Source organism: Lactuca sativa, chromosome 9 (genome assembly GCF_002870075.4).
Source record: "Lactuca sativa cultivar Salinas chromosome 9, Lsat_Salinas_v11, whole genome shotgun sequence".
In the NCBI taxonomy this organism is placed as follows: Eukaryota; Viridiplantae; Streptophyta; class Magnoliopsida; order Asterales; family Asteraceae; genus Lactuca; species Lactuca sativa.
In genome coordinates this window covers 14,159,843-14,304,021 of record NC_056631.2, presented here as the reverse complement: position 1 = coordinate 14,304,021, position 144,179 = coordinate 14,159,843, and the positions used below count along the sequence as shown (strand labels likewise).

Below are 144,179 nucleotides of genomic sequence, written 5' to 3'. Positions count from 1 at the left end.
CTGGGATGCCGAGGATCACAAAGCGGGTGTGAATAACCATGCAAACTTACATGGTGCCCTCACATGTTACAGTCACCTATTCGATGTGCCGGTAAACCACACACGCTCCACCGAACTATGACAAACATTGAGTCACCCTTTGCTACCTTTGCTTAGACCCATTTAGTGTGCCGGTTAACCACACACGCTCCACTAACGTCTTCGCAAGGGCACAAAGTGTAATTTCATGGAATTGCATCAATTCACTTTTGCCTAAGTAACTAAGATTGGGAATTTTATGAAAACGTTTAGTTGCTTTAGTAATTCATTATACTTATAATGGAAGGTTTCGTCCTATCCTACCCGTTCGGCTAACGACCCTCCACTAGTCAAGAGTGCGGTGGGTAAGAGTGGATACCCATTCAATGGCCATTTTATAGGCAATTTCCTTAAACACCCCTTATAGACCAGCTTCGTGAATGAGGCCTACTAACGGTAAGACTGACTTTTAGTTATACATATATATAATGTTAGACTTTTAATGTTATATATAGTATAGGGTGTATTTTACACTTTTAAAATATTAGGTGGTTCAAATTAACAATTATACTTTTAATTCACTTTAAATTGTAAACCTAAACTTTTATGGATTTATTAAACCTCTTTAATTAAACACCTTAATTAGTCAATAAAACCATAAGGGTGTGATTTGAACTTTATCAAAACTATACTAGAGTTTTAGAATTTAACATTCCTAATTAAACTTTTAATCAACTTTTAAATTCCAAAACTTGAGGGCAAGTTTTGAAACATTTCAACACATTAGGGTTTAAAATTTAAATATGCATCAAAATTAAACTATTTAATCAAAATTTAAATTCCAAAACATTAGGGTTTCAACTATTTAAATTTCAAAACAACAAAACTTTTGGGGTTCAAATTTAAACTATAAAACCTAAAGGGCCAAATATGAAACTTTTCACAACAACAAGGATCAAATAACAAATAATTTAAATTAACATTTAATCACATAATTATCCATATTTGATGATTTCTTGCAAAATAATTTATCAATTTATTTAAAATAATTAATCAATTATCTTATAAGGAAACAATTATCCTATTAATTGATAAATATCTTCAATTAGATTAAAATTATAGTCAAATATATCATATAATCGGATTAATATTAATCTAACATGATAAGGTAATTATCCCAATGCAAAAACAGCAAGAAATCCCGAGATAAGCACTGTCTGACGCACCGACTCGCCGAGTCACCCTCTGGAACTCGCCGAGTAGGGCTGACTCGCCGAGTCAGGTCGAACAGTGAGGCCAAAACACGATTTTCAGTTACATCAAGCATCAATACAATAGAAACCAATCATGGCTCTGATACCACTGATGGGTTTTGGGCATAAGACATCCTATGTGCTCATACAAACCCTAAAGCTTGGATCTAGGTTTCTCTATTGTACATACTTTGAATCCAAGACTTTGAACCCTAATTCTAGCATATGGAAATCAGAGTTCACATGCAAATAGGTTTAAGAACATACCTTGATTGTTATGTAGCAATAACAATCCAATTCCTCCTTGAATTGACCTTGGAAAGCTGAGAGTCACAAGTGTCACTCCTCTAATGGCTTACAAACACCATAAGCAAGTGGAGAATGTATAAAGAAAGAGGAGAGAGGTTAGAATTCGTATTTGGGACTTCTTGGGAAGGGATACACGAATTCATGACCTTGGGGTTGTTTATATAGGTGTAGAGATAGGGTTTCAGTCATTATCCTTATCTAGTTGATTATCCAATAAGCAACCAATAAGATAATCTTTGAATCCTTATCATACTCGAATTCTAAGGCTTTCCAACCTTAAATTCGTTCACCATACTCATAAGATAATCCTTACCTTATTTTGTAACTATCACATAATTACAAATCAGCCCCTCTAGTTTAATTAATTGCATTTGATCACAAAACTAATTCTTAATTTATCGACCAATATTAATTAAACAAATATGATTTCTCCTTTAATATATTATTCTTACAACATATTAATAAATCATATTATCCTCTCTCTCTATATTCATTTCTCCAATCAAGTTGCTTTGGTGAAGGCAAGGACCATGCACCATCGGGTCAAGTACATACCAAAATAGTTATGGACTTAGACACTAATCCAACAACTACGAGTCCAATCATCATCAGGATGGAATACTCACGGCCTACAACCATCGGGTTGGAATGCCCCGGTCTATTGGCTCTCGCACAAAGCAGATAAGCCTCAACCACCAATAAAACATGTGCACATATATATCAAATAATCACATAACAATCTACAGACAAAAAAATCGATCTAACAGATCATAACAGCATAATAACATCCTATCTACCAGGATACCGTTCTAACAGATCATAACAACATCTTATTTACCAGGATACTGATCTAACATATCATAACAGCATAATAACATGATATCTACCAGGATACTGATCTAATAGATCATACAATACTCGATCATATAACATATCAGGATAACAATCCAAAAGGGCCGGCCTTGGTGCCTTAGACCCTTGAGTATAGTGAGGAAAACTCACCTCACAAGTAGCTCGAGATGATAATGTCAAACTCCCCAAATACTGCTCCAAACTCAAACACTTACATCTACCAATAATCCACTTCAATAAATTTCCAAATTACTAAAATACCCTCAGAAGTCAAACGGGCCAACCCTTGGTCAAAGTCAAAGTCAACGGCCATGGTCAACAGTCAATGTTGACCCAATTCAGTTCACTAACTCGTCGAGTCTTTCTAGAACTCGGGAAATTTTGAAAACACTAGTTGACTCGCTGAGTTTCTAGACAAGTCGTCGAGTACATGCATATCCAAAAGTCGGGAAAACCCTAACTAACTCGTCGAGTCATCTCACTGACTCGCCAAGTTCATGCAGAAACCAACAACGGTCAATCTTCATCGGACTCATCGAGTTGACCATGCAACTCGTCGAGTCCCTTCAATCTATTTCTCATTCAGACGTTTTTAAGCTACCCCAAAGCTCCAAATTGTAGATCTAGCTTCCTAAGGCACAGATTCCATGTAAAGTTGCAAACTTTACGTGCATGCAAGGTCTTAAAGGCTTAGAATCACCAAAACCAAGTCTATAATGAGGTTTAGGGCATGATGAGAGGTCAATATGAGTTAAAGTTGATAGCTTTATGAATTTGGGACCTAGAGGAGTCCATGTCTGAAACTATGCCCTTGTGACAAGCTCAAATCCGAAAGTAACTCCATTTTTGCACCAAAATGCCCATATTCTCACTTAAGAAAAGATCTAACAAATGGAAGACCAAGGTAAAGGCTTTTTGCCTTAAAATGCCATCCAAGAAAATGTAGATACTAGATCTACACTCTTCTTCTCATTCCAAGCTTCTAAAACTCCAAGCTTCTTCAATCAAAAGCACCAAAAACACACTTTAGCCTCTCAAACACTCAAGAACAAGGTTTAGACTGATTAGGATTTCTTCTGGCTATCGAAAGGTGGTAGGGGGCTAGAGGAAAGGACTTAAGGCCCTTTAAATAGGGTGAAAAGCCTAAAAATTAGAGTTTCCATGCATAACCTCTACTCGTCGATTCGGGGTCCTCCGACTCGTCGATTAGGAGTCAAAAACCGCGCGGGATGACTAGGTTCGACACGAAGAGTTGGGGCCTCCAACTCGTCGAGTTCCCTCAATAAAATGAATATAAACGTTCGAAAATTATATCTGCAAGTCGGGATGTTACAACTATGATCCTCTGAACCACAAGAATTATTCACTTTACTTAATTATGTAACGCCCCGATTCTCAGGTATTGTTCAAATAAGATTTAAAGGAATTGAAGCTAGGAAGGTGTGGGAAGCAAAATTTACCTCAGCTAGCATCCCTTGGAGGTATCAAGTTGCCATCCTTACTTCCCTGTTTCCTTTTGTTGAGTTTTGGGGGTTTTTATGGATTTTGAGGTTGATAAGGTGGGCAATGGGTTAGATCTGAAGTTGTAACTTCAGATCTGGACTCTCTTTAAGTTTTAGAATCATAATGTTATTATATTGGTCAGGAATGAGGCCCTCCTTGGGCATGAGACCCCATTGAGAGCTTAGATTTGGCATTTAGAACCTTTGTAGCTATGCATGCACGTAAAGTTTGCAACTTTACGTGAAAAGCATGCCCTAGAAGCTTGGATCTGTGATTTGGAGCCGCTGCATGGCTCAAAATAGGTCTGTATGAAAAAAGGACTGAATGAACTCGGCGAGTCACATGAAGATGGTCGTTAACTCGACGAATTGGAGGAACATCACGGTGAGTCAGATGATGATTGCCATAGACTCGACGAGTTGAAGAACAACTCGACGAGTCGGATGAGTTTTCTCCAGGACATGTATGTGTGTGTATTCGTCGAGTTGCAAGGAGGAAACTCGACGGGTGGCCTTAAAGTTTGATCGAGAATTGAGGGAACTCGGCGAGTTGGAATGTGCTTCAAGGAACTCGACGAGTAGCCGAGGGTACTCAGCAAGTCGAGGTCAACATGGACTGTTGACCTTGACTGAGAACTTTGACTTTGATTAGGGGTTGACTAGTGGGTTATGGAGTACCTTATAAGGTTAAGGACTTATGAGTATATTGTACCATGATAATAGGTGGTGGAGCCTGTGTCAAGTGATCCGAGATTTGGAGTTTAGCTTTCGAGTCAACATCTGCGAGGTGAGTTATCCTCGCTATATCGATAGGGTCTACGAAACCAAAGTCGACCCTTTAGTTGTTATTGTTATGGTATGCTACATGTGGTTATGATCTGTTAGATTGGAATCTGGGTAGACAGTATGTTATGCTCTTATGATCCGTAGGGATTTGTATGTTAGTGACCTGCTAGTTGGTGCTCTAGTTACTTGATAACTCTATGGCTGATGATCAGTGAGATAGACATGTTTGGTGTTTGTATATGCAAGTATATGATAGTTATGTGCACATGGTTATTGCTTGATTGGTTGGGTTGAGGCGGTCCTACTTTGTGCTGAAGGCCAACATACCCTATGAGCGGTCTGGGGAGACTGTAGGCCCACGTGGCGGACCAGTCATGCCGAAGGCTCAGAATAGATCCATATAGACTGTAGGCCCTATAGGGCGGTCCAGTCAGGCCGATGGCCCAGTATGCATGTTGATTGATTGGTTATTACTGATATGGTATTGTTAGTGTGGAGTTGGTATTTTGGGTGTAGCTCACTAAGCCCCTGGGCTTACAATTTTCAGTTTATTGTTTCAGGTACCTCAGGAGATCATGGCAAGGTGAAGGCGTGACCGTACCGCTCCTCATCCTTATGATATGATTTTGGGACACTCTGGTGGATAATGATTTGAAAACATTTTTGTAAACAATGCTATTTGATTTTTATTTATGGTTGAAAAAGTTTAAATGTGGCGTAAAATTTATGGATGTTACAAGTTGGTATCAGAGCCTTGGTTTGAGTGAATTAGAGGAACACTCGTGTGAATCCAATCTCAAATCAAGGAGATTTTTGGAAAGTAAGTTTTAAAATGGTTTTCAAAATAAAGGAGGGAGGATGCAGAGGGTACGATCAGCCGGATCCTGTAAGTAAACCCCAAAATACCATACAATTATTTGATATGCTGATATGTTAGAACAGCATGCTAGTGCTAGGCTAGGAATCTTCAGGAATCGCACGATAGATTTGCCTGATTATATGATGCCTATTAGCCTAGGGTTTCTTGTATATGGAATTGACATCATAACTGTAGATGCTTAGTGTATGCATCACGGTTGTGCATAATAAGACCTTATAGCCTGAGAATGTTGATTCGGCCTTCGGATATGATTGGATATTCGAAGGTCTATTGGGTCCAACGGTATGTGCAGCTAGCATGCATTAGCGCTGCAGGGGATGATGGAAGTTTCATGGATGTGTGATTCATGAGAAGTGGTGAGACTAGATGCGAGAGAGTTGGTATTCCTCTAGAAGTGAGGGTTGAGCGCATTTCTATGTTGATGATATTTTTAGGGCGTTGTGGTCAGTGGCGGGGCCAGGATCAAAGTAAACGGGTAACTCAATTTTTTTCCTGGGGTGCTTGGGTTTCCCCGGTTCAGTTTCGGTTTTAAACCCAAATCTTAATCGAATCCTTAGCTAACCTCAAGTCTTGTTATATAAACATGAAGTTGAAGTATATTTTGATACTTGAATTGATGTGAGACTCAAAGTAGATATCAAATAAAGCATGAGGATAACAAGTTTATATAATAGAAAAAATGGCTGAGTTTACATGCGTTTTGCGATGTGGGATAGAATAGCTGGGAAAATAAAACAAAAGTAAACAAAGAATATGTAAGAAGCGAGAATTGATCTTAAGACCTTTACTTCAATAAACCAACGCCTTAACCAGCAGACCAACTATTTTTTGTGTTTATAAGTGGAGGGATGCGTATATATACACTATACCGATTTTTTTTAGGGATACGTAAACAAAAATTACACTACCAAAAAAAATTTGAGGGGTATCCCGGGCTACCCCAGGATCCCCTTGGATCCACCCCTGGTTGTGGTGATACTTGAGACAAATATGGGTAGGTGTGGAAGGTAGTATGGGCCCGTACTACTGAATGCACAAGACCCATACGCGTAGCAAGGAAATCACAACCCCTAGGGTTTATGGATTTTGGTCTCCTGACATTATGTCATTTATCTAATGACTTATATATATTTTAGTATGGTGGTGACGAGACGTGTTGCTTCTGGATCTGGATCAGGATCAGGATCAGGATCGGGGTCGAGAGACGGAGGTTTGGAGGTTCCGGTAGCACCTGAGCCCGTGGTATAGATAGGGACCGAGGAGTTGGATGCCAAGATCCGGGAGGGGTTGGAGGGGGAGCCGACAGGGCTTTCCAGTACCGGGACTTTGATAACACGAAGCCTCCGACATTTGATGGTACACCGGATGCGATTAGGGCTATGAGGTGGTTATCTAACGTGGAGGGTTGTTTCTTCACGTGCCCATGTCCTGCTGACCAGAAGGTCATGTGTGCCCTGAACCTGCTAAGGCTTGGGGCAAAGGACAGGTGGAGGTTGATGACTGGGTCGTATACGGATGATCAGCGGGTTGCTGTTATTTGGGAGCAGTTCTGGGATATGTTTCGCACCCGCTACGTTTCGCGTGTGGAACGGGGGCTTGCTCAGGAGTTTTTGACATTGAGGCAAGATGGGGATTCTGTGATGGAGATTACCCGTATGTTTACAGAGAGGGTTATATTTTGCCCGAAGTTTGCTTCAGAGCAGTCTCAGATGACTCGTTATCTGAGTATGCTCAAGACTGATATTCGACAGTTTGTGTCTACACATAGATGTGATACCCTCCTGGACCTTCAGGAAGCCGCGAGGCGGCATGATTTGGAGATAGAGCTGCAGCTGAAGGAGCAGCGTCAGGCACCGACACAGTCTCAGCCGGCGCCTAAGCGGTCTAAGACCGCTGATACACGATCTGGGGGTCATCAGAGCCGCACTTGTGGAAAGTGTGGCAGGGCTCATTTGGGGGTTTGACGAGTAGGAAGTGGGTGCCACAAATATGGCAAGGAGGGGCACTATGCCAGGGACTGCCGTCAGTCCGCTCCTCCAGTAGATATGAGGATTTGTTACCATTGTCATCAGGTTGGTCATGTGAAGACCAATTGCCCGCAGCTCGCCACCAAGCCAACGCAGGGTTCCGCGCCAGCTACTGTAAGGATTGGAGATGGGAGGCCGGTCAAGGTGGAGCCTCCGAAGGCTCAGGGTCGCGCCTTCCAGCTCACGGCCGAGGCGGCCAAGGCAGCACCGGATGTGGTTGCTGGTACGTTTCTATTCTCTGTCTCAGTTATTATAGTTGTGTTATGCTTATTGATTGTACCTATGATTAGGTACGTTTTTAGTGAATTCTTTGCCCGCTTGGGTATTATTTGACTCGAGGGCGAGTTGGTCGTCTGTATCTCAGACCTTCGCTAGAGGGTTCAATGTGCCGATAGATAATCTTGAGTGTCCGTTGCGTGTTTCGATTGCCAACGAGCACGCGGTTTCTGCTTCTTCAGTCTACCGGGGATGCAAGTTGGAGATTTTCGGGGTGTCCTTCCCGATATATTTGATTCCTATCCCCATGGGGGGAAGTGTGCGTGATTGTAGGGATGGATTGGGTTAGCTGGTTTGGCGCCATGATCGACCGTGAGGGACAACGGGTGGTGGTTCGAACCCCAAGTGGGGGAGAACTTATAGTATATGGTGAGGGTACCAAGTTGGGATCAGGGTTTTGTTCAGCAGCCAGGGCTTGGCAGTATATTCCGCACGGGTGTGTCGGTTATTTAGTGTATGTGGTAGATACGTGGGTTAGGGAGCAGCCCTCAGTTTCAGAGGTTCCCGTGGTCAGGGAGTTTGCTGATGTGTTTCCGGAGGAGTTACCCAGAGTGCCTCCGGAGAGGCAGGTTGAGTTCAGGATTGATCTAGTGTTGGGTGCGGCCCCTATCGCCAAGGCATCGTACCGTCTGGCACTGCCTGAGATGCAGAAGCTATCATCTCAGTTACATGAGCTGTTGGGTAAGCAGTTTATTCGTCCGAGTAGTTCACCCTAGGGAGCACTGATCCTTTTCGTCAGGAAGAAGGACGGTTTGCACAGGATGTGCATTGACTATAGGGAGCTGAACAAATTAACAGTGAAGAACCGTTATCCACTCCCGAGGATAGATGATCTTTTCGATTAGCTGCAGGGTGCATCTTGGTTTTCCAAGATTGATTTGAGATCAGGATATCACCAGGTCAGGGTGAGGGATGAGGACGTGGAGAAGACCGCATTTCGGACTCGTTATGGTCATGACGAGTTCGTGGTGATTCCGTTTGGGCTCACCAACGCGTCAGCGGTGTTCATGGATCTGATGAACCGAGTCTACAGACTGATGCTCGATCGCTTGGTCATTGTGTTCATAGATGATATCTTGGTGTATTCCAAGACCCGAGAGCAGCATGAGGAGCATCTCAGGGAGCTGCTAGAGGTTCTGAGGCGAGAACAGCTATATGCCAAGTTCTTGAAATGCAAGTTTTGGTTACGAGAGGTCCAGTTCCTCGGACATCTCGTTAACCAGGAGGGGATTTTGGTCGATCCGGCCAATGTGGAGGTGGTTATGCAGTGGAAGATTCTGAAATCTCCCTCATACATCAGGAGTTTCTTGGGTTTAGCAGGGTATTATCATATATTCATTCGTGATTTCTCCAAGATTTTCATACTCCTCACTCGTCTAACGAGGAAGGGGGTGGATTTCCGGTGGGACCCTAAGCAGCAGAGGGCATTTGAGACCCTTCGGCGATGTTTATGCGAGGTGCCGGTGTTGACACTCCCCGAGGGAGTTGATAATTTTGTGGTATTTTGTGATGCGTCCATCACAGGCTTGGGGGCAGTCCTCATGCAGAGGGGACGAGTGATAGCCTATGCGTCGAGGCAGTTGAAGTCGCATGAAACGAGATACCCCACGCACGATCTTGAGTTGGGAGCGGTGGTCTTCGCTCTCAAGATTTGGAGGCACTATCTGTACGGGGTCCGTTGCACTATATACACAGATCAAAAGAGTTTGAGACACATCATGGATCAGCCGAACCTGAACATGAGGCAGCGCAGGTGGCTGGATGTGGTCAAGGACTATGATTATGAGATCCTTTACCATCCTGGTAAATCAAATGTGGTTGCGGATGCTCTGAGCCGCAAGTCAGTTGGGTCCTCTACCCCAGCCAGGTGTATGAGGATAGCAGTAGATTTCCTGCTGGTGGGTTTGGTCAGGGATGCTCAGATTAAGGGAATGAGACCAGAGAACTGGAAATTGGAAAGAATTAAGGGCGAAAGCGCCCGGTTTGTTCAGGATAGTCACGTATTGTTGACCCGTTACGGTCGGGTTTGGATTCCGATTTCCGGAGGGGTCCGGCAGACAGTGATGGAGGAGGCTCATAAGTCTCGTTTTTCTATTCACCCGGGAGCCACCAAGATGTACTGTGATTTGAGTTCGAGTTATTGGTGGCCTGGTATGAAGCGGGTTATCTCTTGGGTTGTTGAGAGGTGCTTGACCTGTAGGATGGTCAACGCCGAGCATCAGGGGCCGCATGGTAAGCTACAGCCTCTGGAGATTCCCATGTGGAAATGGGAATGGATCGCAATGGATTTCATCACGAAGTTGCCAAAGACGGCGAAGGGGTTCGATTCTATATGGATCATCGTGGATCGATTGACCAAGAGTGCCCATTTCCTAGCCATACGGGAGAGTTCCTAGGCAGAGAAGTTGGCCGACCTGTACGTCCGCGAGATTGTCTCTCGCCATGGGGTCCCAGTTTCCATTGTTTCCAATCGGGATGTCAGGTTTACTTCCCATTTTTGGCAGAAGTTCCATGAAGAATTGGGTACGAGACTGCATTTTAGTACGGCGTTCCATCCGCAGATTGATGGGCAGAGTGAGCGGACCATTCAGACCCTCGAGGATATGTTGAGGGCATGCGTCATTGATTTTGGTGGGATTTGGGATTCCCACCTACCGCTTGCAGAGTTTGCCTATAACAACCGCCTTTCGAGCTGTTGTATGGGCGGAAGTGTAGGACCCCGTTCTGCTGGGGCGAGGTTGGGCACAGGGTGATGGGTCGGACATAGGTAGTTCTGCAAACTACCTAGATGTTATAGCAGATTAGACAGCGACTGCAGACCGCTCAGAGTCGGCAGAAAAGTTATGCCGAACGACGCCGATCTGAGTGGGAAATTTCAGGTGGGCGACATGGTTCTCCTGAAGGTCTCACCTTGGAAGGGTGTGATCCGCTTCAGGAAGAGGGGAAAATCGGGTCCCCGTTATATTGGGCCGTTCAGGATTGTTGCCAGGGTTGGCAGCGTGGCTTATAGGCTAGAGCTTCCGGAGGAGCTCCGTCGGATCCACAACACATTTCATGTTTCGCAATTACAAAAATGCATTACGGACCAAGAGGCAGTGGTATCATTGGATGATATTCAGGTCGATGAGCACCTGAACTATGTGGAGAAGCCTATGGCTATTTTGGAAAGGAAAAAGAAGATTCTGTGGAACAAGGAAATACCTTTAGTAAAGGTACATTGGGAGCATCGTAGGGGATCCGAGTGGACATGGGAGCCGGAGGCGGAGATGCACGAGCATTACCCGACATTGTTTATTCCAGCGGACTTCGAGGGCGAAGTCTAGTTCAAGTGGGGGAGAGTTGTAACGCCCCGATTCTCGGGTATTGTTTAAATAAGATTTATTGGGTTAAGCTCTACTCGACGAGTTGGTTGCCCTACTCGTCGAGTAGCAAGGGGTAGGATCGCGTGTTAAGTAACCTACTCGACGGGTCCATATTGGGACTCGACGAGTAGGAGCTGGTAGATGAAACCCTAAATCTCGAGGTTTGCACCCCTATTTAAAGGAGCCTCAGCCTCCTTTGGCCTCTTTGTAGTCTTTGAGAGCTCCTTAAAACCCTAATTCATGTGGTATTCCATTTTAATGTGTCTTAAGCTTGGAAAGAAGGTTGGCTAGAAGAGAAAAGCTAGAAGTGCAAAGGAATTGAAGCTAGGAAGGTGTGGGAAGCAGAATTTACCTCAGCTAGCATCCCTTAGAGGCATCAAGTTGCCATCCTTACTTCCCTTTTTTCCTTTTGTTGAGTTTTGTGGGTTTTTATGGATTTTAAGGTTGATAAGGTGGGCTATGGGCTAGATCTAAAGTTGTAACTTCAGATCTGGACCCTCTTTAAGTTTAAGAATCATAAAGTTGTTGTATTGGTCGTGAATGAGGCCCTCCTTGGGCATGAGACCCCATTGAGAGCTTAGATTTGGCATTTAGAACCTTTGTAGCTATGCATGCACGTAAATTTTGCAACTTTACATGAAAAGCATGCCCTAGAAGCTTGGATCTGTGATTTGGAGCCACTGTATGGCTCAAAATAGGTCTGTATGGAAAAAGGACTGAATGGACTCGGCGAGTCGCAAGGTTGACTCGGCGAGTCACATGAAGATGGCCGTGAACTCGACGAATTGGAGGAACAACTCGGCGAGTCCGATGATGATTGTCATAGACTCGACGAGTTGAAGAACAACTCGGCGAGTCGGATGAGTTTTCTCCAGGACATGTATGCGTGTGTATCTGTCGAGTTGCAAGGAGGAAACCCAACGGGTGGCCTTAAAGTTTGATCGAGAATCGAAGGAACTCGACGAGTCACCCGATGACTCGGCGAGTTGGAATGCACTTCAAGGAACTTGGCGAGTTGCCGAGGGTACTCGGCGAGTCGAGGTCAACATGGACTGTTGACCTTGACTGAGGACTTTGACTTTGATCAGGGGTTGACTAGTGGGTTATGGAGTACCTTATAAGGTTAAGGACTTACGAGTATATTGTACCATGATAATAGGTGGTGGAGCATGTGTCAGGTGATCTGAGAGTTGGAGTTTACCTTTCGAGTTGACATCTACGAGGTGAGTTATCCTCACTATATCGATAGGGTTTATGGCACCAAGGCTGATCCTTTAGTTGTTATTGTTATGGTATCCTACATATGGTTATGATCTGTTAGATCGGAATCAAGGTAGACAATATGTTATGCTCTTATGATTCGTAGGGATTTGTATGTTAGTGACCTGCTAGTTGGTGCTCTAGTTACTAGATAATTCTATGGCTGATGATCAGTGAGATAGACATGTTTGGTGTTTGTATATGCAAGTATATGATAGTTATGCGCACATGGTTATTGCTTGATTGGTTGGGTTGAGGCGGTCCTGCTTTGTGTTGAAGGCCAACATACCCTATGAGCGATCCGGGGAGACTGTAGGCCCACATGGCGGACCAGTCATGTCGAAGGCTCGGGATTGATCCAGATAGACTGTAGGCCCTGTACTGCGGTCCAGTCAGGCCGATGGCCCAGTATGCATGTTGATTGATTGATTATTACTGATATGGTATTGTCAGTGTGGTGTTGGTATTTTGGGGGTAGCTCACTAAGCCCTCGGGCTTACAGTTTTCAGTTTATTGTTTCAGGTACCTTAGGAGATCATGGCAAGGCGAAGGCGTGACCGTACCGCTCCCCATTCTTATGATATGATTTTTGGGACACTCTGATGGATAATGATTTAAAAACATTTTTGTAAACAATGCTATTTGATTTTTATTTATGGTTGAAAAAGTTTAAATTTAGCGTAATATTTATGGATGATACAAATTATTTTTGTATTCTCAAAGAATATGGAAATTCAATGTGGTATACTTTCAACTGCTTTTGTCAAGAACCAATAGCATATTGAAACATTTGTTTTTTTGGTGGTAGTCAGTTCTTAGAAAAACATTCTAAGAAAATATTAGATGTTATTCTATTTCATTTTAGTAATCTGACTTTTATATGTATTTTAGTGTATTATTCTATTGAATATGATCAAATTCATATTGCAACAAGGTTGCTTGAAGCATTTCTTGGGAAACAAGAATGTATGTAGTGTTGGTTGTTTGAAGATGATTAAAAATGATGAAAACTGACAAGCAATGGAGAAGAATGTAGGGTTGTATATTTCAATTTGCCCTTATGACAAACAGATTCTTAAAGAATACAATATAAAATATAATATAATTTATTTTTCTTCAAGAATGTTGTATATTATGCAAAACATATAACATATGTTACAAACAGATTCTTAAAGAATGTAGTATATAAGGTTGTGTGTATTCTTCAAAATATTGTATACATTATTGATTTATGTTGTGAAAATTCTTGTTTTATGTTATAAGAATGTTTTTTATTGTTTTAGTATATATTCATGATTACATTAGCAATACATATTTCTCAGAGAACAAAATTTCATTTTATAATATATATACATGGGTATTCTTTAAGAATATCTAATTTTTTGTGCAAATTATTATTATCGATGTAGCCATATTATTTGATAATGTTTAATTTCAAAAGAATCTCTTAAAAAAACTTGTATTCTTTAAGAATGATCTTATATTCTTTAAGAATGAACTTATGTTTCTCTTTTCTATTTATTGGGAGAATTCTTTAATTTTTTAGTATGATGCTCACACTATCATTTCTTAGATATATATGAATTAGAGATGATTTGGATAACTATATATATATATATATATATATATATATATATATATATATATATATATATATATATATATATATATATATATATATATATATATATATATATATATATATAAATTTAAATAATTGCTCTCTTTTTAATTCTCTTGACTTCCTTAGTTGGAGTTAATCAAAATGTCACTTATGCCATTTTAATTATAATTTTTAATTATTTTTTATTAAAAGGAAATATATATATATATATATATATATATATATATATATATATATATATATATATATATATATATATATATATAGTTTTCCATTATAACTATTATGCATCTTACGATCTTAGTCATATACAAGTCTAATTTAATGGTTCAAAACTACTCATACACTCATACAATATATACAATTCACATTTTATTATATATATATATATATATATATATATATATATATATATATATATATATATATATATATATATATATATATATATATATATATATATATATATATATATATATATATATATAGTGATAACAAAGTTTAAAAAAATAAAAATAAATTAATAGCAACAACTCTTTCACTCTAACGTTCTTGAATTTTTGTCATCAGTGAAACCATACCAACAACATTATATCGCTGGTAAAACCAACAGTGCGGGGCGGTGTTTACCGTCGGTAAAAGCTGTCAAATCAACGTAGTGTCATTAAAAACTTTATGACGTCTTTTAACCTAAGATAAAAGTCTTATGCCGAATCTATAAAATATATTTATCACTAAAAAATTTTAACAACAAAAATTCTTAGTTCAAATACACGTTAAATAGTTGTTTGTATCCGATAGAAGATATAATAGTAAAATAAAATGCTAGCTATATTTAGTTTAACTTTTAAAGTCAGTTTAAACATTATTTAGCATTTAAACAATAAGACAATTTTTAATAAATCTTTCTAACATTGTACTGAAAAACTCAAAAAATTAAATCTTAAAATATAATTTGAATAACCCGTTAGTTAATTAAACAATGAAAAACACGTTTAATCACAAAAAGTATACACATATATATAAGGATAAAAGATTACATCATGGGAAAATAACTAATGGTGTGGTTTTTTTGTAATTACCAATAAGAAGAAAAGGAGGTCAATAAATTGGGGCTGGTTTTGGGCTTGGAGCTGGAAGGGTAAATAAACATGCCACGTGAGCAACAAGGGCACGTTACACGTGAGAGAGATACCCCTGGCCCTCTCACTCTCTCAGGCCCAACACATGAAGTAGGGTCCGTTAGTTTGGTATGACGTTAAAGTGGTTAGTTACTTAGTTAAGTCAAGTACTTTCGGGTACGCTTTTTCTCCTTAATTTCATTTTTTCACTAAATAAATATCCAATGCGTAAAGTCCTTTTCAATTAGTGTTTACAACTTTTTTTTTTTTTTTTCAAATAAGTTTTTGAATGCATGTAAGCTTTACTTAATTAATAAGAAATTTAGTTGCGGGATCCGGTTATTAACAAATTAAATAATAAATTAGAGCATTGAACCGTGTATATATATATATATATATATATATATATATATATATATATATATATATATATATATATATATATATATATATATATATATATATATATATATATATTAAGATATTTATTTCGTATATACACATTTCTTATTATATAATCTGATTAATGTAATTTTCGCGCTGTTTGTGTATAACTTAATAATATTTCGTATTTATACATTTCTTTTATTAACTTTAAATAAAACATGACAAACAATCTAAAAAACGGGGTTAGAATTATCTCTATATTAAATTATTTCGGAAATGGGTTTTAGAGAAAAAAAAATTATTAAAATTTTCGAATTACTTATATCACATGTTGGGAACGTGGGTCTACATGCGACTTAATGTGGCAAGTGTGTTAAAACATAAAGATAATTACCATAAAAAACATAGGTGAAGCAATAACATCCTTTAAACTAGGTTTGTCAAACTTGTTCAAATCAAATAGATGAACCCAATATCTATCCAATCCAATAAACGTGTTAAATTTGATTTAATACCATGGTTTCAAAATATTGGAAACCAAAAAATAGCTAGCCAACAATATTGATTTTAGGTTGATAGAATTTGAGAGTTTTTGTTTTTATTTTTTATTTTTTATTCTGCTATATTTTTAACAAAACCGACAAACAAAAGGTAAAATATTTAAATATATTAATTTATTAATAAGTCATTTAGCCATACTATCAGACCATAAGGAGTGGTACGGTTTTGGTCGTATCCCTTATCATGGTGGCAGGGGAATACCATCCCCCTATGAGGTCTCCAATGCGATTTAGCTGCAGTGCAAACGTTTTTAGCTGCGGGTTGCCTCTTCCCTTGATTGTTTGAACGGTCAAAATGTTTTCAAATTTAATTATATATTTTTTTTTATTTTACCTATATATAAAACCTATCATCACTTAATTTACCAAACTTCAATCAAATTTATTTATCTTTCAAAATCTCTATTTCAAACACTCTCAACATGTCTCCATCGAACAACTCAAACAATCAAAAAACACTCACTAGAAACACCCCAATACCTTCTTACGATCAATTGATTTATTCGTTCTTATTTATCATTATAGTGGTATGCTACTGTATTATCCACAACAATTATTACAACCACAGCGACCAACACAAACACAACCACATCATGTAACCGACTCGTATTTTAATCTGTTTGAATTTTTGTCTCAACCTGAATTTGTTCAACAAATACAATCACAACCACAAACACCCATTTCTGATTCTAAACCCGAGTTCTTTCAAAAACTCAACCCACTTGAGCACCAAATAAAAGAAAAAAGAAAGTAGTGACTAAAGGATGAGATTTGAATAAGTGTTCATATTGTCACAATTATGTATCAATATTTCAAAAGACGAGACGATAGGAAAAGACAAAAAAATATGACCATTTTTGGATGTGGGTTACAGAAAGGTTCCACAAAGGAATGAAGCTTCATGTGTATCGTTCAAAATGCCAAATTTTCTCAAAATGAAGGTAAACAAGCAAGGAAGTCATGTTGTTTAATGATTTGTATAACAACATGAAACATCAGTGAAAATAAGTGATTTTAAAGAAAACTCTAAAAGTGTACCAAAAAAAACAAGAAGGCTTTCAAGTTTATTAACTTTTGGATTCTCGTGAAAGATAACAAAAAATGGCAAGTGAGCAAAACATCCGAAGAGCATATCAATGGTGGTTCAAAACGGTCAAGAACATCCGAATCTGACCACCCTACATATGATGCTCGTGTTGGTTTCGACCTCAACAATGATGTATCTGTACAAGTTTCACCACCTTCCCGACCAATGGGAAGGGACAAAGCAAAAAAGCAAAAGCAAAGGCAAAGACAAAACTCTAGATTCAGATGAGTTGAAAGAAGTCAAGGACAATATGAATGCTATAAAAGAAAGAAGGGACATAATTTTGCAAATTGCTTCCGAAAGAGAGTTTCGGAAACAAAAGGATAATGATATGAGGATAGTCGGATATCGAAAACAAAGTAACTTTTTTTTTAAATTATAATTTAAAAAAATCATGAAGTTTGAAGTGTATATATGCATTTTTTTTCGGTGTATATATGCATTTTTTTCATGGTGTATATGTATGTACAATCGCAACTGCATATATTCATATTTCTTATTCTATAATATTTTTAAGTAATCATAAAATAAATACGTTTTTATTTAATAATCTATAAACACAATAATATACTTGTTTTAGTCGATACAAGATACAATATAAAAAGAATGAAAAAATGCTACAAAATTTCAAAGGGTCTTCATTTCTTCGTGGCTAAATTGCCATATATATATATATATATATATATATATATATATATATATATATATATATATATATATATATATATTCAATTTACAATTTTTTTCACCTCTTCAATAGTCTCAACAAATTATTCCAAAATTACATGAACATTAAAAAAATAATCAACGAATAACACTCACACAAAATACATATGTACATATCGACATATACACAAGTGGACATACATTTATACATATGTGCATATCGACATATGTATATATAATGTAAGATTCACATATGATTATATCATGTAATTTTCAAATGTGATTATATCATTTGATATTCACATGTGATTTTATCATAAAATATTCGAATGTGAAATTCAAATGTGATTATATCGTTTAAGATTCACTTATGAGATTCATATTCGAAAATAGCATGTTGTTCTACTGAAACTGATAAACATAGCATAACATTGTATGGGTACTTTGGGGAATACTTACTTGAGCTCGGCCGGTCGTGCACATCACACACTTGTTCCTTTTCCAAACCCTTTTATCTTATCTTTTAGAAAGTCATTTTCTTTGTCAAAAATCTTTTTAATCCCTCGATTTGAGTTCAGACTCTCCTGAAGGTGTGTCCGAATCCCTCAAACCAGGGCTCTGATACCAACTTGTAACAACCCATTTTCACGTCCAAAAATTTCATTTTTGGTTAAGTGATTTGCAAAATGTTTGTAACAAAATATCATGCGATCACATCATTTAATAAAAACATGTCTCATATCTGAAAACCGAATCTTAAAACATAATAATGTCAGAGTACAAATCCCAGAATATATCTCATAGTGCGGAACACAAAGAGCGTGTGTGTGTTGCGCCGCTACCGCGCCAGCTCCTTCCCCTTTGCTGAAGAGGTACCTGAAACCAACACTGAAAACTGTAAGCACGAAGCTTAGTGAGTTCCCCCACTGTACCACGTACCACCAACACATAACGAACAAATGTTGTCAGGAATATCTGGGTGCCCGACCTACCCCTTCAGTCCTCTCGACTGGATAATGGCTAGCATATCTGGGTGCTGGCCTCCCCTTCGGTCCTCTCGACCGGACACTGGCTAGCATTTCTGGGTGCTGGCCACTCCTTCAGTTCTCTCGACCAGATACTGGAGACTATTTCACCCCCTACTACTACCACATAACACGTATCACATAATCTATCTGTTGGAATAGTGTCTAAGGCTGCAACTATATTAGGCAAGTATTTGACCCGGTTGTGCATGGTCCTTTTGGGTTGCCTTCACCATAGCAACTTGATAGGATGATTTATTAAGAGAGAATAAATATTATTAATATATTATGAGAATAATATAAAGAAGAATAATATTGTTATTTGATTAATATAAGTCATAGAATTAATTGGAATTAATTTGGTGACTTAAAGAGATTAATTAAATAAGAGGGTATAAACTGTCAATTGTTTGATAGTTAAACTTTAGACTGTAAATCCATATTGATAGGGATTGGAAGGATTCTAGAAGCTAGGGATAGCTTCAAATCGTCCAAGGTTATCTAAGGAATGGATTTGGATTTCTTTAAGAGAAGATTATCCAACTAGGGTTTAGGTTCTAACCCTTAAGGAGTCTACAAGTATAAATAGACCCCATGACATAGGGAAATCGGCACTTGATCTAAAGTAGAGAAGCCCTGGCCGATTTCCTCCCCTCTCCTCTCTCCCAAATCATCCTCCTTGCTATTTGGTGTTTGTAATCCATTAGAGGAGTGACAATTGTGACTCTAGAAGCTCCAAGACAACAAGATCAAACAAGAGATTCAAAGGTATGATTCTAGATCTGTTTTAACATTGTTCTTATTCCTAAATAGTCATTAGAAGTCTTGGATTCAAAGCATGTTTAATTAGAAAGCCTAGATCCAAGCATTAGGGTTTTGCATGCGCACATAGGAAAGTTCTTATGGCTAAAACCCATCAGTGGTATCAGAGCCTAGCTTGGTTTTCATTAAATTGTTGCTTATTTGTTTGAAACTTAACTGCAAAATTCGATTTTTGTGTTTCTGAGTCATGGACTCGGCGAGTCCCATAGTGGACTTGGCGAGTTGGCCTGACTCGGCGAGTCCCTTGGTGCACTCGGCGAGTCCAAGCGTCAGGAATGGCCAGATTCAGGTTTTCTTCATGATTATCTTATGGAAACTTACCTTAATCATATTAGATCAACCCTAATCCGATTTTTTGATATATATGACTATTATCTTGATCTAATTAAAGATATTTATCAACTAATAAAATATTTAATTTCCTTATATGATAATTAATTAATTATTTTGATTATTTTGGTAATTATCTTGAAAGAAATCTTGAATAAATCAAATATAGATAATTAGGAAATTAATTGTTAATTGAAATTATTTGTTATTTGATCCTCCATGTTTTAAATGTTTAAAACTTGTCCTCAAGTTTTGAAATTTATATTTTGTGATTAAAAGTTTTAATTTAGACAATTTAAATTTCAAACCCTAGATTTTAAAAGGTTTAAAATACAATCCTATACTAATATAATATTACAAGAATAATATATATATATATATATATATATATATATATATATATATATATATATATATATATATATATGTATAACTAAAATGCTAGTCTTACCGTTAGTAGGCCTCATTCACGAAGCCGATCAATAAGGTGGGTATAAGGTTGCGGCCTATAAAATGGCGCATAATGGGTGTACACTCACACCCACCGCTTGCTTGATTGGTGGAAGGTCGTTAGCCGAACGGGTAGGATATGGCAACCTCATCCTCTCATTAAAAGTATAATAAGTAATACAAAGTAACTACACATTTTTTAAAAATTTCCCAATCTTAGTTACTTTAGGAAAAGTGAATTGATGCAATCCCATGAAATTACACTTTGCACCCTTGCTAAGAAGTTAGTGGAGTGTGTGTGGTTTACCGGCACACTAATTGGTTCTAAGCAAAGGTGGCAAAGGGTGATTCATTGTTTATCATAGTTCGTTGGAGCATGTGTGGTTTACCGGCACATCGAATAGGTGATCGTTACAATGAAGGCACCATGTGAATTTGCATGGTAATTCGCACCCGCTTTGTGATCCTCGGTATCCCAGTCACAAACAAGAGGGGCATATCGAGATTTAAACATGTCATTGAATAGTTTCAATGAATCTCATCCGAACCTAGGAATTCTCAATACATTTAGGACTAATAGTTAGGTGGAGAATTAGTGAATCGTCATTCACTTACCTTCAATTTATTTGCATGTTAGATTACGACACCCCTTTTCTAATATGTAAATGTTGTTGTTGGATCCTAGCCCTAATTTTTCTTATTGGGTGATAATTAGGGATTCATATTCTAATCTATCTTTGTCCTTTCTATTTGTAGATGTCGAACGCAAACAACGCTGCTGCTAGTTCTTTCACGTTGATGAGCCTTTGCCAAAAGGTCACCTTCGATGGAACGAACTTTAGCGAATGGATAAGATACATTCACACCATTGCTCGCTATGAGGATAAGGAGTATGTCCTCGATGAGAAGCTTGAGAAAATCAACCCTGAAATCGCTACTCCGGCTGAAATTACCGTTTTTGAAACTCATGAGCGAGATGAAACGAAGGTACATTGCATCATGATAGCCACCATGAACTCCGAATTCCAAAAGTCCTACAAGGACATGTACCCGTACGAGATGCATCAAGACTTATTGGAGAGATACCACCAGAACGCGAGACAAGAGCGTTATGAGATTTTCACTAACATGATTTCCGCTAAGATGGGTCATGGAGAATCTCTTACCATGCACCTGCAAAAGATGCAAAGGTATGTCGACCGCCTTCGCAAGTTAAATGTTGACTTTGGGGAAGACTTGGCGATCGACATGGTGCTTCACTCTTTGCCTCCGATGTACAATCAATTTAGGATGACCTACCACATGAACAAAGAGGAGGTCACCCTAAGCAAACTCCAAGGTCTCTTGAGGGTCGCTGAGAGCAACTTCAAAGACAAGTCTGTTGCACCAACTCCCAATCCACCTGCTGCTCCTGTCTTGGCTATTGGTCAAGGAAAGGGAAAGAAGAGGAAGGCTTTGTCTAAGAACTATCGCAAGGTTAAAGCCCGAGATGGTGCCTCTTCTAGTGGGACCAAAGTTGATCCCGCTAAGCCCTGCCCTAACCCTAAAGAGGCAGAGTGCCACCACTGCCACAAGATAGGACATTGGAAGAGAAGCTGCCCAGAGTACCTGCAAGCTATCAAGGAAGGAAAGATCAAGCCATCTTTCGCAGGTATATACACAATTAAATCTAACGATTCTAATCATGCTATTTCTTGGGTTGTTGATACCGGTTGTGGTTACCACATTTGTTCTAATGTGAAGGGACTAAGAAGAACTAGGGATGTGGAGCAAGGAAGGATCAATCTAATCATGGGGAATAGAAGATCGTCGCCTGTGACCAAGATTGGAGTGTATTCTTTAGTGCTTAAGAATAATTTATGTTTAGATTTGAACAATTTTTGCTATTCGCCAGAAATGGCTAGAAACATCATTTCATTTCATGGTTTATATAGACAAGGTTTTAGATTTTCTTTTAATAATGAGAATGGTTCTATTTTGGCTTATCTAAATGGTGTCTTTTACTTTGAAGCTATACCATGTAATGGAATTTATGAAACTGTTATGATTTTTGATAACTTAGGAAATGATGTTTTGAACATAGATTCTTCCACTAGTATGGATAAAGCATCCTTGTGGCATTGTCGTCTTGGACATGTCAACAAGAAACGCATAGCCCAACTCCAAAAGGATGGGGTGTTGGAGTCATTCGACCTTAGGGAAGATGACACATGCGAATCTTGTTTGCTTGGAAAGATGACTAAGTCACCCTTCACGAGTATGTGTGAAAGAGGTGAGGATCTATTGGACCTAATACATACCGTTTATGTGGACCGTTTAGATCAACCACGAAGGATGGGAACCGCTTCTACGTGACTTTTACTGATGATTATAGTAGATATGGGTATATCTATTTAATCAAGCAAAAGTCAGAAACCTTTGAAAAGTTCAAAGAATTCAAGAATGAAGTGGAGAATCAATTAGGCAGGAAAATCAAGATGCTTCGATCCGATCGAGGAGGAGAGTACCTAAGTCTTGAATTCCACGATTATCTCAAGGAGTGTGGAATAGTTTCACAATTGACGCCACCTAGGACACCACAATTGAATGGTGTGGCAGAAAGGCGTAATCGAACCTTATTGGATATGGTTCGCTCTATGATGAGTCGTGCTTCACTACCTATATCTTTTTTGGGGTATTCCTTAGATACTGCCGCCAATATCCTTAACCGAGTCCCTACTAAGAAGGTTGCCAAAACACCTCACGAGATGTAGACAGGGAAAGCTCCCTCGTTGGCACATATCAAGGTTTGGGGTTGCGAGGCTTTCGTAAGACGAGATACTCACGACAAGCTCAAACCTCAAAGTGAGCGATGTATTTTCATCTGCTACCCGCAGAAATGCTTTGGATATCTCTTCTATAGACCGAAGGACAATGTTGTATTTGTTGCGGGGAGAGGAGTTTTCCGAGAGCGAGAACTCATAAGCCATGGAGACAGTGGGAGGCAAATCGAGCTTGAAGAAATTCAAGAGTCGATAGATGAAGGAACCTCTACCGCTGGCACTCAACCCGAGGAGGAAACTCCGGTTGAACCGATTGACGAGTCCTTACCTCTTAGACGTTCCGATAGAGTTAGATTTCATCCCCAGTTTTATGGTTTTCATATTACTACCGAAGGGGACACGTATATTAGTGATGGTACACTAATAAACCTTGATGAACCTAATAGCTATAAGGAAGCCATGGCAGGCCTGGAGTCTGCGAAATGGAAAGAGGCGATGGATAGCGAGATCCAATCCATGTATGATAACCAAGTTTGGAATTTGGTTGATAATGTGCCCGGACGTAAGACCGTTGGGTGCAAATGGATCTTCAAGAAGAAGACTGACGTGGATGGAAACGTACACACCTATAAAGCGTGATTGGTTGCGAAGGGCTTTACTCAAACTCCCGGAGTTGACAATGATGAGACCTTCTCACCAGTTGCGAAGATAAAATCTATTAGAGTGATGCTAGCTATTGCCGCATTTCATGATTATGAGATTTGGCAAATGGATGTCAAGACCGCTTTCCTTAACGGAAAGTTGGCTGAGGATGTTTACATGGCTCAGCCAGAGGGGTTTGTGGATCCGAAGCATCTGAATAGAGTGTGTAAGCTTGAGAAGTCCATTTATGGACTTAAGCAAGCGTCTCGCAGATGGAATCTTTGCTTTGATGAGAAAGTCAAAGAGTTTGGATTTGTACGAAGCGAAGATGAATCATGTGTATATGTCAAAGCCAGTGGGAGTATAGTAAGCTTCTTCGTTCTATATGTCGATGACATATTACTCATAGGAAACAACATCCCGACTCTGCAGAAGGTTAAGTCCTGGCTCGGGAAGTGCTTTACTATGAAGGACCTCGGAGAGGCTTGTTACATTTTGGGAATAAGGATAGTAAGAGAAAGAAGTAAGAGACTAATTGGACTTAGTCAGAACACTTACTTAGAGAAGGTACTAAAATGCTTTAGTATGGAAAACTCGAAGAAGGGAGAATTACCGATACAAAGTAATGCCAAGTTGAGTAAGACTCAAAGTCCGAGTACCGAAGCTGAGATAGCAGAAATGGGCCGAGTACCATACGCTTCCGCAGTTGGCTCAATCATGTACGCTATGACTTGTACTCGCCCTGATGTAGCCTTCGCTTTGAGCATGGTTAGCAGATATCAAGGGAATCCTGGCAGAGCACATTGGATTGCGGTGAAGAATATCCTTAAGTACCTTCGGAGGACGAAGGAATGGTTCTTAGTCCTCGGAGGGAGTGATGACTTGAAGGTGCGAGGGTATAGTGACGCCAGTTTTCAGACCGACAGGGACAACTACCGTTCGCAGTCGGGCTGGGTCTTTACCCTAAATGGAGGAGCAGTGACATGGAAGAGTTCCAAGCAGGAAACCGTAGTTGATTCAACGTGTGAATCAGAGTACATTGCAGCGAGCGAAGCGTCGAAGGAGGCAATATGGCTGAAGAACTTCATCGGTGATCTTGGAGTTGTACCTGCCATAAAGGAGCCCATGGATATTTTCTGTCATAACGAAGGAGCGGTTGCCTTGACCAAGGAACCAATGGATCATGGTAGATCACGACATATCGACAGAAAAATATCACTTTATTAGACATCGTGTAGAAGAAGGACAACTCATAGTGAAGAGGATATCATCAGAAGATAACCCAACAGATCCGCTTACGAAGGGACTGAGTAGGGTTAAGCACTTGCAGCATGCTAGGAGTATTGGGCTGAAGGATGATATTAGCATAGATTAGATAGTATTAGAAACGTGTAATAGATAAATGTAATTAACATTTGGTGATTAAATAAAGGAGTTTTATTTATGAGTAATGTTATTGTCTTATGTTAATTGTTTAACTATTGTTTCACTTTGCATGTTTTGACTTCCAGAATAATTGAGTTTATTAGGAATAATCGAATTATTCAAATTGTCCACAATCGTTCATATGTTGGAAGTAGATATGAATGAAGATTGTCATGAATTGGTATGTAGATTGTCTAAATGGTGTTAGACATAGCAAAGGGTTGCTGCAACGTTCATGAGTGCTTATGAACTAGTTTTGAGCATTGGAACAAACCCGCGCTTGCTGGAATCACCTTATGGAATGCAATATAAAAGGGTGATCGCAAGAAGATAATATCATATAGTCTTAAAACCTAGATATATGGTTTGTTATTTGTTAATTGATTGTACATTGATAATGCGAAAACGCATCAGTAACTCGGTGTTATAAAACGCATTGTTGTGTATAGTTGGTTAATGAATAAGTAAATGCATATAAGTCGATGTTTATCTGTAACTTTTATCTAAGAAGGTAAAAGCAATATCTCGGCCGCTCGATGATTTGATTTGAATTATGTGCCGGGCCCGGTCAGAACTAAATTGATATGTTCGATTAAGTTCTATGTCAAATAAATTATAGATCGAGAAACCTAAATGCTTGACTAACCATTCCATAGGATTGTCAGCATGATATCTAACAGAGGACTGTACGATCCCTTATCTAAAGGACAAGATTGATTAGATCAGAGTTTCACAGCGTCTTTGAGAGCTACGATTGCAAACCGAATTGTATTTGTGCATATAGTTACTAGACTTATCCAAGTGGGAGACTGTTGGAATAGTGTCTAAGGCTGCAACTATATTAGGCAAGTATTTGACCCGTTTGTGCATGGTCCTTTTGGGTTGCCTTCACCATTGCAACTTGATAGGATGATTTATTAAGAGAGAATAAATATTATTAATATATTATGAGAATAATATAAAGAATAATAATATTGTTATTTGATTAACATAATTCATAGAATTAATTGGAATTAATTTGGTGACTTAAAGAGATTAATTAAATAAGAGGGTATAAACTGTCAATTGTTTGATAGTTAACCTTTAGACTGTAAATCCATATTGATAGGGATTGGACAGATTCTAGAAGCTAGGGATAGCTTCAAATCATCCAAGGTTATCTAAGGAATGGATTTGAATTGCTTTAGGAGAAGATTATCCAACTAGGGTTTAGGTTCTAACCCTTAAGGAGTCTACAAGTATAAATAGACCCCATGGCATAGGGAAATCGGCACTTGATCTAAAGTAGAGAAGCCCTGGCCGATTTCCTCCCCTCTCCTCTCTCCCAAATCATCCTCCTTGCTATTTGGTGTTTGTAAGCCATTAGAGGAGTGACAATTGTGACTCTAGAAGCTCCAAGACAACAAGATCAAACAAGAGATTCAAAGGTATGATTCTAGATCTGTTTTAACATTGTTCTTATTCCTAAATAGTCATTAGAAGTCTTGGATTCAAAGCATGTTTAATTAGAAAGCCTAGATCCAAGCATTAGGGTTTTGCATGCGCACATAGGAAAGTTCTTATGGCTAAAACCCATCACTATCTAGCATGGCTGGGCCTGACTGCCCCTTCTGCCCTATCGACCGGTAATCTGTGGACTATCTCCCATACTGTCACTAGCACATAGCATCATATTATACTAGCACATAACATATCAGGTACTAGCAAACCTAGATGAATATCACAAAGACAATCATCTAACATACAAATCCTACTGATAGGTCAGCATTGTGGCCGTAGACCCACCGCTACTGGAAGGTAACTCACCTCGAAAAATAGTTGTTGAAAGTCTGCTTGCTAGATGTCTGACTGCTGAACCGGTAATCCTCCAACTATAAATCCATAAACATAGATTAGTCACTCATAAATACCCTTAGGTCAAATGACTGACCTACCCCTGGTCCAAGGTCAACTCCTTGGTCAAAGTCAACTTCCAGTTGACTGGACTCGCCGAGTCATGGCACAGACTCGCCGAGTCCCTCCCTACTATCCCAGTACTAACTCATCAAGTCCCTCTTCCCACTCACCGAGTTACCCTTAACTCACTACTTGGGACAACTAGATCGACTCGCTAAGTCCGAGAACAACTCGTTGAGTCCCACGAGCAGATCTCCTACTCGCTTCCAAATCCTCACCAGAGCATCCTTCTTGGGGATTTGGGTTTCAGGGACTGTTGCTACACGTTAAATTGCTAATTCTGCATGCAACTATGAAGGGTTAGACCTTATACACTTAAACCCTCCCTTAACTCAGTAACAACTCATGTGACTCGCCGAGTTTGAAGAACAACTCATCGAGTTCCAGGCAATCCTGATAGGACTCGCCGAGTTGTTCATCCAACTCGTCGAGTTTAAGACCATCTTCATAGAACTCGCCGAGTACACTTTGGAACTCGTCGAGTCCCTTCAGCCCTCCTCCCATACATACCAAATCTGAGACATGCAACGGTTCCAAACCATAGATCTAGGCTCCTAGGGCATGCTTATCACGTAAAGTTGCAAAATTTACGTGCATGCATGGCCCTATGAGCTCCAAAAGGCAATTCCAAGCTCTTTATGAAGTTATACACTCAATAGGGACCTTAATCACTTCAACCACAGAGACTTTATACTTCTAAGACATCCATAAGGTCCATATTTGAAGTCCTTTCAGAACATAGAGCATAAACACATGGAGTTTGAGGTTTTAGGGCTTGAAAACCACCAATTAGGGACAAAAAGGGGATCTAATGAACTAGAGATCAAGGTAGGGACTTTTCTACCTGAATGGAAGCTTCTCACAGTGTAGAATTCGGATCTACCTCCCCTCCTTGCACTCTTCAACATCCTCCTTTTTCTTCTAAGCTCCAACCTCCTTTACAAAGCCAAGATCACTCACAAGAACAATATGGGGGGATAGGGTTTCGCTCTACAGCTCTCTGGAAGTGTTAGGGACAAGGGAGGCCGAGTTAGAGCGTTTAAATAGGGTGAAAACACCCGGGTTAGGGTTTTTGCCCAAACAGGGTCTACTCGCCGAGTCCACAACTTAGACCCCGCGTCTTATCCCGCTTCTACTCGGCGAGTTGGTCCTTCAACTCGCCGAGTCCAAGGCCAAAAATGCAATATTTAAAGAGTTAATTACAAAGAATACGTACCAAGAACCAGGTGCTACATACGTTGTGTACACTAGGCATACTAGGGTGCGTACACCTTGAACATGGGGCGTACGTGGAGAAAGTGTAAACCCTAAGTCTTAGGGTTTGGTCCATATATAAACATTATTATATCTTATTTCTCATTCCCTCACTAGCCTCCCTTTGTGAAAATCGACCCCAAGCAAACCCTAAGTGAGAAGAGTGCATTTTGAGCCCATTGGTGTACTTTGGTAGTGTTCTTGAAAAAGAACAAGGTGGTTAGAAGAGCTTGGAGCTTGGAAGCATCTTGGATATGAGATTATCTTCTTGTTATAAATCTCCAAGAGGTATAAAGTTAACAACTTGATCACTCCATATTGTAGATCTAGCCATGTCTTCATTTAGGGCACTTTTGGTCCCAAATATAGCGATTCTTGAGTATGGCATTCTCTTGACCCAATAAGTCATCCTTTCAGACCTTATGAGGGGTCTTGAGTCATAAAAATGTGGTCTTGATGCTTAGTTTTACTCCATGCATGATATATAAGGTCTTAAAGCATTATAATGTTGAGATTTTGTGTATTAAGCACTTAATGGGCATGCAAAGTCATAAAGTTGGAAACTTTATGACTCTTCGGGGTATTTTAGCTTTGGATCTTACTTTAGACGTTAAAATTTGGAGTATTAATCTCTTAATGAGGAAAGGACCGAACAAGCGCGTACGCTGGGCGTACCAAGTAGTACAATGCGCATACGCGGTCAGCATCCTGTAATCTAGTCAACCATCAAATACGCACCGCGTAAAGAAGAGTACGCCCAACGTACTCGGCTAGGTCGACTCGGTCGGGTTGGATTGGCTAGGTTGACTCGGCTTGGTGTTGACTTGACTTCTGATAGTTGACCAAGTTTGACCAAGGGTATTTTGGGGAAAATATTATTAATGGATAATGTTTTGACATTTTGGATTTGGGTTGAGCCGGTATTTGGGATTAGAGTATTGATCAACTTTTTGTTGATCTATGAGGTGAGTTTCCTCATTTTATACGGGTCGAAGAAACCAAGGTCGGCCCATTGGATTGATATTCTGGTCTTACTGTATGCTATTATGCTATAGTGATATGTTAGATCTATATCCTAATATATAGGATTTTGCTATGCTGTAGTGATCTGTTAGATCTGTATGACCATTTGTATATGCTAGTTATTGATTGTTATGGTCTATGTTGATATGTGATGGTGTATCGGTTTAAGGCGGTCCTACTTCGTGCTGAAGGCCAAGGTACTCGGGGCAGTCTGGATAGGTTGTAGGCCCTGTGAGGATGTCCAGTCAAACCAAAGGCTCGAAGAGCAGTCTGGATAGGTTATAGTCCCTACGAGTCGATCCAATCATGTTGTAACATCCGGATTTGCATGCATATTGTTGTGAGGGTAGTTTTGAGATTTATAGAGCGGATCGACGAGTTGTGAGTCTAACTCGTCAAGAAGAGTCGAGTATCTGCGTGAGTTTAATGCATGGACTCAACGAGTCAGAGAGCCGACTCGCCGAGTAGGTGCTGGGCAGAAAACCCCTAGATTCTCGGGGTTGGGTCCTATTTAAAGGACCTTAAGCCGCCTCACCAGCCTCCTTACTTCCATAGAAAAACCCTAATCGCTTAGAAGGAGCTAAAAGAGAGAAGAGTCATGATTTTGGGCATTTTGTGACCTTTTAGAGGAAGAAGTGGAGAGCATCAAAGCTTGGATCAGAAGGGGGCTTTTGGATCCATAGATTCTTCAGAGTTTTGCTTCAGTTGGAGGTAAAAAGATGCTAACTTGACCATTTACTTATGAGATCTTGTTTTAGGGAGTTTTGAGGGTTTTCTCCCATCTATCTTGTGTCATGGAGTCAATTGGGTATGGCTTGAGGTTGGAACCTCAGATCTGGACTATGGGTGACCTTGTAAGTCCAAAGACCCGAGCTTTATTGAGCTGGAGGCAAGCTTTTGTGCATCTAGCCCTTGTTGGAGCATGTTTTGGCATTATGAGCCTTATATGCCGTGCATGAATGTAAAGCTTGCAGCTTTACGTGCTATTTGATCCTTAGGAGGATAGATCTGGGGTGTGGGGATGTAGATCTGCTTAGAATCGTCTGAATGAGGATTGAGTTTGCATGGACTCGCTGAGTCGATGAGCTAACTCGACGAGTCGGTTAGGGTTTGTCCCGATGAGCTTGGTCAAGTGTGACATCCCCAATTTCACGGCCAGAAAAGACCAATTTGTTTATGCTTTGTTTTATAAATTAGAGTGATCGTTTAAAGAAAACGGTTGCGGAATTTGTTCCCAAAATAAAATATGATAACCATTTATCAAAACATTTCTCAAAGAGAATGTATTTTCATTAAATAATAAAACCTCGGGATGTCATGTTCCGATACAGACCAAAAGCATAAACAATATAAAATAGACCTTACAACAGTTATTTATAACTATTGATCTATAATCCAAAATCTCTCGTCAAGTCCACCATTTTATACTCTTGTGTCATTACCTGTAATGCAAAGAAAACTGAGTAGGTCAGGCTTGGGAGCCTGGTGAGCATATAGGGTTTTCAACCCACAATAATACATTTATTATATTCAATTATCAAATAATCAACCCAAATACTCATTCCCATTATCTCCTTTATTTCTTAAGGATTTACCCTAAGAATCAACTATCCTTTATCCATTTATTCCTAAGGATTGACCTAAGGAATTGACACAAAGTCCACCACTGCCAAGGTCCATAAATTACGATTGGTAAACACTTAGTTCAACATACTTAACAAACACCCAGTTCTAACACTCCTAGTGAACAATTAATTCAAAACATCTGGTGAATACTTAGTTCTAAAACACTTAGTGAACACACTCAATTCAATAACACCAAGTGAACACATCTAATTCAAAAATACTTAATGAACACATTGAGTCCAAAAATACCAAGTGAACACATAGAGTTTGGAAATACCTAATGAACACATTGAGTTCAAACACCAAGTGAACACATAGAGTTCAAAAATACCTAATGAACACATTAAGTTCAAACACCAAGTGAACACATAGAGTTCAAAAATACCTAATGAAAACATTGAGTTCAAACACCAAGTGAACACATAGAGTTCGAAAATACCTATTGAACACATTGAGTTCAAAAATACTTATTATTTCGTCACACATCAACTATTTCATCTACCCATGTTCTACCCAACATATTTGTAGATGCAAACACATATACAATTTAAATCTTTTAAAACATGTATAAAACATTATTTCAACATCTATCTCAAGTAAATAAACATTGTATAAACACCTAGCACGTACTTCATAGCAAATACTTCATATCTATGCGGTAGAAGAAAGTGAATATACATTCACACATATAACAACAAAATATACACATAACACGTATTTCGTATAAAATACTTCGTATTTATGCGTTAGAAGAAAGTAATTTTACACTCACACATATAAACAACAATATACTTAATACACTCAAACCATACTTGTATTATTATCGTGTTTATGAAAGGTAGTATACACTCACTTGATCAGAAGATGATCGGACAGCACTACGACTTGCAGAAGTAGTAATCCTCAGCAGATCTGGAAGATCTCTACAAAAATCGAGCTTCTCGCGGGCAGAGCTTCGGCTCGGGAATCGCACTTCTCGGGATCTTCGGGATCTCGGGACTTGCTTCGGGGCTCGAGGATATTACCGGGGGTTCGGCGTACTTCTGGCACGAAAAATGATGCAAAACGGGAGAGACAAGAGAGAAAAAGAGCAATTGAGTCGGCTGCCCTTGCATTCTATTTATAGGAGGCAGGAGCCTCGGAGTACGCGGGGCGTACTGGTCCGAAATCGTCATTGCGTTCGTCATCCGAAGAGCTCGAGTGCTAAGGTCGTCATGCTTCGCTGTACGTGGGGCGTACAACAGTACGTTGTGCGTACTTCGGATATGCCCGGTGACTCCCCCTTCGGATAATACCGGGTTTTATAATTAAATTTAAATATTAATTATTTAATAAACTTCGGAAATTCATATCTTCTTCATACGAACTCTGTTTTCGACGTTCTTTATATCCACGCGTAGGTGAGACTACACTCTACAACTTTCATTTAGACTTTGTCGGCTAATTTTGACTTTATTTTTATTATTTATTTTTAGTAGGCCCGGATAGGAAAACTTTGTTATAAAATCATAACTTCTTCGTTTGACGTCCGTTCTCGCCTAACTTTTCATCGCTTCGATACCAATAACGAGATCTTCGATTCTCGTTTAGATTGTTTTGGCTAAAAACCGCTCGATCTCAAATCGAGTATTTCAGGCTGCATACCGCTAAGCCGAAAATTCGATAAATCATAACTTCTTCATACGAAGTCAGATTTGGGCGTTCTTTATATGTACGGAATCCTTGTAACATATACTACAACTTAGTTAAGATTATTCATTCTAAATAATCTTCTATCAAAAAGTCATTTTTGACGCTTATCGTCTCTAAATTGACTAGCCCTGATCTACGGGCGTTACATCAAGCGATAACCTGGCGAGTTAGGGGTCAACTCGACGAGTTAAGCTAGACCTTCACGAGACTTCTGAGGAAAAGAGTGGACTCGACGCGTCATATAGGTGCACTCAGCGAGTCGGGTCAAACATAGACTGTTGACTCGAGTTGACTTCTGTTGACTTTAGGGTTTGGTCAAACATGAGTAATGGAGACCATGGAGGGGTAAAATGGTCTTTTACCCACTTCAAAAGTTAGAAAGAGGAAGAATAACCTTTGGTTTACCTAGATTCGAGAATCGAGTATTTATTGAGATATTTACCCTATGTGTTAGGCGGTGGCTAGTTTGAGATTCGAGTTTGAGGATAATTGCTTGCTTGCTTGCAAGGTGAGTCTTCTCACTATACTTTACCTAGAGTGGTACTTATGTGTGACCAAAGGGTCTTATGTGCTTACACTGAGTATTATGTTATCTTGCTTTATGTTGTATATTGTGCATTATGACTTTGTTATTTATGCTATGCGGAGCTTTACAGACCGGACCAGAGGGTCCAACGAATCGTGGAGGGTCCCATTGAGACACATTGACCGGAGGGTCCTACAGTGATTTAGCCTCGGGTGGCTAATGAGTTGTGTGTGTGGTATTTTGGGGAACTCACTAAGCTTCGTCCTTATCGTGTTATGTGTTATGTGTTTTAAGTTTTTATCAGAATCGCAGGAAGGCGTCGGCTTGATTGTACACACCAGAGAAGGAGTTGTATTTTGAGGATCCTGGATTGTTAAACTAAATAATTATGGATATATATTTGGTAAATTAAATAAATGGGAGTTTTGTAAAATGCATTGTGAGATTTATGTGATTTTAAATGAAAATTTTGTTTGAAAATTTATGGTGTTACACATGTCAAAGGATCGGAGAGCGGTTCAGATAGGCTGTAGGCCCTACGAGGTGGTCTAGTCAGGCTGAAGGCTCATATTTGCATGTTGTTGGTTGTTATGTTTATGTGGTGCTACTTTGGGGGAACTCAATAAGCGTTAGATTACATTCTTAGTTTTGTTTCAAGTACTTCAGAGGACCGTGGCAAGGCGAAAGCGCGACCGTACACATCCTTGTTTTTATGATTGATTTGATATTGGGAGACTCTATTTTTGAATAATGTTTTGAAAACAATGATTATGTAAACCCTTCTTTTCAGTAAATGGGTTTTTTTAAAAAGTTTAAATTTATTGTGATATTTGAAACGTTACACGTTGATTTCAAAGCCTTGGTTTGAGCGAATTGGAGGAACATCCGTGTGAATCCAGTCTCAAACTAAGGAACTACAAAAGTTTTAAAAATGATTTTCAATTTTTTTTAAAAAATAATCAAGAAAGGATGTGATGTGTACGATCAGCCGGAGCCAGTGTATAGACCCCAAGTTACCACACTATTATTTGATGTTATGTTATGTTATAACAACATGCTAGTGATAGGCTAGGGATCTTTAGGAATTGTATGATAGAATTTCTTGATTATATGATGTCTGCAAGCCTAGGGTTTCTTACTTATATGAAATTGACACCATTGCTGTAGTTTCTTAGTGTATGCATCGAAATGGTACATAACTAAGATTTTATAGTTTGAGAATGTTTGATTTGGCCTTATTTCTTGTTCCATGTTTGGTTGTGGGCTTAGGGTAGAATCAAATATTCAACTATCTATAGGATCCAGTGTTATGTTTGATTACCATAAACGAGTGTTGTAGGGTTGGTGGAAGTTTCATGGATGAGTCATGTAGGGTCAGCTAACCAGTCAAGGGATGTCTAGCCTTTCTATAGGAAGTGAGAATAAGGTGTATGCATATTCTAGTGAGCTCTGTTAAGGTTGTTATGACGATCTTCTGAGAAAAATACAGGTAGGAGCGGAAGGTAGTATAGACCCGTACTACTAGAAGCACAAGACCCGTACGTGTAACAGGGATGTCACTGATAGGTTTTAGGTAAAACAAATAAACTAGAAAAACAATTTCTAAGTTCACATGCAACCTACTTTGGATCTATGTTTTAACTATTGAACATATAATTTTGAATTGCAAAATAATAACCCCAAGAGAGGAGGCTATTTTCGAAATTAACCAATTAGGGTTTTAGAGTTACATACCTTTCAATTGTTATAGTAAACAATTGGTAATCCTTTGATCTTGATCTTCTTGCAAGCTTAGCACCACAAATGCAATGTCTATAATGGAATCACACCCAAGAACTAGAAAGAAGTAAACTTATGAGAGAGGCTATGGTATGCAATTTTTGGCCTAGGGTTTCTTCAAAGGAAGGAGTGGTCGATTTGGGGAGCCAGAGGCCTCCTTATATAGCTGACGTGGCTAGGGTTTAGGGAAAACCCTAATGTTCCTTTGCTTAGGGGCTAAGCTTATCCACAGGCCTTATCCAAGCCCCTTGGACGAAATCATTAGGGTTTCCCCTATAGATTTTGTCCACCCCCTTCCAAGGAGGTTCTGGAACCTTCCACTCAACTATTGGATAATTGCAAACCAGTCCCTGCACTTTATAATTAATACAATTAACCCCAAAATCAATTGTAATTAATTTATGGCTAACTATTAATTAAACATTATGATTTCTTAATAATATATTAATCTTTTAACATATTAATAAATCATTTATATTAATTTATTAATATTATAATAAATTAATATCTCTCCTTTCATAATTTCCTTGTCCGCTTGCTAGGTTTGAGGGCAACCCGAAAGGATTGTGTTGCTATCAATTCAAGCACATACCAATCATAGTTATGGGCTTAGACACCTAATCCAATAGTCTCCCACTTGGATATGTCTGTAACTATAATTTCTAGTATGACTTCTAAATCGACCAGCAAACTGTAGCTTCAAAAAGTTGTTGTCGAACTCTAACCTAGTCAGTCACGTGTCCTAAGATAAGTGATCATGTAGTCCTTTGTTTTGCAAGATATCCCTAAACATAAGACACGGAATGTAATCAATCTATTTGTCCAGAATCTATGTTTCCCGATTTCTGATTTGTGATGATATAGGACTTCTAATTGAACACATCAATTCAGGTCTGGTTGGGCCCAACACACAAGTCAACACCAAATCATCGAGGGGCCCACATATATCGCTTTTCCCGCTAGGGAAAAAGGAACGATAAACTTTGACTCATATGCTTTCATGTTTTACTTATCAAACCATACATGACAATGCGTTTTATAACACCAAGTTACTGATGCGTTTTCGTATCACCATTGCATGATCGATTTGTAAATTACAACTCATATTTCTCCGTTTCAAGATTATAAGATATTATCATCTCAGTATTACTCGTGATGAATTCCATGAAGTAATACTCTAAGAGAGGGTTTATCCAATACTCAAATCTCTATTTCTAAGTACTCATGAACATTGCAACAATTTTATTGTTATGTCTAACTCCCTTAGACAATCTGCAATCCAATTCATGACATTCTTAATTCACTACTTACTTCCAAAAGTACGAACGACCGTGGAGTTTGAAAAATCAAATTATTTGGGAAGTAAAACATGCAAAATATGAAACACAATAATAAACAATTGACAAAGGCAGTAAACAAACTAATAAATAATACTTTATTATTTAATCACCAAAAGTCAATTACATTTACTTTATAACAAGTTTCAGAATAAAACTAATCTAACTGCTAAAACTAATATCATCTCTCAGTCCAATGCTCTGAGCATGTTGAATATGCTTAATCCTACTCAGACAATTGGTGACGGGGTCGTATGGGTTATCCTAAAATGATACCCTCTTTACAACAAGTTGGCCTTCTTTTACTCTATGTCTTATGATGTGACACCCCGACTCCCAAGTATAAAATTTAAAAGCTTAAATTCATATTCTTAGACCTACTCGATGAGTTGGTTGCCCCCAACTCGTCGCATAGAAGCGGATCAGGCCACGTGATTTATGATGGCTACACGACGAGCTGGAGGACCCCGACTTGACGAGTAGGAGCTGGAAAATGAAACCCTAATTTGTAGGGTTTGCCCCCTATATAAAGGACTTAATCGGCCCCTTGTGGCCTCCCTTACCACTTCATTACCCAGAGAAGAAACCCTAGTCGTTATTTGTTGTTTCCTTGAGCTTCTAAGACTAAAAGAGTGCTTTTGGTGTATTTTGTTGAAGAATTTGGAAGGTTGAGAAGCTTGGAACGGGAAGGAGCTTGTAGATCCAACACCTACAACGTTTAGGCATCCATTTGAAGGTAACAAGTGGTTACCTTGATCATTCCAGCATTACATCCGCTTTTTCTTGGGTTTAAGGCCATTTTTAGTGTATTTGTGGAGCATTTCGGGTATTGGTCATGATCTGAAGTTATAATTTCAGATATGGACTACTCTATGTCCCTATAGTCATAAAGTTATCAGATTTAGCAAGCTTTGGCCTTTCTCCTTGGGTTAAACCTTTCCATTAGCTTGGTTTTGGCATTTAGGACCATGCATGTACGTAAAGTTTGTAACTTTACGTGGAAACCATGTCCTATGAGGTTAGATCTGTAATTTGGAGCTTTAGGGTAGCTTAAAAAGGTCTGAAAGAGAAATGGACTAAAGGGACTTGATGAGTTGCACGTTCAACTCGACGAGTCAGATGAAGATTGGTTGTTGTGGGTTTCTGCATGGACTCAACGAGTCTGTGAGACGACTCGACAAGTCAGTTAGGGTTTTTCCGACATTTGGACACGCATGGACTTGACGAGTTGTTTGGAGACTCGACGAGTCAACTAGGGTTTTCATGATTTCTTGAGTTCTGAAAGGACTCGACAAGTCAATGAGCTACACTCGACGAGTTGGGTCAACATGGACTGTTGACCTTGACCGTTGACTTTGACTTTGACCAATGGTTGACCTGTTTGACTTCTGGGGGTATTTTAGTAAATTGGGAATTTATGGAAGTGGTCCTATGATGACTATGGGTGTCGGAGTTCATGGCTGTGATTCGAGAGTTTGATCTTATCACTACAGTTCGACATTTGTAAAGTGAGTTCTTCTCATTATATCAACAAGGTCTAAGGCACCAATGTCGACCCTTTCGGATTTGTATTAGGGTTTATTGTATGATATGCTTATTGATTTCCATCCTTGAAACATCCCAAAAACACAGTTTGAAAATTTCGTTTAATTTAATAATAAAAACCATAGTCGATAAACCTCATATAAAAATCATAAGCAATGTATCTCAAAATATCATAACAACTGTCAAGTATATCAGAGTACAAACATCCCAGGCTGAACAAATGGTGTGTGTACTACAATCTTCCCGAGCTCCTCTTTTGAAAACTGAGTACCTGAAACCAAAACTGAAACTGTAAGCACGAAGCTTAGTGAGCTCCCCCAAACTACCACATACCATACAATAACATATAAACATATATTGGGCCTTGCCCACTGCATCAGACCGAAGTCTGGAAACTGCATCGGACCGCAGTCTGGAAACTGACAAGGGCCTTGTCCTCTGCATCGGACCGAAGTCCGGAAACTGCATTGGACTGAAGTCCGGAACTAACTGCATCGGACCGAAGTCCGGAACTAACTGGGACCTTGTCCCCTGCATCGGACCGAAGTCCGGAACTAACTGCATCGGACCGAAGTCCGGAACTCACTGAATCATAACATAGCATAACATGTCAACTACCATGAACACATATACTGCATACTGCATCAGAACAGAGCCCGAAACACATAACACAAAACATGCTTGAATCACAAAGACATCAAGCACCCTAACTACTGCATCGGACCGAGGTTCGAAACTAACTGAACATAGCATGACATAATCATAGCATACAACATGAACACATATACTGCATACTGCATTGGACCATAGTCCGGAACACATAAATCATACCCTGCCTGTATCACAAAGACACCAAGCATACTGAACTACTACATCGGACTGAAGTCCAGAACCACTGCTAACTAAACGGGTCGGCATTGTGGCCGTAGACCCGTTCCTACTAGAAGGAAACTCACCTCACACTGCTGAAGTCCCGTAGACAAAATCCCACACTGCTGAAGTCCCGCAGACTCAACCTCTAGCTGCTGGATGACAGATTCCTGAACTGCCAACACCAAGATAACACCCAATTAATAATTGGGTTCTAACACATAACTATAAATACATACTTTGGGTAATTACTACATTACCCCTAGCTTGGCTTACCCAAGCCCAAGGCCCAATCCATAGGCCCAAAGTCAACTAGGGATCAAAGCCCAACATATAGCCCAATTTTCCAAAATGGGCCCAAACCTCTACATGGACTTCCCTTAAGGCCCAATTGATCAGTCCAGTCCAACATGTATCATTCTAAGGCCCAATATCATACAACCATCTAGGCCCCAACTATGGCCCTTCTATGGCCCAATTTTCCAAATTGGGCCCAATCCTTCATATGGGCCTTACCCTAAAGCCCAACTAATTACTCTAGTCCATTTCATTATTCTCGGATGGCCCAACACAAAGCCCAAGTGAAATTAGGGTTTCACATCAAATGATAACTAGGGTTAAGTGTTTCTTACTCAACCCACTAAGGACTTAACACACTAGGGACTTAATCCATTAAGTCCATTATTGCTTAGATTTATTTCTGCCAATGATTATTATTTAGTATTTCACTTATTAAATAATTCTCGTGTGTCCTGATAAATTCCCAAATATTAATATTTTCTCAATTAGCTCATTAAGGACTTAGTCCATTAAGTTCTTTACTCTACTAGATAAATGGCATGGAATAGTTTGGGTTTAATTCACAATCCAATCCCAATGGCCCAAAAGTGGGTCCAATAGGTCTAAGGCCCAATACTCATAATTAGGGTTTTCTAAACCCTAATTAGGGTTTCCATTCAAACACGGCCCAATAGGCCCAAAATAAATATCTAAACCCATTATGGTTTGCTAGCGGGCACCACCCACTACCACCTCGGGTAGTGGTGGTCGATGGCGACTCACGGCGGCGGCCACCACCCTAGGGTGGTGGTTTTCCATTTCATTTCATTAATCTTTTGGAAATTACAATTACAATGTTTTATACACACACACACTAACTAACTAACACACACACACACACACACACAACCACACCGTGGTGGCCGGCGGCGGTGCTTGGTGGAAACCACTGTGGCTGGCGGCCATGGTGAGTACCTATTCCATTATCCAGTATCAACACCATCAACAACCCACATATGCGATTCTGACTTGTTCAAGGGCTTAGCTACCCACCTGGTGGCTCTCGTCGATGGCAGCAACAACCCAAGCGGCAACAACGGCGACTGTTGGACGGCAGCAACCATGCCTTCTCGGAGATAGCGCCACAGCAGGAGAGTAGGGACGAGAGAGGTAAAATGGCGACGCTTACGAGACGTGCACGACTGGCCTCCCTAACCCCGCATCGGTTCAAGGCTCGCATCTGTCGGCTATGCGAGATAGCGACCTAACCACGAAATCTTTCCCAATCCTAATGACCGAGTCATGTCGGAGTAGCGGCCTCTCGTCCTCATCGGCAACTAGATAACACGACGGCTTCTTGGCATTGACAGCGGTCGCTGTGTCGGCTGGAACAACGAGCTCGTCGGTCTCGCCTGACAGGGACAATGAAGACAACTGCGGCTGAAGGAGGAGAATGAGAAGAAGAATAGTGGAGGCTCAGAGGCAGCAGGTTTATGGTGGTAGTCTCGGCGCCGGAAGTCTGAGAAGGAGGGTGACAGCCGGTGATGGGAGGCTTGAGGTTGGGAGAGATGACGGTTGGGGAGTCACAAGGTGGCGGCTGCTAAGGATTAGGTTTAGGGTTTCGCTTGGGTTATATTTTCATACACTGGAGGAATGACGGGGCTTCACCCGTGTTCTTTCTTCAAACTTGTAATATTTTAACAAGTTTAGTCCCCCTCACCAGATTCATTTTCAAACAAAGTCCTTAATTTACCAATTCAACCCTGCCCTCTGAAATTCCTTTCAAATCAAGCCCAAGACTTACACTCTAGCCCCCGACCCCATAAAATCTTCTCAACTTAAATCCAAAACATACCAAACAGACCCTGACCTCCGTAATCCTTTTCAATTTAATCCCAAACATACTCTTTTAAACCCTGACTTCCAAAATTCTTCACAAATTAGTCCGGGACTCACATTTACTAATTTTATTTAAATAAACGGGGCGTTACAATCTTGGTAGTTAGGATGGTGATATGTTTAGTGACCTAGTAGGTCGGTATCTTGGTATATAGGATAATGCAATGTTAGCGACCGGTTAGGTCGGTATCCTGGTTATAGGATGTTGCTATGATTTGTGATTTGTTAGATCCGTTCAACTGTTATATATATATATATATATATATATATATATATATATATATATATATATATATATATATGCTAACGTATAATATTTATGTGCACATGTTTGTTTGATTTGGGGGTTGGGTTGAGGCAGACCTGCTTTGTGCTGAAGGCCAACATACCTTAGGCGGACCGGATAAACTGCAGACCCAGAAGGGCATACTAGTCAGACTGAAGGCCTGACGAGCAGTCCGGATAGGCTGAAGGCCCTGAGAGATGGTCTAGACGTGTCGATGGCTCAGAGAGCGGTCCAGATATACTGATGGCCCTGCGAGGCGGTCCAGTCAGACTGATGGCTCATTATGCATGTTGTTTGTTTATATGATATTATTATGATTGTATGGCGTTGGTATTTTGGGGGAACGCACTAAGCTTCAGGCTTACAGTTGTTGGTTTTGTTTCAGGTAGTTTTGATGATCGCGGGAAGGCGAAGGCGTGATCGTATACATCCTTATGTTTTCATGATTTGATTCTGGGATACTCTGACACTAAACCATTTTGAAAACAAGGTTTGTAATAATTGTTGGTTATTGAATGTTTTATAAAGTTCAAATTTGGCATAATTTTTATGGGTGTTACATATAAAATGTTACTTTCTGTCGATATGTTTGGTTTTACCATGATCTCTGGGTTCTTTTGTTAAGGAAATCGCCCGTTCATTATTGCAGAACAGTTCCATAGGCTCCTGGATGGTTGGAATAACTCCGAGATTTACGATGAAGTTCCTCAACCAAGCTACTTCTTTCGACGCTTCACTCGTTGTTATGTACTCTGATTCACAAGTAGAATCAGCCATCATATCTTGCTTGGAACTTTTCCAAGTAACTTCTCCTTCGTTCAGTAGAAATACCTAGCCAGATTAAGAAAGAAATTTTTCTCTATCCATTTGAAAGTTGGCATCACTATGACCATCTATTCTCAAAGTATCATTACCACCAAGTACAAGGGCCTAGTCCTTTGTTCTTCGCAAATACTTAAGTATGTTCTTGACCACTATCCAATGAGCTTTACCCAGATTTCCCTGATAGTGACTGACCATGCTTAAAGAAAAGGCCACATCAGGGCGAGTACATGTCATAGCGTACATGATCTATCCGACTACGGAAGCATAAGGTACACGACTCATGTCAGCTATTTCCTCATCTGTACTCGGACATTGAGTCTTACTCAATTTGGTATTACTTTGGATAGGTATTTCTCCCTTCTTGGAGTTTTCCATACTAAACCTCTTTAGTACCTTGTCCAATTATGTGCTCTGACTAAGTCCAATTAGTCTCTTCTTTTTATCTCTCGATATTCTAATCCCAAGAATACAGGCAGCTTCTCCAAGGTCTTTCATGGCAAAACACTTTTCGAGCCAAGACTTAACATCTTTCAAGGTTGGATCGCCGTTACCAATGAGTAATATGTCATCAAAATATAACACCAAAAAAGTTACTATACTCCCACTATCTTTGATATACATGCATGAGTCATCTTCACTCCTTGAGAAACCAAACTCTTTGACTTTCTCATGGAAGCAAAGATTCCAGCTGCGAGATGCTAATCCATAAATGGATTTCTCAAGCTTGAAAACTCTATTGGGAAACTTTGCATCAACAAAACCCTATGGGCTGATTCATCTAAACAACCTCAACCAACTTCCCATTAAGGAAAGCAGTCTTGACATCCATCTGCCAGATTTCATAGTCATGAAAGGCAGCTATGGCGAGCAATATCCTAATAAACTTAATCTTGGCTACTGGTGAGAAGGTCTCATCATAGTCAACTCCTAGGGTTTGAGTGAAACCTTTTTCAACCAGTCGATCCTTGGATGTATGTACATTTCCATCCATGTCGGACTTCTTTTTGAAGATCCATTTACACCAAAATGTCTTTCGATCTGGTGCGTTATCGACAAAATTCTAAACTTGGTTGTCATACATGGATTTTATCTCGCTGAACATTGCCTCTTTCCACTTGTAGGCCTCTGGTCCTGCCATTGCTTCCTTATAATTAGCTGGTTTATCCAGATTTACCAGTGTTCTATCACTGGTAAATGTGTCACCGTTTGAAGTGATATGGAAACCATATAACTCAGGTGGCACACTAAACCTAGTGGATCTTCGAAGAGGTAATGAGTTATCAACTGGTTCAATAGGAACTGTTTCCTATGGTTGAGTGCTAGTGTTATCTAAGGTTCCTTCATTGGCTAACTCTTGAATCTCTTCAAGATCAATGGTGCTCCAACTGTCCTCTTTGAATATGAGCTCTCTTTCTAGAAAGACTCATCTTCATTCTACAAAGACCATGTTTTCACTGTGTTTGTAGAACAAATATCCAAAAGACTGTTTTGGGTAACCAATGAAAACACATTTCTCACTTCTAGCTACTAGTTTGTCGTGAGTCTCTCATCTTACGAAAACTTCACAACCCCAGACTTTAATATGTGCTAACGAGGGAACTTTCCCTGTCCACATTTCGTGAGGTGTTTCGGTAACCTTCTTTGTAGGGACAAGATTGAGGATGTGGGCAGCTGTCTCTAAGGCATACCCCCAAAAATGAATAGGAAGTGAAGCACGACTCATCATAGAACTAACCATGTCTAACAAGGTTCGATTATGCCTCTCAGCCACACCATTTAACCGTGGTGTCCTCAGAGGAGTTAATTGTGAAACCATTCCATATTCCTTTAGATCGTCGTTGGACTTGATACTAAGATACTCTCCGCCTCTATCTGATCTAAGTACCTTTATCTTCCCGCCCAATTGATTCTCAACCTCATGTTTAAAATCTTTGAACTTTTCAAAGTTTTCTGACTTATGTTTGATTAAGTAGATATAGCCATATCTGCTATAATCATCAGTAAAAGTCACATAAAATCAATTAGCATCCCTTGTAGTTGATCTGAAGGGTCCACATACTTCTGTATGTATGAGGTCCAACAGACATTCACCTCTTTGACAAGACCCTGTAAATGGTGATTTTGTCTTCTTTCCCAAAAGACAAGATTCACACGTATCATCTAATTTTAGGTCAAATGATTCCAACACTCCATCCTTTTGGAGTTGGGCTATGCGTTTCTTGTTAATGTGTCCAAGACGACAATGTCACAAACATGCCTTGTCTACACTATTAGACAAGTCAATATTAGATACACTGTTACCTAAGCTATCAACACAAGTCGTTGTTTCATACACACCATCACAAGGTAAAGCTTCAAACACAAAAACACCATTCTTATAAACAGAAATTGAGCCATTCAAATCATTAAAAGAGTACTTAGAACCTTGCTTGAACAATGCATGAAATGAAATAATGTTTCTCGCCATCTTAGACGAATAGCAACAATTCAATAAATCTAATCTAACATCATTATTAAGCAAAAGTTGATAAACTCCGATCTTGGTTACTGGTGAAGACTTTCTGTTTCCCATGATCAAGTTTATCCTCCCTCGCTCCACCTCCCCACTTTCTTTTAGCCCTTGCAAATCAGAACAAATGTGAAAACTACATCTTGTATCAAGGACCCATAAACGAGAAGATAATGAGTTATTATAGAAATAGTGTAAATACCTACTGAAGATGGCTTCACTTTGCCATCTTTGATGTTCTGCAGATACTTTAGGCAGCTTCGTTTCTAGTGCCCTTTTTCATTGCAATAAAAACAAACAGAATCTTGTGGGTCGGAAACATGGGGACAACTTTGGGCCACTACTAGATGACCCAACTTAGCTCTTCCAATTTTGCAAAGGAGGACTTTTCCTATTTTTCCCCTTTCCCTATCCAATAGCCAAGACAGGGGCACTAGCAGGAGCGGAGGCTATACTTTTACCCTTCATTCCTGCCTCTGTCATCTGCAACAAGTTGTGCAATTGGGCTAATGCCTGCTCGGTGTTGTTCAAATGGTAAGTTAGGATGAACTGACCATAACTATCAGTAAATGAGTTTAAGACCATGTCCATGGCCAATTCCTCATCAAATTGCACGTTGAGATTGGCCAAACACTCTATGTAGCATTGCATTCTTTGCACATGACTAACAACCGACTCCCCTTCCTTTATCTTCCAAGCCATGAGTGACTTGACTACTTCAAACTTTTCTTGACGAGCTCGCTTATGGTACTTTTCCGTAAGGTCCTTGTTCATTTCAAAGGGCCAGTAGTCCTCATAGTACCTTTGCAGTTCTGGGGACATGGTTGCGACCATGATGCATGCCACTTTGGTTGCATCATCATAGTGCTTCTTGTAGGCAACATATTCTTCGGGAGTGGCTTTGGTTTCATTAATCTCTTTGAGTTCATTTTCAATGACATACTCTTTATCCTCAAAACAAAACACCATTTTGATATTTTGCATCCAATCGTTATAGATAGATCCATCCATAACGATTTTGGAGCAAATGTTGAGCAAAGAGAAGTTGTGGTTAGAGGAAGATGAAACAGAAGTGTTTCCTTGAGTAGACATCTGAAAAGAAAGATAGTTTTAGTTGGATTTCAAGATACCTCAACATAATAACCCAAAGATACAATATTAAGGTTAGGATCCAACTATGAGAATTCACAACTTAGAAATGGGATGCTGAGATCTAAGTGTGAATTTCATAAAGGTTAGTGAATGACGATTCACTAATTCCACCAAATGACGAAACGAATGAAGTGAAATTCCTAATTCTTTTGAGATACATTGAAAGTATTCAATGACATGTTTTAATCTCGGATTATGCTAATCTATTTGTGACTGGGATACCGAGGATCACAAACAAGATGTGAATAACCATGAAAATGTACTTGGTAACCTCATTGTCTTTATCATTATCTATTGATGTGCCAGTAAACCACGCACGCTCCATCAAAATTGATAATCATGAGATACCCATTATGACTCTTTATAAGTCCTAATTAGTGTGCCGGTTAACCACACACGCTTCACTAATGACTTATAAAGCCTAAGGTGTAATTTCATGGGTTAGCATACTTTTCACATTTTCCTAAAGTAAATAGAGTTGGGATTTTATAAGATAATGTTATAGTAATTCATTAATAACATTATACTTTTAATGAGATTAAGTTGTCCTATCAAATCCGTTCTGCTAACGACCCTCCATTAATCAAGGAAGCGGTGGATGATAGTGGACACCCATTCAACTACCATTTTATAGGTAGTTTCCTTATATCCCCCTTATAGACTAGCTTCGTGAATGAGGCATACTAGCGATTTGACTGACCAATTATTATACATATATATATATATATATATATATATATATATATATATATATATATATATATAAGGTGTGTTTTAAACCTTTTAAAACATTAGGGTTTATATAAATTTTTCGAAAAATTAAACCATTAATTTTTAAATTTAAAATAATCCAAAACTAGATTTACTAATTATCTATTAATTAACTTTTAATCAATTTATTAAATCTTGGGAGGATTATCTAATTAAATTAAACAATTAATTTAATCCTAATCCTAAACCCTCTAAATTTCGAAAAATTAGGGTAAAGGATAATGATCCAATTAATATAATTAAGCAACAATTATCCAAACAAGAAACCCTAAAATCACAAGGATTTTTCGAAATTCAAGGGATGTGGCTAGGGTTTTTCAAAACCCTAACCCTAATTTTCGATTAGGGTTTTCGAAAACCCTTCAAGTCGAAACCCTAAAAATGAAAACCTTGGCCTTCAGGGTTTAATAGCTATAAACCCTAATTTGCAATTCAATTATTATAACAATTCAATTTAAAACAAAGCCAATGGCTCTGATACCACTGATAGGTTTTAGGTAAAACAAATAAACTAGAAAAATAATTCCTAAGTTCACATGCAACCTACTTTGGATCTATGTTTTAACTATTGAACATATAACTTTGAATTGAAAAATAAGAACCCTAAGAGAGGAGGCTATTTTCGAAATTAACCGATTAGTGTTTTAGAGTTACATACCTTTCAATTGTTATAGTAAACAATTGGTAATCCTTTGATCTTGATCTTCTTGTAAGCTTAGCACCACAAATGCAATGCCTCTAATGGAATCACACCCAAGAACTAGCAAGAAGGAAACTTATGAGGAGAGAGGCTAGGGTATGCAGTTTTCGGCCTAGGGTTTCTTCAAAGGAAGGAGTGGCCGATTTTGGGAGCCAGAGGCATCCTTATATAGATGATGTGGCTAGGGTTTAGCGAAAACCCTAATTTTCATTTGCTTAGCGCCTAAGCTTATCCAAAGGCCTTATCCAAGCCCCTTGGACGAAATTATTATGGTTTCCCCTATAGAATTCGCCCACCCCCTTCCAAGGAGGTTCTGGAACCTTCCACTCAACTACTAGATAATTACAAACTAGTCCCTGCACTTTATAATTAATACAATTAACCCCAAAAGCAATTCTAATTAATTTTTGGCTAACTATTAATTAAACATTATGATTCTTATTAACATATTAATCTTTTAACATATTAATAAATCATTTATATTAATTTATTAATCTTATAATAAATTAATATCTCTCCTTTCATAATTTCCTTGTCCAGTTGCTAGGTTTGAGAGTAACCCAAAAGGACTGTGTTGTTATCAATTTAAGCATATACCAATTATAGTTATGGGCTTAGACACCTAATCCAACAATCACAATCCCTAGGGTCTTGATGTGGGTTGGTTCCTATGGTGTGATATGTGTTTTATTTGGTATCTCTCTAGTTTTTATTCAGTATAGTGTTCACGAGGGGATCCGGATCAGGAGTGAGTGGCCAAGATAGGTCGGGGTTGACCGAGGATCAAGTCATGGAGATGATTCTTGCTAAGGTTGTTTCTATTGTCCGGGGACAGATGCCGAAGTTGTTTGGGTCTTTCAAGATCACCATGATGGAGTTATTTGATGACTGATACGTTTCACTTTCTGAGGCTGCTGCTGCAGCAGCCACTGCGGTCGTCACTGCTGCGGGAATTGGTGGGGGGAGAGCCTTCCAGTACCGAGACTTTGACAATACGAAGCCCCCAATGTTTGATGGAGTCCGGGATCAGATCATAGCCATGAGGTGATTGTCTGACGTTAAGGGATGTTTCTTTATGTGTTCCTGCCTAACTGACCAGAAGGTCAAGTACACTACGAACCTTCTTCGGTTTGGAGCGAAGAATTGGTAGAGGCTGGTTACTGGTTCATACACTCCAGAGTAGAGAGTTGCAGTATAATGGGAGCGGTTCTCTGAGATGTTCCGCTCGAGATATGTTCCATTGGTGGAGCGACAGTTCTCTGAGATGTTCTGCTCGAGATATGTTCCATTGGTGGAGCGGGAGAGGCTGGCCCAGGAGTATTTGGATCTGAGACAGGGGACCGAGTCGGTGACGGAGATCACAAAGATGTTTACTGAACGAACACTATTTTTCCCTGAGTTTGCTGCTTCTAAGCAAGCTCAGATGACCCGGTACTTGAGCATGCTCAAGACGGAAATCCGCCAGTTTATGTCTACTCAAGGCTATGGTCCAGTCATTGAGTTGCAAGAGGTCGTGAAGTAGCGTGAGATTGAGATGGAGCTTCAGACGAGGGAGCTGAGGCAGGCCTCTATGCAGTCGCAACCTGCAGCAAAGTGTTTCAATCCGTTGATGTAAGATCTGAGATTCAAAGGGGCCGCACTTGCGTTCATGAGGGTCCTTGTCGATTTACTTATGGATGCCACAAATGTGGCAAGAAGGGGCATCTTACGAGGGATTTTCGCCAGCCAGCCCCAGTACCGAGCACTAGAATTTGCTACCATTATGATCAGGTTGGCCATGTGAAAGTCAACAGTCCATTGCTCGCCGCCAAGCCGGCGTATGCTCCAGCACCGATGACTTTGAGGATTACCGATGGGCACCATGGTAGGGCGGAGCCCTCGAGGGCTCAAAGCCGTGCTTTTATGCTCACTGCCGAGGAGGCCCTGGCAGTGCCAAACGTCGTGACCGGTATGTTTTTATCTATTGTTTTGTCGATTATTTTATGGTATGCTTATGTTTATGTTTCTAATAGGTACATTCTTAGTGAAATCTTTTCCTGCTCTTGTGTTATTTGACTCAGGGGTGAGTTAGTCCTTTGTGTCTCAATCTTTTAGTAGGTATTTTTGTATGCCCCTTATCGAGTTGGAGTGTCCGTTGCGGGTTCCTATCGCCAACGAACACAGGGTTTCTACATCCGGAATGTATCAGGGTTGTGTATTGGATATCTTCGGGGTGCCTTATCTGATTGATTTGATCCCTATCCTCATGGCGGATGTATGCGTGATAGTAGGAATTGATTGGTTGAGAAAGTTTGATGCTATGATCTTCGGGATGCCTTCTCCCTAATTTCATTTTTTCACTAAATAAATATCCAATACGTAAAGTCATTTTCAGTTAGTGTTTACATTTTTTTTGTATCTTCAAATAAGTTTTTGAATGCATGTAAACTTTACTTAATTAATAAGAAATTTAGTTGCCAAATGTAAAAATATGATATATATATATATATATATATATATATATATATATATATATATATATATATATATATATATATATATATATATATATATATATATATATATATATATATATAAGAGAGATTTATTTCGTATATACACATTTCATATTATATAATATGATTAAATGTAATTTTCGTGCTGTGTTTGTGTATAATTTAATAATATTTCATATTTTTACATTTCTTTTATTAAATTTAAATATAACATGTCAAACAATTAAAAAAATGGGGTTAGAATTATCTCTATATTAAATTATTTCTGAAGTGGGTTTTAGAGAAAAAAATTATTAAATTTTTTGAATTATTTATATCACATGTTGGGAACGTGGGTCGACATGCGACTTAATGTGGCAAGTGTGTCAAAACATAAAGATAATTACCATAAAAACATAGGTTAAACAATAACATCCTTTAAATTGGTTTGTCAAACTTGTTCAAGTCAAATAGATGAACCCAAAATCCAACCAATCCAATAAATGTGTTAAATTTGATCTAATACCATGGTTTCACAATATTGGAAACCAAAAAATAGCGAGCCAACAATATTGATTTTAGGTTGTAAGAATTTGAGAGTTTTTGTTTTGTTATTCTACTATATTTTTAATGAAACCGACAAACAATAAATAAAATATTTAAATATGTTAATTTATTAATAAGTCATTTAGCCATATTATAAGACCATAGGGAGTGGTGCGGTTTTGATCGTATCTCTCACCACAGTGACAGGGGGAATACCGTCCCTCTATGAGGTCTCCAATGCGATTTAGCCGCAGTGCTGTCGTTTTTTAGCTACAGTTTGTCTCTTCCCTTGACTGTTTGAACGGTCAAAATGTTTTCAAATTTATATATATATATATATATATATATATATATATATATATATATATATATATATATATATATATATATATATATTTATTTATTTATTTTACCTATATATAAAACCTATCATCACTTAATTACCGAACTTCAATCAAATTTCTTTGAGTAAATTACTGAAATCTTCCCTGTGGTTTGGTCAAAATTGCACGTTTGGTCCCTAACTTTTTTTCTTTTGCACTCGGATCGTCCCTATGGTTTGATTTTGTTGCATTTTTCGTCCTTATGGTTTGGTAAAAATTGCATGTTTGGTCCCTAACTTTATGTATGTAAGGGACGAAAAATGCAACAAAATCAAACCACATGGACGATTCGAGTGCAAAAAAAAAAGTTAGGGACCAAACGTGCAATTTTAACCAAAGCATAGGGACGATTTCAGTAATTTACTCAATTTCCTTATCTTTCACAATATTTTTCAAGCACTCTCAACATGTCTCTATCGAACAACCCAAACAATCAGAAAACATCCACTAGAAACACCCCGAGACCTTACGATCAATCGATTTATTCGTCCCTATTTTATCACTATGGTGGTATGCTATCGTATTATCAACAACAATTCTCACAACCACAACGACCAACACAAATACAACCACAACCACAACCTGTAAGCGACTTAGATTTTAATCTGTTTGAATTTTTGTCTCAACCTGAATTTGTTCAACAAACACAATCACAACCACAAACATCCATTTCTGATTCTGAACCCGAATTCGTTCAAGAAACTCAACCCACTCGAGCACCAAATAAAAGAAAAAAGAAAACAGTGACTAAAGGATGAGATTTGAAGAAGTGTTCATATTGTCACAATCATGTATTGATATTTTAGAACATGTGACAATAGGAAAAGACAAAAAAAAAAAAAAATATGACAGTTTTTGGATGTGGGATACAAAAAGGTTCCACAAAGGAATGAAGCTTCATGTGTATCGTTTAAAATGCCATATTTACTCAAAATGAGGGTAGACAAACAAGGAAGTCATGTTGTTTAATGATTTGTATAACAACATAAAACGTCAATGGAAAGACAATGAAAGTGATAACAAAAAATGGTCAAGAACATTCGAATGGCAAGTGAGCAAACCACCGAAGAGCATATCGATGGTGGTTCAAAACGGTCAAGAACATTCGAATTCGACCACCCTACATCTGATGCTCGTGTAGGTTTCGACCTCAACGATGATGTATCTGTTCAAGTTTCACCAACTTCCCGACCAAAAGTAAAAAATCAAAGACAAAGTCAAAGGCAAAACGTTAGACTCATATGAGTTGAAAGATATCGGGGACGATATGAAGGCCATAAAAGAAAGAAGGGACAAAATTTTGCAAATTGTTTCCAAAAGAGAGCTTCAGAAACAAATGGATAATGATATCAGGATACTAATGACGAATACATCGGACATGACCGGGGAAGAGCTTAAAGTTGCTATGACGATGAAAGATGATGTCAAAAAATGTTATGCTAAGTAGGTAGGTTTAAGGTTGTAGGTTTTAATCGTTGGATATGTGTGTGTGTGTGTGTTTTGTAGGTTTAAGATTTCTTGTTTTTTTTCTAAGTGTTTTGGATTTTTTTAATTTCATGGGATGTTTTTTTTAATTAATGCAATGTAATGTTTTTATTTTTTTATTTTGAAGTAATGAAAAGTTATGTTTATTTTATTAAAATGAAGTTTTTATTTAAATTTAATTAAAAAAAATGTGGCACCACTCCTACTGTGTGGCAAAGAACCACATTTTAATGGTAAACAATGGTAAAAAAAACAAGTTTTTCTATTGAAACCCCATTTTTTAACAAATGCAACTCAAAAGTTTTATAACTTATATTATGTTTAATTAGCATTTACTGAAAAGTTAACTATAAAAAGACCAATCTTTTGGGAAGACATGCATACAAATCACATACAAATTTCAGAAAGAAAACAAAGTTAAATGTTTTTGTGTTGGGTTGAGGTCTTGTGACCACTTTTGGAGATATGTTATTATTTAGAACTTTTAATTGGTAAGTTTGTTATACTAATTCATTTTTATATTTTCTTCGTTTTTGGATTATTGTAATACAGTCGTTCTATATTGTGGTTTAATCGTTAATATATTGATCATATGTTATATAGGGTGATGTCGAAAATATTTAATTAAATATTTGAAATATGTTTTTTTTGTTTTGTAATTGTACCGTTCCAAAAAGATAATTAGTTAAAACTCATACATATGTTATACTTTCCATCTCTCACTTTCTCTCTCTCTCTCTCTCTCTCTCTCTATATATATATATATATATATATATATATATATATATATATATATTATAATAGAGGTCAAATCACTTTAACGAAAACTCATTTAAAATCTAATATTTCAAATGTTTTTTAATAATGATTGTAAAAATTTCAATATGTGTTACTTAATTGATTGATTAATAAAAATATTAATGTTTTGAAACTCTTAACTCTTAAACTTATATTATTTAATTTGTTAGTTAACTAAAATATTTTTTATACATAAAGATAACATTTCTATGTTTGGTTACTCATATTTGTCTATGTAATTAGAAAACAAGGTGTACATAGAATGACTACTTCAATTTCACATAGGAATCGATACCACTAGAGATGTATATTGTCTTTAACCGGTGGTAGGAGATCCACATACCATTTTTAATTATTTATATTAATGCTTAATAATATCTATTTTATATTCCTATTCACCTTAATTTTTAGGTACACATTAAGGAAGAGGATTCTCGGCGCACCAACATAAATTCAAACGTACGCCTTGCAAAATATGTAATTAAAATTAAATATCATATTACTAATCGACTTATTTTAAAACTCTAGATGACATTTATGTATAATGATATATTTTTATGACTTCATTTTTAATTTCAATGTTTAATATTTGAAAGTTCATATATGAAGCTTTGGATGTTTTGGTGTAACATAAATAGTGTAATACAAAGTTTATTAGTTCAATATTGTTTATTAATAACTCATTCAAAACAACTTATTTTTTATTTTATCCAAAAAAATATTATCGGACATAAGAAAAGTAGATTATACTAATGTTATACAAAACTTATAATATATATTGGATATTATAAAAGTAAAAGTAAAGTTTATAAGTTATTGACTATATTAGATAGTATCAAAATGTAAATTGATGGATTTTTATGTTATTTAATAATTCGTTAATGCCCAAAACATGACTAAAAACGTAAATTTCAACATATTTTTATTTTTTTCTATAATTATTTTAACCACTTAAATGCATTCTTGCGCAACGCGCGAGGTTATGCCTAGTATGTGTGTGTATGTATGTATGTATATATATATATATATATATATATATATATATATATATGTGTGTGTGTGTGTGTGTGTATGTGTGTGGTTGAGATGCATTGAGACCTAATATATTTATGAAAAATCGATTACTAAAAGTGAAATGTTAAATCAAAATTAACTCATTAAGGACATGATCGTTGTCTTACGAATCTTATTTCATGTTTAATTTTTATGTTATTGGAAATATCAATAAAAATGTCTAAAATTAACATAATAAATCTAATTTTTGGATTTAAAAAAAAGGTTTATGTTTTTATACATAATTAAAAAAAACTATAAATTTGCTTAAAACAATAATTTTTCAGAAATAGAGTAACTTTTTCTAAAATTATAATATAAAAAAAAAATCATGAAGTTTGAAGTGCATATATGCATTTTTTTTCCAGTATATATATGCATTCTTTTTCGGTGTGTGTGTGTGTATATATATATATATATATATATATATATATATATATATATATATATATATATATATATATATATGTTCAATTTACCATTTTTTTATCTATTCAATAGTCTCAAGAAATTATTCCAAACCTACATGAACATTAAAAAATAATTAACGAATAACACACACAAAAGACATGTGTACATATCGATGTATGTGCATGTCCATATCGACGTATGCACATATACATATCGACATATGCAGAAGTGAACATATATTTATACGTATGTGCATATCAACATATGTATATATAATGTAAGATTCACATATGATTATATCATGTAATATTTATATGTGATTTTTGATGGGTTTTGAGCATAACAAACAATCTTATGTGTGCATGCAACCCTAATTGTTGCATCTATGTTTTCTCTATTAGTCATACTAGCATTGAACACAAAACAAGAAACCCTAGGAGGCAACTACAATTTTCGAATCTGACATTATACTAGGGTTAGGATACATACCTTGATTGTTATATTGTAATAACAATGAAATCATTGAAGATCTTGAACTTTTAGAGCAAGTGTCACAAGTGTAACACCTCTAATGGCTCACAAACACACCAAACAAGAGGATAAGAGGAGTGAGGATGAGAAGCACTTGAATTCGGCTCTTATAGAGTTTGTAAGCATGTGGCTGAAATCACAAGGGGTTGGGGATCTTTATATATATGTTGGTTACTTAGAGCCAAAACCAGGGTTTGCTGGAGGAAATCCTAATTTTCAGCCTAAGGTCTAAGCAACCCATGGACTCCTCATCCCTTAGGCCATGGACGTAAATTCTAGGGCCTCCCTAGAAGTTTTTGTCCATCCTTTCTAGGATGGTCCAAGAGCCCAAAACCACAACTATTAAATAATTGCTAAATAGCACATGTACTTCTAATTAATTCCTTTAATCCTAAAATTAATTCCAAATTAATTTCTGATTAAATATTAATTAAATAACATGATTTCTAATTAATATATTATTTTCATAACATATTAATAAATCATTTTGTGTACTAATTTATTATTCCAAATAATAAAATCAACATCTCTCTCTAAAAGTCATTGTGTCTAGTTGCTAGTGTGAAGACAACCCAAAAGGACTATGCTACTATCAATTCAAGTACATACTAATTATAGTTATGGGCTTAGACACCTAATCCAACAGTCTCCCACTTGGATAAGTCTAATAACTATAATTGCAAGTATAACTTCAAAAATTGAATAACAAATTGTAGCTCTCACAGCCGCTGTCGAACTCTGACCTAGTCAGTAATGTGTCCTAAGATAAGTGATCATATAATCCTCCATTCTACAAGATATCATGTGGACAAATCACATGGAACAAAATCTCTCTCATTGTCCAACAGTTTGTTTCCCGATTTATGATTTGTAATGACAAGGAACTTAATTGAACACATCAATTCAGTCCTAACCGGGCTCGACACATAAGTCAACACCAAATCATCGAGGGGCCCAAGATATCGCTTTTCCCTTTCAGGGAAAAAGGAACAAATAAACTTCAACTTATATGCTTTCATTATTTACACATCAAATCATGCACAACAATACGTTTTATAACATCAAGTTACTGATGCGTTTACGCATTATCAATGCATAACCAACTCGTAAACAACAACTCATATATCTCTGATTAAAGATTATACGATATTATCGTCTCATAATTACTCGTGTTAAATTCCATGAAGTAATTTACTAAGCGTGGGTTAAATCCAATACTTAAATCCCCATTTCATAAGTACTCAAGAATGTTGCACCAAACCATTGTTACGTCTAAACCCTTAGACAATCTACAACCCAATCCATGACAGCCTTAATTATTACTTACTTCCAAAGTATGATCAACTGTGGATATTTGAATAATCTAATTATTCTGGAAGTAAAACATGCAAAAGCGAAACACAATGATAAACAATTGAGAGAAGATAGTAAACAATACTTATAAACAAATATCCATTTATTTAAATCATCAAATGTCAATTACATTTATTTGTTACAAGTTTCTAATATATATATATATATATATATATATATATATATATATATATATATATATATATATATATATATATATATATAATCACTAAAACTAATATCATCCTTCAAACCAATGCTCCTCGCATGCTGAGCGTGCTTGACCCTACTTAGACCCTTTGTGAGGGGATCGATAGGATACTCTTCTGATGATACATGATGAGGTGTCCTTCTTCTACTCGATGTTTGAGGAATTCGGGCACACTCTTGGGTATGTCTGAACTCAAATGGAGGAATTGGTAATCTTTTGAAAGAAAATAAGTTTTTAAAAAGATTTTTATAAAGAAAATAAGTTTCTGAAAAGGTTTTTATAAACAAAAAGTGAATATGATGCGTGTAATCAATCGAGCTCAAGTAAGTGATTCCCAGAGTACCCATACATGGTGATATGATATATGATATAAATATTTACATGCTAGGGACACTTTCAGGAATTGCATGATAGATCGGCCTGATATGTGATACCTTGTAGCCTAGGAGAATTGGATGATATGCTACATTTGGAATCTATATTGGTAGAAGTGATTGCTAAGTGTATGCTTTAAAAATTGTATACGGTTATGATCATATAGCCCTAAAATGATTGATTTGGACTTGTTTCTTGTTCCTTATTTGGTTGTGGTCCTAGGGTAGAGTCTTCCATTTGATTGTCTATTTGATCATGTATTGTGTATGATTTGAATGCATAAGGCAACCGATAGTGAGAGTGGAAGTTCCTAGCATGGGTTGTAGTAAGTGAGCTTGGGATGTCCTGTGTTGTTCTATAGCTTGGAGTGTTACTGCACAAATGTTGCTTTCTCTATGCTTTGTGGAACTCTTATTGATGTGAGTTAACTATTAAGTGAATATGTTAAGTCATATGTTGCAAAGATTAACTAATCTCAGAGTGACGTATTTGACTTTATTGTGTAGCTCTCGTTTGAGTCTAACCGTTGGAGGGTTGAGTCTTTTACTTGAAGGATTATCTAAACTTTATGGCATGTGATTGTATTCATGAAGTAGTTAGCTAAAATTAGTGGGAGTTCTTCAGCAGCTGATGGCAAGGTGAATCGGAACTTTAGAGAGCCTAGGAGGTGCTTTAGTGGGTTTTGTTGTGTTGTTTAGCGAATAATTGGAGTACCAGTTTGAGAAGGTGACCTAGAGGACTCAGGATAATTCATGAGGAAAGTATGGATAGGTGTGGAAGATAGTATTGGGCCTATACTACTGGAAGCATAAGATCCATACTCAAATTGAGGGGAGTCATGGAGAATCTAAGAAGCCTGTAGGAATAGGATTCTTTGAGTATGTTCTGATTATTGTATGGTTGCTTTTTAGTATGGTGATGAGCACTCGTGGAGGAGGTTCAGACTCTAGTTTAGGCTTAAGTGTCGGTACTGAATCGATGGATGAGCAGGTTTGGGACTTCATCTCGTCGGAGATCACCCGTAACATTTTTGAGCATACTCCTATGATCTTTGGTTAGCTCAAGGAGTGGATTATGAAGATTTTGGATGAGCGTATGGGCATGTTACGTACGGAGATTTTGGCTATTGTGGGGGCCCGCACTCTTTCCTTCCACGAGTTTCGTGCTTGTGGAGCTTCCAATTTATTTGGGGAGAAGGACCCCATTGCTAGTAGGATACAGTTAGCGGACATGGTGAACACTTTCCATTCGGTCTTCTACCCTGAGGGGTGGAAGGTCAGATTGCTTCTTGTCTTCTGCAAGACAGAAACTGAGATTGGTGAGAGGAGGTGGACTTTGCTTTTGGAGGGGATATCATTAATACAATGACTTAGGAGGAGTTTGTGACCCGATTTAGGGCATATTTTGCACCAACTATCGAGGTGCATCAATTGGCGAGGGAGTTTCGGGACCTTCGCCAAATGATTGAGACTATAGCAAAGATCAATGTCAAGTCTAGGGAGAGGGATCTTTTGGTTTCACAATATGCCATAAACGAGGAGATGAAGAAGACAAGCTACCATGATATGATGCGAGATGATATAAGGGAGTTTGTCAGCTTGTCGGACTTTGGAGGACATCATAGATGGAGCCTGAGAGCAGGAGATTGATTTGGAGCACCCAGGGAAGAGGAAACCAGAACATGTGCAAATAGTTGGGAGTCCTGCGAAGAGACCCAAGACTTTTGATTAGCAAGTGAAAGGATAGCAGGGTCGAGGTCAGTGCAACAGGTGTGGGAAGTGGCACGATGGAGTTTGTCGATCTAGGGGTTCAGGTTGCTACAAGTGTGGCAGGATTAGTCATGTCAACATAGATTGTCCCCAGGGGACGAGTCTGTTATGTTTCCATTGCAACCATGTGGGCCGCGAGAAGGTCGATTGTCCGATGTTGTGGGGTGGAGCAGTGTGTACACCTGCTTCAGTTACTTTGAGGATCACTGATGGTCGTAAGGGCATAATGAATATTCATGTGGTGAGGAGATGAGCATTACAGTTACAGGTTGAGGAGATTTAAGTGTTGGATTAGTGTCTAAGTCCATAACTATTTTGGTATGTACTTGACCCGATTATGAGCATGGTCCTTTTGGGTTGCCTTCACCATAATAATATGTAGAATGAATTAAGGAGAGAAAGGTTTAATTATGATTTATTAATATATTATGAGAATAATATATTAAAGGAGCAATCATATTGTTTAATTAATATTAGTCAATAATTAATTAAGAATTAATTTTGTGGCCAAAAGAGATTAATTAAACTTAAGGGACTTATTGTGTAATTATAAGATAATTACATAGATGGGCTAATGGACTCCATAGAAGTTGGAGTGGACGAATTCTATGGGGAAACCCATTATAAATCGTCCAAGGCTTCTAAAGAGGGAGTCCATGGGCTGCTTAGGGCTTAAGCAGTCAGATTAGGGTTTCCTAGTTGTAAACCCTAATAGCCAGCATATATAAGGAACTCTTATGGCCCCAAAAAACGTGGTGAATACTTCTTTTAGGGTTTCCAGCCATTTTGTTGCCTCCTCTCTCCTCCCTCTTCATCCAAGTTGCTTGGTGGTGTTTGTGACTCCATTAGAGGTGAAACACTTGAGGCACTAAGCTTTCAGAAGCCAATGATTGATTGTTATTGCTATATAACAATCAATGGTAAGATCTAAACCCTAATTTCAGTTATAGTTTATTAGATCTAGTGTTTATGGCTTTGGATTATCAATTGCATGTTCATTAGACAAACTAGCTCCAAAGCTATTAGGGTTTGCATGTACACCATAGGATTGATGTAGTGCTCAAAACCCATCACTAAGTTCCACCAGTTGACGTCACAGGCATGTGTTGTTTTCCCTTCTTTATGCTCTTATTCTTTGCGTTTGTGATGGTATGTTGTGTGTGAGACGCTATGTGTGGTTTATCTAAGTCTCCACCTGGAAATTAAAATTTTTCCTCATGCTCGTTTATATATTTTATTTTGAGAATCTTCATATGCCATTTTGCATACCGAGAGTCGTGCTTAGAAGATATTCGGGTGAGCCGGTTTTGGATTTTGATGTGGGAGGCATTAACCACCTTCAAAGCAAGCTTTAAGTGAGAGAAGACCAACAACCAGTTCGATCTTTGGTGCTATCAGCAAGGAAATCAAGGAATCCGCAAGGTGGGCATGTTGGGTTTGAATGCAGGATTTGTAGGGCTCATTCGGGGATACGAGGCAATGAGGACTTGGTTTGACCGTGGGTGTAAGATCGATATTTGTCAAGTCCATACCTTCGAAGTGTGGTTAGTTGCAGGTTCGCATGGGAATTACTCTAGTTCAACTAGGTCATTGAATTGGTTGGGTACCCATTTCGATAGTTGAGATTTTGTTCTTCGTCATCCAATAAAGTCACTGAGGACTTATAATGGATTAAGTGGAAAGTACTCCGGAATATTAAGCTTGTTGAGATTTTGGGGGTATTTATTCAATTTTGGCAGGTGTGTTTGCTAGGAATGGCTAGTAATGGAATGCTAGTACTTGTGGGATTAGGTTGTCGACAACTTCGAGTAGTCAGGTTGCGAGATAGATTGAAAATCTATCAATTTTGTGGTTGGAAGAGCGCATCTAAATTCAAGTGGGGGAGAGCCACTTGGACTAATGGATTGCACAAGGAATGAGATTTTGTGTTACCTTGCGCATTAGTGGTGGTGCATGGTGGGTATGTGGTTAGGTTCAGTTGGAGGGATTGTGTTAGAGCCTCTCTGCCTGTTCTTTTCTGGTGAAGGCTTTGGGGTTAGAAGCACAACCCATCCACATGATTGGGATATAGCCAGATGAGGTTTCAGATCATGATGATTATGGTTGGTATGGTATATAGATGGTAAGACCATGGGTTGGGCCCATGACAATATGGAAGTGTTGTAAGATTGCATGGTGTCCGTAGGATTCACTAGGTTAGTAGGCGGTATGGAAGTGTTGTAAGACTGCGGGGTAGCCATAGCATTCACTAGGTTAGCAGGTAGTGATGGAAGTGTTGTAAGATTGCGGGGTGACCGTAGCATTCACTATGTTGGCATGTAGTGATAGAAGTGTTGTAAGAATGCGGGGTGGCTGTAGCACTCACTAGGTTGGCAAGTAGTAATAGAGGTGTTGTGATACTATGGGAAGGCCACAACATTCATGGAATCAAGGAAGGTTGTGGGCTGTATGGGATCAGTCGTGATGTAAAACTACAACTGAGCATGTAACATTCATTTAGAGAAAAATAAGTTACGTTTGCATCAGTGTGATGGTTGGTTATGATATCCCTGGTTGGAACATGAGGGTTTTTGAACCCTTATATACAAGTAGGTTAAGGTAGCTTTGCCAGACAAACTCTTGGATAGAGACTCGTAGTACAGTTGTTTGAAAGGATGTCAGTTTCAGCGACTAGTCGGGAATCTGACGCTTCAGATAATTGGTAGATCAACTCAGAGCTCAAAAGATCGTGCATAGATCGAAAATGCGAATGTTGTTCAGTAGGATAATTTAGGGTCGTAAGGATTTTGTTCAGATTAGATTGTGAATTAAAGCCATATTGGTTGTGATTTAGAATGGTTTTGTATGTTGGGAAGTCAAATGAGGTATTGGATTCCTGGTTTTGAGTTGAGTAGTGATGTTCTCCTTTATTGGTTAAGGTCAGTGGGAGCAAGGATTCGTCCGTCGTCAGTATGTGAGTTATGTTAAGGATGGGTTCGATTATTGGAAGGTCATCATATGTTAGGGTCGATGTTTATCAAGGAACTGGAAGATATGGTCGGATCGTCTGATTTCCTGGAAAGTAGCAAGGAGTGATTTCGAGGATGAAATCTAATTTAAGTGGGGGAAAGCTGTAACACCCTGATTCAAGTCGTTTCATAATTTGGGTCCGTGACCCGAAGATCAAGTATCATAAGGCTTCAGGCTTTGGGAAAGAGAGGTTTAGACCCTTTTGGAATTGGGTAATGTAGATTATGTGATCCAAGAGTTCGGGTTGTGCTTTGAAGTCAAAGGGTAAAATGGGAAAAGTAGTGTTTCAGACTTCTTTTATGAATTATGGATTTTAGTTCGATGAGTTTGAAGTCAAAAGTAATTAGATATGGTTGTAGAGCTCCTCAATACCTTTCTGTAGATATAAAGACCGTCGAAATCGGAGTTGAAACGAAGAAGTTATGACCGTTTGAAGTTAGGGCGATTTTTGGGTTAGTCGCATATGCTGGGCATACGGGGGAATACGTTGGGCAAACGCGATTAGTGCCCAAACCCTATTTTCATGGTTTGAGCCCTATTTAATCTTTTGAACTTACCTAAACCCATTCCATTCTCAACCTCCACCTCTCCAACACCCTATCTTAAAACCTTAACCCTAGTTTGAGCTTTGTGAGCAATAAGAAGGTGTTTTTAAGTGCTTTGGAGTGTTCTTGGTGCACCTTGGAGAAGAAGGAACTCATTGAAGAAGCATTGGTTACATTGGAGCTAGTAAATCCAGACCTTGTTCACCTTGATCTTTCTTCTGGAGGTATAAAGTTTGAATCTTGATGATGAAATTGTTAGATCTAACTAGTTTTGGGTGTTATGAGCTTTTGGTCACTTTAAATGCATAAAGTTTAGATCGTGATAGTTTGTGACCTTCTTATTGATAAATTTGGAAACTTTATCCATCTAAACATCATATTGATTCAGATATGAAGGTTGGAGACTTAGACTTAATGGATTAAGTTGAAAAGGATGCACTTTTGGTCATTTTGAGACTTAAAGACTAGATCTTGACCATTATAATGGATAAAGTTGGAAACTTTATGGAGTCATTAGGAACCATAAAAATGTGACCTTGGTCCCTAGTTTTCCTCCATGCATGGTCTTGGATGTTTGAAGGGGTTAAGAAGTGAAGGTTTTTGGATGTTGAAGTGTAGCACCTGGATCTTGGTATGTGTTCTGTTATTAAATCTTCTTTATTTTTGCACTTTTGGCCTTGGACTCGGCGAGTCGAAGGACTGACTCGCCGAGTAGATGCGGGATGAGGCGCGAGGTTTAAGTCGCGGACTCGGCGAGTAGCCGCTGTTTGGGCAAAAACCCTAATCCAGGGGTTTGTACCCTATTTAAACGACCTAATGCAGCCTCCTTTTCCCCTTTATGTTCCCAAACACTCCTCATAGCAACCCTAGCTGCTTTTGTGAAGATCTAAGGCTTTTTAAGTGATTCTTGTGAGTTTTGGTCTCAAGGAAGAAGGAAGAGCATAGAAGGATCAAGATGTTGGAATAGTGTCTAAGGCTGTAACTATATCCGGTTGTGCATGGTCCTTTTGGGTTGCCTTCACCATAGCAACTTGATAGGATGATTTAATAAGAGAGAGTAAATATTATTAATATATTATGGGAATAATATAATGAATAATATATTGTTATTTGATTAATATAAGTCATAGAATTAATTAGAATTAATTTGGTGATTTAAAGAGATTAATTAAATAAAGGGGTATAAACTGTCAATTGTTTGATAGTTAAGTTTTAGACTGTAAATCCATTTGGATATGCTATGGACGGATTCTAGAGGTTTTAGGATAGCTCAAATCGTCCAAAGGGTTATCTAGGAATGGATTTGGATAGCCTTAAGAGAAGATTATCTGATAGGGACTTATCTGTAATCCTTAAGGAGTCTACAAGTATAAATAGACCCTATGGCTGATGGAATTCGACACATCTCCTAAAGCAAGGAACCTCTGGTCGAATTCCTCCCCTCTCCTCTCTCCTAAATCATCCTCCTTGCTATTGGTGTTTGTAAGCCATTAGAGGAGTGACATTTGTGACTCTAAAAGCTCCAAGACCTCAAGATCAATAAGGAACTCAAAGGTATGGTTCTAGATCTATTTCAATGTTGTTATTTAGCCTAATTAGTTATTAGAAGTCTTGGATTCAAAGCATGTTTATTAGAAAGCCTACATCCGAGCATTAGGGTTTTGCATGCGCACATAGGAAAGTTCTTATGGCTAAAACCCATCAGTGGTATCAGAGCCTGGCTTGGTTTTCTGTAAAATGTTGCTTGATTAACTGAAACAAACCTGCAAAATTCGAATTTTAGGTTTCTGAGTCATGGACTCGGCGAGTCTCAAAGTGGACTCGGCGAGTAGGCCTGACTCGACGAGTCCCTTTGTGCACTCGGCGAGTCCAGGCGTCAGGAATGGCCAGATTCGGGATTTCTTTGTGTTTATCTTATCTTAACTTACCATAAACTAATTAGATCAATATTAATTCGTTTTTCTGATAAATATAACTGTTATCTTGATCTAGTTAAAGGTAATTATCAACTAATTAAATATTTAATTTCCTTATATGATAATTAATTAATTATTTTGATTATTTTTGGTAATTATCTTAAAAGAAATCTTGAATAAATCAAATATAGATAATTAGGATATTAATTGTTAATTGGAATTATTTGTTATTTGATCCTCCATGTTTTAAATGTTTAAAACTTGCCCTCAAGTTTTGAAATTTATATTTATGATTAAAAGTTTTAATTTAGACAACTTAAATTTCAAAACCCTAGATTTTAAAAGGTTTAAAATACAACCCTATACTAATATGATATTACTAGAATAATATATATATATATATATATATATATATATATATATATATATATATATATATATGTATAACTAAATGCTAGTCTTACCGTTAGTAGGCCTCATTCACGAAGCCAATCTATAAGGTGGGTATAAGGTTGCGGCCTATAAAATGGCGCTTAATGGGTGTACACTCACACCCACCGCTTGCTTGATTGGTGGAGGGTCGTTAGCCGAACGGGTAGGATAGGGCAACCTCATCCTCTCATTAAAAGTATAATAAGCAATATATAGTAACTACACATATTTTAAAATTTCCCAATCCTAGTTACTTTAAGAAAAGTGAATTGATGCAATCCCATGAAATTACACTTTGCACCTTGCTAAGATGTTAGTGGAGCGTGTGTGGTTTACCGGCACACTAATTGGTTCTAAGCGAAGGTGGCAAAGGGTGATTCATTGTTTATCATAGTTCGATGGAGCGTGTGTGGTTTATCGGCACATCGAATAGATGATCGTTACAATGAAGGCACCATGTGAATTTGCATGGTTATTCACACCCGCTTTGTGATCCTCGGCATCCCAGTCACAAACAAGAGGGGCATATCGAGATTTAAACATGCCATTGAATAGTTTCAATGAATCTCATCCGAACCTAGGAATTCTCAAAAACACTTAGGACTAATAGTTTAGGTTTTTGTGATGGAGAATTAGTGAATCGTCATTCACTTACCTTCAATTTATTTGCATGTTAGATTACGGCATCCCTTTTCTAAGATGTAAATGCTATTGTTGGATCCTAGCCCTAATTTTTCTTATTGGGTGATAATTAGGGATTCTTATTCTGATCTATCTTTGTCCTTTTCTAATTATAGATGTCGAACGCAAACAACGTTGCTGCTAGTTCTTTCACGTTGATGAGCCTTTGCCAAAAGGTCACCTTCGATGGAACGAACTTTAGCGAATGGATAAGATACATTCGCACCATTGCTCGCTATGAGGACAAGGAGTATGTCCTTGATGAGAAGCTCGAGAAAATCAACACCGAAATCGCTACTCCAGCCGAAATCACTGCCTTTGAAACTCATGAGCGAGATGCAACGAAGGTACATTGCATCATGATCGCTACCATGAATTCCGAATTCCAAAAGTCCTACGAGGACATGTACCTGTACGAGATGCACCAAGACTTATTGGAGAGGTACCACCAAAACGCGAGACAAGAGCGGTATGAGATTTTCACTAACATGATTTCCGCGAAGATGGGTCATGGAGAATCTCTTACCGTGCACTTGCAAAAGATGCAAAGGTATGTCGACCGCCTTCGCAAGTTAAATGTTGACTTCGGTGAAGACTTGGCGATCGACATGGTGCTTCACTCTTTGCCTCCGATGTACAACCAATTTAGGATGACCTACCACATGAACAAAGAAGAGGTCACCCTAAGACTACTCCAAGGTCTCTTGAGGGTTGCTGAGAGCAACTTCAAAGACAAGTCTGTTGCACCTACTCCCAATCCGCCCGTTGCTCCTGTCTTGGCTATTGGTCAAGGGAAGGGAAAGAAGAGGAAAGCTTCATCGAAGAACCATCGCAAGACAAAAGCCCGAGATGGTGCCTCTTCTAGTGGGACCAAAGTTGATCCCGCTAAGCCCTGTCCTAACCCGAAGGAGGCAGAGTGCCACCACTGCCACAAGATAGGACATTGGAAGAGAAGCTGCCCAGATTACCTGCAAGCAATCAAAGAGGGAAAGATCAAGCCATCTTTCGCAGGTATATACACAATTAAATCTAACGATTCTAATCATGCTATTTCTTGGGTTCTTGATACCGGTTGTGGTTACCACATTTGTTCGAATGTGCAGGGACTAAGAAGAAGTAGGGATGTGGAGCAAGGAAGGATAAATCTAATCATGGGGAACAGAAGATCGTCGCCTGTGACCAAGATTGGAATGTATTCTTTAGTGCTTAGGAATAGTTTGGTTTTAGATTTGAACAATTGTTGCTATTCGCCAGAAATGGCTAGAAACATCATTTCATTTCATGGTTTGTATAGACAAGGATTTAGATTTTCTTTTAATAATGAGAATGGTTCTATTTTGGCTTATCTAAATGGTGTCTTTTACTTTGAAGCTATACCATGTAATGGAATATATGAAACCGTTATGATTGTTGATAACTTAGGAAATGATGTTTTGAATATTGATTCTTCCACTAGTATGGATAAAGCATCCTTGTGGCATTGTCGTCTTGGACATGTCAATAAGAAACGCATAGCCCAACTCCAAAAGGATGGAGTGTTGGAGTCATTCGACCTTAGGGAAAATGACACATGCAAATCTTGTTTACTTGGAAAGATGACTAAATCACCCTTCACAAGTACATGTGAAAGGGGCTAAGGTATATTGGACCTAATACATACCGATGTATGTGGACCATTTAGATCAACCACGAAGGATGGGAACCGCTTCTACGTGACTTTTACCGATGACTATAGTAGATATGGGTATATCTACTTAATCAAGCAAAAGTTAGAAACCTTTGAAAAGTTCAAAGAGTTCAAGAATGAAGTGGAGAATCAATTGGGCAGGAAAATCAAGATGCTTCGATCCGATCGAGGAGGAGAGTACCTAAGTCTTGAATTCCACGATTATCTCAAGGAGTGTGGAATAGTTTCGCAATTGACGCCTCCTAGGACACCGCAGTTGAATGGTGTGGCAGAAAGGCGTAATCGAACCTTATTGGATATGGTTCGCTCTATGATGAGTCGTGCTTCACTACCTATTTCTTTCTGGGGGTATGCCTTAGAGACTGCCGCCCATATCCTTAACCGAGTCCCTACTAAGAAGGTTGCCAAAACACCTCACGAGATGTGGACAGGGAAAGCTCCCTCGTTGGCACATATCAAGGTTTGGGGTTGCGAGGCTTTCGTAAGACGAGATACTCACGACAAGCTTGAACCTCGAAGTGAGCAATGTATTTTCATCGGCTACCCGCAGACATCCTTTGGATATCTCTTCTATAGACCGAAGGACAATGTGGTCTTCGTTGCGAGGAGAGGAGTTTTCCGAGAGCGAGAACTCATAAGCCAAGGAGACAGTGGGAGGCAAATCGAGCTTGAAGAGATTCAAGAGTCGATAGATGAAGGAACCTCTACCACTGGCACTCAACCCGAGGAGGAAACTCCGGTTGAACCGATTGACGAATCCTTACCTCTTAGACGTTCCGATAGAGTTAGAGTTCTACCCCAGTTTTATGGTTTTCATATTACTACCGAAGGGGACACATATATTAGTGATGGTACACTAATAAATCTTGATGAACCTAATAGCTATAAGGAAGCCATGGCAGGCCCGGAGTCTGCGAAATGGAAAGAGGAAATGGATAGCGAGATCCAATCCATGTATGATAACCAAGTTTGGAATTTGGTTGATTATGTGCCCGGACGTAAGACCGTTGGGTGCAAATGGATCTTCAAGAAGAAGACCGACGTGGATGGAAACGTGCACACATATAAAGCGCGATTGGTTGCGAAGGGCTTTACTCAAACTCCTGGAGTTGACTATGATGAGACCTTCTCACCAGTTGCGAAGATTAAATCTATTAGAGTGATGCTAGCAATTGCCGCATTTCATGATTATGAGATTTGGCAAATGGATGTCAAGACCGCTTTCCTTAACGGGAAGTTGGCTGAGGATGTTTACATGGCTCAGCCCGAGGGGTTTGTGGATCCGAAGCATCAGAATAGAGTGTGTAAGCTTGAGAAGTCCATTTATGGACTTAAGCAAGCGTCTCGCAGATGGAATCTTTGCTTCGATGAGAAAGTCAAAGAGTTTGGATTTGTACGAAGCGAAGACGAATCTTGTGTATATGTCAAAGCCAGTAGGAGTATAGTAAGCTTTCTCGTTTTATATGTTGATGACATGTTACTCATAGGAAACGACATCCCGACTTTGCAGGAAGTTAAGTCCTGGCTCGGGAAGTGCTTCGCTATGAAGGACCTCGGAGAAGCTTCTTACATTTTGGGAATAAGGATAGTGAGAGAAAGAAGTAAGAGACTAATTAGACTTAGTCAGAACACTTACTTAGAGAAGGTACTAAAACGTTTTAGTATGGAAAACTCAAAGAAGGGAGAACTACCGATACAAAGTAATGCCAAGTTGAGTAAGACTCAAAGTCCGAGTACCGAAGCTGAGATAGCTGAAATGAGCCGAGTACCATACGCTTCCGCAGTTGGCTCAATCATGTACGCTATGACTTGTACTTGCTCTGATGTAGCCTTCGCTTTGAGCATGGTTAGCAGATATCAAGGGAATCCTGGCAAAGCACATTGGATTGCGGTGAAGAATATCCTTAAGTACCTTCGGAGGACAAAGGAATGGTTCTTAGTCCTCGGAGGGAGTGATGACTTAAAGGTGCGAGGTTATAGTGACGCCAGTTTTCAGACCGACAGGGACAACTACCGTTCGCAGTCGGGCTGGGTCTTTACCCTAAATGGAGGAGCAGTGACATGGAAAAGTTCCAAGCAGGAAACCGTAGCTGATTCAACGTGCGAATCAGAGTACATTGCAGCGAGCGAAGCGTCGAAGGAGGCGATATGGCTAAAGAACTTCATCGGTGATCTTGGAGTCGTACCTGCCATAAAGGAGCCAATGGAGATTTTCTGTGATAACGAAGGTGCGGTTGCCTTAACCAAGGAACCGAGGGATCATGGTAGATCAAGACATATCGACAGAAAATATCACTTCATTAGACATCGTGTAGAAGAAGGACAACTCATAGTGAAGAGGATATCATCAGAAGATAACCCAGCAGATCCGCTTACGAAGGGACTGAGTAGGGTTAAGCACTTGCAGCATGCTAGGAGTATTGGGCTGAAGGATGATATTAGCATAGATTAGATAGTATTAGAAACGTGTAATAGATAAATGTAATTGACATTTGATGATTAAATAAAGGAGTTTTATTTATGAGTAATGTTACTGTCTTATGTTAATTGTTTAACTATTGTTTCTCTTTGCATGTTTTGACTTCCAGAATAATTGAAATTATTAGGAATAATAGAATTGTTCAAATTGTCCACAATCGTTCATATGTTGGAAGTAGATATGAATGAAGATTGTCATGAATTGGCGTGTAGATTGTCTAAATGGTGTTAGACATAGCAAAGGGTTGCTGCAACGTTCATGAGTGCTTATGAACTAGTTTTGAGCATTGGAATAAACCCGCGCTTGCTGGAATCACCTTATGGAATAAGATATAAAAGGGTGATCGCAAGACGATAATATCATATAGTCTTAAAACCTAGATATATGGTTTTTATTTGTTAATTGGTTGTACATTGATAATGCGAAAACGCATCAGTAACTCGGTGTTATAAAACGCATTGTTGTGTATAGTTGGTTAATGAATAAGTAAATGCATATAAGTCGAAGTTTATCTGTAACTTTTATCTAAGAAGATAAAAGCGATATCTCGGCCGCTCGATGATTTGATTTGACTTATGTGCCGGGCCCGGTCAGAACTGAATTGATGTGTTCGATTAAGTTCTATGTCGAATAAATCAGAGATCGAGAAACCTAAATGCTTGACTAACCATTCCATAGGATTGTCAGCATGATATCTAACAGAGGACTGTACGTTCCCTTATCTAAAGGACAAGATTGATTAGATCAGAGTTGACAGCGTCTTTGAGAGCTACGATTGCAAACCGAATTGTACTTGTATAGTTACTAGACTTATCCAAGTGGGAGACTGTTGGAATAGTGTCTAAGGCTGTAACTATATCCGGTTGTGCATGGTCCTTTTAGGTTGCCTTCACCATAGCAACTTGATAGGATGATTTAATAAGAGAGAGTAAATATTATTAATATATTATGGGAATAATATAATGAATAATATATTGTTATTTGATTAATATAAGTCATAGAATTAATTAGAATTAATTTGGTGATTTAAAGAGATTAATTAAATAAAGGGGTATAAACTGTCAATTGTTTGATAGTTAAGCTTTAGACTGTAAATCCATTTGGATATGCTATGGACGGATTCTAGAGGTTTTAGGATAGCTCAAATCGTCCAAAGGGTTATCTAGGAATGGATTTGGATAGCCTTAAGAGAAGATTATCTGATAGGGACTTATCTGTAATCCTTAAGGAGTCTACAAGTATAAATAGACCCTATGGCTGATGGAATTCGACACATCTCCTAAAGCAAGGAACCTCTGGTCGAATTCCTCCCCTCTCCTCTCTCCTAAATCATCCTCCTTGCTATTGGTGTTTGTAAGCCATTAGAGGAGTGACATTTGTGACTCTAGAAGCTCCAAGACCTCAAGATCAACAAGGAACTCAAAGGTATGGTTCTAGATCTATTTCAATGTTGTTATTTAGCCTAATTAGTTATTAGAAGTCTTGGATTCAAAGCATGTTTATTAGAAAGCCTAGATCCGAGCATTAGGGTTTTGCATGCGCACATAGGAAAGTTCTTATGGCTAAAACCCATCACAAGAGGGGACTGAAGGATTCGAGTTTGGTTTATCATTTGCAGTCTTTGGAAGGTATAAAGTCTGAACCTTGCTCATTCTTTTGTTAGATCCCTCTTTGGAGTGATTTAGGGCTTTTATAAGCCATTTTTGGTGGCCAACCATGTTTGCAAACATGGTTGGGGGTTTGGGTTTATGTATCATGTCATTTTATGATCCACAAGTCAGATCTAGGTTGCTTTTTGCACCAAGGAAGGCCCCATGCAACAAAAGAACCATTCTAGAGCCTTTTAAGCTCTAATGTCCCATGCATGCACGTAAAGTTTGTAACTTTACGTGCTAGATCGAGTTTAGGGGCCTGGATCTATCATTTGGTTAAGTGTTGTACATCAGAAATCGAAGTTCTTAGTAAGGAATGTGATAGACTCGGCGAGTCCAAGGGTTTTGGTCCCATATCAGTGAGGGTCGTAAGGACCAGTTGAGTGTGGAAGTTTTTTTAGGAGTCCCGAGGAGTGACCCAACGTTCTGGCTAAGCAAAGTGTTCTGGGAATTCATGGTACTCGGCGAGTGCATGAACGGACTCGGCGAGTCCAAGACAATATTCATGGAACTCGGCGAATTGTTCATCAACTCGGCGAGTCGAGGACAGAACGTGTTCATAGGATGAAGAGTAACTCGACGAGTTGTTCATACAACTCGGCGAGTCAGGTCAGGACATGAGTATCAGTTGATGATGAACTCGACGAGTTGTTCATACAACTCGGCGAGTCAGATGTGGATTCAGTCGGTGTTCATTTAGAAGGAAAACTCGCCGAGTCATCGCCTAACTCGACGATTAGAGACGGGTATGAGGTCTGATGGAAGGATAGGGACTCGGCAAGTTGCGAGTCAACTCGGCGAGTCAGTTCAACTGGAAGTTGACTTTGACGTTCACTTTGACTTGGTCAAGGGGTAAAATGGTCATTTTACCCTAAGGGTAGATGTCAGTTTCTGACTAAGTGTTTTGTGGGAATTTTAGCCGGAGGACTTCCGGAGCAGCCGCGACAGTAGTCAGAGGATTCCCACACAGTTCAACAGATACGAGGTGAGTTGCCTTCCAGTAGGGGTGGGTCTAAGGCCACAACGCCGTCCCACCATTGAGGAGTATTTAGAAGATAATTGTCTTTGTGATAATTTATCTTGGTTTGGTATGTGTTTGGTTATGTGTTATATCTGTATGATATGTTGCATGATAGGGATAGTTTCCCTGACAGTGGTCCGTAGGACCAAGGGGTAGGTCAGTACCCGGATATGTCTGAATGTGTGCTTATATCTGCTGTTGTATGCTAGTGGTAAGGGGTGGAATAGTCCCCAATTACCGGTTGAAAGATACCGATGACGATTGCCGGTTGAAAGATACCGATGACGATTGCCGGTTGAAAGATACCGATGGTATTGTATGGTATGTGGTATGATGGGGGAACTCACTAAGCTTTGTGCTTACGGTTTCAGTTTTTTGTTTCAGGTACCTCTTCGTCTAAAAGGAAGGAGCCGGCGGCGTAGCATGACATCACACACACATATGATTTTTCCGCATGGGGTTTTCTGGGATTGTACTCTGATATGACATTTGTTCATGGTTGTGGGTTTCGAATATGATACTTGGTTTTGAGATGTCATGTTTATACAATACTTTCCAATGAATGTTTTATGAATTAATTAATCAAAAAATGAAATTTTTGGGCTTGAATTTTGGGATGTTACATGAAGACTTAATAGCCATGCAAGAACATGAAGTTGGAAACTTTATGGTTAAGGGTATCATTTGAGGGTTAGATCTAGATTTTAGACAAAAGAGCTTAAAGGATTAAGCTCTTAATGAATTGGGAGGATGACAACCGCGTATGCTAGGCGTACCAAAGGGTACGTTGCATGTATGTGGTAAACTCCTCGACTTCTGGTCAAGGTGTAGTACCCCTGCATGACCCAGTTAACTTGGTTGAATTTTGTCTTTGACCAGAATTTTGACCAAGTTTGACCTAAGGGCATGGTGGGTAATTTGATTTATGAGAGGTGAGTTTTCTCACCGTATCCATGGGTCAAAGACACCAATGCTGACCCATTACTTTGTTATGTAGAATGCTAGTTGTCTCTGTGATACTTACATGAAAGACCATGATCTGGCCCTTGACACTTGTATGTAAGACAGGGATTTGGCCCTCAGCATTGCAAGGAAAGACCTTGGGGGTAGTCCATGAAACTTGTATGTAAGACCGGGATTTGGTCCTCGACATTGCAAGGAAAGACCACGGGGGTAACTCATGAAACTTGTATGTAAGACCATGATTTGACCCTCGACATTGCAAATTGGGGATACTGCAATTGATGATGAAATGAGATTGGCTTATATTACCTAGATGATATTTGATAACAACCAATCCAATTAGAATTCTCAAATTCATCCATGATGGTAGAATCATGTATATGCTATAATTGGAATGGAATTGAGTGGATTGTGATGAGAACTATGAAATCTTTTGTTTGTGAGCATATGATACTTATAAACATTATTTGATACTAAAAATATGATTTGAATGCAAAAACATGAAGACTTGAATGATATTTGGTTGAATTTATGGAATAACTGACCATAAGGGCATTTTAGGAAATATATGGATAATTACATGATGACTGACTTATTAGAAGTGAATGACATTCATGAACATGAATTGACACTCTAGAGATGACATTGGAACTTAAACATGAAGGGATTCTAGTGAAGTTATAGCTCTAGTGATTGTTTTGGTGTAAAGGGCAATTTGGGAAACATATAATGGAATTGGGGATTCCATAGTAAGTTTATGTACTTTCTTTGAGATTAATGGTGGTTTTATATACTTGACAACTTTGATATGTGTGTCAATCAGTTAGGAACAAACTATGTGAGTTTTGTAATGTGCAATTGAACAATAGACTAGTTAAGCTTTCGTTTACAACTTGAAGATTATTATGTTCTTAAGGGTTTCACTGAGCACTTAATGGATTAAGTGAAGTGTTTTGGATGATAAAACACCTATCAATCATGTGGGAGAACCTGTGTAAGTGGTATAAAGTGAATTGGAAAAGGCTCTTCAAGAACTATGCAAAGTAAAGTGTTAATATGAGAAAAATTGCATTTTTTGAGCATAGGCCATTCCACATGACCCCATGTGCAATTCCATACATCCCGTATCGAACCTCCTATTTAGGAAATGTTGTTTTCCTCATAACTTTTACATAGAGACTCGTATTTTCGCATGGTTTTTGCCTACATTCATATGTGTACATAAGGAATAGTTTGGAGAAATAAAATTTAGTAATGGAACCGTTGAGGGGTATTTTGGTCATTTTGCTTACTTTCACCTACTTGTTATATAGGTGGTGCTTGAGAGTGTTTCCTTAAGGAAAGGAATTAGAAGAGGACTACATAGCCTTCTTGTGATTGAGGTGAGTAAGTGTGGACTTTCCCACTTTGGAGATACACGGAAAAGTGATTTCTATGATAATGAAATACTAATAGTTAATATATTAAATATTTTGAAATGAAAGTGTTAAATGCTTTTGGAAATGATGTTTTGAAAGAATGCCTTGAATGCAAGAATGTTTTTTTTAAAGAAAAGAATGTTTTGAAAAAAAAATGAATGTTCGATAATGCAAGAATGTTTTTTAAAGAAAAGAATGTTTTGAAAAAAAATGAGTGTTCGATATGTGAAATGTGTCTTTTCAAAATATATATTTCTAGTAACCTATGCTATTATAAATGATGATATGAGTATTGAAAATGTGGAAAGTGAAAGTTGAAAGAAAGTAAAAAGGGAAGAAAGTAAAGAAATAATAGAACTTCTTGGTCCATGATACCTCATAAGTTGGGCTGGTACCTTCCTTTCGCGAAGTAGATGACCCGATCAACATGCTACCTTGGTGGATCGATTTGTTCTTCTCACCTCGACACTGGACTTTTATAGAAATCCAAGGGAATGATTCCTTGGTGAATTGATTTTGTTCTTTTCACCTTGGCCGTTGAAAGCATGATGCCTTGGTGGATTGATTTATTCTTTCCACATTGGTCTGTGAAATGGAAAAGAAGCTAACAAAATGATAAGATAAGAAATGATACTTATGATATGATATGATATGTTATTTTATGTATGAAAAGTTTTTTCACGCAAATGATTAAAACTTTTTTATGGTATGTATGAAAGGAGTTTTTTTTTCTTGAAAACGATTGAAAATGCTTTATGGTCTAAAACTCACGTATCTTATAAGACATTTTTGTCTTACGTATCTCTTTTTAATGTCTTACTTAAGGAGAAACTATGATAGATGGAAGTAAGAAGTTAAGAGATAAAGAATAGAATGGAGCTTGTCAAGTTCCTTATTCATTAACGTTATTGATGTAATTCATATTTGCTTGTTATGGTTATATGATGCTTAATGGTAACATCCGATGTTTTAATCACAAATGTTTTTGTAGTACCGATTTTTGCTAAATGTAGGTTAATACCCATAATGATTTTGTTAAAACCATAGCATTTTAAAGTTTGTAAAATTTTAGATATTACATCTAATATGTGTAGGATTGAAATTTGTAAATAGGTGACGAATAATGTTACCTTAAAGCTCTCTAACTGAAAATATTACACTTTATTAGTTGGTGTTTGTTTTATGTTTATCAAGCTGGTTTGAGGTTCCTTTCTAACTTACTTATGGTTTTGAGTTCGCTTCCAACTTACTTATGTTGTTATTTGAAGCTCTGAAATCAACTATTAATCATCATAAGTCCTTGCAGAGTAAGTTCTTCCTTGGTGGTGATTTGGAAGAAAATAATGACTGGAGCAACATGACAGTCTTGAGATTGGTAGTTTTTCCACTTTTAATCGAGTTCTTTTTAAGTAGGTGTGGCATTTTAGGACTTATCCTGACGCATCATTGGTTTGAGTAGTCAAAGTTGTCTATGGTGATCATGGTTTTATGACATGTCGTGCCATGGTATAAGTTTAATACAACTTGGTTGAACATTAGGCCATCCCAATGGGGATTTAGTGGTGAGTTCAATGAACAAAAAGTTAATGATGTGGAATGCAATGCATGAAACCTATCATTGTGGATCAAGTTTAATGGATTAGAGTATAATCGTCATTAGACGGTGGTATTGAAATTTATTACTTTTTTATATTTTTTTTACCTAATTTTCTAATGTATTTAAACAATTAGAGGGTCCACATATGCATAAAGGTATATGTAATTATTTTTTATTTATAATTTATTTTATTTTATATATAATAATTCAATTTATGAAATGAATTTATATTATAATATTCTAAATAATAAAAAATATTTAAATCTTAAAAATATTTTAAACCTAAGGCATATGGGGCAATCGTTAATTAATAATTTGTAACTTTTAATTTCTAGTTAATGTAATATTTTAGATTTGCCTATTAATATTATTTGTAAAAAATATTATAAAATACTAATGTGAGAAGCTATTAAACTCTTAAAAGTTTAATACAATATAAAATTTAATGGATAAAAGGATATAACTAGTGGAATGTTGAAATTGAGTTTTTAATCTTAAGAGTTCAAACTCTACACTCTTAAAGATGGCCTTATCAAAGTTTCAAATATATTGTGACATAAAGGTGTTAATCTGTATTCGTTTTACATGAAGAAAATTGGTGATGGTTCCTTATTGTCTTTATGGGAGAGGAAGTTTGGTTGGGGGATATTGTGTTAAAAAGCTAAAATTTCACTTGACATCTATAAAAGGTGGATGCAAATTTAGGAATTGGATACATTTTTATAAGATAATAAAATTATTTAGTTTCTATTTTTATACTAGTTATTTATTTATTTATTTATTTATTTATTTATAAACCACAATTGTGTATTCACATATCGTCCCTACTCCATCCATACAAAGGGAGAGTGGGCTAACCTAACCAGGTTAGAAGAATTAACCTAACCCTGGTTAAATCTTATATCAGGAGGCGTTTATGGCTTCGTGATGGAGTTGTCCCTTTTATCATCTTTCTATTTAAAGGACTCCGTCATTGAGCCCTGTTCTCTGTTCAGTTGATCCTCCATTCCATTCTTCTTTCTCTGTACTCGCACACAACATTGTGCGAGAAGTGAAGTCACAATGTCGGTCTCTCTCAGATTTTCGGCGCTCTGTTTATTTCTGGTTTATATGCTTTTCCTTTCCGTCAATGGCGTTTCGAGGTAACTTGAAACAATGTCGGAAGTAATTCAATTAGCAATATCCTTTTCACTATGTATATTTACAAAACTGATTTAAGTTTTTACGAGTAATATTTGATGTCACACAGCGTACGTCTGGATCATGTTAAGTGTTACAATGATGCATCGTTGTTAATTCTAGGAAATATGAATTTGATTCGCTGAGGTATTTTTGTGTTTTCAGTATGGAGGAGGAAACTGAGTTGCAGAGCTTAATAGACAACTCAACAATGGCCGATAGGTTAGTTGCGACGACTTTAATATTTCTGTAGAGTTAATGGCTGAGTTAATGTGCTAATAATTGCGTTGATCGGGACTGTTTCTATTTGATAACACAATGTCCATTTTGGTTATCTCCGGTGTGGATATTTATTTATTTGTTAGATCCACCTGCTTTCTCTAGCATTAACTGCTTTGAATGTTATACGATGGGTTAGATGTGATATACAACCGGATAATATGAGATCTTGTGATCGATGTGAGCTATCGTACAAATGTGTACTTTATTTCAGCCAAAATTCCGATTACGGAGTTGCTTTTGTCTTTTAGATTTCTAGTTGATGTTATCGATATGCTATAGAATTCGTCTTCTGTAGCTTTAAACATATTGTATAGATTGGATCATGAATCGAGAACTGATCTGGAACTGTAAATAAATATCCAGGAGAAATGAAAATATTGCTATTGAAAAGAATGATAAGGCTGTTGAAGAGAATCCGGAAAGGGTCGCTTCTATGGTTGACATGTGAGTCTATTCTCTTCTCTTTCTTTTTATTTTCTCACTTATTAGCTACACAGATTCATGTGCTTCAACTGTTTGCCATATTATTTTAATATATATGGGGTATAATAAAAAGAATATTTAAATAAAGTATCACATGGTCTCTGAATATCAACAAAACAATACCATGATCTTGTTTGATGGTCTCTTCTTGTCCTCATCACCCTTTTAAACACTTTGTAAATTACAATCTGTAACATTTCCAATATATATATATATATTTTTTTCATGATCAGATATAAATAATTTTGTAAAGATGAGAATGTGATAACATTCAATATTCACTTAAATCCCATCCAACCCATGTGAGAGCATTTTGTCACCTAAAATGTGTGGTACATTATGATTTATATATATGTCATTTGGGTCATTGGGTGGTCCTTACATCTAAAAATTAACTATTAAAACACAGTTTTTATAGGTGAAAGGTCTGTTTTCATTTTTTTTTTTTTTTTACAAAAGAAGTTGTTGTAGTCATTATGGCATATATCACACAAATAAATGAATTTGTTACTTTAAGATCTCCCCATGAATAAAGCTACATGTCACAATAAAAATATTAAATGTATTCTTTAACTTTCGGAACAAACTAAAATACTTGTCCCTATTACTTTTATCTGTTTTAGTATTTAATCTTATCTCTATAACAAGAAAAGACAATAAATGAATTTGTCACTTCAAGATCTCCCCATGTTCTTATGATGTTGCATCTTTTTACCATTTTACTAGCATCTTTATGTGCCAGCGTGCCCACATGACCTTGCTTCCAATTAAGCATTTAATATACAGCATCTCTTCTGTTTTTTTTCTAATCATCTTCTTTTTAATATATTATACTAAATCACATTAGCATGCCTTCACCTATCATCTTCATTCATACCTCTTAGTATAATAACTTTATTATTTATTATTAAGATTAAGACTAACTTATTCTACGTTTGCTTTTGTCACGTGATTAGGAACACTTCTTTTTCATAATCATATCACCATTTATAATTTTTCATCTACGAAACTAATCTATGTAAAATCATAAATAATATCGATAATGGTACTAAATGTCAATTTTCAACTGAAGAAAGTACCTATGTACAATATTGTGTGTATATGAACTCACCAAATATAGTATTTAATTATTTAACTATTCTGATGAATAAGAATAAATGGATATACTTTTTTCACATGCATGGTGTCTTGGAATCAATCAGCTAAAGAGATTATTTATAGATCTTGCATAATGCATATGCATGCATGGTACAATTATACATTCAAACTGATTGCAAAATGCCATAGGCTCGCCAAGCTTGACCGGGTCCCACAAAATTGGATCATTTTGGGTCCAGTTCTGGGCATATGATCAGGAACAAGTCCGATTCGGAGTTTTACTAGATCTGGTTTTCACATGCAACCAAACCAAGTCATGTTGTGAGATATCTTTAATTTTCATATACCGACACAACCATATCCGTATTTAAAGATTTAAATGCTATGAAGCTTTTTTCCCCCACCGACGATACATGTGTCAATTATTTATTATTCCCATCCCTACACATTTATTGCCACCGGAAAAATCATGTTGCTTCACTTTCCGTATAATCCGTATTCATATTTCTCTTTATTTTATTCATTTGGTCCATTAATATTCTTTATTAGTAGATTTGAATAATTTCTAAGAAGAACAAAACCAGTCAATGGTTCTGTAAGTCATTCTCAAATTAAACCATTGAACTCTTTAAATCTAATGCATTATGGATTCGCTATCATCATTCCGTTTTTATACAACTTTACGTATTGTCTTTATAACTCATTAATTAAAGTTTAACAAATTTCAATAGAATGCCTCATCATATATATATATATATATATATATATATATATATATATATATATATATATATATATATATATATATATATATATATATATATATATATATATATATATATATATATATATATATATATATATATATATATATATATATATCATGTTTTTAATCATTTGTTATTTAACTTTTACTTTTATGTGTACATCATAGTATAAATATTAAAAAAAATTCCATAAAACTCAACTATTGTATAAATAAAATATACAATAAATGTAATGATCGATATAAATAGCATGGTACCTCAAAATATAGTAATCTAAAAAGCGTGATACTAAAAAAAAACAATACCTACATATATATCTCGAAAAAAAATCGCATGAAATAAACCAAAGTTATCATGTCTTACCTTTGATAAAATTAGCATATATTCAACTTATACGGTACATATAATTTTCAATGATTGTGATTAATTTAGTTTAAATTTTAAAAATTATTATTATTCATTTAAAATACTACGTATGAGAGTTAACTTTCAGATGTACACAAAAATGCAATAGGTTGGACAGCCATTAGGTTTTTAAACAACTGTAAATGTTTGGTGCCAAAAATAGTTTGAATTTATTTATTTATTTATTTATTTTTGGCAAAACTTATTATCTCATCAATCTTATTGACATATAAGAATGTTAGAATTTGAACACTAAACCTATTGTATAGAATTTTATACTCATTCGATAAGATAAAACCAGCTCAATTGTATTATTAGTTTAGATAAAACCATAATATTATTGTGGATATATTAAAAATAATACAAATAATTGGACTTGTAATTGATGAAGATTTGAAAAATTGCAGGAGCATTCGCAATAGTACTGAAAGGAGGAAATTAGGATTTTTGTCATGTGGCACCGGGAACCCAATCGACGATTGCTGGCGGTGTGACAGGAACTGGCAGCGCCACCGCAAGAGGTTGGCAGATTGCGCTATTGGGTTCGGACGTAACGCAATCGGCGGTCGTGACGGACGGTATTACGTCGTCACCGATCCTAATGACGACGACCCCGTACACCCCCGACCGGGAACTCTCCGGCACGCCGTCATCCAAGACCAACCTCTCTGGATCATCTTCAAACGCGACATGGTGATCACACTAAAACAAGAACTAATCATGAACAGTTTCAAAACAATCGACGCTCGTGGAGTCAACGTCCACATCGCAAACGGCGGTTGCATCACAATCCAATACATCACAAACGTCATCATCCACGGACTCCATATCCACGACTGTAAACCAACCGGAAACGCCATGGTCCGAAGCTCCCCCTCACACTACGGCTGGCGAACAATGGCTGACGGTGACGGAATATCCATCTTCGGCTCCAGCCATATCTGGATCGACCATAATTCTCTCTCTAACTGCGCCGATGGTTTAGTTGACGCCATTATGGGTTCAACCGCGATTACAGTTTCTAACAATTACTTCACCCACCACAACGAGGTTATGTTACTAGGCCACAGTGACACCTACGACAGGGACAAAATTATGCAAGTCACCATCGCATATAATCATTTCGGTGAAGGTCTTGTTCAAAGAATGCCACGTTGTAGGCACGGGTATTTCCATGTCGTAAACAATGACTACACACATTGGGTAATGTATGCTATTGGTGGAAGTGCAGATCCCACAATTAACAGCCAAGGCAACCGATACCTTGCCCCTGTTAATCCTAATGCTAAAGAGGTAAATTTTACTTTTATCGTTTTTCATGAGTTGTCGAGGATCTTTGAGGCCATTTTTTTCAACAAATTAGATTCGATCGTTTTGCTCATGAGTGTTGTCTAACTAAACAGGTGACTCATAGAGTGATGACAGCTGGAAGGTGGAGGCATTGGAATTGGAGATCGGAAGGTGACCTAATGTTGAATGGAGCATTTTTTGTCCCATCAGGGAAAGGAGCGGGAGCCAGTTACGCACGTGCCTCGAGCTTAAGTGCTAAACCATCGTCTGTTGTGGCGTCTCTTACTTCGGGATCGGGTGCGCTTGTTTGTCGACGAGGCAGAGAATGTTAGAAAAACGAGTATATTAATCTCTCTCATTTTTGAGAAATCTCAGTTTTCATTTTTCTGAACATTCTCTTTCGTTTTTTATTTGGAACGAAATATTTGAGAAGTGTACATCTAATTCTATTTTCCCTCTCCTCCCTTGTAAATTTCTGTAGTTGTTTACGTAAAATTCTCTTGATAGATGAAATTCAAGAGAGGAAGTGAACAGCAATTTAAGTGTGTTTACCGATTGTTCTTTTGTAATCCTTTGTTACTTCAATAGAACTATTATTACTTTGAAAGAAAAGTGAAAACTCTTATTAATATTATTATTATTAGCTATTTGTCTGTTCCCAACTACCGATTGTTGTCCCACATTGATGGGCGAGAGAAAAGAGAAAAGGAATAGAGGAATATAAAAAGAAAGGGGTGGGGGCTTTAAAATCTTACATACCTGGACGGGGTCTTAATGGGTGATCAGGAAGGCCCATGGCCTAGGTGGGTGACTTCCATTGCACAACAAAAAGGAAGGGTGCCAACCTAAGGTCGGCCCATGTTGGTCGATCCTACGTCGTAATTTGTGGTAGCGGGGGCTTGCGTTCGCGCGGCCCCTTCTAAATGTTTTAGTCCAAAGTTTTGTTTTTTTTGTTCTTTTTTGGTCTAGTATATTAATTTCTCAATTTTATGTAAGGAAAAAAAAATCTTGCAGGTCAAAATCTTACCTGCCATATACAGCTATTTTTAGAATTTTTATCATTGTAATTTCTTAACTTAACTTTATATTAAGTAATAATCATTGCATATAAAACTTAACTTATTCGACACATTGATTTAAGTAGGATTTTTTACTCTAAACAAAACAGATTGACAAGTTTATAGTTGAGAAATAAACTCTATATACTATATCAAAAAAAAAAATAGCATTAAAATACTTGACTATGAATATTTTATCGTTATTTGGTCGACTGTGTATGTATGGATAAACAATATGGAATTGCACACATCCAAACAAAACAAAACTCTCTTATGATATACAGTGTACACACCATGCCCTTGACGTGGTGTTTATGTGGCGTTGATGTGGACACGTGAGCACCTCCCCCTTTCCCCCTCCCCTATAACAATGGTGTGGTGGAGCTTGGCGTGAAGGAATGTGACGAGAGCCATTACTAACCATGTGGATGTTCTCTTTTGGTTGGTGCATCTTCACCGGCGTGAGGATGGTGAACATCATCACTGACGTGAAATTTTCGGCTATAATTAAGTGTCATCTCTCTATCATACAATAACCAGTTGAGATACATCATAAAGACTTGAAATTTTCGGCTATAATTAAGAGTCGCTAGTTAGACAAGCCATTATTTATCAAATTTTCATTTATCCGATTAGAAAGACAGTTAATCTAAATAAAAATACAATATTCATTTTTATATCACTAACATGACTTTTTTTAGTACTTTGTACTTGCAACTTCTTTACTAGTGTTTCTAATCGTCACACATTACTCTAATTTTACAAGGCCAACAAAGAAGCTAAGTATATATTGTTTGAAAAAATGATGTATACGTAACTTCTGATAAATTGGCATTAATTTTGGGTCCTTGTGGCTTGTTGTATACGTTGGAATAGCATAGTAATGCATACACTAATAATAATAATAATAATAATAATAATAATAATAATAATTTTGAGGCATTTATAAATCATGGAGTATCAATTTATGCTTTGATAACTGTGTTAACTAAAGATAAATTGGATTTGTATGGGGATGTATAAACAAGAACTTTAACAAAACAATATTTTGGGTGCAATTGTACTCATGAAAACAAAACATATATCCGCAAAGAAGTGCAAATATCGACAGCTTTGGATTGAACCTCGAGTGTCCACAGCAACCTATCAATGTGTCACCCTGACCCAACCTTTTCTAACATAAACTTAAAGAAAAAACACATTTCCCAATTGTTTTGCGACCTTTAACAATATTCAAACATTTTAGTTACATAATATATCAAATTTATTTTAATTATTTTTTTAGATTGAAAAACATAACAACTTTATAATAAACTTACCAACCATAACTACTATTTCAATTTTGTCCTCTACTAAACCAATTCACTCTATCATAACATGAATGTGCATTCAACCTTTCAATTTCAAAAAAAGAAAAACTTAATTTTGAGTCGAAAGATTACCATATGTTGACCAAAGAAAGTAGAACCGATCATTTTTGTGACAACTTGAAAAGATTTGTATAAATCCAAAATATAAATGGGTTCATGGATTTACAAAATTTACTAATGAATATTGATGTATTTATTTGTACTTCTCCATGATTCTCCTTGCTTCTTCAAGGCTTTCTTCTGTTGAAGTGGTGGTGGTGCTTCCGCCACCTGTGGGGCCCTCATCTTTGTTCAAGGCGATAAACACAAAGTAAATCAATCCCATTGTCGTCTGTTTCATATATAAACATCACAAGTCACAACAAGATTAACATAATGATAATTTAAATCTAGTAATTAAGAAAATTAAGCATATGGTATTTAATTATGGGTGGAAATATACCAGAAAAAAGAAAGCTGTAGACAAGAATGACTTGAGTAGAAAGAGTACAACAGCTGCTCCAATTACACCCACAGATATCCTAGCAATTGGTCTTGGTATAGAATCCTACAAAAATGATAGTATGTTGTATAATTTAATGCAAAATATGGAAATTAAATAAGTACATGACTTCTGTTTATTTCGATATTAAAAGATATACAAAGTAGAAAGAAGACAACTTACAGGCACTAAATTTGTTCCTGCTTCAATTCCATCTTTTCCTACCTTATATGCTTTTTGAAGCACTTAATCACCAACATATCAACATAAAAGTTAGCACAAAATCATATTTAATAACTTTTATTGACTAATTAAAAAAAATATGTATATTTCAATATAAAGTCTGCATGAAAAAAGACGTCTATTACACAACGTGCAAATAACGTCTTTGCTAATAAAAATATGTACAATGAATTCTTAACATCTTATTTCACTTCCATAATTCAATTTTTTTCGGTAATGAGTAAATTAGTTTCCTGAATTCCTCTAATGCATCAAAATATATTGACATATAGTATCCAATAAATCAAAACGAGCATGAGTGTTCTAACTATAACAAATCCTACTATAAGACATAATTCTGCAAAGTTCAAAATTATGGTATAAACTGGGTTTACAAACATGATGCATTAGCAACTAACATATCCGTACCTAATTTGGAAATTGCTCAGAGGACATAATCTGTAACTTAGGCCCCCGATAAAATTTATTTCGTTATAAAGTGCAATAATGGAGCAAAAAGCACTCATTTTTCAGTCCCTTAGTTTTACATTCAAGTCCAATTCCCCAAATATCCATAGTGTGATCAACTGAAAATTACAATTTAAACTCCAGTGCTATGAATATGTGCAAAAACTCATAGTTACTTAGTTAATCTAATCGTTTCACTGTGACTTCAATGATGGAAAATGTTTGGGTATGTATCACTCAAATGTCCAAGAAATCCAGTTTTATTGGCGCCAAGTTGATGGAGATTGTTTGGCTATCACTAAAAATGCCTAATATACCTTTCAATTTTAAGGTTTCGGTAAATTCATCAATTCATAACACTGCAAGAAATTTGGTTTCAAACTTTCGAAAATGATGCATCTTTCAAACGACATCCAAAAAGCCAGCAGTAGAAGAGAGGGCAATATATTTTAGGCAAAATTCTTTCTAACTGATAAGATATGGAAGAGTGGAAATCTCAATCCCTATTACAAATCGTCCATACATACCACCAATCGAAATGAAAAATACCAAACGATTTCATAATTTCATATGTACATTCAGAAAACAAACAAATTACGTTCTACCAGACCAGGGTTCGAAACTGAATTTACGAAATACCTTTGAAAAAATTTGATTGTGCTGCGTAGATTCGAGACCTGAGCTTTCTATTTTGAACAACTGGAATCATAGACCGCTTCTTCGACTTCAAAAGCGATTGGCATGGTAACTGAGAGCTGAAAGCTAGGGTTTTAGATTTGTAACTGTATGATCTTGATGAATAGTATACTGGGGTGCATAGAGTATGAAAATTAAACGTAGAAGCCATGAAAATTTGTGAAGTAATTTATGAATGTTCGATAGTCGATACTCTTATCAGAATCACATATTAGTGTGAATGCGCGTGTCTTGGCGGAAGAGATTATGGTTGCGGGAAGAAGATGGCTAGAAGAGTGGGCTTAATTTTGGGGCTTAGAGTTCATGACACTTTTACTTCGGCCTAATAAATATGGCCAATGGCCCATATATATTTCCTATAGTGTTGTAGACAAAAAAGCCAAAATATAATGATGATATGATTTATATGAATATGATATTATGAAATATTACATCAGTTAAGATGTTAAGGGACAGAAAATAAAACAATCTGCACACTGCACAATTTGCAAATTTGTTATTCTGAAAGGGAAATATGTCATGAAAACATGTATGTATTAAGTGCACCTTGTACAATCTGCAAATCCAATGGTCTTGTATACAGACATCCTAGTTATATACATCAACAACAAGAATATTATCTAAGTCCCATATAAATAGGGTAAAAGAGGGGTATGATGGTCGAGAGCCCCTACCATAGGTACGAAACTGTTTCCGTAAAAAACCTTCGACAAAACAAAAGAAAAAAACAAATACAAATACAAATAAATAAAATAAAAATAGATGTTCATAAAATTTTCTATTAGATAACAGCCACCACTTCCGTAGTAAGTCATGCCGGCTTCTTAGATTTCCTTCCAATACTTGTGTTCTTATTCGTGTTATAATTGTTGATCTTCATTCTGTTATTTTAGTTTAATTTTGTAGGGCTTTTTTGCAATTTATTTATTTGATGGTGTTATTTATATTATGAGCCCTCTTACTTTTATATATATTTGTCCAATTTTTTAACAATGTATGGCTCGTTATACTATCTTTGTATGTATAGAGCGACCATGACTAAAAGGGAAGCTGATGGAAGTGTAGTGAAAAAAGAAAATTTGACATGGACAAATCATATGGATAACGTTATCGTTGAAGCTCTAGTAAAGGAAGATCAAATAGGTAATCGGTTGAATGGTACATTCACTTCGCAAGCTTATGCGAATATGATTGCATGAATGAGTAAAGAGTTTAGCAGGTCTATTACAAAAGATCAACAAAAAATCGAATGAAAACTTTAAAAGGTAATTTTAGTAAATTGTATGATATGTATCAGGGTACTTCATTGAGTGGGTTCTCCTCGAATTCTCAAACAAAATACATTGAAGTAGAGGAAGAAGTATGAGAACAATTAATTAGTGTACGTGTAACGCCCTGTTCCAAATCATTTCCTAATTCGGGGTTGTGGTCCGAAGATGGGTTATCATCAGGCTTAGGGCCTTTAGAGAAAGGAGATTTAGACCCAATTGTGTGTAGGTAATGTAATTTAGATGATCCGGGAGTTCGGTTTGTGTTTTGGAGCCAATTGATATATCGGTAAAGTGACAGTTCGGGCTTTTATGGAAATTGGATTTTTGTTCGGGAAGTTTTAAGGCAAGTATGAGTTAGTAGAAGTGTAGAGTTTCTAATTACCTTTTCGTGAATATAAGGATCGTTAAAAACGGACTTATAACAATGAAGTTATAGCCTTCGGAAGATGGTAGGGTTTAAGGCTAACCCTAGTACGTGGGGCGTACATATGGAGTACGCGGGGCGTACTAGGGAGAAGGATTGCGACACCTAAGGGGAGTACGCTAAGCGTAATGGGAGTACGTGGGGCGTACTCCAGTTTCATGCAAACCCTAATTTAGGGTCTTGGACCCTATTTAAGCTCCTTATCTTGTCACCAAACCCTAATATCTTCAGCCTCCATCCATTTTAAACCCTAGATTCAAACCCTAAGTACATTTGGTGATTGTTTAAGCTTAAAAGTGATGGGTTTTGAGCATAACTACAAATCCTATGTGTTCATGCAACCCTATAATTAAGGATCTAGGTTTTCACTAGTTAAATATACAAACTTGAATACAAAGGAGAAAACCCTAGGAAGCTAGTGTATAATTCGAAATCTATACAAAATAGGGTTTAATGTGTACCTTACTTGTTATGTAGTAATAACAATAAAACCTTGTAGATCTTTAGCTCTTGTAAGCAAGTTCCTTAAATGTGACACCTCTAATGGCTTACAAACACTATTTGCAAGAGGATGAGAAGGAGAAAGGAGGAGGCACACCAGATTTTCGGCTCTAATAGGGTTCTTCCAAGGTTAGCCGAAAATCACAAGCCTAAACCTCCTTATATATTGCAATTTGCTTAGTCCCAAAGTTAGAGTTTGTAGGTGGAAACCCTAATCCCCTGCTTAAGGTCTAAGCAACCCATGGACTCCTCAATAGAAGTCGTTAGACGAAGACTTATAGGGCCATCCTACAATTTTCGTCCACTCCTATCCAAGGAGTCCAAGAGCCCAGTTTCACAACTATCAATGATTTGAAAAACAACCCTTGTACTTTTAATTAATTCCTTTAATCCCAAAATTAATTCCAAATTAATTTTTTATTAAATATTAATTAAACAACATGATTTCCAATTAATATATTATTTTCATAACATATTAATAAATAATGTATATGGATTTATTATTCCAAATAATAAATTCAACTTCTCTCTAAAAGTCATCATGTCAAGTTGCAAGAGTGAAGGCAACCCAAAGGACTTGTACTTCTATCAATTCAAGTATATACCAATTATAGTTATGGGCTTAGACACCTAATCCAACAGTCTCCCACTTGGATAAGTCTAATAACTATAATTGCAAGTATAACTTCAAAAATTGACCAGCATGTTGTAGCTTTCAAAAGCCATTGTCAAACTCTGACCTAGTCAGTTACGTGTCCTTAGATAAGTGATCAAATATTCCTCTGTTCTACAAGATATCGTATGGACATGAGACATGAATTACAATCATTCTATCTGTCCAAGATTTTGTTTCTCGATTTCCTATTTATGACAACTGATAACAGATTACTAATGGAACACATCAATTCAGTCCAGGCTTAGTCAAGCGCTTTAGTTGTCATCATCACAGGCTTAGTCAAGCGCTTTAGTTGTCATCATCACTGTGGATATTTTGAATAATCTAATTATTCCAGAAGTAAAAACATGCGAAGTGAAATACAATAATAACTTAATTAACTATGGTCTCAAAACTATTGAATATAAATAAAACTCCTTTTATTTAATCACCATATTGATTAGACTTTATTAATTGTATAATGTTTCGATTAATCAACTAAACACTTGAATTTAAACATCTGTCATGCCATGTTCTAAACATGCATACTATGTCTCTTTATGGTCCTTCCTTTGTGAACAGATCAATTGGACATAATTCCAATGATGCTCATTTCACAATTCCAAATCCTTATTACAAGTGTAAGAATTCCAAATTTTCGTCAACACCAAATGTGTTAGAGTCTATGTAGCATCCTGTTCTGGATCTTTTTGTGATTTAAGGCTCGTGGGCCATAATCCGAGTATGAGAAGGTTTTGAGGCTTCAAGGGAGAAAGTCTAGGCTAACTTTGGATATGGATAAGGTATCTTGTGTGATAAAAGATTTCGGGTTGTGCTTTGGAGTCCAAGAGTATCAATGAAGGCGTTGGCTCGATTTTTTTTATGAATATTGGGTTTTGTTCGTGGAATTTTGAGGTTGTGATGTGTAGCTCGAAGCGTAGGGCTTCTCGCTACCTTTCCGTGAATATAAGGTTCGTTGGAAACGAACTTATAATGAAGAAGATATGATAGTTTGAAGTTTTGGCAAGATTAGTCCTTACTGAGAAATAGGTGGCAATTGGGTACGTTGGGCGTACACTTGAGTAAGCGCGGAGTACTTATGCGCTTTGCATGATCGTGAATGCCACCTAGTACGTTGGGCGTACTAGGTCCAGAAAGAAAACCCTAATATATTGGATTGTCCCTATTTAAGGAACATGATGGCCTCATTTCTAGCCACCATTTCCAATATCCAAGCCCTCTCAAACCCTAATCCCATTTTTCTAGCATGTGTAAGGGTTTGTGGCTCATTTGAGTGTTCTTATGGAGCTTGTGGTGAAGTAGGAGTCTTGAAGGAAGGAAAGCTTGTGCTTCTAGCTTGTGGATCTGATTTCTAATCTAGTTGGTGCATCCTCCAGAGGTATCAAGTTCAAAACTTGCTCATTGTTGTGATAGTTTTGGTTTTGGGTCCATTTCTAGGGTTTTATGTCCCAAGCTTGAAGCTTTATGAGTTTGATGAACTCTAGAGCATAATACATGTCCTTTCATGAGTATTTGATGGTCTAGATTCACAAAAGTGAGATCTTGGTCGTTTAGACCTCCCCATGCATGTGTTAAGATGAGTAAAGTGAGTCCTAATGGTTATTTTTGGAAGTTGGGTCCCATTAAGACATGCATACTGATAAAGTCACCAACTTTATCAGTTAGGAGCGTGTTATGAAGCTTCCCTGAGGTTTGGATGCTTTTGGCTGAAGTGGTTAAGTCGCAAATAGAGTTTTGGGGTCTGAGTATTACGCCCCACATAAGTCCATGTACGCCTCGCCTATTGGTCTAGTTGCCGCGATCAGGATTTACGTGTACACTGAGCGTACCAGGGGAGGTACGCCCCGCGTAGTTCCGATTTGGGCTTGTTGGGTTTGGGCTTCACATCCTTGGTCCGTTTGTTGGACTTGTTGTTGGGCCTCTGGGCCATTTGGAGTATTGTTGGACTAATAGAAACATTGGGCTTAGGACAAGGCCTATATGGGGGTTGAGCCTAATTTGGAAAATTGGGTTGTTAGTGGGCCTATGTGAACCTTTCTGGTCTTGGGCCATCGTAGGCCCAATAAGTTGGGTTAGTAGTGGGCCTGGTTAGTTGGGTTACCCTTAGGCTTAGTGATGAGGTGTAGCATTGCACAGTTTTTTTATTATGGCGTTGGGTTGTTTTGGCCAGTTCAGGAACCAGTGCGCAGCGACATCAGCAGTGTAGGATTTCGCGTGTAGCGGTTGTGGTGAATCTTCTCACTATACTTACTTGAGTGGTAATACATGAGTGACTGGAGGGTCTTATTGTGTTATTGACCAGAGGGTTTTATTTATGTTGTTGACCGGAGGGTCTTAGTTATATTATTGATCGGAGGGTCTTATTTGTATTACTAACCAGAGGGTCTTATCTGCTTTATGTGTTATTATGCATTCTATCTTTGTGAATTATGTTGTTATATTAGTATGTATATATGTTGAGTTATGACCGGAGGGTCCATATCGAGACATAACCATGAGAGGCTTATTATTTGTGTATGTGGTATTTTGGGGAACTCACTAAGCTTTGTGCTTACAATGTTTGTGTAAAATGTGTTTCAGATACATCTCAGGATCACGGGAAGGCGGAGGCATGATTGTACACATCCGTCGGCTTATGGAGATTTGAGGATTTTAGGATACTCTGATATTGTTTTGATAATAACTTAAAATATATGTGATGACTTGAATTTATGAGTAATATTTTGAGAAATAAAAATGAAAAATTTGTCTTGAAAATTGAGGTGTTTTAGTCTAACCTTGCATGCACATCCTTTTGTGATGACATGGCCCAAAATTCACCGTGACTTTGCCAACCAAGTCATAAAATGCTCCATTGAAACTTTGTTACTTAAAACAATTTCTTGGTGATGAAGTATCAAATTCAAGGTAACTCCTTGAACACCTTCCTTGCATTAAGGTTACAAACTCACATGTAGATAATAACCAACTCCTACTACGGAAACATTTACATATTCCCATATGACTATCACTTCTAAACAAGAGTTACCTCCACTCAGAACATGTCATTAAGGTCCTTCCAAATATTACTATACTTCCAACTGTCCACAAGCAACCAATCTTCAGCGAACCTCAGATTGTTCTTGATAATTATTTAAAAACTTTAGTCATATCCTGTTCTAGTCCTTTTTTCTCTCTCAATTCCATAGGTATTTGAAAAATCAGAACAAGTAAATATTATATCATATGTAATCAATCATATATCTAAAGCATATGGGATTCGATACATAATGTCTTACATAAAGACATGATACTTGATCAGTCTCTTTCTATAATATTTCCATATATATAATTTCCTATACTGAATCATTTCAACACGATATTCATATTTGTTCATGACTAAGTTCCTTTAAAACTTCAATCTAAAACTCTTATATTTGAAATGAAGTATAAGTGCCTTCTCCCCTAAAACTTTCTATAGTGAAACAATTTTCAAACTTTGCAACTCGCAAATTTGTAACCTTTGTTTCCTACAAATAGTATTGCAAACCTACAACACTTAGCATAACAAGCATGCTCCCACTAGCATAACAATTATACTCCTATCTTCATAACAAGTATGCTCCCACTAGCTGTAACATGTACCCAAAAATCAACTGGACTTCTAGAAATCAATACTATTGACTTTCTTTCCAAAGTTGAGATTTATGATACGTGATGCTTTGATAAGTCTTCCTCTATATTTCTCAAGCTCATACACCTTCATTAGATAGCATATGTGAGTGTCTAAACCCTTTCAGAACTACAAGTCTTGAACGTTTAAACAACTCCTTGCCATTTCTCACAATTTGAACAATGAAAAGGGATGTCATAATCTGTAACACCCCGATTCTCAGGTATTGCTTAAATAAGATTTTTTGGGTTAAGCTCTACTTGACGAGTTGGATGACCTACTCGTCGAGTAGCAGCGAGGTGGGGTCGCATGTTAAGTGACCTACTCGACGAGTCCATGCTAGACTCGACGAGTAGGAGCTGGCAGTGGAAACCCTAAATCCCGGGGTTTGCACCTCTATTTAAAGGATCCTTAGCCTCCTTGGGCCTCTTTACAGTCTTTGAGAGCCCCTTAAAACCCTAATTTGTGTGTGTGTGCCTTGGTGTGGTGTTTGAAGCTTGGAAAAGAGGATCTTCGAGGAAGAAAGCTAAGAGTGCAAAGGAAATTGAAGCAAGGAAGGAGTGGGAAGCAGGATTTACCTCAGCTAGCATCCTTTGGAGGTATCAAAGTGCCATTCTTACTTCCCTTTTTCCCTTTTGTTAAGTTTATAGGGCTTTTTATGGATTTTCAAGTTGGTATGATGAGCTATGGGCTAGATCTGAAGTTGTAACTTCAGATTTAGACCCTCTTTGGATTCTAGAAGCATAAAGTCACAGTCTTGGTTGTGATTAAGGTCCCTCTTGAGCATGAAGTTCCATTAAGAACTTAGAATAGACATTTAGAGCCTTTATGGTCATGCATGCACGTAAAGTTTGCAACTTTACGTGATAAGCATGCCCTAGAAGCTTGGATCTATGAGTTAGAGTTGTTGCATGGCTCAAAACAAGTCTGTATGGAAAAAGGACTGAATGGACTCGGCGAGTCGCAATGTTAACTCGGCGAGTCACATGAAGATGGCCGTGAACTCGACGAGTTGATGAACAACTCGGCGAGTTCGATGAAGATCGTCATAAGACTCGACGAGTGCAAGGTTAACTCGGCGAGTCGGATGAGTTTTCTCTTGGATATGTATGAGTGTGTATCTGTCGAGTTGCAAGGAGGGAACTCGACGGGTGACCTTAAAGTTTGATCGAGAATCAAAGGAACTCAATGAGTTACTCTGATGACTCGGCGAGTTGGAATGTACTTCAGGGAACTCGGCGAGTTAAGGTCAACATGGACTGTTGACCTTGACTGAGGACTTTGACTTTGACCAGGGGTTGACTAGTGGGTTATGGGGTACCTTATAAGGTTAAGGACTTATGAGTATGTTGTACTATGATAATAGGTGGTGGAGCCTGTGTCAAGTGATCCGAGAGTTGGAGTTTACCTTTCGTGTCGACATCTGCGAGGTGAGTTATCCTCACTATATCGATAGGGTCTATGGCACCAAGGCCGACCCTTTAGTTGTTATTGTTATGGTATCCTACATATGGTTATGATCTGTTAGATCGGAATCAGGGTAGACAATATGTTATGCTCTTATGATTCATAGGGATTTGTATGTTAGTGACCTGCTAGTTGGTGCTCTAGTTACTAGATAATTCTATGGCTGATGATCAGTGAGATAGACATGTTTGGTGTTTGTATATGCAAGTATATGATAGTTATGCGCACATGGTTATTGCTTGATTGGTTGGGTTGAGGCGTTCCTGCTTTGTGTTGAAGGCCAACATACCCTATGAGCGGTCCGGGGAGACTGTAGGCCCACATGGCGGACCAGTCATGCCGAAGGCTCGGGATTGATCCAGATAGACTGTAGGCCCTGTACTGCGGTCCAGTCAGGCCGATGGCCCAGTATGCATGTTGATTGATTGATTATTACTGTTATGGTATTGTCAGTGTGGTATTGGTATTTCGGGGGCAGCTCACTTAGCCCTCGGGCTTACAATATTCAATTTATTGTTTCAGGTACCTCAGGAGATCATGGAAAGGCAAAGGCGTAATCGTACCGCTCCTCATCCTTATGTTATGATTGTTGGGACACTCTTATGGAAAAATGATTTGAAAACATTTTGTAAACAATGCTATTTGGTTTTTTATTTATGATTGAAAAGGTTTAAATTTGGCGTAAAATTTATGGATGTTACATAATCATATACGAATTTAAGAACACAATTATCACAATTGCTAACCATAATGATATCAATCAGATTTAAAATCTACTAGCGAAAGTGTTTCCTCATAATCATTTTCATGAGTTAGAGCGAAACATTTTGTCACCTATATTTTATGGTGTATATGTTCCTATCCATATGAATTTGTCACTTCCAACCTACAATCATAAGATAATGTTGACGACAAAAACCCAAAAACAATTTTGGTTTCCTTTCATGGACCGGACTTTGCTTATTCTTAATTTCTTGCCTTTTTGTAGCACAGGGGCCTACCAATGTTTCCAAGTTGTCAAGCAGCTCATCCATATTGATCAATGTACTATCGCTGACCAACGTGCTCTGCCTTTTGCAATCAAATGAGAACTATAGAACTCACATGCAAAATCAACTTAATTGGAAGGTGTCTAGAAACAAGAATATGTCAACTTATCATGATAGGTAATCAACCTCAGGTTGTGTGCTAGTGTTAACTAACAGGTTTATTCTTGATTGACTCCTGAAACTATTCAAGATCATTAAGACTCCCACTGACTTATTGATATATAAGTTTCTTTCTTAAGGAACATTCCTCGACAAGTAAAAACAAACATTCAAAAGTTAGTGTGGGTTCTTATCAAGACAACACTTCATTTAATTGGTATTACTTTATCTTTGTTTTAATCAAAACATCACAACTACCAATTTCAAATATGCTAGAGAAAGAAAACATTTCTACTCCACATTTCATGATGTGTTATAAACCTACTTAGTTTTAAAATAAGCTTCAAGATACGATTCGAAGTTACTAGAGTATGACTCTAAAACTTGATTTGATACGAAGTATGACTCATCTCTTGATTAAACCATTTTAATAATATTTGATTCTTCTTAGTCAAACAATTGTACTAAGATATTCTTTGAGGATCAATTTGTGACATGGATTTATAGTCATTAAGATGATCATAAAACATGATACTAAAGTACTCTCCTTTCCTTTCAGATTGGAGAAACCTTTATCTTTCTGCCTAATAGATTCTTCATATTCATTTTGCCATTCTTTGAAAACTTTCAAAGAATCAGAATTACACTTAATCTTATAAGTATAATCATATTTAATGAACCATTATAAATCATGACGAATATATTTATGTCCTTTGTGGTGGATCTAAACAATCCACATCAATGTGTACTAGATCCGTTAGTCCTTCACTCTGACTCACATAAACATGTGATCAACAAATTAGTCTTAATCTTCCAAAGATCAAGATTCTCATACATTACACAATCAAATTATATGACTCCAAGTTTCTATCCAATTTAAAATTGGGTGATGAGAATTCCTTTTCACTTGGTTAATTATGACATTTCCACAAACGACATAATTAAGAATCAAATCCACATTCAATAGTTCAATTACTTATCTAATATTGGTTCGATCTTAGCTCTCATAATCTAATGTTCACTAAATTACTAGATATTCAAATTCATGCAGATTCATATTCACTAACTACAGAAAACAGGAATTTAAAGCAATCAAATATTAAATCAAGCATGCTAGGTTCAATCAATCAAACACAAGTCATAACCAACAAGTAAATCAAAGCTAAAGTATTAAAACCATGAGTTCCAGCTTCATCTAGCTAACAAAAGCAGCTAGATTTAGTTGGACAACATAGCAAACAAACATAAACAAACCATAGTCTTATTCATGTTTAAATATACCAAACTAATAAGCTAAGTATGAACTCTTCCTTCTTCTTTGGTATGCAACCCAATTCCAGACCTTCTCTCCTTCTAATTTTCGACTCCAGAAACTCTCCAAGTCAGCCAAAACTCCTTTAAGTCATAGGGAATAAGCCAATATATAGATTTCTGATTTTCCGCGTTCACGTCGTGAACAGATATGTCTCACGACGTGAGTATAGTAATTATTCGTGTTGGGCAAGGACTCCTCTACATGTATCCTATCTTCTGGAACATTCGTACTCACATCGTGAATAGTTATGACTCATGACGTGAATGTAGCTTATTACATGGGTTTTCTTCTCTTTTACTCTCCAAGCCTCCAAAGTTCCAGTCTTTGTCGATTTTAGTCCTTTTCTCCCAAAAATGCTTCGATTTGGTTGCAAAGTACAATTAAAGCTTATAAGTATCATTATTCAATGTAAATAACCAAAATATGTATAAAAATATCAGTAAATATTGCCTAAAAACATGCATAAATATGGAAATATCAAATACCCCACACTTATTCTTTGCTTGCCCTCAAGAAAATCTAACTCTTATCACTAACATCATATAGATCAATCCAATTCAAACTCAACCATTATGCTAAGACCACAACGTGTGCATTTGTGTCTAAAATTTTCCTAAGAACCCCTCTAATTCTAAATACTCACAATCCTCATAAACACTCGCTCACTTCTTTTGAGCAACGCTCCTTTTATGCATCCCTCCGAATCCATCCACATAAATCTTTCTAACCTCAAGGTATTTTTGTAAATCTACCCAAGTATACATAATCTAGAAATTACAACTTTTGATACCATAATGGAGCTCTTGGAATTCTTCACTTCTTGAATATTTGATCTTTAATTTCTTTGAATTCACCGCCTTTTTATGTGATTTTTGGTATCTTCAACTTTTGAATTTCTTCAGAATTTTTGATCTTTGATCTTCATACTTTATACTTGAATGCTTCTAAAAATTCTTCAACTTTTCACTTTATAGTAATTTCTCTCTCTTTTTTTTTACATGTAACTCACTTTTTTCACTCAAAAACCTACATGCTTAAGCAGGGGCGCTTAACTTCAACATTTATTGGTTAAGGTATTAGCCTAAGTGAAATGACTACATAAGCTTTCCAAGATACATTTTTGGTACACGATGCTAAACATATTGCGATCCTCAAACTAATCGAGGTTGTGTTTTTGTCCCATGATTTCACTAGAATAAAGGGGGCCACAAATGCAGTATAACGTATATTGGCTCAACTAAACATTTGAGTTCTTATCGGATCACCCCATATAATATTTGCAACTTAAGTTCAAATTATTATCACTAGATTAAATTATTAGATTATTATTTCAAACCTATTAAAAATTTTAAATTTTACCTAATTCTAGCAATTTACTTTTTCGACCCCCTACCCCACGCTTATTAGATACAATGCCCTCATTGTATGCATAATATAAAGCAATAAAAAGGGAGAAAAATGAACAGACTCTCTGGGATAGTAGTGGTGAGATTGAACTCCAATTGTGGAAACTTTGTGCATCTTGAATACAGACTTCTTGAAATAGGAACTTGGATGTTAACACGCGAGATATGTAATGTACCAGAAAAATATGGAATCGAAACTTCAGTCTTCAACAAATGCGGTGGAAATCTCCAAAACGGAAAGAACAATGTAGGAAAGCACACGCCACATTGGATGGTTGAGAAAATGAGCCATAATTGTCTTCATATTAATCCCAAGAAGAATATTGGTGACCTAAGAAATAATATATGTCAATGGTCTTCATTATATAGAAATATCAAATTCACAACATGAGTGTAATAATAGTCACGTCGTGAGACGAATTCTTGGAACCATTAAAACTTGACTAACGACGTGAACATTAAGGATTCACGACGTGAGTACTAGGCAAACAGAAAGTAATTCTACCTTCAACTCTTGACTTCAACCAAATGTCTTAATGGATTAATATCCTTCTAATGCATCATTTTATGACTTTTCTCTAACTCTATCCTCTCTCTTGACCTACCCCACACTTATTTCTAATCGTGGGTCTCGACTCTCATTTCTAACGTTCTCTCGGCTAAACATGAACGAACTAATTTCTCGACATTCCTCTCCCGCGACTCCTCGAGTACAACTGAAAATTAATAACCAAAGGAAGTAAAAATTAACATATTAACTTAAATAGTTTTAAAATCCAACCAAATTTCAAAACAAAATAAAACCAAACCAAACTAAATCAAACTAAAAAATAAAAATAAATAAACAAAATGATCAATCGTCCTCGTATGCTCCGCTCGTTCCAGCCCCGTCTCCCCGCGGCATCCAAAGTTCTTCCCATGTCGGGATATACGGGCAATGTGACGGCACGATAGGTGGTTGAATCACACTCATATGGGAATAAATACCCTCGACAAGTTGGGTATTCTAAGTAACACCCCCACGAAGGTTGTCCAAATAAGAACCCACCCGACTTTGGAATGGGTCGGTGGGCATTCCTCCTTCAAATCTATGAACTCTTCCCGTTTCTCCACGTGCTCACACATTTTGTCGGCGAGGTCTCGGCTGCATTTGTTGCTTGGGTTGCGCACTTAGTTGTTCTTCACCATCATCATCGGAGTGCACGATCCCCCAATGTGTCTTATAGTTCCTCACCACCCTCATTGTCTCCAAATAACCAAAGGAAAACTCATTCCCCTCCATGCAATTCAAGGACCTCGTGATGTCGGGAATTATCACACCGTGGGACCGTGCCAAACAGGTGATGAAATGTCCTCCATAAACTGGGCTCCCAGGGTGGGAACTCATGGCATACTCCGCCAAGTAGCGGGACAAAAAGGACGGGATGTTGCAACACACTCCCAACTTTAAAATGGACCATAAAAAAAACAAATTCAACTTGGTAACTTTGTCCCCATAGCGCTTGTGGTGGATGGAAAATGTGATGAGTCGGTGGATAAGAAGGTGAATAGGTGATCTGAGGCTACTTTCGGGTGACACCCCGGAATTGAACACTCCAGACGCAATGTTACTCCAAAACTTGATCCCCGATGCTCCACCCTCATAATCTCGGGCAACCTCTCACAAAAACATAACGAACTCAGGAGTCATGGCCTCGTGGGCCTCATACAAACCCATTCTCCACGAGAACTCAACCAAGCTACACTCCCGGTATTCTCCGCCTAAACAGAAAACCAAGGCTTGCGGATAAGTGGGATCTTGGATATTCTCATGAAATGTCATAGTAGATAAAAATTCCACACATAGCTCCTTATAAACCCGTTCCTGGATAGCAAAAATATTGTTCCACCCCTTTCATTTGAAAGAGTACCCGTTCCTCATAAATAATTTTGTAAGAAATGAGGTCAACCGGTCAACAATTTCAACATCACTCAACCCTTGCCAATTCATAGTCGGGGCGACATCGAACTCATGGTTATGTAACCACCCCAGACGGTTGTTATAACGAGTAAGAACATCCTGCAACACATTCGTTGGGAAGACATAGAATGGGTTCAAGCTAGCCAACCCAGCTGGAATCTCTCGCCTAGGAGCCATTTCCTGCAAAACAAGAAACAACACAGACCAAAACAGAAAAATATCCAACACATTAGAATTAAACAACATAAGGTTCACCATGCCTAAAATTCACGTCGTGAATTCCTAGGAACTCACATTGTGAGTTCGACAGTGTAGGTTAGAATCGTTCGTGGAAGTGTATAGATTGATCCAATAAAATGGTTGGGGTTTACTCCTATAACAATCCTAAGCATAATCTAGTCACATGCAATGGTTATAACACGAATTTTAGGGCAATATTTTAACAATTTACTAAGCACAAACCCTAGCCCTATATTTAACAATTAAAGCAAAAATTAACCAGAAAAATCAAGAAATCAATACCTTAGAGTGTAGATGACGTTAGCTAAAATGGAATATTGAGTTTTATATGGCCGCAATCAGAATAAGGGACCAGGGGAAACAACCTCACTTCATGGGAATGGAGAAGTGATTAGGTCAAAGTGGGTTCTAGTCCTATATCTGTGGTCCCGTGTAGTTCACAATTCACGTCGTGAGTTTTTAATGGCTCACGTCGTGAGGCGTCTTGGGCTATGCAGTTGGGCCATCCAATTAATCATCAAGTGGACTTATATACTTATTGGGCTAACAGAAAAGTGGTCTGTAAGTCCTCCTAGACTCACGTTGTGAGGCATATGCACTCACGTCGTGAATTCTATCTGATCAAATATTCACTTAATAAATACAATTTTTTTATTAACTATAAATCTTAATTAATTACCACTTAATTCAGGGACCCTACACTTAATGTTTTTTACCATTCATAAAATTACTTAGATGACGAGACGATTGGTTTTCCTAAAAACAAACTAAAAAGAAAAGAAAATTCAAACCGGGCTCGGGTTGCCTCCCGAGAAGCGCTTATTTTTTATGGAGTCGTGAGTCGGACTCCGTGCCTCCTTATGTTGAGTTGTTCGAAGAGTCCATCACCAATTGAACCTTTTGCTCCTTCCATCGCTTTTTGTAAGCTTGAACTCTTTATACACTTTTTTTCTAATTCTCCTTTTTAGCTTTAATTTCATTTGTATCGAGCTTTCTTTTGGTCCCTTTATTTCCTTGCAAGTTGTTGTCTACTTTTTCCTCTTCCTTCAGGTTTACAGGAACCAATTTTTCATCCATAGATATGCTTCTTTCTTTGGAAGTAACCTAGTCCTCGTACTCATCACTCGATAATTCGTCATGTTCCTCGCTTACCCAAGAAGTTGGATTTGTATATGTTATCACTTCAACAAAAATGGAATGGATGCTCTTGGTTTTGTATGTTTGACTTGTTGAATTGTCTTTAATTCTTCTTCCATTAACTTCTCCAATTCTCCAAGTTCATCATCTTCATCAATGTTACAAACCTCATTTTCAACATCACTTCCTTTGAAACCGTCTTCTACTCCAAAATTTTCCTCTTCATCTCCAACTCTCAAGGTGAGTTTGAACTCGCGTACATCAACCAAGGCACCAACAATATTTAGTAAAGGGAGACCAAGAATAATCGGAACATCGGGATCTTCTTTCATATCTAATACCACAAAGTCAATTGGAAAAACTAATTTCCTAATTTTCACTATAATATCTTCCACAATGCCCCGAGGTTGTGTCACTGAACGGTTTGCCATGTGAATTGTCAATTTTGTAGCCTTCAACTTCTGAATATTCAACTTCAAATAAAATGAATAAGGCATCAAATTTATGCTAGCGCCATAATCAACTTAAGCATAAGTCTTCATATTATTCCCAAACTCACATTGAAGAGTGAGGCGTCCAGGATCTCCCATCTTCTTAGGTAACTCTCCCAGCACTACTGTTGAACTTTGCTCACTTAAAATAACCTTGGAATTTTTCTTCAATTGTTGACGAGTGTCTATCAAATCTTGTAGGAACTCTGCATACTCGGGAATTTTTGATAACGACTCAATAAAAGGAGTATTTATAGGAATACCCTTTACGTGATTTATAAACTCCAAATGATCCCTTTCCAGTGGACTAAGATTAGCTCGGGACAGAAATGGTAAAGGCAGATGATAATCCAGAACAATTTTTGAATTTTTATGATCAGACCGGTCCCACATCATGAGCATAGAGGGCTCACGTCGTGAGTTCGGTGTTTCAGTCATAATATTATTTTTGATTTTTGACTTCTTCGGTCTTCGTTCGGCTAGTTTTGGCTCCTCCTCTAATGCTTCTAAGAACTCGGAAATGGCCTCGTCTTCAATCTCGATCATCATGACAAGAGATTGAGTTTGTCTTTTGGGAAATTGTGAGGATAATTTGTTGTTCACCAAAGTTGTTAATTGACCAAGTTGGGCTTCAAGATTATAGATCGATGCTTGATGATTTCTTAATGAGGCTTGCTGATCAATCATCATTGGATGTTGTTCTTTCATCATCTTCATGTGCTCCTTCAACACATTGCATCAGTATCATCATGCCTTTTCTCAAAAGATTCCATAAATCGGGTTATCATGTTTTCGAAGTCAACTTTCTTCTCGGCTGGTGGTTGCTCTTTTTTGGTAGATGTCTCGGCATGGCTGCTTATATTTTTCTTCTTTGTGCTTCTTGTATTCGTCATATGGCATCCACTCCTTCTTTGGTTGTCTCCAGTCTTCATCATATTTATCCCCACTAGAATAGCAAACTTGAGCTTTTTTATACCCATTATCATCTAAGTGGCAATCTTTGGTCAAGTGTGGACCATTACACTTTTCACATCCAACTCTTATAGCATGTATTGTCTGGTCCATTTTTGTCATTCTCCTGTCCATTATATCAAGCATGGCCATTACAACAACCATGTCTACAGAATTTCCACCACCGCTTCCTTTAACTCCATCATTTCTTGGGTTGTGGTACTCACGAGAATGCTTTGCAAATTCTTCAACTAACTCCTTGACTTCCCCCATATTTTTCTTAGTTAGTGGTCCTTGAGAATCAACGAGTTGCCTTGTCATGACATTAGCACCATCATAAAATATTGACACTTCTTGTTGTATATTGAGATCATTTTGAGGACAATTTCTCAACAATCCCTTATAGCGCTCCCATGCCTCATAAAGTGACTCACCCCGATTTTGCTCAAAATTTGCTATTGCCATTTTGAGTTTAGCTATCTTGTAAGGTGGGCAAAAATGGTCTAAAAACTATTTGCGCATTTGAGCCCAAGTAGTGATTGCACCAGGTGGTAGTGCCTTTAGCCAGTCTTTAGCAGCTCCCTTAAAAGTGACTGATAGCATCCTCAGCAAGACTGTCTCTATAGGAACATATGGGACATTGAAATAATCTTCTGTGACATCTACTTCATCCAAATGCTTGTAAGCATCCTCATGATCCTTTCCATAAAATGGTACATCCCTAAGTGCAGTAAGGATGTGTCCTTTCAGTTCGAATGGGGCAGTTGCAGGAATTGCAGGTTGTATTTGGCCGGGACCAACATCATCTCTTATTCGCTTTTTGTAAGCTCCCATGGACATATCCGCAATATCTGCCATCTCGTTATCAGACTCGGATTCGGATTCACTTCTATGTAATGCAAATTCAGGCTCAGATTCGTACTCGTATTCTCGTGGGTTAGATTTTTTTTTTATCAAAGTCTTCAACCTTGTTATTGTTCTTTGAGGATGTACTAGATTCTCCCACTTTCTTTCCTGACTTCTTTCCAAATACTGATTTGAGATATTTAAAGGATGACTTTTTTGTTGTTTGGTTCACTCCTGCGTTCTTATCCATCATCTTGTGAAGGGTTGACTCTGGATCTTCAAGTGGTGGTACCAAAGGTGTGTTGGAACCTCTGGTCATGAACTTCTGCAAACTAAACAAAAAATAAAAACGTAAATCTCAACTAAAACAGAAAAACAAAGAAAACTGGAAATCACTGGATTCACGTCGTGAGCCAATAAAGCTCACATCATGAGTTCAGTACTGGAAGAAAATACACTAAACTGAGAAATAAATTTTTGCAGGTTTTACCCCACAAAAAGGATCGATTAATTTAAAGCAAAAAAATCAACAATTAAATAATCCGTTCCCCGGCAACGACGCCAAAAACTTGATGCGTGCAAATAGCTACACCTAATTCTAAATTTATAACCTAACTACTTAACTAACTAAAATGCACCTAGGCACTGTACCTAACTACTTAGCTAAATAACTAAAATGCATGCAAATATCAGTAAATATTGCGTAAAAACATGCATACATATGGCAATATCATAGATCACCCGCATGTTTATTGAGAGGGAGATGTTTTGCCCCGAGTTTGCTTCGGAGCAAGCTCAGATGGCCCGATATCTGAGCATGCTCAAGACGGACATCAAATAGTTTGTGTCACCGCAGAGATGTGATACCATGCTAGAGTTACAGGAGGCCGACTGGTGGCGTGAGTTAAAGATTGAGCTTCAACTGAGGGAGCAGAGACAGACCCCAGTGCAGTCACAACCTGTGCTTAAATGGTTTAGGGTCGCTGATTACAAACAGGAGAGTCAGAGGGGTCGCACTTTTAGGAAGTGCGGCAAGGTACATGATGGGGTTTGCCAATCTTCTTCAGGATTCCACAGGTGTGGAAAGGAGGTTCACATCGCAAGGGAGTGTAGGCAGCAGACTCCAGGTTCTGGTGTCAAACTTTCTTACCATTGCGAGCAGGTGGGCCATATGAAGGCCCAGTGCCCCCTGCTAGCTTCCAGGCCAGCGCAAGCTCCAACGATGGCTACACTGAGGATTACTGACTGGGGTCAGCGTAGAGCAGAGCCTCTGAAGGCTCAGGGACATGCCTTCCAGCTTACAACCGAGGAGGCCAGGACAACACCAGATGTGGCTGCTGGTATGTTTCTACCTCTTATCTTATTGTTTATGATTGTATTGTGAACTTTCAATTACCTTGTGCATAAGACGTTAGGACATAAGAGGGTTAGGGAATTTAGTATCGAAGGGTTGTAGATGTTTATGATCCAGGGATGCATTAAGGATGAGAAGTTAGGGTAGAGAATCACCATTCCAGGGTCAGTATTTGTAATTTGGAGATTCAGAAGTATTCGGCTGGGATTCAGGTTTTTCTTGAAGTTTGATTACTCCGTGCCGTGAGGGTTGTTCTGCGGAGATTATCTATTCAAGGGTTAACCATTCGATGGTTAAGTATGGTAATACCCAGTAGGGACGGTTAAGTTGTGTTTTGGTTTTGCCACCAGTAGGTAGTGCTTAGTGTCCCAAGTGGGAGAGAATTGGGAATTCTTAGATAGAGCTTCAGCCATTGAGGGTTTTGTTTAGTTGCTAGGGCTCGGTAGTACATTCAACATGGGTGTGCGGGTTATTTAGCGTGTGTAATGGATACGCGGGTCAGGGATTAGACCACGATTTCCCGAGAGGGTGGGCGATCAACATGAGGGCTAGAGTTAGGTCGGGATTACAGTCTGCAAAATGGATCAGGAGTTTGAAACCCCAAGTGGGGATGAGTTGGCTATATGAGAGAGGACACCAGGATGGGTCCAGGGTTTTGCTTAACAGACCTAGGATGGCCCAGATAGACTGAAGGCCAACAGGGCGTACCAGTCAGGCTGAAGGCCCGGGGAACGGTCCAGATAGGCTGAAGGCTGGGAGAGGTGTTCCAGACATGTTGAAGGCTCTGAGAGTGGTCTAGATAAGCTGAAGGCCCGGTGAGGCGATCCAGTCATGCTGAAGACTTTGTATGTGATCTGTTAGAAATACATTCAGGAATTAGGTGTGTTGATATGTTGTAGCAATCAGTAGGTCTGTCTCCTAGTATTGAGCATGTTGCTTTGTGATAATAACCTATGGAACTGTATGTTATTTGTGCTTGCTGGTTATCACCTATGGAGTGCCCTTAGGAACCGTCGGTGGACATGTAGGAGAGCCTGGAAACTTTTGAGTAGCAACTCGTTCTACAAGGCAGGTGTGCAAGGTAGAGTTTCAGTATCACGGCGCTTGTTGATGTTATAAAGGACATTGATTAAGCCTTTTGGGCAATGGAGGAAGGTGAGTACCTTCAGGCCCGGAGTGTTGGGCAGCTGATGGATTGACGACGGTATTGATAGTTATTGGGAGATGTATTTTGAGAACTGACATTATCATCCCGAGCTACTTATAAGGTGAGTTTTCCTCACTATATTCAAGGGTCGAAGGCACCAAGTCCAACCCTTTGGATTGTTAACCTGCTTTGTTATTAGTGAGATCGGTTAGATCGGTATCCAGGTAGATAGGAGGTTGCTATGATTGTAGATCTGTAGATTGGTTTGACTGTCTGTAGACTGTTATGTGATTGCTTGTTATATGTGCAAATGTTTGATTGGTAGTGGGGTATTCCAACCCGATGGTTGATTGGATCCATAGTATGTTGGTTCCAACCCGATGGTTGAGGGTCTGGGGTATTCCAACCCGATGGTTGATTGGACCCATAGTATGTTGGCATTGCAACCCGATGGTTGAGGCCTGGGGTATTCCAACCCGATGGTTAATTGGACCTATAGTATGTTGGCATTTCAATCCGATGGTTGAGGGCCTGGGGTATTCCAACCTAATGGTTTATTGGACCCATAGTATGTTATTTGTGATTATATGTATATTGTTGTGTGTATGGGTATTTTGAGGGAGCTCACTAAGCTTCGGGGTTACAGTTTTGGATTTTGTTTCAGGTACTTCAGGTGATCGTGGGAAGGCGAAAGCGTGATCGTGCACCTCCTCAAATTTTTATGATCTGGATTTCTGGGATACTCTGATGTTTAAATTATTTTGAAAACACTTAGTAATAACTTAATGGTTTTGAGTGGTTGAAAAGGTTTAAATTGGCTTGATTTTTATAGGTGTTACAACATCATATTCACATTTTTCCTAAAGTAACTAAGAATGATATTTTTAGAAAATGGTTTAGTTACTTTATCATTATACTTTTAATGAGGATTAATTGTCCTATCGAAAGCATCAAATTCACATTTTTCCTAAAGTAACTAAGAATATGATTTTTAGAAAATGGTTTAGTTACTTTATCATTATACTTTTAATGAGGATTAATTGTCCGATCAAGCCTATTCGGCTAACGACCTCCACCATACAAGAGAGCGGTGGGTAAGAATGGATACCCAATAGTGGTCATTTTACAGGCCGCCTCCTTAAACTCCCCTTATAGTATGGCTTTGTGAATGAGGCATACTAGTGGTTCGACTGTCTCGTCTTATATATATAGTAATATTAAACATTTAATGTTACATATAATATAAAGGTGTATTTTAAACTTTTTAAATACTAGGGGTTTAATCATTTAATAAATTAACCTTTTAATTTGATTAAATTTAAACCCATTATGGATTTATTAATTATTTTTTAATTAACACTTAATTAAATTATTAATAACATCCATAACGATGTACTTTAAACCTTTTAAAATACTAGGGCTCTAGAATTTAAGATTTCAAAATTAAACCATTTAATTAAATTTTAAATTCCGAAACCAAGGCGTATTTTTAAAACTTTTCAAAAATACTAGGTTAAATTTTTAATAATTAAATTAACCATTAATTTTGTCTTTATCAAAAAATTAAACCAAATCATAAATTCGGATAAGGATATACAATTAGCTTTAATAAAAATTCAATTTTAGGCAGAAAAACGAATTAAGGTAATAATCCTAATCAAGTCAAGATAATCAAAATTGAAAAATCAGGGATTTGACAGGCCAATTCGTCGAGTCTGTGCAATGCACTCGTCGAGTTGGGCCAACTCGTCGAGTTCCACATCTGAACTCGTCGAGTTATATGAACATAATGATGATTCTGCTCCCTTCTCCTTTGAACGATTCACAATTGCATCAAGTTCAATTGAAAAACATCCTAGTCTCTGATACCATCAATGGGTTTTGAGCATAATTACAAATCCTATGTGTTCATGCAACCCTAGTGGCTTACAACCAAAGGATAAGAAGGAGAGAGGAGGAGGCACACTAGATTTTCAGCTCTACTAGGGTTCTTCCATGGTTAGCTAAAAATCACAAGCCTAAGTCTCCTTATATACTGCAGGTTGCTTAGTCCCAAAGCTAGGGTTTGCAGGTAGAAACCCTAAATTCCCTACTTAAGGCCTAAGCTGCCCATGGACTCCTCAATAGAAGGTCTTGGATGAAAACTTATAGGGTCACCCTATAATTTTCGTCCACTCCTCTATAAGGAGTCCAAGAGCCCAGTTTCATAACTATCAATGATTTGCAAAACAACCCCTGTACTTTTAATTATTTCATTTAATCACAAAATTAATTCCAAATTAATTTGTGATTAAATATTAATTAAACAACATGATTTCCAATTAATATATTATTTTCATAACATATTAATAAATCATTTATATGAATTCATTATTCCAAATAATAAATTCAACTTCTTTCCAAAAGTCACCCTGTCAAGTTGCAAGAGTGAAGGCAACCAGAAAGGACTTATGTTATTAATTCAAGTATATACCAATTATAGTTATGGGCTTAGACACCTAATCCAACAAAAAGGTGGTTTGTGGGTGTTTGTGGTGAAGAAGAATGTAACACCCAAAAATTTGAGGAGCAACTTTTGGGTATAAAGAACATTTTGAGGATTAGAAACAACGTGTTAGAGGCACCAACACGGCATGTCCAAATAAGAAGAGTCGCGAGTTTCATTATGGGAAACACGGTGTGTTGCCTCTTGGAATACGACGTGTTGATGGTTGGAATGAAACCCTAATCTTCCGGGTTTTTGCTCCCTATTTAAAGGAATGAGAAGGCCAGGGTTTTTCACCCTCAGCCCATATCAGCCCCTCAAGCCCTAAAAGAAACCCTAATCATCTTTCCCTCCCATTTTTGAGCTAGATTGGTGTTTTGAAGCTAAAAACGGAAGAAGGTGGAGGAAGGAAACGAAGGTCCAACAAGCAAGCCCCTATTTTTTAATCTTTAGTTTGGCACTCTTCTAGACCTTTGTAAGTGTCCAAGACTCGATTTTTATCATTCAAAGTTGTTAGATCTTGGTTTTTGTCCCTTCTGCTTCTTTTTCTTGAATGTTGAAATGCTTATATCTCATAAAGTTTGCAACTTTATGAATCTCCAGGTCAAGGTGACCTAGTTGTGTCTTGGATCTAGTCCATAATCAAGTTTTGATGCCATGCATATAGATTAGGTCATAAATCCTCATTTTGACCTAATATGGGTTCAAGACATGCATTGGACATGTATGTCTAAAAAGCACCAACATTTGGGATGGTTTAGGTGTTGAATCACTTTTAGAAAGGATGGACTTCAAACTTTAAGGATTAAGTGTGTATTGGTTAAGCCCTGGTATTATCAAGCTTTATGGTTTAGGTTTTGGGTCTTTCCTGGTTTATCATATGATTGTGTAATGTAGTGATCTTTTAGATCTGTATCCTGATAGATAGGATGATGATTTTCCTAGTGATTTGTAGATCTCCCTATTTTCTTGTTGACTGATTATATTTATCTATTATGTATATGTTGACATATTGTTTTGGGTTGAGGTTGTACTGCTTCGTGCTGTAGCCAACAAAACCTGGAGCATTCCAGTTATGAGCTGAGGGCTGGGTAGGGCATTCTAGACTCATACTGAGGGCCCAGGTTCATTCCAGATACAAGCTGAGGATTGGGTGGTATACCAGACTCGTACTGGGGGATTGAGAGTATTTCAGTCTGATGACTGATTGGGTCAGAGAGCAAGTCACACATAAGTTGTGGGCCCCAGGGGCAATCCAAACTTATGTTGTGGGCTCAAATTCCAAGCCATACATAAGTTATGGGCCCCAAGGGAAATCCAGACTTATGTTGTGGGCTTAGGAGTAAGCCAATATATGAGCTATGGGCCCGATAGGCAAGCCAGACTCATAATATGCGCTGAAGGGTAATCCAGTCTTTTAGTTGTGGACCCAGTACATGTTGTTATTTTAATATGTTATTTGTTCATGTGTTGGTATTTTGGGGGAACTCACTAAGCTTCGTGTTTACAGTTTCAGTTTATTGTTTCAGGAGCTTCAGATGATTGTGGCGAGGGGAAGGCATGACCTTACACATCCTTGGTTTTACTATCAATCGGATCTTGGGAGACTCTAATTTTAAATAATGTTTTAGAAACAATGATTGTGTAAACACCTTTATTAGTAAATGGGTTGTTTTAAAAAGTTTAAATTTTTTCTTGGGATTTTTTGGATATTACAAGTTGGTATCAAAGCCTTGGTTTGAGTGAATTGGAGGAACACTCGTGTGAATCCAGTTTCAAACTAAGGAAAAAGATTTTAAAAATGATTTTCAATTAATTTTCAAAATAAACAAGGAGGATGCTCTGTGTACGATTAGCCGGAGCTAGTAAGTAGACCCCAAATTACCACACAATTATTTGAGATTATGTTATGTTATGTTAGAACAATATGCTAGTAATAGGATAGGGATCTTCATGAATCATATGATAGAATTTCCTGATATATGATGCCTTATCTCTTGTAGAAACCTTATTGATTGGTGTATGACTCTTTCAGGTGTGAACTAACTATTGAATGTTGCGCAACTATTGTATGAGTCCAACTTTTGTAGTATTGAATGTTTTAGCCTAAGAGTGTTTAAGTTGTGTAGTATGTGATAGTGTTCATGTGATAGTTATCTGGCTCCAATGAAGGGTCGTGTGGCAGTTGGTGGTAGGATGAGTTATGTGGGGTCAGCCACCCAGTCACGATATGTTTAGCCTTCCTCTAGGGAGTAAGGATAGAGTGTATGAGTATGCCAGTGTGTATCCGAGATGCTAGGAGATAAAGATCAAAAATTTCGTATGTGAATCCGTATGATTTTATTATGTTTTAGTGCCAGTCGACTCCACACCTCGAAGGCTTCCTGCTTTGCGCTTTGTGGGACTAACGTTGATATGACTTGAACATCCAATGAATACACTAAGCTACATGCTATGAATGGTAAATAACCTTAGAGTGAAGGATTTTGCCTATTGTGCAACTCTTGTCTGAGTCCAACCGTTGTAGGGTTGGGTACTTTAGTCAAAAGATTATTTAAGTTTTGTTGCATGTAATTGTATTCATGAAGTGGTTGGTTGACATTGATTAGCGTTCTTCAGCAACTGATGGCAAGGGAGGTGGGTGGAAATCCTAGGAGAGCCTAGGAAGTATTTTAGTGCGATTGTAAGTAGTTGAGCATGTATCGGAAGTATTATTTTAAGTAGTGTAAAATCCATAAAATTCATGAAAAACTTAAGCTTTTAAAACAACCCATAAATCATCATTGTTTACAAATAGTTTTCAAAACAGGTTTAATGTCAAAGTTTTCCCAAAATCATAAAATCAAAACTCGATGAGGTGCACGATCACACCTTCACCTTCCCGTGATCCTCTGAGGTACCTGAAACGTAATCCAAAACTGTAAGCCCAAAGCTTAGTGAGTTCCCTCAAAATATCAATACACATATAAATAGCACATATAAAAAAACAACATGCAATGGGTCCACAACTAACATATTGGATTACCCCTGAGCCCACAGCATAAGTCTGGCTTCTCCCCTAGGCCCACATCTTATGTATGGCTTGCTCCCTGGCCTAACCAGTCCTCGAACTGAAAACCACTAAGCCTTCAGTACGAGTCTGGCATGCCCTTCCCGACCCTCAGCTATAACACGGAGTAGTACAACCTCAACCCAACCGACACTATATGTCGACATATAACAGATGATATCATAAAAAGATAAATAGACAATATCACATGTATTCCTATAGATCTACCAGACTAGCATATCGAAACTAGCATGTATATATATTACATACCCAACATATCTACAATATCAAGCTAAACAGAACTGATGAGGCCCGAATCCTAATCTCAGCTCTCTACTCAATGCCTACATCCACCAAGTAACCAATTCCATCAAAATCCCAATAATACCCAAAATACCCTCAAAGGTAAAACTTGGTCAAACTCGAAGTCAACTGGTCAAAGTCAATAAACCCTCCAAGCCAACCTAGCTAACTCAACCCAACCAAGTTAACTCAACATGGGCTGACCCATGCGAGTACGTGGGGCGTACTCCGGAGGTATGCTGAGCGTACAAGAAACCTCGCATTGACTAGCTTACGGAGTGGCTGACCGAGTGCGCGGGACGTACTCCCACCTACGCTGGTCGTAACTTCGCAGTCCTTAAATCTCCATTAAGTGCTTAATGGCTTAAACACTTGAGTCCATATTTCAGATCCAAGGTCCAAATGTAATCTAAAGTCATAAAGTCTCAAACTTTGTGACTTTGCACGTCCATAAAGTCCTTAATGCAAGGTCTTAATCCATTAAGACCTTCTACAAGAATCATGGAGCCAAACTAGCTAAAGGGACCTGCTTTTTATAGCTTAGAACCCTTCCTAGGGTCTTAAAGGACAACCCAAATCGTCCAAAACCAAACATGCATAGGGGCTTTTGGGACAAGAAGAACATCATAAAGCTACCAAAATGAGATCCAAGCAAACAAAACATCAAGGTGAAGACTTTTTTACCTTCTAGAGCTTCCCAAGAAGGCGGTGATCCAAGATCTACAAGCTTGCTTCCACTTCTAAGCTCCTTGATGCAACTCCTTCTTCTTTATGCACACCAAGAACACACTTTTAGCTCAAAAACACTCTTAAAGGACTTGGGTTTTCCAAAAATGACTCAAGCGATTTGGAGGCTGAAGAGGTGGGGATAAATGGTCCATAAAGATGCTTAAATACTCCACAACCCCTAAAAGTTAGGGTTTTCCTTCGGACATGAGTACGCCCAACGTACATATGTGTACGCCCAACATACTAGGGCGCACCTTAGTACGCTTAGCGTACCCACATGTACGCTTAGCATACATCTCCTGTCCCAAAATTACAATCTTGCCCCTAGGGCTTCCCAAGACTACTTCCTTTCAATCCAAGGACCAAAATGACATAAATTAAAACCAAAGGATGGATTTGAAAATACCTAAAAAATGGGGTGTTACAACTCTCTGCTACTTGAACTCGAAGTCTGCTGCAGAGAACAAATCTAGATAATACTCCCACATCTTAGCCTTCGGCTCCCAAGCCGAAGAACTTTCCTGAATTGCCAGGAAGTGGGCACTCTTGGTCAATCGATCCATGATGACACAAATAGCATTGAAAACCTTTGTCGTCTTCAGCAAATTGGTGATGAAATCCATTGAAATCTGCTCCTATTTGCACATGGGAACCTCCAAAGGCTGCAGCTTGCCATGCGATCTCTGATGTTCGGCCTTGACCATCCTGCAGACAGGCCCGACCCAAGGGCAGGGCAAGCTGGGCCATGGCCCAGGGCAGCAAGGAAACTTGGGGCATCAAATTTATGTGTCCTTTATGGGTTTATTTTATTTAACCCTAAGTGCCTAAGGGCGTGTATGCAGACTGAGGAGTGAGAAGCATCAATTGTTGGTAATTTGAGCGGATAAAAGGAAATCATTACACACGCCTCCATTTCTTGGGAAACGGCGAAGTCGAGGATTGGGAAGAATGGAGAAGAGGAGGAGATGGGGAGCAATTTAACAGAACAGAGGCAAACGAAAAATGAAATCAAATTGGAGTGAAATCTAGAAAATAAACCAGGATGCAACATCTAAAATCATTTTAGAGCTGTAAGTTAGGAGTCGATTTCGGAACCTATAAATTAGGAGTCAATTACGGAACTGCATAACAAGTAACGGTTGTCCTCCTCCGGTATGCAGTCTTATTCCTCACATCTGCTCTCCTATCCCTTGACCTTCTTTTATCATATTCTCTAAAGTCACTGCCTTACTGGTTTTCTTATCCAAGGCTAGACGGTTTCTCCAAAATAAGAAGTCGATAAGTCAATTGTCTAGTTTAGTGTTCTCTACTTTTGAGCCAAAGGATATTATAGAAACTAAAAAAATACCGCCTATTGTTATAATGTATTTGTTTATTATTTATAACTTTGGTTGTTTTATTTTTAAGTTTAACTTTCAACTTTCAATTTTGTATGTTTATTAATTCATAACTGTTTATTGTTAATTTTTCATGGCTTGGAATGTTGTATCAATAGATGATTTTCTAATATTTTGTTTTATTATCTCTTGGCAACAATCAAATTTCTATCTATTTTTTAATCAATTTTATATATTTAGATTAATAGTCCATTAAGGTTTGAAAAATTAATGTAAAGTGCTATTTGTCTATTGTTCAAATTGTCTTGAATATAATAGGATAATTGATATCGTTGCTTCAAGAAATACACAGAGAAGTTCTTTTAGGTGAAGTGTGTTAGTTTCAGTTTGTATAATATATGTTATTTTGAATTATTCCAAATAAAAAGTTTTGCTACATTGCTCTTACAACAAATTATTTCTTACAATGGTTAATTGCAATTTGATAGCAAAAAATGGGGCATCATTACATAGTTTCGCTCGGGGCATTGAATACCTTTGGACCGGCCCTGCCTGCAGGTCAAACACCTCTCCACGTACCAGGCTATCTCCTTCTTCATACACGGCCACTAATAGCTCAATCTCAGATCCCAATACATCTTGGTGGCCCTTGAATGGATAGAAAAATGAGACTTATGAGCCTCCTCCAATACAATCTGTATGACCCCACCATACATAGGAACCCATACCAGACCACAACGGGTCAACAATCTACGACTATCCGAAACAAATTTAGCAATCACACCCCGTATCCTCTCTATCTTCTAGTTCTCTTCCCGGACACCCTTGACCTGAGCCTCCCTAATCAATCCCAAAAGCGGAGAATCCACTAATATCCTCATGCAAGATACCCCATCTAAAGACCCAGCCGACTTGCGGCTTAAAGCATCCACTGCCACATTTGCTTTAACCGGATGGTAAAGGATCTCACAATCATAATCCTTGACTACGTCCAGCCACCTGTGCTTCCTCATATTTAGGTTCGGCTGATCCATAATATGCCTCAAACTTTTGTGGTCTGTGTAAATAGTACATCGGACCCCATAAAGATAATGCCTCTAAATCTTGAGGGGGAAAAACCACAGTCTCTAACTCCAGATCATACGTGGGATACCTCATCTCGTGCGACTTTAGCTGCCACGAAGCATATGCTATCACCCGTCCTCTCTGCATGAGGACCGCCCCCAAACCAGTGATGGAAGCATCACATTATACCACGAAATCCTTAATTCCCTCTTTGAGGGTCAAAATTAGGGCCTCACATAATCTCTGATGAAGGGTCTAAAAGGCTGTCTGTTACTCATAGCCCCATCTGAACTCCACCCCTTCCTCGTTAGACGAATGAGGGGTACTGCAATCTTCCAGAAATCCGGAATGAATCTTCGATAGTACCCTGCCAACCCCAAGAAACTCCTGATATCCGAGGGAGATTTTGGAACCTCCCACTGCATCACCGCCTTGATCTTGGCCAGATCGACCAATATACCGTCCTGGTTAATGAGGTGTCTAAGGAACTAAACCTCTTGTAACCAAAACTCACACTTCAAGAACTTAGCATAAAGTCGTTAAAATGCTCCTCATGATGCTCTCTCGTATTGGAATATACCAAGATATCATCAATAAATACAATAACTGAATGATTGAGCATCGACCTGCATACCCGATTCATCAAATCCATAAATATAGCAGACGCATTGGTGAGCCCAAATGGCATCACCCCAAACTCATAATGCCCATAACGATTCCGGAATGTGGTCTTCTCCATGTCCTCCTCTCTCACCCTGACCTGAAGATACTCGAGCCTCATATCTATCTTGGAGAACCAATATGCACCCTGAAACTGATCAAAGAGGTCATCAATCAGTGGAAAGGGATAACGGTTCTTCACCATTATCTTGTTCAACTCTCGGTAATCAATACAAATCCAGTGTGAACCATCCTTTTTCTTGACGAACAAAATCGGTGCTCCCCATAGAGAAATACTCGGTCTGATGAACTGCTTGCCTAGCAGCTCCTGAATCTGAGATGATAACTCCTGTATCTCAGGCGGTGACAAGTGGTACGACGCCTTGGTAATCGGGGCTGCACCTGACACAAGGTCAATCCTGAACTCGACCTATCTCTCAGGACGCACACCGAGTAATTCCTCCAGAAACACATCGACAAATTCTATGAAGATCGGGACCTCTAAAACTGAAACCTGAACCCCAACACGCGTATCCACCAAATAAGCAAAATAACCCGCACACTCGTAATAAAGATATTGCCGAGCTCTAGCTGCAAAACAAAACCCTGAACCCAACCTGGTGCTCTCTTCATAGATAACCAGTTCTTCCCCACTTGGGATTCGAACTATCACACACTGGCCCTCACTATCAATCATAACACCGAAACGGCTCAGCTAATCCATACCCACAATCACAGAAACATCCCCCATGGGGATAGGGATCAAATCGATCGGAAAGGCACCCCGAAGATCTCCAGAACACGAACCTGATATATTGATGATGTAGAAACCCTATGTTCGTTGGCGATAGAAACTCGCAATGGACACTCTAACTCCCCAATGGGCATATCAAACTCTCTACTGAACGATCGAGACATAAAATACTGACTCGTACCCGAGTCAAATAACACTAGAGCAGGCAAAGAGTTCACTAGAAACGTACCTAATAGAGGCACATAGATAAGCATAACACAAAACATAAGCAACATAATAATGGATAGAAACATACCAGCCAAAACATATAAAGCTGCTTTGGCCTCCTCGGCAGTAAGCTGGAAAGCGCGACCTCGAGCCCTCGAGGGCTCCGCCCTACCCTAACACCCATCAACATTCCTCAAAGTAGCCTGTGCCGACTTAGCAGCAAGCGATGGGTAGTTCGCCTTCACATGGACAACCTGGTCACAATGATAAAAAATCCTGGAACCGAGTGTTGGGGCCTACTGGCAGCAATCCCTCGCCTTATGGCCATGTCGGCAAAAATTATGGCACCCAGAAGATGATCGGCAAGCACCCTCATGTAAACATGTACCCATAAGGATATTTTTGAAGATGAGGCGTAGAAGCGTTACGTCACATATTTTTGTCATATGTATTTGGAAATCAAACAAACAACGATTCGAATACGATGTAAAAACTTATACTTTATCAATATGATGGTTGTAATGCTTTCATCTCTATTATTCAATTGTTATGAAACTGTACAATGACGTCATCCACCCCCGGACATTTCCGCCGTTTTCACGGTTCGGGGGTATGACAGTAGCCTTATTAGTTAGAGTCTCAGGAATCTGGTGGCTGAACCAGGTGTAAGACTGGTAGTCTCAGTGGTGGATTGGGGATTTTTATATCCTAGTTTAGTGAATAGATGCAGTGAATCAGAAGGTTCTGGGTGAAATGCAAGTGTAATCATTGGATCTCGGGTTTTGAGTTATGTACCAAGTTGGATTTGGTCGAGACTCGCGTTGGGAGTTGATGGTATATATATGCAAGATCTTTACCTCAACATGTTAGGGATTAACAAATATGTATGTTGGATTATCAGTTGGAAGGTTTAGGGTTAAAAAAGGGTGTTTTTTTAGTTTTGGATGATAGTAAAGACTCTTGTGATTATGTTTCGGATTGGTTCCACATGTGTGGAGGTTATGCAAGTGATGAAGTTTCGGTAATTTTAGCAGTATCGTGTTGGATCGACAGTTATGGGATCAAGATCTTGTTGCATGGAGTTATGCAAAATGGATGTTGAAGTAGCTAGAGTTTTGAAAAAGAATACAAGTGTAAAACCTTGTAATCAGCCATCTGATTTGAGTGGAATGCATGAAAGATTCTTTTATAAAGATCCATTGGGAATTGTTTATAAACTGCTTGAAGTATAACTGTTCAGAACAGGTTGTTGTATATCCAAGATAAACATTGCTTTCGTTCAGATACACTCAATGGGGTCCTTACTAGAGAAAATATGTACAAATCAAACTCCATTAAAAATATCAAGTGGGCCTATGAAATAATTCATTGGTAGATAAGGGTTCACATTGTGATTATTGGATATAGTCCTGATATTTTTGAAGAATTAAAATGAAGATCTATTTTGCAACTCAATACAAGGGAGAACATTGTTGAAGTTCGTATTTTGTAATATTGTATTTGGGTTTTGATGCAAAATAATGTTCATATTTTTTGTAATGTTTTCACTTGTAATTGATAACACTTTGCTTGTGTTCGTATTTTTATGTTAGAACATGTTGACAACTGTGTTAAGCCTAGGTGACCTGACATCATTGGTCAGAGCATAACCGACTTCCATATGTGTCATATATAAGGAAAATTAGTTAGTAGTAGAGGGTATCTTTTTAAGAAGAGTTTTACACAACTATAATTGCATTCCCTTTTACTCTCTAAATGAAATGTCAAATCTTATTTCCATTCGTGTGTTCTTTTGATTATATCTTGGATATGATTTCATTCTTATATAATCTATCGATCTAACAGTGCTGCGATATCTAATACTACATGAATTGCATAATGCTGAAACTCACCACTAGCTTCGATTTGATCTTACTGATCAGATTTAACATGCCTACATTCATACTCTGGATCACTAGTTAATTTTAATTTTAATTTTAATATTTTAATTATGTTGTCTTTTAAGTGTTTTTTTAATTATCATGTATTACAATTATCGTGTAGTTTTTTATTTGTAGTGTTATTTTTTAATTAAATGTTAATTTTAGTATCATTTTAGAAAATTTTTTGTTTTAAATTAGCAAAAGTTTATTTTTAAAGAGAAAAAGTTATATTTTATTTTGTATTTTCTAATTTAATTAAGTATAAAATAGTGATGTAACAAGTGAGTTAGAAAATATATGTTTTTTTTATTGTGTTGTGGATTACAAAAGATGGATTAGAGAGGAGAGAGAAAAACTAATGTGACAATAAGTTGGTGGGTGGTTGTATTACAGGTGTCTGGTGGGGGTAGGAATGATGGTTGTTGGTGGTGATTTGATAAAGGTTACAGTGGTGGTTTGTTATGGAGAAGGTGTTTTGTGGTGGTGATTTGAAGTTGTGGCTGTAAGCGGTGGTGATCTGATCATTAGTGGAGGTTGTCTTAGTTGTGGTGACGGCGAATGTCTGATGGCGGTAGCATTGATCAGTGGTGGTGAGAGGGAAGATGGAGGGTGTTAACTGGTAAAGAAATGGGAAATGGGTGTGGGTGTGGGTGTGTGTGAGGGGAGGGGGAGGGGGGTTATTTTCTTTCTTTTTTAAAATTAAATAAATTATAACTACATATAAAGAAAAATGAAAAAAAAATAAAAATGATAAAAGAAAAAACATTCCTCCTATAGTAGCTATTAATACGAATAAGATAAACTTTGTTATAGCCATTTCTGTACATTCAATGTACTCTGCGGATAGAAGAATACATAGAGTTGAACATAGTAAAATAAGAAATCAAATGATTTCGTTGAAATTGTTCGTTTATAAATTTACCGAAAAGCTAATCATATGCTCCTCTCTCCATTGGAATGATAGAGACACTATGCTCATTACTAAACTTGTAGAGAGATGAAATATAACAAAAGTATAACTTTTTGATCACGGGTTGAATCGAATATCATTTAATAACGGTTAAAGATCAATTCTCCCTAATAAATGAAGATAATTTTGCCACTTGTAATCCTCTTATGCATTATGCCACATGTCATTTTGTGGTAAATTTAAATTAAATTATATCTATGTGTCATTTTGTGATTTTTTTCATTTTGTTAAATTTCATATAATACTTAGATGTAATAAATGTAATAATAAATGCATGTCCAATTCATTAATACAACATTCCTTATAATTTCTAAATTTCTAAATTGAACCCAATTATTTTAGTTGTTTATTTATTTAAATTGTTAGTTTACATTTAAAAGATAAATAAACATTTCAATTTTAATAATTAATATTTTATTCTTTGCTTATAAATTTAAATTTTCTAAATTGTTAGATCTTCATCTTTATTTATTTATTTATTTTAAATAAACCCATGTAATATATGGATCTCACAACAAGTCAATATAAAAATTAAAATTATAAAGAACTTTTCGTAAAACCAAAATAATTTAAAAAGTAAACTTGATTTTCCTAAAAAGCATGCAAACCATTTACGAAGATTACTCCCTTTCCGCAATAGAACCCTACAAAATAGGTGTTTATTTTTGGGGAAAATAACTTATAAGGGTAAGAATGTTTCAAAAACGTTTAAAAAACAGCAGACAAGTTTTGTCTATTTAAAAAATATCATCCAACTAATGGCTTTGTACAAAAAACACAAACGAAGTATATATTTTGTTCAAATCTCACCTTGTGGTAACCTGATGATTCAGGTGAACCGATGAGTTGGCATATTTGAGCTGAGTTAGGCATATTTAACTGACGAGTTGGTATATTTAGTCAATAATAAATTAGAAGTAATCTACCCTAACGATTTAGGGCACAAATGCATACGACTCTCTAGATCGATCGCCTTCTTCAACTTTCATGGTTTCTCCCTATAAACCTTTCAACTCCAACTCAATCTCAAAAATTTCCAAAATCGTTTAACACATGGCGAGAACGTATATCCCAACTGTTTCAAAAATCATACCAAAACCCAATTATTATATGAATGTGTATATGTAAGTATCAACTCAATTTTTCAACAACATATTTTGGACATGTAGACTCTGTGAGTGAGGAAGGTAAGAGTGCAAGTAGGAGCATGTGCCAAGCGATCTTGAATTTCTTCACCACTAAATGGCTTATAATGGCTTCCACTCCTACCAGCAGATCGATTCCCTGCTTATAAGATAGAATAAAGATACAATTTTTTTGATTTGGGCAAGTTTTATCTGAAATGATTATACATACTCAAGGCATCTTCATTGAGTAATAATACAAGGGCAAAATGGTCCATAAGCATCAAAATTGTATATTTCTTTTTAATATTCAACAACATCAAGACAAATTGGTTAATGGGAAAATAATACATAAAAATGCTTTTTATTTTGATAAAAAAAAAGTGGATGCTTTATAATAGGTTACTAGCTGTGAGACCCATGTATTACAAGAGTTAATTTATAAAAAAAAGTTAAATATAAAAATCAAAATATTTGAGAACTTTGAATTTATAAGAAAAATAATGAATTATTATAGGGGAAATGTTTTTTATCTTTTAAATTTAAACAAATAATTTAAATAAAAAAAAGAAACTAATGAGCTTTAATTTTGAGAATTTTGAAATTAAAAGGTAAGTTTATTAATGAAATTAATTTCCATTTATTGCTACATTTATTGAAATTATTACATTAAAATATTATGTGGAATTTAATAAAATAAAAAAACTTATAAAATGACATGTGAAAAAAAGATTAATTCAAAATAACCACAAATGACATTTGACAAATTGAATGAGAGTGTGACAAGTGGCAAAAAAAATTTAATTTATTGGAGAGGATAAAAGTAGATTTGGGCAAGTTTTATCTGAAATGATTATACATATTCAAGACAACTTCATTGAGCAATAATACAGGGGCAAGATGGTCCATGAACATCAAAATTATATATTTCTAAATAAGATTCAACAACATCAGGGACAAAATGGTTAATAGGCAAAAAATACATAAAAATGCTTCTTCTTCTTCTTCTTCTTCTTGATAAAAATGGTTGCTTTATAACAGGTTATGAAAGTCGATTGTTGTAATTGGTGTCAAATAGAATGACTGGATGCATCAAGAAATAGCAACATACTTTCCATCTTGATAAAATCGCCGTTGTGGCAGTTTAGTGTAAAGGGATGCATCAAGAACTAGCAACATAATTTAAAAGTATGGTTTAAATGACAAAGTGAAAACCTAAACCTTTGAAAATAAGCAACTGCAGGTAAATACACGGACATAGGACACAAACAAACAATAAAGATTACATAGATACATTAAAATAAAGATTATACATATGCATTAAAACAAACTGTAAGGATTACAATCAAAAGACAAAACTGTAAAGTACATAACCTTAAAGGGTTTAATGGTATAAAGGGGTGTAAAAGTGATAAATCTTTACTTATAGCAATGTACTTTTAATATTACTTAATCATGTTTTTTGCATTTGGCAAATCATTTTGAAATTTTCTGATTGGTTTTTTGTGAATTCGAATTTGGGGTGATGAATTTGAATTCCAGGTGGCAATGGTGATAGAATCTAAAGATCAATCTACATTAAAACAGAAAATGATGAATTTATAACATGCAACCACTTTTCTCACACCATGCACGTTTTCTAAATTAAAAGAACAACTTGTGTTAGCTCAACATAGGGGTAGTTTGGTCACAAATTACCTACTATCTTGTTTTACTGTGGCATATTTAAGTGTAGGAACGTACTGGTCTTTTAGGAAAATTGAAATATGAACAAAAAAACTGTACATAGGGGTATTTTAGTCACAACTTGTTAACAGTAAAAAAAAAGTGTCCATCAAAAGTAGGAAGACCCTGTTCTGAGTTCTTTTAAATAAATTTGTGCTTATATACATTATAAAACGACTCTAATATACTACAATTCCACAATTAATTTAGTTAATTCAAGATTTCATCTAGATAGAGTTAATAGATTTATCTTGTAATTTGTTATGTACATAGGGGTATTTTGGTCACAAACTTTTAATGATAAGAAATGTGTTTTTTTACTGTTAAAATCTATTAATTTTAACCAAAAAAACTTTACTTTCAATTTGAACATAAAACTGCATACACAATTTTATTCAGAAACTAAAATATAAACAAAAAAAACTTTTTACTTTGCATTCAAAATCAGTCAAATATTAACTAAAGGCAAGAGTTGTATACCGACCAAATATATATATATATATATATATATATATATATATATATATATATATATATATATATAATATTTACTGTTAAAATCAGTCACAGACTCACAATGGAAGTTTTCAGTAACACTTTGGCTGTTAAAATTAGTATTTTTTTTCAATAAAAATAATGACAGTTTAGTCATTAGATGTTAAAATAAGCCATTTTTTCAATAAAAATTAATAAAACGAAAGCAACCAATGTATTATGACCAGTTACATGTGTATATTTTTTTTTAATTCGTTGTCACTAGGGTTGTTGAAATCAATTTCACAGAGGGTATTCGATGGAATGTAGAAACAAAATCCTAGAGAGGGTTCTGGGGTCACTCACTCCTTCCCGTTGAACGAATTTGAGAAATAAAGTTGTGGAATTCGACTTTTCTTTTCCAATTAATCCATGTAAACAAAAAATGCCATGTCATTGAATATTTTCAGTTAAGCCGGACGGTGTGGGCGAGAGAAAGGGTGAAGGAAGCTATCTCTCTCAGCTGAACACTGCGCCTTGATTGAGGAAAATATGGTGAGGGAGCCCATTCCCTCACTCTTTCTCCTATTCCTATTGGCCAACTTTTTTTTAATCTTTTTTAATATTTATTAAATTATATACCTACTAAAAAATATAAAAAATATATCAAAACTCATGATTTTTAATTCCGTACAAAATGAGTAATGATATTTATAAGAAATATATTTTAAAAAATAAAAACATAATGAGGGAAGTTTTCCATCAATTCATTGGGTTTAAGTAAAAGAAATGAAAGTGAAGAAAATGATGTTGTGGCTCCTCCGGTCTTAAGGCCTACTGGTATACAGACCACGGTGGGTCTCGTGGTCTAGCTGGCCACCACCGTGGTTCTCCGTGCTCGTGGTATTTAGTGGTGGACATTACGAATCAAAATGACCAATGAAGTTGGATTGCTCATTTGAAGAACTGAAACAGAGAAAAAATGAGCCTGCGAGCCGAGTATTTGGGTGGGGAAGAAGACATAGTTTGTATATCTTGGCAACTTTTACCCCTGAGATATAATAAATTGATAGAAAATACCCTGACCAGAAATCCTTTAAAATAAATAGTTTCTAAAATGACAAAATAAACCTTGGATTATATTTCCTAATTATTTAAGTAATATGATTTATTTAAAATATTATTCTTAATATTACTATTAAATAACTTATTTTTATAATTAGTATTTTAATATATATATATACACACACACACACATATATATATATATATATATATATATATATATATATATATATATGTTTTTTAATGTATTTTTTAATTAAATTTAATTAAAAAAAATGAGGTGGAGTAGTGTGTTAGTGGTAGATATCCCATGTTAGTGGTAAGGAAAGGTGGTGCTGATGTGACACTCACCACATATATGGTATGTAGTGGATATAACGGATAGCCTAATAACATGATCGGGTCAATTTTATGTAGTGACCGGCAATGCGAATTACCACCGGGTGCTATTTGAACAAAAGTTAAAGTGGTTGTTGTTTGGGTAAATGTCACTATATGTAACGCCTGCAGATCCGGGCTAGTCAATTTAGAGGCAATAGGGGTCGAAAACGACTTTTCGACAAAAAGATTATTTAGAATAAATAATCTTAACCAAGTTGTATAATATGTCACAGGGTTTCCGTACATATAAAGAACGCCGAAATCCGAGTTATAACGAAGAAGTTATGACCCGTCGAAGTTTCGCGTCGGAACCGGCACGGCGCCGGGAAGCGTAAATAGTAAATTTATGATAGAGCAAGATTTAGATTTAGCGCTCTAAACGAAAGTCGTAGAATATGTTAAACTAAGAACTTCGATAAAAAGAAAACCCAAATCTGACTTCGTATGAAGAAGTTACGATTTTTCGAAGTTTCGGATTAACAGTGTACAGTCCGAAATTCGAATATTAGATCGAGCGATTTTTAGCCGACACAACCTAAACGAGAATTGAAGATCTCATTATTAGTAGCGTAACAATAAAAAGACAGACGAAAATGGACATCGGATGAAGAAGTTATGAGATTTTAACGGACCAATCATGTCCCGACCTGTTAAAAATATAACTTTAAAAATAAAGTCAAAATTAGTCGACGGAGTCTAAATGAAAGTTGTAGAGTACGTCTCCACCTACGCGTGGATATAAATAACGTCAAAAACGGAGTTCGTATGAACGAGTTACAAATTATAATAGCATATTTACGTATTAAAATAAAGTATAAATCATATATACGTACACATATATATACATATGTATATATCATTAGAAAGGTATCGACAATGCGGTCATTATAAGACTAATGTTGAGTTCTTTCGACATTAGTTTAGTGCAAATATCATTAAATCTATTTAAAATAGTATTATAAAGGGGTGTTTAGTTGTTTATATAACTATAAGGTCATTAAGTAATTATGAAGGGTAGTTTTTGTAAATTCAATTACTATAAATAAGAGGCTTGGGCTCTCATATTTCTTGCACCATTCTCTTGATTCAAGAGTCTTTCTCTCCTTATCCCCCGAGCATTTCGGTCCCTCGTGATTCGACTTCTCTTTCTGTAGTTTTAGTATAGTAAGGTGAGCGTTGAAGCGTTGCACGAATCTTTCTTAGAAAGATTCAGCGACGAAGTTCTGCCCCTACATAGCCCGACTCCTAGCTAAAATCCCCTTGTAAGTAAGTTATGCTTACCCTATTTTAAATATAGTTTATATTTAAAATTAGTATTGTTATTATAAATTTATAATAAATATTTGAGCTATTATTATGACTTATATAAGTGTCGTTATAATATCTTTTTAACTACTCGCGGTACGGGGAATCTGGTTTAAAGGGCCGCATAGGGTTGTTGGATTTCAGAAGTGCTATATGCCAAAATGGTCCTGCCCTCCGGTGTTTTATGTCTGGCCCCTGTCTGTACATAGTGGTTGGAAAGTATTGTTTAAACGCTTATATAATAATAATAATAATAAGACTAATAATTAGTCACGGTAAATATTAGACTAAAATCTAGTGGTAATAATACTAGGTTTCGTCGAAGGAAATTATTTTAAAGTAAACGAAGCGCTGTCCGAGTACCGAGTCACCACCTTCTCAAGTGAGTGCATAGTTACTTTCATCTTACACATAGATATGAAGTATTTTATATAAACTACGTGCTATGTGTGCACATTATCTGAATACTTGCTGTCTATGCTGGTTGAACGTTTTATACATGTTTTAAAGGACTTAAACTGTATACGTATTTTATATATACGAAAATGTTGGGTATGAGATGGGTAGATGAATGATGAGAGATAGAAGATGACGTGAGTATACATTGGCAGCTACAGACTTAGTGCCTATGGGACAAACACCGGTAGCTATGGACTTAGTACCTTTTAGACGTTGGTAGCTATGGATTTAGTACCTGTAGGAATTGGTAGCTATGGACTTAGTACCTATTGAACATTGGTAGCTATGGACTTAGTACCTATTAGATAAAGACTGGTAGATATGGATTTAGTACCCGATGAATAGACTATAGCAGTTATGGAATTAGTGCTTTATGAACGAACATTGGCAGCTATGGATTTAGTGCCAGTCCCATAACCCTGGAAGTAAGGGACTTCGGAAAAAACGAATGCAGGATAGATGACTCTTAGGTTAAATCCTTAAAGAGTAAAGAAGATAATGGGGATGGTTAATTGGGTTGATTGTTTGATTGAACATAATAATTATATTATTGTGGGTTGAAAACCCTATGTACTCACCAGGTTTCCCAACCTGACCCACTCAGTTTATGTATATCACAGGTGACGAAGTGAAGTGACATTACACTGAGAGATTTAAAAGAGATGTAGATCACTAGTGTAAATCATTGTAAGTCTGTTTATGCTTATGTTTCGGTATTAACGATGACATCCCAAACATTTTAAAATGAAATAAATACGTTTCTTCGAAAATGTTTTAATAACGTATTTACCATGTTTTCTGGGAACAAATTCCGCAACCTTTTTATAAAATGAAGTACTCTGATTTTTATAAAGCATAAACAAAATCGGTCTTTTCTGGCCGTGATTTTGGGGATGTCTCAGTTGGTATCAGAGCATCAGTTTAAGCGAACTAGGAATATGGATTTATTTCTAGACTTAAACTTAGAATGCTAAGCGATGATTGTGAGGTGTGAGCACTAGCTTATTTTAGGAATTGTGCCTAAAATGCTTTTATGTGTTAAATGCTTTGTGCATGATATGTTGTTAATTGTTCGGATCTATGGTCTGTTGCCGACTGGATCTGGAGCCCTTATGTGTTTAGGATTCTAAACGTACGACTACGGTATTAGAACTAGCATGTAAATGTTTCGGAGTGATAAGGATGATTTAAACGTCAAGTAAAGGTATAAATTCACCTTATTCGGTGTATAGATCGAGATGGTAAGGACCCGTAGCGGAAACGTAAACGCAAATGGGAACAGGAACCAGCCCCCAGTGGTTCAGCAAATACCTGTTGTAGAAGAAGTTGCGCCTGAGCCAGTCACCATGGCTGGAGTTCAAGCCATGATTCGGGCTATGTTGGCTGAACAAAGGGAAGAAATGAGACGAATGTTGAATAGGGACGAACCTACTATGCCCATTAAGCAACCCGAACTGATTCCCGAGCAATCTGAGGAAGGGAACTACAGCCGCCAAGTGAGTCAAGTTGGGACTCAAGGTGAGCAAAGGGATGGCCCAGAAGGGAGAAACAACAAGGATGGGTGGATGTACAAGAACTTCTTGGGTGCGAAACCACCAAGCCTCTCAGGAAGCCCAAAGCCGGTTGAGGTTATGGATTGGATCTCTGAGATGGAGATGGTGTTTGAGAGCTGCAGCTGTAATGAGAAACAGAAGACTGTCTTTGCAGTAAGACAGCTGAAAACTGGAGTCTTGAGTTGGTGGAAGCTATTGGCAGATACGATGCCACGAGGAGAAGCCTTAAGGATGTCGTGGGAAGAGTTTTTGGAACAGTTGAAAATGCAGTACTGCTCGGAGGTAGATCTGATAGACCTAAACAACGAGTTTCAGAACCTGAAGAAAGGGAAGATGAGTGTTGATGTGTATTCCAACGCATTTACCGAGAGGATGAAGCTATTTCCCTACTTGGTGCCTACTGAACTCTCCAAGATTGATAGGTTTGCTAACGGACTGCCCACTGACTTTGGTCCAATGGTCAAAATGGCAACTACCTTAAAAGCAGCTATTAGGGCAGCTAAGAACGTAGAGGCCCAGATAAGAGAAAAGGGTCTAGAAAAAGATAAGGCAGGAGAGAAGCGAAAGTTTGAGGGATCTTCGAGGTCGAACAAGGAAAGAAAATTCTCAAAACTCGGAGGAGCAGATGGAGGTGAAATAAGATGGTGTGATAAATGCAAGAAGAAGCATGGTGGGAAGTGCAACGAAGAAGTGACTTGTTACAAGTGTGGGAGGACGGGTCACTATTCCAAAGACTGCACACATAATGACAAAGTATGCTACGGATGTGGAGGCAAGGGGCACATGTCCAGAGACTGCCCAAGGAAAAATAAAGCAGCAAGACCAGAAACGCCACCAAGGCCAAGGGCATTTCACATGATCCTCGACGAAGCAGAGAACCATGCGAGGAATCAAGAATGAGGACTTCTTACCCGAAGATCGGATTATGCAGTAGCCATAGTTTTGTATGATGTAGCCTAGTAGAGGCATAGTCTAGGGTGAACTTGAACACCTATGTAATCGTTTCAAGAATTAATATAAAACCTTCGTTTTGTTATCTGATGTGTTGAATGATTGTATGATTTGCTGCATGGTGACTTGGGAAACTGCGAGACAATACTTGGGATGAGTATGAGTAGGTGTGAATGGTAGTAGAGGCCTATACTACCGGAAGCATAGGACTCACACTTGGATCAAGGAAAGTCACAAGGTTACCAAGAAGCTAGTAATTGATTTCGTTTTATTCAAGTGTGTTGTTACCATCGTTTCGGTAATGACTAAGAAGATTGTTGATATTCCGACCCTAGTGGTCATATCGAATCGAGTCCGACTACGATGAGTATGTTGTGTGGCTCAGAGGACCAAGTTTGATGTAACGTCCGACTTAAACCAAATGGTTGAAATCAAAGCGATCAATAGAAGTATCGCACTCGTTGTTAAAGAAGTTGGTGGCTAGAAATGCCTAATGTTAAAGTGTGATTATATCATATTAGAACATGAAGGAAGGCATAGTCTGTTTTAGAATTTAACTCTAAGAGACCTAAGTCTAAGTGTTGCAACATACGATGATAGGTCATTAGAATATGACACATCGATCTATAGTAGTAATAAAAGAACTTATCTCAAGTCCGTATCCAGCAAGGATCGAGATTGTGACTTGAAGGTCATAATTTGGAGTCTAACCTGAGGTAGAGAGCAGGTGCACGATCGAGTACTCTTACAGTCAATGAGTTTAAGAGATAGAATTAAAGGAATGTAGAAGTTATAATTATTACCTAGGATGAAGAGATGACGTATGGAGTCATTATATGACCCTGTTTCGTTGATGATTCCGGGACGTAATCATCCAAAGGGGGAGATAATTGTAACGCCTGCAGATCCGGGCTAGTCAATTTAGAGGCAATAGGGGTCGAAAACGACTTTTCGAAAAAAAGATTATTTAGAATAAATAATCTTAACCAAGTTGTATAATATGTCACAGGGTTTCCGTACATATAAAGAACGCCGAAATCCGAGTTATAACGAAGAAGTTATGACCCGTCGAAGTTTCGCGTCGGAACCGGCACGGCGCCAGGAAGCGTAAATAGTAAATTTATGATAGAGCGAGATTTAGATTTAGCGCTCTAAACGAAAGTCGTAGAATATGTTAAACTAAGAACTTCGATAAAAAGAACGCCCAAATCTGACTTCGTATGAAGAAGTTACGATTTTTCGAAGTTTCGGATTAGCAGTGTACAGTCCGAAATTCGAATATTAGATCGAGCGATTTTTAGCCGACACAACCTAAACGAGAATTGAAGATCTCATTATTAGTAGCGTAACAATAAAAAGACAGACGAAAATGGACATCGGATGAAGAAGTTATGAGATTTTAACGGACCAATCATGTCCCGACCTGTTAAAAATATAACTTTAAAAATAAAGTCAAAATTAGTCGACGGAGTCTAAATGAAAGTTGTAGAGTACGTCTCCACCTACGCGTGGATATAAATAACGTCAAAAACGGAGTTCGTATGAACGAGTTACAAATTATAATAGCATATTTACGTATTAAAATAAAGTATAAATCATATATACGTACACATATATATACATATGTATATATCATTAGAAAGGTATCGACGATGCGGTCATTATAAGACTAATGTTGAGTTCTTTCGACATTAGTTTAGTGCAAATATCATTAAATCTATTTAAAATAGTATTATAAAGGGGTGTTTAGTTGTTTATATAACTATAAGGTCATTAAGTAATTATGAAGGGTAGTTTTTGTAAATTCAATTACTATAAATAAGAGGCTTGGGCTCTCATATTTCTTGCACCATTCTCTTGATTCAAGAGTCTTTCTCTCCTTATCCCCCGAGCATTTCGGTCCCTCGTGATTCGACTTCTCTTTCTGTAGTTTTAGTATAGTAAGGTGAGCGTTGAAGCGTTGCACGAATCTTTCTTAGAAAGATTCAGCGACGAAGTTCTGCCCCTACATAGCCCGACTCCTAGCTAAAATCCCCTTGTAAGTAAGTTATGCTTACCCTATTTTAAATATAGTTTATATTTAAAATTAGTATTGTTATTATAAATTTATAATAAATATTTGAGCTATTATTATGACTTATATAAGTGTCGTTATAATATCTTTTTAACTACTCGCGGTACGGGGAATCTGGTTTAAAGGGCCGCATAGGGTTGTTGGATTTCAGAAGTGCTATATGCCAAAATGGTCCTGCCCTCCGGTGTTTTATGTCTGGCCCCTGTCTGTACATAGTGGTTGGAAAGTATTGTTTAAACGCTTATATAATAATAATAATAATAAGACTAATAATTAGTCACGGTAAATATTAGACTAAAATCTAGTGGTAATAATACTAGGTTTCGTCGAAGGAAATTATTTTAAAGTAAACGAAGCGCTGTCCGAGTACCGAGTCACCACCTTCTCAAGTGAGTGCATAGTTACTTTCATCTTACACATAGATATGAAGTATTTTATATAAACTACGTGCTATGTGTGCACATTATCTGAATACTTGCTGTCTATGCTGGTTGAACGTTTTATACATGTTTTAAAGGACTTAAACTGTATACGTATTTTATATATACGAAAATGTTGGGTATGAGATGGGTAGATGAATGATGAGAGATAGAAGATGACGTGAGTATACATTGGCAGCTACAGACTTAGTGCCTATGGGACAAACACCGGTAGCTATGGACTTAGTACCTTTTAGACGTTGGTAGCTATGGATTTAGTACCTGTAGGAATTGGTAGCTATGGACTTAGTACCTATTGAACATTGGTAGCTATGGACTTAGTACCTATTAGATAAAGACTGGTAGATATGGATTTAGTACCCGATGAATAGACTATAGCAGTTATGGAATTAGTGCTTTATGAACGAACATTGGCAGCTATGGATTTAGTGTCAGTCCCATAACCCTGGAAGTAAGGGACTTCGGAAAAAACGAATGCAGGATAGATGACTCTTAGGTTAAATCCTTAAAGAGTAAAGAAGATAATGGGGATGGTTAATTGGGTTGATTGTTTGATTGAACATAATAATTATATTATTGTGGGTTGAAAACCCTATGTACTCACCAGGTTTCCCAACCTGACCCACTCAGTTTATGTATATCACAGGTGACGAAGTGAAGTGACATTACACTGAGAGATTTAAAAGAGATGTAGATCACTAGTGTAAATCATTGTAAGTCTGTTTATGCTTATGTTTCGGTATTAACGATGACATCCCAAACATTTTAAAATGAAATAAATACGTTTCTTCGAAAATGTTTTAATAACGTATTTACCATGTTTTCTGGGAACAAATTCCGCAACCTTTTTATAAAATGAAGTACTCTGATTTTTATAAAGCATAAACAAAATCGGTCTTTTCTGGCCGTGATTTTGGGGATGTCTCACTATAGCCCATTCAACTATCGTCATTTATTCTATTTGGTCACTAAAGTATTTTTTTTGCTCAATAGGTCATTAAACTTACAACTTACATGTCTATTAAGTCATTTTCGTTAGTTTTTAACAGATCTTCCGTTAACAAGTTATTATAGTTTACAAGAATGGTCCCTATGATCTGAATTTCTTTCGTGGTTGGTCCCATACCAACATAGTTCATCACCGGCGTCGCCACCGTTCAATTCCGACAACCACCGCCCTTCACATTGGGCAACCCCATCAACTATTATACTCAGCCTTTCTCTTACACCCAATTTATATATATCATATTTCTCTCTCTCTCTCTCTCTCTATATATATATATATATATATATATATATATATATATATATATATATATATATATATATATATATATATATATATATATATATAACTCATTCTTCTTCTTGCTACTCTCTCCTTCAAGAACACTAATTATAATGGAAGGAAGTTCCATTGATGATCAAAGAACAACTACAGAAGCAACTTCAATAGTTGCAGCACCGGTGACTATGCCTCTACTGATCGGCAGTGGGGGCAGCATCCGATGAAGCGGGGTTGGAAGCTAGTTTCTTGAATTCTCATTTAAAAGCTGAGATCGTTGATATGTTGAGGAAACGCACATACAATGATGAACTAGAACAAAGTAAGAGAAGCTGCAGCTTAAAAAAAACCTTTTACAAATGGGTATAGATCGGGTGACAACCCGGTCAACGCCCGGGAACAACTTTTTAAGAAGACAGTCACCCCAACGACATTGGAAAACTGAACCGGTTAGTGATACCAAAGCAGCATGCAGAAAAGCACTTCCCGTTGCAAACCGAAAGCACTTCCAAAGGTGTTCTTTTACATTTCGAAGACATCGAGATGAAAGTATGGAGATTTCGTGATTTCGTTACTCATACTTTAATAGTAGCCAGAGCTACATTTTAACCAAAGGTTGGAGTCGATTCGTAAAGGAAAAGAACTTAAAAGCTGGTGAGACTGTGAGCTTTCAGAGATCCACAAGTTCAGACAAACAACTTTACATCGACTGGAAGACAAAAAACGGGTCAGGTAGATCCAATATTCAAGAACAAGCAACTTTACAACATGTTCAAGAATGGTAGTGATGCATGTGACGAATGATGCTAGCAAATGACCAACCACAAAAGAAATTGAAATCATAGGGACCATTCTTATAAATTATAATAACTGCTTAACGGAAGATCTGTTAAAAACTAACGAAAATGACTTAATAAACATGTAAATTGTAAGTTTAATGACCTATTAAGCAAAAAAAAATACTTTAGTGATCAAATATGATAAATGACATAGTTGCTCAAGCTATAGTGACATTTACTTATTAAATTTGGCGTGTCTTTTGCTCGTACATAATTTGTTATTTGTTACTTTTATTTTTTGAAATTACCATAAAAGACAATGGGTCATGTTAAGACAGAAGGAATCTATAATAACTGGATCGTCCTTTTCAATTCAAAAGTGGCGCAAGTCTCGACACCCAAACACACACAAGCGTTGAACTTTTAGCCTCAACCACTACACTCATCACTCATTATATAAATAGCCATTGAAGAAAACCAAGCAAAACCCACTATCCTCGCACATGATTTCATCGTAGTCTTCGTTCCCAATGCTGTTAATGGAGGTCAATCTATTGTACATTGTGCTTCTTTCGCTTGTTTTTTGATACTCACCTATTTGAATGCCCAAAAACAAAAGGAAAAAAGAAAATAACACAAATCAAGAAATTTGCAGAACCCCGAGGTAGAAGATGATAATGGAGGTGAATGTGAATGTGAAATGGTTGTTAATTGTTAATTACTGTTCCCAATTTCTCTGTCTTTCCTTTTCTTGCTTTCCTTCAAAGCAATTTTTGTCTAATTAACGAATACCAGTTTTAGAGAGAGTGAAACACATCGATGCAACAAAACCTAGAAGTTTAATCTGGGAATCGAGCCCCCACAAATTTGCAAATGCCGATGTTAAGGCACAACCACTATCTCTTCTTGCTTCTATCAATTGTTGTTTTTGTTGTTGATGCTTCAAACGATGAAGCTGTTGTTTTGCTTTCATGGCTTCACTCGTCCTCAACTACTTCACTAGACTCTTCATTTTCCAACTGGAACCCATCCGATCAAAATCCTTGTAATTGGTCTTACATCACATGTTCTCCACAAAAATATGTTACCAAGATCGATATCCAGTCTATGGAATTAGCCCTTCCTTTTCCTTCCAACCTCTCATCGCTTAAATCCCTCGACACTCTCATCATTTCCGGTGCTAATTTAACCGGAAAGATCCCAGATGATATCGGAGAATGTAGTGCGCTCCAAGTGTTTGATGTAAGTTCCAATACTCTCGTGGGGAGTATTCCGACATCAATCAGTAAGCTTGTGAATCTTCAAGATTTAATATTGAACTCCAATCAACTCTCCGGAATCATCCCACCACAGATTGGTAATTGTACAAGGTTGAAGAATCTTGTCTTGTTCGATAATTATTTAACTGGGGAGCTTCCTGTTGAGCTTGGAAATCTTTCAATGTTAGAAGTTATTAGGGCTGGAGGGAACAAAGACATATCTGGAAAAATCCTTTACGAGTTGGGAAACTGTCGAAATCTAAAAGTTTTGGGTCTTGCTGTCACTAAAATATCCGGGTCGATTCCTAGTTCTTTGGGTAGTCTAAGCAAGCTTCAAACTTTATCAGTTTACACAACACAACTTTCTGGTGAAATCCCGAAGGAACTCGGCAACTGTTCTGACCTCATCGATCTATATCTATATGAAAATGATCTCACTGGTTCACTTCCATCTGAATTGGGGAATCTTCACAACTTAGAGAAGCTTATGTTATGGCAAAACAATCTTGTCGGATCGATACCTCCAGAAATTGGAAACTGTAAGAGTTTAAAAACCATTGATCTCTCTTTAAACTTTTTCTCCGGTGTCATTCCTTGGTCATTTGGCAATCTCATCGATCTTGAAGAACTGATGCTGAGTAACAACAGTCTCTCAGGCTCCATCCCACCTGTTCTTTCAAATTGTACAAATCTAATACAACTGCAGCTCGATAGAAACGCGTTTTCAGGATCGATCCCGATGGAGCTCGGGATGTTACCTGAGTTATCTGTCTTCTTTGCTTGGCAGAATAAACTTGAAGGGGACATTCCATCAACAATGGCAGGTTTGAAGAGTCTCCAGTCTCTTGATTTGTCTCATAACTTTCTTACTGGTAGCTTACCATCTGGTCTTTTTGAACTAAAAAACCTAACGAAGCTTCTCTTGATTTCAAATAGCATCTCGGGTTCCATCCCTTCTTCTATAGGGAACTGCAGCTCACTCATTAGACTTAGGCTAGTAAATAACAAAATTACTGGACCTATTCCTAAAGAGATTGGGTTTCTTGAAGATCTTGATTTTCTCGACATATCTGAAAACTATCTCACAGGAGTAATCCCAGATGAAATCGGAAATTGTACGCATCTTCAAATGGTGAACCTAAGCAATAACTCCCTTTCTGGTACTTTACCTAGCTCGCTATCTTCTTTAATGAACCTTCAATCTTTAGACGTTTCAAGCAATCAGTTCATCGGTCAAATTCCCGAGAGTTTTGGTCAACTTGCTTTCATTAACAGACTTGCGATTAGTAGAAACTCGTTATCTGGATCGATTCCTACAACGCTTGGTTTATGTTCAAATCTTCAGTTTCTTGATCTTAGTGGCAATAAACTCTCGGGTAACATTCCGGTTGAGCTTTTCAGTTTAGTTTCATTAGATATCGCATTGAATCTAAGTTGGAATTTGTTAAACGGAACAATCCCGGTTGAAATATCTTCATTAAACAAACTCTCAGCACTAGACCTTTCACATAACATGCTCACTGGAGATTTAATGGCGCTTTCCAGCCTTGTGAATCTTGTTTCCTTGAATGTCTCTTACAACAATTTCACCGGTTTTCTACCTGACAGCAAGCTTTTCCGGCAGTTATCCGTCCAAGAATTGGCCGGAAACGAAGGGTTGTGTCCGTTGGGACGGAATTCCTGTTTCCTCGGTCAAACCGGAACCGGAATCGCTACCAGACGCAGTATCCGCCAGTCAAAGAAACTGAAAGTTGCTATAGCTTTGTTAGCTGTTGCAGCAGTGGCATTGGTGATTCTAGGGGTAATAGCGGTTTACCGAGTTCCAAAAGTTAAGTCGCAAGATAACGATTCCGAAACCGGTAATTGGAGTTCATCAAATTGGAAATTCACACCGTTTCAGAAGCTTAGTTTTACAGTGGATCAAATATTAAGATGTCTGGTTGAAACTAATGTGATCGGAAAGGGGTGTTCCGGTGTAGTCTATCGAGCAAGTCTTGACCATGGTGAAGTGATTGCAGTCAAGAAGCTCTGGCCCACAACAATGGCAGCAGCATACTGTGAAAACGACCGGGCACCCTCGACTGGAATCCGCGATTCCTTTTCAACCGAGGTCAAAACCCTTGGTTTGATCCGTCACAAGAACATCGTCCGATTCCTGGGTTGTTGCTGGAATAGGAATACAAGGCTGCTGATGTATGATTACATGCCTAACGGGAGTTTGGGAAGTGTTCTACACGGGAATAGCGGATGCTGCTTGGAATGGAATCTAAGGTATCAGATAATATTGGGTTCGGCTCAAGGATTGGCTTATTTACACCATGATTGTGTGCCTCCGATTGTTCATAGGGACATTAAGGCGAATAATATTCTCATCGGGCTTGATTTTGAGGCTTACATAGCTGATTTTGGGCTTGCAAAACTTGTTGATGATAGAGATTTTGCTAGATCTTCAAGCACTGTTGCTGGTTCTTTTGGTTACATCGCGCCAGGTTAGTTCCACTTCCACCAATATTAATTACAAAATTGCCATCTATTAATTTATTATATTATATGATAATAAAATAAAATGCAGAGATTGGGTACATGATGAAAGTAACAGAAAAGAGCGATGTATACAGCTTTGGTGTAGTGATGCTAGAAATATTAACGGGTAAACAACCGATCGACCCAACCATAGAAGACGGGCTCCACATTGTGGACTGGGTCAGACAAAAGAGAGGCGGTGTACAAGTTTTGGACAGGAGCCTGCGGGCCCGGCCCGACCCTGAGCTGGAGGAGATGATGCAAAGTATAGGAGTGGCTTTACTTTGTGTTGCCCCTTCACCTGATGACAGGCCTTCCATGAAAGATGTGGAAGCAATGTTGAAGGAGATAAGACATGATAGAGAGGAAGGTTCAAAACCCGAGTCTATGATGATGCTCAAAGGTTCGTCTGCAACTGGAAGTGTTGATGATGGGGAAGAAAAGGAAAAGTGTAAGGAGAATGAAGGCCCATCAACCGATGCAATGAAGTGCTTGTACATTGAAAGTAATAACTCCAGCTTCTCTGCTTCGTCCTTGTTGTACTCTTCTTCTTCCACTGCCGGAAAAAATGGAGTTTAGTAGATGGCTGGTTTATGGATTGATTGTAGAGTTGAGAGTGTTTGTTTTTCCATGTTTTTGGAGAGAAAAAGAAGAAGAAATAATTGGAGTTTGTTTGTGGTTGATGTTTTGGAGTTTTTCTAGTTTTATATTTATTTTTTGAAAATCTAATTGAGAATAAATGACTTTGAATGTCGAATGGTCTTGATGAGAAATCAAATATCCTCTAAGCTTTTGTTCTTAGTTCCTACCTATGTTCTTATTCAAGACAAATCTCAAAATCAAGAGAAAGAAATCAAATATCCTCTAACCTTTTGTTCTTAGTTTCTATCTATTTTCTTATTTGAGACAAATGTCAAAATACAAAAACTTCAAACCTACGACCTTAACATAATTCAAATTGTAATGTAAGGACGGAATTTATAATTTACTCCATTTTTATGTTAATCGGCTGAAAATATAGGGATTTCCCTCCGATAACACACCATTTTAGAACATGAATTTCAGTTAATTAGGATTTATTTTCGAATTTTGGCGAAGCCTACTCTAAACTAAAACTGTTATTTATATAGATCTTGATCATTATGTAACTTTGAAAATTGTTTTGCAATTATTATTATTTTTTTCTTTGTAAAGCATAAAATCAAACACTTATCTTGTTCCATTTTAATTACGTCACATTTTTTATAGGGTTATTATTTATCAAAGAAGCAAAGATGAGGAGAGAAGATGGTGACGATAGAGATCATCGTTTCTATGTGGAAATTGTCTTCCTTTTTGATTTTGGGCTTCAATGACGTTTTGTGTTTACAAATTTCACTCTGTATTTAGAAAATTGATCGTATTATATATATATATATATATATATATATATATATATATATATATATATATATATATATATATATATATATATATATATATATATATATATATATATATATATATATATATATATATATATATATATATATATATATATATATATATATATATATAGGGTTGAGATCGGTTGAGAACTCATATTTTCCCGAGAATCCGAGAACTAAAAGTGGAGCGTTGGATCAAAATTAATTCATTAAGTACATGATCGTCATCTTACCAATCTCATTTAATGTTTAATTTTTTTTTGTGTTATTTAATATATTAATATAAAAGTCTAAAAATTTACATCATAAATCAAATTTTCAAATTTATTTTAAATAGAGTATTTTTCGTTTTTTTTAATGCAGATTTTTTACTTTTTATAAAAAACATGATTTTTTGAAAAAAAAATTGAAAAAAATATATTTTTTAGAAAAACTGCAATTTGATTTCTCATCTACAAGAAAATTAAAAAAAATAATATAAAACTCTTCAATATTCACCACAATTTCTTCCAAATCTACAAAAAAATTAAAAAAATAATGATTGATGCAAAAACACTCACAAAAATACATATGTGATTTACATGTGAATCAAATGTAATTCATATGTAAATTACATGTGATTCACATGTGAGTCATATGTGAATTACATGTAATTTATATAATTTATATGTGAATCATATGTAATTCATATGTGATTTACATGTGAATCACATGTAATTCAGATGTGAATCACATGTAATTCATATGTGAGTTACATGTGAATCACATGTAATTCAGATGTGAATCACATGCAATTCATATGTAAGTTACATGTGATTTACATGTGAATCACATGTAATTCATATGTGAATTACATGTGAATCACATGTAATTTACATGTGAATCACATGTAATTAATAAAATATTTTATCAATTCACACAAATCACATATTATTTGTAATTGATTATTGCATATGGATGTTAGCATTACTTTTCAATATTTTATTTTCACCAGAAACTAGACTTGACAAATCTTGAAAAGATTATTAACATTAAAGTCAAATAAGTGAGCTTTACATAATATAAGTAATGGTTCCTTTTTTAATCAACCATAAAAAGTTAGGTTGGTACCTTTCGATATGAATGGATGAGACTTCTTTCTAACTTCTTGTCAATCTTTTTCACACTTAACCCATTACACATATATTTTTTATATTATTAACAAGTGCTTGATAGTTGGATAAAATAGTTTTGAACACTTATCACATTGAGCCCATTGTTCTTGTTCTTGCTCCCTGATGTCACACCCCAAAACCAGAACGACGGAAACGTTTGGGGGTGGATGACGTCATGTACAGTATCACAACAATGCAACGTAGTAAACAAGGAACAACATCATCCATTGCATTAATAATATAATTTTATACAAGTGTGTTCTGTCAAGTTATATAGACACCAAAAATATGAATCAAAATAAAAGATGAGTCTTGAACGTGCTCCATCTTCTCAAAACCTGGCTCCGGTACCTGTCTACTGGTGACCTGAGAATACAAGTTATTTTGAAAGAGTTTATCAACTTTAAAGCTGGTGAGATCATAAGTATATTAGTGTCTGTATTTGTATGAAAATGTTTGTAAGTATGTAATTGTATAAGTTTGTAAAAGTTTGCAATTGTTTGAACTCTCCTAGAAAACCCTATGTTTCCTACTAAAAATAGCCTTCTACCAAGACATCTAGTATCTGTGTGTGTCTCTTGTAAGAGTGTGTATTTTCCCAAATCTGACTATCATTAACCAAAAATATAGTTTTTACATTATTGTTTATTGTGTGAAAATCGCAAAGTAAATGTAATGGGAAAACGAAATAGTACTGTAGTGTTGTATTAAGTAACTATTGCTGTACTAACTACCTTAAACCAATTATTATTTAAAGTACCATGTGATCGGCCTGTATCCTGCTACCGACTCTATAGAAAAACGACGATGTAAGACGTCGTAAGAAATGACGTATGGCACCCATAGACTTGCAAGTCCCACTGTAGCGAGCAACAAGGTATAGGATAGTGAATCCAGTATGGATCTATACACAAACTCATACGCTCCCCACTTAAGGAGATTCTGGATACAAAACGGTCATGGCAGGTAGTGTCATGCCCCGTTACGTGGCTCACATAACTGTAGTAATGTATATGTAATGTATGTGCTAGCTGTATTGTATGTTCTCTCTCTGTCTAGCCTGTATGTATGTTCTCTCTGTAATGTATTGTATGTTCTCTCTGTAATGTATTGTATGTTCTCTCTGTTCTAGTAATAGTATTAGTATCTCCCTAAACTATACCTATTATAATTTACTAGTAATGCTGTTTGAATGTATGAACATGTTTGTATACCCTTGCTACCCAAAGGTATTGAACTGAATGAAAGAAGGAACCTTTGTATCTATATACATATACATAATATATAACTAGGATTCAAATGACCTTCAGACAAATAACCTGAATACCCTAAGTCCACAACCAAACAAGGAACAGGAAGTAAGGGGAGCTATCAGTCCTAAGTCCTTTCAATCCTACTTATATAACTATATCCATACAGATACACTTTTAACAGTATATAAGTTTAAAAGAGTTAAATAAGAGTATTTGACAAGTAAAAGAGTTTGTAAAACAGTTTGAAGTAAAACAGTTTGGTAACACAGTGTGAAAAGTAAGAAATCCATTTGTTTGGTAGTTATTAATCACATGTGATTGATATAATAACTATAATTGTCCAACTTGTATCCCCCCCATAAAAGCATTTAAAAACATTTAAAAGGTTAATTAAGGGGGTATGAACTCACCTGTAGTGAGTGGTTTGGATGAACGGACTGTATAGGATGCTAAGTATCAAGTGAAGACTTGTACACACACAATGATCCTAGTTAACATATAATAATACATATATGTATCCAATTAGTCATAAAAAACTAATTAACCAAGTTTAAGACACCCTAAGACATGTAAATCACTTTATTTAAGTGCTAGAAGTCCTAAGGATTGCATCTAAGGGTGGTAGGACCTTGCATTTGAGGTTAGGGTTCAAGGGTAAACTCCTTTGGAGTTTACGGTTTTATGACCATCACCCCTTGAGTTTACAGTCGTAAACCCATGAGTTTACGACCGTAAACTCATGGTACTTATACCATTTTGTGATTTGAAGCTCTACAAGTCATAAGAAGCATTCCTACTTCATGTCTAAGCCTTTGGAAGAGATTAGGGCACCATTTCACTCCTTTGTGGAGTTTACGGTCCTTGGACCATTTCTCTTTGGGTTTACGGCCGTAAACCCAAATGGTTTATGGTCTTTTTGTTGTTTTAAGTCCTATGCACATCAAGGAAGGGATCTAGACTAGTTTCCAAGGCTTGGTAAGGGACTAGGGCACACTTTGGCCCCTTTGTTAGGGTTTACGGTCCAAGAACATCTTGGACCATAAACACCCTTGATCTTGTGTTTCTTTGGTGTTTTCTTGATGATTAGAAGTGTAAAAAGTCTTATAATACACTAGGGTAGGAGTACTTACTAGGTAGAAGCTTGAAAAGGTGCTAATAGTCCAAGAACACTAGTGTGTGTTCTTGGTGAAACTTGAAGATCTACACATTTGGAATGATTTCACGGATGGAATCATGTAAGATCACTAGATTAAGTAAGATATCAACTTTTTAGGGATAGAAACACTTACAAAGTTGGAGATCAAGAAGAAAAGTTGGATGATACTTGAGAGGATTTGTAACACCCAAAATTAGAAAGACCAAGAAAGGAAAGGAAGCCCTAAGTCAAAGGGTAAACTCGTCGAGTCTAGGGAGGAACTCGACGAGTCGGAGCGGGATCCGCAGGGATCGATTAAGTGACCGACTCGACGAGTCGGCAAAGAGCACTCGGCGAGTCCGGTCTGAAGAGAGAAACCCTAAATCTGGGATTTTGTGCACTATTTAAGCGTCTTATTCTCTCCATTAGGGTTCCTTGGAGTCTCTCTCTCATCCAGAAACTAAAACCCTCAGCCTCCATTGTTGCATATTCAAGTCTTTGGCCATTTTTGGGTGATTTGAAGGAAGAAGGAAGGAAGGAATCTTTGGGGCTTCAAGGATTGGATTTAGATCCAGAGTTCGGGTCACCTTTCAAAGTTATTAAAGGTATTAAGTCGTTATTTTCACCCTTCTTCATCTAGTTTTCCCTTTGTTATGAGATTTAGGGCTTTTATACCATGTCCTTTAACTATTTCAAGTTAGAGCCCAAATCTGAAGTTACTACTTCAGATCCAAGTGTATTCTGGCCTAGAGAGTCATAAAGTATCAGTATTGGGGGTGTAGGTGAAGCATGGTTGTCTTATACCCGAGTTTGGAGTGCTTTGGGCCTAGATCTCCTTAGTTACACGTAAAGTTTGCAACTTTACATGAGGAATAGACTTAGGAAGGATGGATCTATGAGTTAGAGCCCCTGCATGGCTCAAAAAGCCACTTTATGGATTAAGAACTGAAACTACTCGGCGAGTCACATGGGTAGACTTGGCGAGTTGGATGAAGATAGGCAGGAACTCGACGAGTTGGAAGAACAACTCGGCGAGTCTGTTGAAGATGGCCTTGGACTCGGTGAGTCAAGTCGCGAAACCCCCCAAACCCTTCGAGTTAAGACTCGGATCAGTGAGTTGAGTGGGGACTCAGTGAGTTGGGCAGGACAGGACTCGGAAATCGATAGACTCGGCGAGTAAGGGGCTGACTCGGCGAGTCGAGTCGCGAATGAAAGGAATCTGAGCGCATGAACTCGGCGAGTCAGTAGGCAGACTCGGCGAGTAGGGTTGACCTGGAAGGTTGACTTTGACTAGGGCTTTGACTTTGACCAGAGTGGACTTAGTTGACTTTCGAAGGACAGTTAGACTAAGTGTGATATTGATATTGGTAGCTCGGGGAGCTAGTGGAGCAGCAGTTCAGAGAGAGTTGACAGATAGCAGCCAGAGGGTTATCAACAACTTCAGCAGTTGAGGTGAGTTTTCCCTTTGTGTGGATGGGTCTACGGCCACAATGCCGACCCATGTAGTTATGAGTAGGAAGACCCGGGGGTTAGCCCTAGGCACTGTTTGCTAGTATGATATTCAGGACCAAGGTCCGATGTCAGGCGGGTGCCCAAGGAATGGTTTGCTTGATAGAGTATACTTGTTGTCTCTGTGATACATGTATGTGCCTGGTAGGGTGGTGAGTGTGGGCGAGGTCCCGTATCTTACCAATAGCAGAGTGTGGACGGTGTTCCATATCTCATTAGCAGCAGAGCAGGGACGAGGCCCAAGTTAGGGAAAAAGTGAGTGTGGGCTAGGCCCGTATCTCACTATCAGTAGGAGCGTGGACGGGGTTCCACGACTCATCAGTAGCAGGACAAGGGCGATGCCCAAGAATAGGCGAGGCCTTAGAACAGGATTCAATAGTATATGTTCAGTTAACTGTTGTGGTATATTTATGTGTTAGTATATGTTAGCAGGCGGGGCCCAGAGATAGACGGGGCCTAAGAGAAACAGATTTGTATCCGAGCGGGGCTCAAAGCCAGGCGTGGCCTGGAGCAGGCGGGGCCTGTTGTAGCGGGCAAGGCCCGAGGTAGCGGGCGAGGCCCGAAGTAGCGGGCGTGGCCCAGTATTTGCAGTATGTGATTATTCAGGGTATGTGGTAGGTTAGGGAACTCACTAAGCTTCGTGCTTACGGTTTTCAGTTTTGGTTTCAGGTACTTCCGGTAGCGGCAGGAAGAGCTCGAGGTGATCGCATGACACACACCATAGATTAGACAGCCTGGGAATGTTTTACTCTGATAATGAAAATATGTTTTGGAATTAATACTCTGATTATGTT

General features: G+C 37.5%; 3 protein-coding genes, 2 non-coding genes and 1 pseudogene across 5 annotated transcripts; 5 read left to right on the top strand and 1 right to left on the bottom strand.

Annotated features, from left to right (window-relative positions):
- The first annotated feature begins 77,173 nt into the window (after window positions 1-77,173).
- Window positions 77,174-82,382, top strand: LOC111880239 (probable pectate lyase 8). The gene is made up of 5 exons (XM_023876649.3): window positions 77,174-77,386; window positions 77,589-77,645; window positions 78,069-78,149; window positions 80,866-81,751; window positions 81,862-82,382. The coding sequence occupies exons 1-5, from the start codon at window positions 77,307-77,309 to the stop codon at window positions 82,078-82,080; spliced, it is 1,323 nt and encodes a 440-aa protein (XP_023732417.1). The 5' UTR covers window positions 77,174-77,306; the 3' UTR covers window positions 82,081-82,382.
- Window positions 82,383-82,499: 117 nt separating this feature from the next.
- On the top strand, window positions 82,500-82,668 carry LOC111880244 (U1 spliceosomal RNA). Its single transcript, XR_002846425.1, has one exon. It is a non-coding gene; the product is annotated as a U1 spliceosomal RNA (small nuclear RNA).
- A 1,561-nt stretch (window positions 82,669-84,229) lies between these two features.
- LOC111880241 (uncharacterized) lies at window positions 84,230-86,289 on the bottom strand. The gene is made up of 4 exons (XM_023876651.3): window positions 85,987-86,289; window positions 84,841-84,902; window positions 84,619-84,723; window positions 84,230-84,507 (listed from the first exon to the last, which is right to left on the bottom strand). Exons 1-4 carry the CDS (start codon window positions 86,192-86,194, stop codon window positions 84,370-84,372), a joined length of 513 nt encoding a protein of 170 aa, XP_023732419.1. The 5' UTR covers window positions 86,195-86,289; the 3' UTR covers window positions 84,230-84,369.
- A 16,760-nt stretch (window positions 86,290-103,049) lies between these two features.
- Window positions 103,050-103,156, top strand: LOC111880245 (small nucleolar RNA R71). The gene has a single exon (XR_002846426.1). It is a non-coding gene; the product is annotated as a small nucleolar RNA R71 (small nucleolar RNA).
- Window positions 103,157-104,396: 1,240 nt separating this feature from the next.
- On the top strand, window positions 104,397-133,782 carry LOC111880237 (AP2/ERF and B3 domain-containing transcription repressor RAV2-like; annotated as a pseudogene).
- Window positions 133,533-137,664, top strand: LOC111880240 (LRR receptor-like serine/threonine-protein kinase RGI2). The gene is made up of 2 exons (XM_023876650.3): window positions 133,533-136,873; window positions 136,957-137,664. The coding sequence occupies exons 1-2, from the start codon at window positions 133,999-134,001 to the stop codon at window positions 137,484-137,486; spliced, it is 3,405 nt and encodes a 1,134-aa protein (XP_023732418.1). The 5' UTR covers window positions 133,533-133,998; the 3' UTR covers window positions 137,487-137,664.
- Window positions 137,665-144,179: the final 6,515 nt, after the last annotated feature.

Coding starts and splice junctions, on each gene's coding strand:
- LOC111880239 (XM_023876649.3), top strand. CDS start 77,307: ATGTCGGTCTCTCTCAGATTTTCGGCGCTCTGTTTATTTCTGGTTTAT. Junction 77,646..78,068: donor AACTCAACAATGGCCGATAG/GTTAGTTGCGAC, acceptor ATAAATATCCAG/GAGAAATGAAAATATTGCTA. Junction 81,752..81,861: donor TTAATCCTAATGCTAAAGAG/GTAAATTTTACT, acceptor CTAACTAAACAG/GTGACTCATAGAGTGATGAC.
- LOC111880241 (XM_023876651.3), bottom strand. CDS start 86,194: ATGGCTTCTACGTTTAATTTTCATACTCTATGCACCCCAGTATACTAT. Junction 84,724..84,840: donor CAGGAACAAATTTAGTGCCT/GTAAGTTGTCTT, acceptor TCATTTTTGTAG/GATTCTATACCAAGACCAAT. Junction 84,508..84,618: donor CTACAGCTTTCTTTTTTCTG/GTATATTTCCAC, acceptor TATATGAAACAG/ACGACAATGGGATTGATTTA.
- LOC111880240 (XM_023876650.3), top strand. CDS start 133,999: ATGCCGATGTTAAGGCACAACCACTATCTCTTCTTGCTTCTATCAATT. Junction 136,874..136,956: donor TTTTGGTTACATCGCGCCAG/GTTAGTTCCACT, acceptor AATAAAATGCAG/AGATTGGGTACATGATGAAA.